Consider the following 121,896-nt stretch of genomic DNA (forward strand, 5'->3'; position numbering starts at 1 on the left):
ACTCGGACATGCGGGACGTTTGTTTGGAGCGAGCAGCTTGTTGTTCGGGAAGCAGCAGGACGACCAGCTGCTTCTGTCTCACACATTTACAGCTCACTCGTATCACTCGGACAGGTTTACACGGTCTTATAAAGCTTATCAAGGAGAGCATTCAAATCCCCGACCCTGGCACGGTGGTGCAGTGGTTACTCCGGCTTCCTCCCACAATACCAAAAACATGCACATTAGGTTAACTGGCTGCTCTACATTGTCCCTAGGTGTGAGTGTGAGAGTGTGTGGTTGTTTGTCTTTGTGTGTCAGCCCTGCGATTGACTGGCGACCAGTCCAGGGTGAACCCCGCCTCTCGCCCGTAGTCAGCTGGGATAGGCTCCAGCTCCCCGTGACCCTGACGGATAAGCGGTATAGAAAATGGATGGATGGATGACTTGTTTTAACTGGGTTTAGAGCCTCTTGTACATGTCAGCCTTTAGAGAGAAAAAGCAAAGTATTTCTGCTGCTACCATCAGAATGAAAACACTGGATGTTATCTGTTTTGATTCAACAACAGGACACATTTGGCCAAAAAACTGTCCAAGACAAACCCAATAAGTCATGCAGGACGGACACGCAAAAGCAAAAAAATAAACTTGTCACAAATGCCACTGCAGATATGATGCGTAAACCAAACAAACAAAAACAAAAACACACACACACGGTTTCCCATCTTTGATTGAACATCTAATATTTAAAAAGCCTTGAGAAAGTCAGAATCTCTTTTCCACAGGGCAGAAAACATCAATGTTTGATGAAGAAGACAGAAATAATTCCTCTGTTTCTCATAGAAACGTTAGTGATTACATATTTATTGTTCATGTCTACACACACACAAACACGCACACACACACGCACACACACACACACAGAGAGAAGAGATCAGGTTTAACATGTTACATAACGTGTAGTGAAACTGCAGCCGACACACACGCTCACTTTCCTCTGAGTCTCCAAGAAAAGACACAACATGAATGAAGATGTTCTCTCTCACACACACACACACACACAGTGCAGGTTTTCATGCCCTATGGGGACATTACATAGACCTACTTAGACATTAATTTCCTGCAGACTTACTCAAACTAAAACCATAACTTGCCTAACTCTAACCCTGAGCTTTGACCTTTACCCTGACCTTGACCTAAACCTCAAACTCACCATCACCTTAAACCAAGTCTAAAACTCTAAAAGGTATTCATGTCCCCATGGGGACTTGCACTTGTCCCCATAAGGCAGGTGAGTTCCCATGGGACACATGTGTGTGTGTGTGTGTGCACTCTCAGTCTCAGACTGCTGTGCAGAGCAGCAGGTTTATGGTTCATACAGTCATGCTGCCCCCCTGTGGCAGCAGTCGGTACTGTTTAGTCAGTTTTATCTGCTGAAACGTTAGACTTAAAATATTAATATAAGCATGGATATTATTGTAAGGCTTCCTTCCCCTTCATATGTCAGTGGATCGTCTGGTATTGTATGGTAGAGACTAAACTCTGATTATTTAATTAACAATCAATTAAAATTCTGTTTCTGTTCTGACACTACTCTAGTACTGTTACTGCAGCTACTGCTGCTTGAAGTAGGAGGTTAAACAGAGGCACATGCAGCAGTGCACATTTTCAATTCTTAACCAGCCAATAGGGATCAGGGATGAAGAAACAGCCAATCAGAGCTGAGACTGACTGTGATCCTGCTGCTGTAAGCTGTGAGGAAATGTGTTAATGTTTTTCAAGTGTGGATGTGTGTGTGTCTGTGTGTGTGTGTGTGTGCGTGTGCGTGTGTGTGTGTGTGTCTGTGTGTGTGTGCGTGTGTGTGTGAGTGCATGTCTGTGTGTGTGTGTCTGTGTGTGTGTGTGTGTGTGTGTGTGAGTGCATGTCTGTGTGTGTGTGAGCGTGTGAGTGTGTGTGTGCATGTCTGTGTGTGTGTGTGTGTCAGTGTGTGTGTGTGTGCGTGTGCGTGTGTGTGTGTGTGTGTGTGCGTGTGTGTGTGTGTGTGCGTGTGTGTGTGAGTGCATGTCTGTGTGTGTGTGAGCGTGTGCGTGTGTGTGTGAGTGCATGTCTGTGTGTGTGTGCGTGTGTGTGTGTGTGTGTACATGTGTGTGTGCGTGTGTGTGTGCGTGTGTGTCAGTGTGTGTGTGAGCGTGTGTGTGTGTGCGTGTGTGTGAGTGCATGTCTGTGTGTGTGTGTGTGAGCGTGTGCGTGTGTGTGTGAGTGTATGTGTGTGTGTGTGTGTGAGTGTGTGTGTGTGTACATGTGTGTGTGCGTGTGTGTGTGCGTGTGTGTGTACGTGTGTGTCAGTGTGTGTGTGTGTGTGAGCGTGTGCGTGTGTGTGTGAGTGTATGTGTGTGTGTGTGTGTGAGTGTGTGTGTGTGTGTGTGTGTGCGTGTGTGTGTGAGTGCGTGTGTGTGTGAGTGCGTGTGTGTGTGAGTGCATGTCTGTGTGTGTGTGTGTCAGTGTGTGTGTGTGTGTGTGTGCGTGTGCGTGTGTGTGTGTGTGTGTGTGAGTGTGTGTGTGAGTGCATGTCTGTGTGTGTGTGTGTGAGCGTGTGTGTGTGTGTGTGTGTGTGAGTGTGTTGGCAGAAGGTCATGGAGTCACTGTCATACCACACATAGTGAACGTGTCTGCTGCAGCATATGCAACAGGAGGTAAAACACGACAGCCTGATATTCCTGCTCTTCTTCTTCATGAGCACAACACGCTTTACAGTTTCAAGTTCAGAGGCGTCATTAGTGTGTTGTTTGTCCTCGTCGTCTGGATGATGCTGGACAGAACTGACAACATGGCGGCTGTAAGGCTGTCAGTCAAACTGCAGCTGGAGATGACAGAGCAACGTGTTATTTTCATTATGTCATCATTTTCATTTGTCATAACTGTGAGAGTTTGATGGTGACTTTTATTGACCCAAAAAGCTGTTTTTCACTTCACTTTGTTAGCCTGACATTGTGTTCATGTTCGCTGCTTTCTGATTGGGTCACAGAGGTGTTCTGTCCTCACCAATCAGAAATAAGTGATGTAACTATCCTGCTATTGTCATTATTAGTCGACCCAGAGGCCGTCGTAATGGTTGCTCAGAGCAATTAACTTTTGTAATAACAACCAAATTGAATTATTTCTGCCTGTCCCAAGATGATGGCGTCCATTATCTTAATCCGTGTCCACGTCTGATTGGCTCGGGTATTTTCGCATACCAAAAAAGCCACGAATGAGCATGACCTGACTGAATCGGTGAGCGGCGACTCAGGGATGTGCAGCCACATAAAGACTGAACAAACAAGATGATGGACTTTCCAGCACAGGTTGTAAATGTGATCAGCTTCTATATTCAGAGTCCAAACAGTCAGCAGGGCAAAGTTTCAGCAGCGCCTGTCGAGCTGCCAGCTTCCTAGAAGAACACAGACAGTTTGGAGGACAGAAATAGGCTCTGGGCAGGTCTGCTGTGTGGAAACGAGACGGGTCGATGGCGACTGACCCTCAGCCTGTGTGCCGTGTTTGCTCTGAGTCTGTTGGAGATCTTTGGTATCAGGCTGTCGTTGGCTGCTTTACAACATGTCAACTTCCGAGGCCCCGCAGCCTGCTGGGTTTGCCTTTTGACTGATGCTCCATTAAACTGATCCCCTGTTCTTCATGAGCCCATGAGGTGCTGACAGGAGGCGTGTCTCAGGATTTCTAGACTAAAATATCAGAGTGAACCTAATTCAATAAAGGTTCCACCTCAGATGGGTCCATTCGAACATCTTCTTCCACATTACACAAGTTTTCAGACATCTTTTCCCTTATTCAGCACCAAACTCTCCTGCTACTTTGCACATGTGCACCAAAGTAACAATTGGCATCATAACCTGTCATAAATAATGAAATGTTACCGTCAGCCCACTGCGGTTTGGAGAAGTAACAGAGGAATTTTGAAGTGAAATATGGGAGATAAACTTAGAAGTCTAGAGTTGCACAGCAAACAACTTCCTGCTGTTTCTCCAGCGGTTGAAGTCTGTGTGCTGAATCCTCTTTATCGACCAAATCAAAGTGCTGCTTGACAGAAGCAACAAGTGATAGAAAACTCTGCTCGTTTCTCTGTGACGAAGCTGCTGAAAGGACAGACGGACCGACAGAAGCTCTTCTTCTCTCAACATGAAGGCTGTGGTGTTTCAGGAGGAAGACAAGAAGACAAGACTTTGTTCATGTGTGTTTATTCATGATGGAAACCTTCAGTTTGTTCACACGGCCCATCAGTAAAGTCTGTTAAATGGCTCTTGTTCAGTGATTTCATGTACAGATTCACTTCATCCACACAGTCAGTTTGTTTGAGCAGAATCTCAGCTGTGCACAAGGACATAATCAATGAGCTCCTTATTGATTATCATCAGGATAATCACACTGTCAGAACAACAACAACAACATGATTTGGTCTGTCAATCACATGAATGTAAATGTAAATAAAGATTTATTCAAAAGGTGGTGAGAACAGTATGGAAGCCCGTTTCTCTCATTAAAAGATAAACATTAAGAAATAATTCAAATATTCCCACTTTAAGTCATAATTATGGGATGAAACACACATTTAGAGCTCCGAGACGTTTGCTTCTTCATCAGTTCAGCTGAACTAAAGTCAGCGTGAGCAGTGAGAGCCTCCATGGCCAAACAGACACAGGAAGGAGAAGCAGCTAAACAAGGTCAGACATTTACAGAACAACAAGTGAGAAGACGTCAAAGTACCGACTGACAGCTGATCTCAGTGCAGTGAAGAGACGCCACAACAATCAGCTCTCAGCAACAAACATGAAGACAAAAGAAGCTGAAGAGTTAAAACACAGAACTGAACCCACTGAACCTCAAATGACTTCTGTCTGTTCCAGTTTAATCAACTCAGCAGTGGCTCCAACATCCAAAATCCAAAGTCCAGCATGGAGAGGCTGAGTGAATGTGGTCTGGACTCTGTGGAGGAGAGTCATGGTTTCAGAGATGCTGTAGAAGGACAGAATACCTGCACTGTGATCCAGGTACACTCCTACTCTGGAGGACTGAGGACCTGAGACACGAGTTTTGATATTGTTGTAACAAAACACATAACTGTTTGTGTCACAACATAACGACCAGGATTTGTCATTGAATCCAAATACACATTCAGTCAACCTCCCTGCTCTGCTGATGTTCTTGTATGCGACTGCTACACAAACTCTCCTCCCTGTCCACTCCACCTCCCAGTAACAACGTCCAGTCAGACTCTCTCTGCTCAGGACCTGAGGCCAGCCAGTGAATCTGTCTGGGTGATCAGGATAAGACTGACGTTGTTTCATTCCTGTGACTTTTCTGTTCCCCTCAGATAATAACAGCAGTGTGTGTGCTGTGTTTGGATCCAGTGTGATCTCATGTGAATACTTTAAGAAGTCAGCTCTGGTCTTGTGCTCTGGTCCTGACAGTAAAACATCCACTTCAGCCTCTGAGATGTTTGTCCATGTGTCCCTCAGGACGTCCTGTAGTTTGTCTCTGAGCTCTGACACAACAGCCGTCACATCCTCAAAGTGTCTCAGAGGACGGATGTTGATGCTGGATGAGTGTGTGGACTCACTGAGTGCTGACAGTGAGGGGTAGTTGTGTAGAAACTGGGTGTGATCCTCTGTGTGTGAGAGCTTCTTCAGCTCAGCGTCTTTCCTCTTCAGCTCAGTGATCTCCTGCTCCAGCTTCTCCTGAAGCTCCAAGACTCGACTCACTTCAGTTTGCTGCTGGGATCTGAGCTGCTGCTTCACATCAGAGCTTCTTTTCTCCATGAGACGGATCAGCTGAGTGAAGATCTTCTCACTGTCCTCCACTGCTTTATCAGCAGAGCGACTGATGGCCTCCACCTCCTGTTGAAGCACCTTCAGGTCTTTCTGTCTGTCCTGGATTCTCTGCTGGATGTTTTGTAGACTCACCTCGACTTCTCTCTGCCTCTCAGTCCTTTCTGCTGCAGCTGACACTGTGTCGTGGCCTTTATGTTCATCCACAGAGCAGAGATAACAGATACACTGCTGATCAGTACGGCAGAACATCTTCATCACCTCATCATGACGAGAGCAGATGTTCTCCTGGAGCTTCTCAGTGGGCTCCACCAGCTTGTGTTTCTTAAACTGAGCCACATCATAGTGAGGCTGGAGGTGTTTGTCACAGTAAGAGACCAGACAGACCAGACAGGACTTGAGGGCTTTCAGTTTTCTCCCAGTGCAGACATCACAGGCCACATCTTCAGGTCCAGCATAGCAGTGATCAGCAGGAGCAGCTTGGAGTCCAGTCTTCTTCAGCTGCTCCACTAAATCTGCTAACATGGTGCTCTTCACCAGGACAGGCCTCGGTATGAAGGTCTGCCTACACTGAGGGCAGCTGTGGATTGTCTTCTCATCGTCTTCATCCCAGAAGCTGTTAATACAGTTCATACAGTAGCTGTGTCCACAGGGAATCGTCACCGGATCCTTCAGTAGATCCAGACAGATGGAACAAGAGAAGGTTTCCCGGTCCAGCTGAGCTCCTTTCTGCGCCATTTCGCCTCTCAGTGACAACGACTGTCTGACTTTCACTTTCCTCAAAAGTGAAAGCAGTTTGATCTGTGAGCTACACAGCAGATGAGAAGGGGAGGGAACAAGGAAACATGAGGACAGAGTGGAGCTGCAGTGTTTGACATCAGAGAGAAGAGGGAGGGCTTATGGAGCTTTGACTCAATCCAGGAAGAGGAGCAGCTCTGTGGATCTGAACTTTGTCTCCTCCTTCACACTGAAGCCTCAGTTAAAAGCTGCTGAACATTTGGAAACGTTTCACTTTTTAGATGTAAAATACGTCTCAGCTCCTCAGGCTTTGCTGACTTTTCTCCAGACTTTTCCTCAGATTCTGTTTATTTTCATCCTGCAGCAGTAACATCAACCTGAACACATCACAGAATAAAACTCTGACAGGGAACATTTCATTCAGTGATATGAAAGTGTATGATGCGTTCACTGACTTCTTCCGGAACTCCTTTGCTTTCTTGGTTCCAATCAACTAATTGGTAGTTCATTACAAAACATCACATTATGAACTCTTCACATGTTTTGGGAGTAAAAAACAACATAACATCCTCAACAACAAGTCCCACCCGCTGCAGGCCACACTGGAATCCTACTGCAGCACCTTCAGTCGTAGACTGAGACCACCGAGGTGCTCCACAGAACGCCACAGGAAGTCCTTCCTCTCTGTGGTTATCAAACTGTTCAACTTATCCCTTTTACCCACAAAGGACAATAATAATTTATCCTGCACTAAAATTAACACTTTAAGATTGTATCTGCACCTTATCTGCCGTTATCTATATCATGTATATACTCTGTTATTTTTATATTACTCTGTTAATTTATATTTTGTGTGATTACTTGACACTTTCGTTTGCCTCTTTGTACTGTAACCCTGGCACAACAATTTCCTGCGGGATCAATAAAATTCTTATCTTATCTTATCTGCTAACATGGAGGGGGAGGAGCTTATGAGCTGTACTGCCGCCAGCCACCAGGGGGCATCCAGAAGTTTTGGGGAGTTCTCCTGTGGCCACTTTTATATACAGTCAGTGGTGTGAACACACCACATACTTAAAACCTGCTTGCAGTTAATGTTTATATTTGCAAGTGGACTCCATTTAATGTGTGCCAGAGAGGAGGAGGAGGAGGAGGGGGAGGGGTAACTGTGTAGTGAGGGGCACGTCAGGGCTGAGAGCCAATTGGCTCCTGGAGTGACAGTTAATCAAATATCAGAGGGCAGGAAGTCCATCTGTGTGTGTGTGTGTGTGTGTGTGTGTGCGTGTGTGTGTGTGTGAATGTGTGTGTGTGTGTGTGTGTGTGTGCGTGTGTGTGTGTGTGAATGTGTGTGTGTGTGTGTGTGTGTGTGTGTGAATGTGTGTGTGTGTGTGTGTGTGTGTGTGTGTATGTGTGCGTGTGTGTGTGTGAATGTGTGTGTGTGTGTGTGTGTGTGTGTGTGTGTGTGTGTGTGTTTTGTCTTTTAATTTGAATGTGTTGGACGCATGACAGCAGTTCTGAATACATCAAATATAATTCACTGAGCTAAACACTAAACCTTAGTGAAGTAAAAGTATATAATGTGTATATACAGAAAATGACGTTTCTCTCAACATCAGCTCTGTGGTGATGCAGTTTACAGATTTATCACAAACATTCACACGGGGTTTTCATCTGGACAGGAACTGAAGCTGGCGGACTGATGTGGTGGACTAAAACGTTCTCCTAAACAGAATAGAATAATAAATACAATAAAGTACCTCAGTACTCTCACTGTCTGCACCATGTGGTCCCTCCTCCAGACTCAACAACAACAACAAGAGTAAGCCTTCGAGCTTCATTACCCAGAGGGAGAGGAGGGAGGGAGGGAGAAGGAGGGTGAGGTAGCTGGGGGGGAGGGGTGAAGAGAGGGGGAGGGAGGAGGGAGGAGGGAGGAGGGAGGAGGGAGGAGGGACTGATTCTCAGAAATAGTAACTGACTGGCACAAGTGCATCGTCCACCAACAGGCAAACAGAGACAAAGTCCAGACCTGCAGGTCAGCGACACTCAACTGAAATCAGCTGCAGCCCACAGTCTGCCAGTGTCAGCCAGGTAACAGAGTGACCCCCACTCAGCTCACCTGACCTCCACCCTCATGTGGTTAAAAATGAAGTAACACCCACACTGAAAAAAATGATTTTTTTGTCCCTGTAATTATTACTTCAATTATGTATATAATTCTACAAACAAATAACATTTGAGTGCTTTTACTTTAAAATGTCGGTTTTCATGTGGTTTGTTACTTGGTATTTGTTTGTAAGAATGTATCCTCAATTTTGCATATAAATTTTACTCTTTATCCCAATATTCACTAAACTACTCCATTAACTTTATTAGTTGAAACAGGCACGTGCAGATAAGGGGGGCTACAGGGGCTCAGGCACCTGCCCTTTTCCTGATGGACATTCAAAGTGCCCTTTTGACAGGGCTTTTTTTTTTTTTTTTTTTAATTATTATTTTTTTAATAAATAAATGAGTTCCAACAGCTAAGTTCTCCACAATGTCTCCTAAATCATATGCGAAGTTATACATTTGGGGGGAAAAACGTTTTACACCTAAATACCTTGCGGCCACGATTCATGACGTCACATGGTCAGTGAACCCATCGAAAGCGTGTGCATGCGGCCATCAAGTGAGACGATGCAAGAAGGAGAGGCGCGTGGTAAGGTCGCAGTGAATCACAGTGTTCATTCCTCTTCTGACCATTCATGTTGTATGATTCGTGAAAGGACAAGTTAATACATTGTTTAGGGCTGTTTTTGCGTTGGGTTGTGTAATGTAGAGCAACCTCATCGATTTATGAGGTTGCTAAACTGAGCCCCTGCCCCACCAGAGGTCTCTGCACGTCCCTGGTAACACCCATATACACTCTCACACACACATGTAGCAACTCCTAACAGATTAGGTGTGTGTGTGTCACCCTCCTCCCCCTCCCTGGAGTATTTCCCATGATCCTTTGTGGAGACTCACTGAAGGAGAAGAAACAGCCTGAGCTGAATGATGACAGTGCGACTCTCTCACTGGTTGGTGTGTGGGTTTTTTTAGAGATTTTTTTTTTCATTACTTTGCAGAAATTGTTATTGCATCTGCAGATATTAAACATCTGTCCTGTTTTATTCCCCGTTAAAAGTTCACTGTCACTGAAGCAGTAGACAAAAAGGTGGTCTGCGGTTGTCATGGAGACAGCTCACCTGTAATCCCACTGCATCTATGACATCTAGTCGACCCTGAGTCGAGCAGCAAAACATACTTCATTTGTCCCTCAGAGGGAAACTCCATGCAAGCTGGTTTGAAACCAGAAAATACATGAAATCAGAATCAACAGCTTACATATAAAACAGACATGTGGTGAGACTACATTTGGCAGCCAATCAGAAATCAGCTTTTTCCAGGGTGGAAGGAGTGAGGCATGAACACGTCTCTCACATTCACATCAATGGGGAAGCATGTCAGATTTAACACACGTTTTCCTGCAGCACTTCCATACGTTCTCCTCATTATTGGAAATGATTTGACATGTGACATCAGGCACTTCCAGAGGAACGTTTTAATCAAAGAACACACTTATGTTTGGCTCTGGTGTGGCTGTCACTGTGGTTTAGTGTGTGTGTGTGTGTGTGTGTGTGTTCAAACATGGCCGACCACGTAACTGCGGATAACAACAGAAATTGAAAGAAAAGACATTTAACAACTCGGGTCAGTTCATGTTGTACCAGCTGTAATCAGCTGACTGCTGTGTGTGTGTGTGTGTGTGTGCTCATAGTGCATTATTACATAACCGTGTGTGCTGTCATAAAATAACAAATGACACTGTAATAAAATGTGAAAATGTAATAAAGTTCCAATAAAGGCGTTTATCTGCATCGTTACATAAGAGACGCTCGCCGTGTGCAGCTCAGCTCAGCAGAACACAACACAACAGCTGAGCTGAAATATCGACTTTCCCTCAAGTTCACCAAACTCCTCATGTGTTTACAAACGTGCTGCGTTCAGGTGTAAGCACACGAGGAAGAACTGCTCACCTGTTTAGTGATTATTAAGTGTTATTCAGTGCAGTCTCATATTTTGATGTCATTCTGTGCGACTGGTGGGGTCTGACTTTGTGACTTTGTGTTTGTAGTGTAGCTTGTAGTGTTTGAATTTCCTTTCCAGATGTGAGTCATAGTGAAACTAATCAAACTGTGGCTCAAGCTGATTGTAAACATACCTTATCTTTACTACAGGGTGTAAGAAGTAAGGAATGATAAGAATAATAAGAAATGACACTTGGACATGTGGACATGAGGACATGATCCCACTCAAACCTTATAGCTACTTACCAAACAGTTAAGACCAAGAATTTAGATTTTCATGCATTTTGCAATTAAAATCGAATGTTTTTCAAAAGCTGTGAACCTGTTTCCCTGGTAACACCTGAGGGCTCAACTGATGGCTTGGAACAATCAGTCCCATCCCATAAGGTTCCTATGAAATGGAAATGTTGTTGACTGCTCCAGTAAATAGGACGAACCCTGAGAGATTTTTCCAGTACGCTTTGGCTCAGCTGTGAGCCAGGTGACGTCATGCTGACAGGATCCAAAGTCAGCACCAAACAGGAAGTCTTTTCGGTGTGGGGGCTGAACACAGCATCCAGTCACTGTGAGAGAGCTTGTGGACTGTTGTATTAAGTGTCACCTCACTGCTTTGTGCTCACACACCGGGAAGCTGCTGTGGAAGCTGGTGAAATCGAGCGCAGCATCCGAGTGCAGCTCCACTCTTCTGCAAACACGACAAGCTGATAATCGAAGTTGCTTTGCACAAAGACAACAGAAAGATGCGAGTCAGTCATTACCAACATCACCTGGTCGTGTTGTTGCTCTGCGGCGCAACAATCAAACGTGTCCCTGGAGGGACAGGGAGTGCCGGGAACCAAAGGCTCCTCTGGGAAACGGGATGTTTGTGTCGGCCGCAGCTGAAATAACCTGATGACTGAAGAGTCAGCAGCTCAGAAGGTTATGCAAATGAATGTTTTTCATTTAACAAAGTGAAGCTAATTTTAGATTCCTTATAATGAATAATTGAAAAATGCTGTGGGTTGTGTCTAATGAGGCGTTTGTTGTCAGGAGAGGATGTGAAGAATCACTTCTGCACTTCTGTAGTTTTCTCAACAGCAGAAGAAGCAGATCAGGCTCACATCTCTTCTGTCAATACATGCGTCCATCATTTTATGATTTGTTTTCAGTAATAGGAAGTCATTCAAAGAACATAAATCTTATCGTGCTAACACCTGACCACAGCGGCCACAGAGAAGAGGGTGTAAATAACCTCTTTTCGAGTCACTGTGAGATCGCCGGGCTTTGAGTCACAAGGATCCATTTTATGTTTATTTTCAGTTGTTTTGTTATGTTTATAATCAATTCTCCAGCTTCTTCAGCTGTTGAGCACAAACTTGTTGTGCTGTTTTTCTGTGAAGCGCCAGAAACATTTTGTGGCCTCAGAAACTTGGAGGTAATGACTGAATGTTCGTTTTTGGGTGAACTGAAATGATGTTCCTGCATGTCCACAGATATCTGAATACAAAGGGATGGAGGAGACTGGCAGCCCTGCAGAGGATAAGACGACCACAGTGGTTAGTTAAACTGAGATCCGGTCACTTGATAAACCGCTGGCATTAAGAAAGAGAGCCAATCTGTGCAGGGCGGGAGAGGAACAGGCTGCCTCCGAACACAAAGCTCTGCAGTCAGCAAACACACACACACACACACACACACACACGTATATGTGCATGAAGTAACTTCAGTCCTGAAGCCATCAGCTTGCTGTGCCCCAGTATCAGTCCCACGTTACCACGGGGAAGGAGGCAGGAGTGAAGGAGGAAGGAGGGCTCACTCCTCCTCACTCCTCGAGTTCTGCACCTCAGCCCAGCTCATGTTCACACACACACACACACACACAGAGCACATGGTGTAACGACTTGTAAGATTATGTAACTCTGAAAGCATGAAACAGTGATTATCTCAGCTTCCTCTGCGTGGAGCAGGTCACCATGCAGTGTTATTAATCTGATCCACTGTCTGACATTATTTTCAGTCTAAATAACATTTTTCACACCATGTAAAGCACTGAGATCTGGTAAGATCTGAACATGAGCATATCTGAAACGTCCTAATGATCTGCCACAGCACAGAAAAACTGTGTGCACACAACAACAAGGAGCGACGGAGCTCAGAGTCGTAGCAGGTCGTGGCTGTGTGAAGTGTGATGGAACACCTTGAAGTTTTTCTACATGTGGAGGACCAACTGATGCTGGGTGATCAGGCACCACACATGTTCAAGACCCCTTCAACCAGCCGCTTCTTCTGAACACGTCGTCGTTTGTGGCATCAAAACCAGCTATTTAAGTCAAAGCTGATCTCCTCCTAACCATAACCGAGCGTTTTTAGTGCTTAAGCACCACAACGTCACAACATGCAAATGAAAACTGAAGGGTAAAGAACGTTTCAACATTATCCCTGGTGTGTACAGCACCAACATTTATTGTGTGATCGTGTTGGATCGCGTCTGGCCGTCCCTTTATGCTTTGTCATGTTGAAACAGGAATGGAACAAACACAAAGTGCTGCCAGTAAGTCAGACTAGTCGGCTGCTTAGTCCTGGTTTCACTCCCACCACATAAGAGCGATTAATCTCAGCTTTTTGGTTCACATCAGCTGAAGGACATGATTCAACAACACAACAATAACTTTTCTTTTCAGTTTTCTCTTAGTAATCGAGGCAGTGATTATGTTTAAAACACAGCAGCACAGGCCTGCAGGCTCACTTTGATACTTCCTGCCATGTGCAACACATTCCCCTCAGAGAGACAGAGGCCATGTAAAAACGGCTTCTCCCTCTCTCACTCTGAATGGAGGAAACAAACTCGATGAACCCGGACAGCTGGCAGCCGACCAACTGCTATCAGAGTTGATCCTCTGGCTGAAAGGCCTGTTTTCCTTTCTGCTCACTCTCCATGTGGCTCAGCCGGCCTCAGCAGCACCACATGTACGCCTGCTCAGGTAAAGTATGGACAGTGAAAATAATGACTGTAAGCAAAATGTTCAAAAAATTAGTAACAGCCAAATTTAAAGACAAGCGTCCCTAATTAGTAACAGGGCCAGCTAGCTTCTCCTAAAGGACCAGGCTGTATATTTTCAGACCCAAAGTCTGTCTCTCAGTACTTTCTAGCCTGGATGATGTTAGCACACCAAAAGCTGTCTAAGCAGTACTCAAAATATGGGATATTTTGTAACATTTTATATCAAAATACTTTTAATTATATCTTCGTGTGATTATATTTATATGGATTACAACCTATAATACCACAAGAAAAACATCTGGTTAGCTTTAGTGCTAATTGACAAATGTTAGCATACTAACATGCTAATCTAATGTGGTAAACATTGCACCAGCTAAAGATCAACATATTGTCACTGTGAGGGTGTTAGCGGGCTGATGTGAACCCTTTACTGTACAAAAACAAAATGAAAACAGAAGAAAATATTTTCTGGGTTTCCCTCCTGTTGTTTTGTCTCAATTCTCCTGAGTTTCCTGTTGCACACGTGGCTTTAGTTGTTGCTAAAGTAACTGCTAACTGCTGCTAACTTTACTGAGCTCAGCAGCCTGCCAGTGAACACTCCAAAAAGAAACCAGGAAAACCGGACTGAAAAACCTCCTTGGTACAAAACAAAAATCCATCTTGGTACAGGATTTCCTGTCATCAAACTGGTCATCGATCTCCTCACCTAGTTTTTATAACAAACATGTAAATATACGGCCGCAAACTGCGTGACCTCCATTTCACGACGGCATCATCGATATCAGCCTCACAGGATAGGCCTGAGAAGCCTTCAAACTGGAGTTCCCGGTGTGTATTTCAACACCAACCGGAGCTGCTGTTGGTCCACGGTTGATGTCTTTATTTATAGCCTGTCTCTAAATACAGAGGACCCTGTGCAGCTGTGAGCGTGACTTCATGGCGGTTCTGAGCAGCTCCAGAGCCGACCTGCGGCTGAGGGTCAGGCTTACAGCGAGCTCCTGGCTGTGTTTTCTGTGTGTTGTTCTGGTTACAGGTTTATTAATCCGCACTTCAGCTGAACTGATGTGCCTGTTTGTGTCTCACACTGAAGGATTACAGTATCGGCCTCACACGTAAACAAAGTGAGAGGATGAGCTCACACACAAAGCAGCATTCCTGCTGCGGCGGGCGCTTCGGCAGCAGCTGCCTTTGCAGACAAACAGGAATTGTGTTTGCAGTACTGTTTACAGCCACCGCTGACTCACGTACAGGAAGACATGAGAGACAGAGGAAGTGTGTGACCCAGTTTTCTGCCAGCTCACTTCCTCGTGTTGTGGGACGACTTTTGTGTGTAAAGAAACAAAGCCGGACCAGAGGGGGGCCGTTTCAAACATGACTCAACTGCCTCACAGAGACCTCCACATATTCCTGTTCACATGGACAGTGTGAAGTCTTTTCATGTATTTCTCTTTTTTACAGTTTTTGGAACTCTCAGCGTGGAGTCACTGAGTTACTATTCCCTTTATCGAGTGTGAAAACAGACAGGAACACCTTAGTACATGTGCAGCCCAGGACAACAGCTTACAAGCTTATATTTTTCTATTCTTAAGGCCATCGGGACGTCCTGAGTCAGGTGTGGTGGTGTAGTTTCTGGGCTGGCTGCGCTGGGTTGTCTGTCCTGGAAGCTGAAGAAGAGTCTCTGCCAGTTTTGTATGTGTATGATTCAGAAAGTATATTTTAATGGTAGATTGTGCTATGAACTGCTTGTTTTGACATTTTATTGAAGTAACGTAGTTGTGCCTTATGTTTCAGGAAGTGATGACAGTTTATCTTAGTTTCACATTCTGGTTTCACCTCTAACTGCCACACTCACTGGATTCCAGTATGACTGGACTCCTGGAGCTGCCATTGAGAGACACACACAGGAAACCTCAGCCGGGCTCGCTGATTGGCTGACATACCACGTGGGGGCAGTGATAGTAGCTCCTTATATGGCCATGAGGGCTCTCTTTGACTGGAGCATCAGGTTTAGCCCGGGTGCCGTTTCTCAGAAACAGAAACGTACACTGTGTTCTCCCTCACACACACGCCCTCCCTCCACTCCTATTGTCACTGTACACACACTCCATACGTTCACACAACGTACCCACCGCCATCTACTTTAACTGCATACGTGTTCCTTGGTGTTTTATTACAACACGTGTATTAGTATACTGAGATGTGACACGAATATGAGTCTGATTTGGACAGAAACCTGATTTAAAGCATGTTTTAAGGCAGTTTAGCCAAATAGACACCGTTGTTACAAGCGTGTTATACCAAAATGTTTGACCGAGTAGATACTGAGCTGCACAGCTGCAGTGCAGATGTTTTATCATCCTCCATCACATACTTAACTTCGATAGGCACGGGATCACCAAACGTGGTGCGTCCTGGGTATTTCAAGCCACACATTTTAATAGCAGATTCTTCTGCCATCAAAACTTGTGACCGTATCTTTATATCACGGAGACAGCATGTTTTGTATCAGCCTCAGCCAGAATGTGATCAAGTATTTCTGACATGGCGAACACTGGCTTTAATTCAGTGTGGTTACACAACATATTTTTAAGGTTTTCAACATATTCCGGTTTCGACATGTGCTTGTTCGCCATTAGATAAGTCTGAACAGTTGGACAGATAAATGTGAGGTCGTGTATGATAGATTCAACGTGATTTCATCATCTTCGCTTCATACAGATTTAGCGCTTTGTTTGTTTTGCCTGTGCAGACAGTTATGAGTTATGTAATGTCCATTTGAGGGGAGCGGCCCAACGCAGCAGCGTCGCCAGGTCGAGATAGGAAAACATATCAAGGTTTAAAAAGCGTACAGCTGGGTTACTTATCGCCTACTGTGTTGTAAAATTATTAACGATTTTCTAAAACGTTAGCCTGCTGATTAGGCGCTCTGGTCCTGTTGAATGTGGAATTTATTTTGGTTTACAAAACCCCCCTCCCCCCTGCAGGGATTATGGTACAGTCCAGGACGCGTCACCCATTGTTTACAAATCAACTCAGGTTGTTGGTTACTGCCGAGCGGCGTGGTGAGAGCTAGCAGCAAGCGGGCGGCTCTCATTCATACCGACAACAAAAACAGGCTGAAAAACACACTCAGAAAGCCGCACAATATCCGCCACGATGCCGTGTCGAAAGGAGAACTACATCTTCCTGGAGCAGTCCGTCACGGTGGACTCCAAAGAAGTGGACGCGCTGGTGACGAGAATCGGCGAGGCGCTGCAGCTCCACAACAATAACGGCGGCCACCAGAAGACTGTGTCCGTGTCCATGTCGTGCCTGCACGGGCTCACCGGCAGCAGCGCCGGCGGGGTCAAACCGGCGGCCATCATCAGCGGCAGCGCGGCAGCCCCGGCGCAGAGACGCAACGGCTGCTGCATGCGGCTCCGGAACCGGGGACACCGGGGAAGCAGCAGGGCAAGCCCGTATAACATCCCCGGGTCTAACGGCGACCAGGACTGGGACCAAATCAAACCATGGAACAAAAAGAGGATCGGCGTGGAAGAGGACGATCCGCACCGGTTGCTTCAGGAGTTAATTTTATCGGGGAACCTGATTAAAGAGGCCGTGAGGCGGCTGCAGTTCTCCGCCGCAGACTGTGGAGATTTCCCCAAAGCGTCGGACAGTGTGCCCTGCTCGTAACGTAACGGACAGACCGGGTACGGGGTTTCCGCAGCACCGTTCCCACCCTGGACACAAAATTGAGCCTGTCCGCACAGTCTTTTTAGAATTGAAAATCACAGGACTGGTAGCTATGTTTTATAATTTCACAGTTTTTCATCGATTTGTCTAACGTTTTTTACGCTACGTTGGCTGGTTAGCAGTTAGCATAGCTAGCTGGCTAGCCACCCGGCTAATGAGCCGTGTTGTTTATGTTTGAATGTGTCCTTGTGGGTCAGACGTACGGGGTGCAGTGGACTCACTCACTCTGTCCACCTTTTCACGAGTGAGAATTGAAACGTTGGCCCTTCTGAAGGCTACAGTTAACATCCTGCGGTGCGAAGCGAAGCTACACCCCACACACGGAGTATGTTGGAGTGCGATCGTGAAGGTGGAGTCCTGTGATTTCTGAACAATGGGTTTCTTCTCGAGTTGATGGATGGTTGAGTCACAGCGAAAAGTAGCAGGAAGTCCCAGCTTATTCATCTCTTATTTACCACTGCATCTCGGAATTTGTTCATGTGTTTTTGTGGGGGAGGGAGGTCTGCTTTGGCAGGCCTGTGTAATGGGGGTTGGGTGGTCGAGTTGTCCATTTTGTTTACAGTCTAATGCCGGGCGCACAGAGCAGAGAAAGGAAGTGCCCCCTCGTTTATTCTCATTTCACGTCAGGTTGTTCTGTGTGTTGTCCTCTAGCTGCCCTGAGAGCAGCTTGTTTCACTGCTTTACTTGACCTCAACCAAACAGATCTGTGAAATGAGCCCCCACTAATTCTGGTTTGTAGAAAAACTTACATTTTAGGCTTGTGGGGCAGCTAATGTGATCCCGGGGTGTTGGAGGACAACATGCAGCAGCTCCACGTTTCTCATCTAAATGTGCTTTTTCAAAGGGGAGCGTGGACGTGAGACACGAGGAGGAGACGAGGGGCCATGGGAAAAAGACAAAACACGCCCTTTTCCCACAAGGCTGTGGGGGATGTGTCACAGTGTGTGTGGGATGTTTAGGGAAATGTTGGCCGTCACTTGACTACACTTTCTGTGGTGCTTTCACCTTTTGGAATTCCAGTCAGGAGTTCTGTTTGTTGCCTGTTTGTTTCTTCTCAGTGTAAAGAAAAATCACCACGACTGCTTCGTAACGAAGTATCTGATAATGTTCCTGAGTATTCAGGGCCGTTTTGTTGTCTTAATAAAGTCATTTTTGTTTTTCCAGACCTCTGTGGAGTTTTATTTGTGCTTGGGGGGAAGCTGTAGGCTTTCCAGAAACTTCTCTTGCTTGTTTTGTGAGGAGCTTTACTTGTGAAAACGTGTGTCCCTCCTGCTTCCTGTGGGGCGCTGAGCGTGGACAACGTGGCGTTGAAGGACACACACTCATTATCAGCCTATAAATACTCCCCTCCCCCCCTGGTGGATCACAGCATGAGCGCACGACTCCAGCAGTGAAAAACATGTTTTGCTCCGGTGGACTCGGCTGAGCGGCGGGCCAGTCAAGGTCCTCCACGTTGTTCATGTCAGCTCCCTCTGCTGTCGCTGCTCGGTTACTGAGAGCTCGCGCTGTCATCCGTCACGGCAGCAGCTGCAGCAGGTGGAGCTGACATCATGTTGGAGGTCTCTGGGTGGATGTTTGGCCTCGACACCAACAGGTCCTCACTCACACTGAGATTTCAGGTCGAGACTGACACACACACACACACACACACACACTCTGCTGCTGTCAGGGCTGAGTCTCACTGCAGCATCTGAATTTCTTCCAATAATCACAGCTCATTAAATGTAAAATGTCAGTCTTGTGTTGCTCTGCAGATGAAAGCAGCCACACTGGAGGATTTATTTTTCATTTAGTGTCATTTTATTCATTGAACACATTTCATTCACTGGTTCAAGTCTGTTGGACTTGAACCAAAATCCGAGGTGCCGCCTTGAGAGTTTATCCTGTCTGACCTGATGATGAAGTCGTCTCACCGGAGAAGCTGGAAGCAGTGAGTGTTTCCTGCTTGATTCTTTATCGATTGGTGCCTGGATGCTGTCAAAATCAGTGTTTTACATTCTTTGATATCAATGTGTTCAAGACTGCAACTAATTGTTGCTATTAGTTTTCCTTATCAATCTGTTATTAGTTTGTCCCTTTGTTTTCTGTTACCCGACTCATCGTTTCAGCACTATTAGTACCAAAGCATATTTTTAATATGTATGTGCTCCATAAAAGTCAATAAAACATGACAGCCTGACGCCTGCTGATCAGATGTCAGCCTGTCTTTTTATTTCCTCTCCCTTCTCTCGCATCATGTACTCAGAAGTAGAAATATTTGTGTCCATCTTTCATCTGTTAACCTCAAATGTTTTCCTAAAGCAGGTTAAAAAAAACATCAAGGAAAGGAAAGGAAAGGAAAAAAAACATCAAGGAAAGGAAAGGAAAGGGACATATCTTGTCATTGGAGGGAACTCACTCCAACGAAATTTGTTCTCTGCATTTAACCCACCCAAGTGACGTGCACACACACACACAGCAAACCCGGGGCAGTGGGCGACCGCGTGCAGCGCCCGGGGAGCAGTGGGGGTTAGGTACCTTGCTCAAGGGTACCTCAGCCATGGACACCGGGACGGGGAATCGAACCAGCGATCCACCGGTTACGGGTCCGACACCCTAACCGCTGATCCACGACTGCCCCAGCAAATCAGCAAATAAGACAAAAAGAAGTCAGTCTCACAGACCTTCATTTAGACATTGAGAAGCGGATTAAATGTGAAGGCCTGAGCTGTTCTCAGCGGCTCAGCGTCGTGGATCTGAGAGTGAATGAGCTTCGTCTGCATGTCGGCCTCCCACGCGGCTGCACTGCATCACTGATGCAGCCAGAACACAAACGGAGGGTAAAAATAGAAAAGCTTCAGTTGTGCTTATAAAGGAAGTGAAACAGTCTGTATCTGCTCCCAGATCAGATTAGATCAGCTTTGCTTCTGGTCTCAGGAGGTTCACACACCATGTTAATAACGTGGTGTGTGAACCCGTGTGCCCCTCACGACTGATGAGGACTGTGAAAGCGTCCACGGTCCCGCTGAGCTGAACTTTGGGTTCATCAGAGGTGACGGGTTCGAATCCCGGTTTGGGTCCTTCTGTCTGGAGTTTGCATGTTCTCCCTGTGCCTGCGTGGGTTTTCTCCGGCTTCCTCCCACAATACACGCATAACATGCACGTTAGGTTAATTGGCTGCTCTACATTTTCCCGAGGTGTGAGTGTGTGGTTGTCTGTCTTTGTGTGTCAGTCCTGTGATTGACTGGCGATCAGTCCAAGGTGTAACCCGCCTGTTGTCTGCTGGGATAGGCTCCAGCCCCCCTGCGACCCTGATGGATAAGCAGTATAGAAAATGGATGGATGGATAACAACACGTTGGTCCATTTGCAGCACTCTGAATGTGTTACTCACTTTGATCCACCAGGTGTCGCTGCTGTGTTTTCTAGCATCTAAGCTGGAACAAACTGGAGCAAAGCCATGCGAGGGGCCTGCTGACTTAACACTGGAACCACCACTCAGCTTGTGCTGGTCGTCATCAGTTCTGTGGTTTCAACAACTGAAACGTGTTTTCCCCACCACAGAAAATCAGAAACTTGTCTGTGGCTTCTTGATTCCTGCAGCAGCCTTAACCTGACCAGACAGAAGAAGAATCAGAGAAGAATCACTTTATTGACAGTATATTTATTTTTACACACACACACTGAATTCGTCTTCTGCATTTGACCCATCCTTAGCTGAACACACACATGCAACACCCGGCAAATTACATGCAGTGAAACACACACAGGAGCAGTGGGCAGCATCAAGCGCCCGGGGAGCATATTGGGGGGTTAAGTGCCTTGCTCAAGGGCACATCAGCCAGCTAATGAAGGGGGGGGCATTTTCGCATGAACATGAACACCTTTTAGACCTTTTAATCCTCCATGCATAGTTTGAGGTCCTCGGGCAGTGGTCTTCTGTCTGATTCAGGGCTCTGGAACGATCAGGTCGGCTGGGTCAGCCATCACTTAGAAATCCTCTTGTTAGAAAGCCTTTCCTCAACTCACTTGAGCCTTAGTGGTCTTGGTGCTTAGTTTATTGCCTGTTTGATACCAAACTGAAATCCAAGGAATTTTTCTTTTTGAGTGTACTGATGCTAGCTGGTTGACCAGATCTGCTTCAGACGTGCAGACTGGATGGAGTTCAGTGTGTTTGTGTCAGGGTTTTAAATCCAGGGTGTGTGAGTTTGGGGCGGATGTTGAAGATGGTGTGTTACTGCACATGTGTGTTTCTTGCCATCAGTTTCAAAGTGTGCAGGGTGTGAGTCGGCTGTGCGAACATGTGGTTGGTTCACCTGCCATTTTCTTCACCTTCACCTGGTTTTCTCCTGTTCCTGTCAGTTATGGAGGTCAGCGATTTGGTTTCTTTCCTGGCTTTTCTTTCCTCAGGTTGCACGTGTTTCCTTCCCAGTCAGATTTGTCTGGTTTCTTTTGTTTGCCTCAAATTAAATCAAGCTCTGTATGGTTTTCATCTCAGATTGTTAATAAAGTCAGCCGTACTCAGTCGTCTGTCTCCACGTCTGAGTCCGCTTGCTCAAAGTGCCAGGACAACAGAATGCAGTTCCGCAGCTCAGTACAAACAGCAGCAAAGGTGTTTGAAAATGAAAGACTGACACTAAACAATGTCCACAGGAGAGTGTGAAGAGTAAACCGGCTCACAGAACGAGCTGCAGGACTTGTGTGTTGCTGGACACTGAACATCACACTGATCTTCCCTCCCTGAGCCGACTGGTTTGCATCACGCGCACACCTGCAGTGTAATGACTGTCAGACTCCACTGGGGGGCAGGAAGACACCGTCAGTCCACTGTGAGTCCTGTCCCCACCTGACCAGCTTCAGCAAAGTTTCTCAGCTGACCCACAGGTGGTGTCCTCCACCTCCTGACTGCCCCGCTTTTGGAGTTTTTATCCTCTGAAGGGAAGTCACTTGAAGCCATCACAGAAGGTGCAGGTGAGAGTTGGCCCAACCTGAGAGTGGAAAACAGGAAAATAAAAACTGCAAGTAATTTAGTCACAATTTTAGTTCATATACTCAAAATATTGTCCTACCTGTCACATTATGTCAATATTAAAGATAACATTTAAGACGAATCAGTTTGAAAACGCTTGGCTGCCAACAGCAAACTGAGTTGAGAATTTAAGCTGAGACGAGGTTACTGTGCAGCTGCTGTCGATCAGTAATCACATTAAATGCTGGATTATAAAATGTCACCAGCAGGAGAAAAGGGGGTTTATTGAGGCTAAATTAAGACTGAAGATGTGTTGGTGTGTGAGTCTGACCAAATAATTTGAATATTTATGTGACTACAACATGACTCAGACACGTCAGCGTCGCAGGGTTTCTCCTGTCACACACTCGTCCTTACATGTTCACATCTGAGAGGACAAATTTAGCAGCATGTCCAAAGTCACTCAGTGTCAGTCAGGGCTCGTGGACGCCGTGTCCTCTGACTGAACACCTTAAAGGAACAGTTCACCCAAATGTAAAACTCGGTCATCGTCTCCTCAGTCTGATGTGGAGCTTCACGGTAAAACAGCTGGGGATTCATTTTAAAATGTACAAACCTCAAATCCAAGCGTACGGAAGCTCAGAGGTCCCCAGCTGATTTGAAAAGATGTTGTTTACACTCTTCAGGTTTAGCTTGTTTTCCTGCAGCATCCAGAAACCTGTCAGAGAGCTGAAGTGGCTGCCGTGTTGATTACATGAGCGTGTTGTGTTGAAGACGTCCAGTCAAGCTGCAAGCAAGCAACAGCACAGCATGTAAAACAGAAAAGCTACAGCGAGAGCTGCAGAGAGAGACAAAGAAAGAAAGAGCGTCCTCTCTCATCATCTGCCTACAGTCTCCATCTTTCATCGTCATCTTGTTTTCGGTCTCATTACGTCTCATTCATCGTCCGAGCGCCGGCTGTGTTTGCTGTATGAAGTCAACGAGTCTCGCTGGTCCTCATCAGTGGAGCTGCTGCTTCCAGGCTCTCAGGCTGTTTATCTGATCACACAGACGTGACAGCAGCAGATCGTTTACTGCAAAGTGCGCAGTTTCATTTCACCTCATATTCTCATCAAAAGCAACTGCAACTCGTCCAAACCGGTGTGTCCCGACTCACAAGCTCAGCTAAGTCCTGAGGGGGGACAAAGGGGGACAAAACATCAGTGGACAAAATCAAAACATGTCAGCACTGTGGGACAGCCCAGAGGACAAACTGTCCTGTTGTGTCCTGAGAAGCAGAGACAGACGGCCACACGGGGATCTGTGGACGTAATGGACATAAGTCAAACACAACAGTAATGGAACAATGGGACAGTGGTTCATCAAATCAAAGTAATACACAGGAACAACATGAAAACACACACCTCAGCTTCTGCACTCAGATATTAACTCAAGGTACTTGTACTTTACTGAGAATTTCTACTCCACTACATTCATCTGAGATGATAAACTGAAGGACAAAGGGTTCCTTCATGAGAAGAGAAAGTTCTCCTCCTTCAGCTAAATCAACTCTTTAAAGCTGGAAACTGCATCATCACAGGCTGTTCGTGTGATCTCAGGAACCTGTTAGGAGATCTGATGTTCCCACAGGACAGCCGGGCTCCAAACACAACATGCTGCTGCTGCTGCTGATGATGATGATGATGATGATGATGGTGCTGATGATGGTGCTGATGCTCTGCTGGACATTAAAGCAGCCGACAGGCCAGAAAGGAGCTCAGATGAGCTCAAACATCCAGCAGGACGATCACACAGCAGATACTACAGGAACACACTGTACTGCACTCGCAGTACTTTCACTTTAAGAGCTTTGAAGTACATTTTGCTCATGCACAAGTTTATTTGTATTTTATTTGCATACTTCTACTCAACTAATTGAATCTGCAGCCTGTGGTGCAGGTGGAACGTCGACCAGCTGACGGAGCAGAAGAGCTCAGAATGCAGTTAAAGTGCCAAACTAATGAACATAACGTCCTCATCAGGCAGAGGAAGTGCAGCTCGTTTGGCTCTGACGCATGAACACAGCATTTAGAGTTTTGTTGAAATCAGCTCGCTGGCATCTGATTGACAGTTTGAGTTTTATTGTGTGTTTTTGTTTGTCAGACTACAGCGAGCACATCAGGCTCAGACACAGCTGGTTTAAACTGCAGAACCTGCTCGTTAGCCTGCTCGTTAGCCTGCTCGTTAGCCTGCTCGTTAACCACAGCCAGCTGGCCTCGGGTGACCCTCAGTCCTGATTAACTTCTCACTCACTTTTCTCCTTTTGATTCCCTTTTCGCTCTTTATTGTCACATTTCTGCCCCTCAAAGAGGAAAATGAGACGTCGCCTGAGCGACTTCATCACACAGGACACACGTGTCCGTCGAGGGTTTCAGCTTTAAACTTGTCCTTGTGGAGTAAACGCTGATCGCACTGCGTCGTGTCCGCAGAACAATAACACGGTTAACATTTCTGCAGGATTTAAATGAAGGCTCGATTTAGGACACAAAGGATGAACAGCTGCCACCTCACAACCAAAACCTCAGAGCAGAACTTCTAATGAATCTGGTGACTCCATGACAGGCTGAAACTTCAAAAGTCTAACGGAGAAACTGAAATATCACAGACAGAAACAAGAAACCGTGAACTGGATCAGCTTTTCACATTGTGATGCTGTTTAGATGTGCTGGCTGACCCACTTTGGACTGAAACGGGACCCAAGGAGACGAGCAACGTTTGAAGGGAAGGACGTGATCCCGTCCTCGTTTACTCGCCTCTCGCCTCCTGTCGCAGCTGGGAATAACCTGCAGCTTTGTCCTTGGAATGATCTCCGTCCGCCTCCAACGTCTCCTCGCTCGGCAGAACTGGGCCAACGAGGAGTCCCAGACTGGGAATTCTGGGAAGTGATGGAGGCGATGTGCAGGTGGAGGAGCACGTCGTGTCTTCCCTGGGCTCGTTATTCCTGAGCAGCTGACATGTGAGTAAAACCGACTTTCATCTGAACATCCTTAAATAAACCTGCTGCTGATTCTGATTCTCATTTCGTTATTGGTTCATCTGTGGTGACCATAAAGTGTCTGTGAAAACTTGTTTTTTGTCTGACCAACAAGCCAAAACCCAAAGACTTTTGGCAGTTTTTATAATTATTGTTTATACAAATATCAGAAAATTCTTTCTCTTCCTTTCAGCACTTTGCAGCATTTTGTTTCCATGTCACGAAATCCGACTCATCTTTTAAATATAAGCTGCCCATCAAAACGTTTGGTCCTGTCTGAGAAATGCTGTGAACATTCCCACTCCTCAGAGGGCGAATCCTGCTGAAGGCCGAGAAAAGTAAATCAGGAAATCCACATGTTCAGCAGAACATTTAATGGTCAGATTGTCATGAAATTTCCTCGTCACGTTGTTTTTCCCCAGTGGATGAAGCCTCACTGAGGGTCAAAATAAGTGTGGACATCCAAGGCTGCAGTTTGTCTTTCCAAAACCACGAACGAACGAGTACATCGAAGCTGCACGTGTTTCCCCACTCACCCACGGCTGCTTTCACAATAAAAGGCTCTCGTGCTTCCTGACGAAAAGCATCGGAGGCCTTAAAGCTCAAATCAGATGAAGCAGTTCAGAGCAGAAGAGCCGGCTGAGCTGTTCGCACCGTTTCTCCAAGTGCTGGTTCTGGCTAAAAACACAGAACTCATCCTGGTTTTCAGGTAAAATCCCCCCGGGACTCAGAGACATCCTCTCTGTGTTTCCCCACTGGAGCTAAAAGCATCCAGCAATCCTGTTTTAAAAGCAGAGCAGACAGAGGGGACAGGAGACAGGACACGCCAGCAGGCAGAAGACGTCCAATCGGCGGGGACAACTGAAGCGGACACAGTGACCGCAGGACAGCGCGGGACATTTCACTGTACAACGAGTACTCCAGGTGTGTTTTGCCAATAACATTTGTGTACTTCTGTTTAAGTAGCATTTTAAATGCAGGACTTTGATGTTTACTGGAGTAAATGATGGACAACAAAGTGTGGGGCTGTGATCGAGCGTCCCTGTAGGCACATCATCTGCTTCATCAGTTCATGTCGAGTGGAAGTGAAACTGATCTGTGGATCTAAATCTGCTGCAGACTCCGCAGTGTGGAGCTTCTGGCTCGAGGTCGCGTCAGTCGAAGGATCTGGCTTTTGTTACGGCAGAGTTTCGTCAGAGCACAGGATGAGGAGGAGGATGAAACCCCGGAGGCAATTAAAACAGCTCAGAGGTAAACTGTTATGACAGGCAGAGACTGTGAACGGCTCATAGAGGCTGTAAAAGCTTCTCTCGTTCCCTTCATGTTGGAAACTGGACCATGTCAATGTTCACAGTGCAGTGCTGCTTAACCACCTGGACAGCTTTGGAGAAAACAAAAGCAAATTTTTATCTGTGTGAGCGTGTGATCGTTCGAGCGACGTGTCCCTTCTTCAGATCTGTATTTAACCTTCAAGCCTTCGTTAACACATCCTTATTCTCCTGTGGGTTTGTGTGTTAATATCACACCCTGCAGCCTCAGTGCAAAGACGGGCTGAGTTTCACACTTCAGGTAACCACGAGGAGACACGAGGAGTTTGGGTTCTGCTGTGTCAAAACGTCAGTCCTCTGACTGTCTCTGTCTCTGAAGTAAAACTGGAGGAGATGGCGTGCTGAGTCGGCCTGTAAGTTAGTGGAGACATGAGGTTCTCTGGGGGACCACAGCAGGCCGGAGGGGATACCAGCCAAACTCAGGCAGCGTTAAGTAGGACAGGAGATTTGCCTCTCAAGCTCAGGTGCTGCTACTCTCTGCTGGCCTGCAGTAACCTTCTCTCCAGCAGCTCCTTCACCTGATCTTCCCCACCCACCTGCACACCTGGTCCTGCTTCCCCATCAGCCCTGTGGGATGCAGATTTTGTCTGTTGTGCCTCCGCGAGCCTCTGAATGTTTTCTCCTGCTGACGTATTTTGGCTTTTGTCTAAGAGCAAACATGAACTTTTCCTTCTCCTGCTCGCCTCTGAGTCGCACTGCCAGGTCCAGGTCTTGTTCGACCATCATTCACCTGTCTTGCTTCTTTATTTTTGCGGGCTGCACCTTCACCACAGCTACGTCAGCTCACCTCCTGCCTGACTGCCTTCGCGACTGACCTGAATTCAGCGTTTGATGCCTCTGGCTGCACAGAAAACTGGAGCATTAACTAACTAACATTAAGGAGGAAACAAACAGCGAGACGTCACAGTGAGGGCAGTGAAGAGACTTCAGCTCGTTATGAAGTAGAACATCATCATCTGTTGTAAAACACATTGTGATTCATTTTACTGCTGTTTGCTCTTACACCTCAGATCAGAGGATCAGGATCTGACCTGATCAGAAGATCACGTAGGTTATTCTAATTCATCCTGAAGGGAACTTTGGTGAGAATCCATCTGATGGCTGCTTCACTGAAACCTGAAATGAGACTGTGGAGCAGGATGAAAGGCGTCCCGCCAATCCCTCCGGACGGCCAATCAGAACAGGAAGTTTAATATTCCCAAACGTTTGTGTTTGTTCCAAAGTGCAGAGCGAAAAGAAGAGGATGAGTGCGACAGCAGTGAGCTGAAGGCCTCAAATAAAAGTGTAAACGATGCAGGAGAAGAGAAGGTGCTGCCTCAGGGCGTCAAGGCTCTCAGAAAAGGCTGAGTTTGTTATGAACACAAACACCTCAGAGGGGACGGGCTGCTGCTCACCTCAGCAGACGACACCTGAGGCCGACAGGAGACGCGTCAGCTCAAAGTGTGAAGCGAATCGACCTTAACGAGGCTTAAAACGGGCGAGACGGGCGCGCGTGTGTGTGTGTGTTACTGAACTTTTCTCATATTTTGCAGGGGAAGATCATCATTTTTAATATCATTACTTTTTCTTTTTCATCTCTTACAAGATGTTGAGGTTTTCTTTGGGCGCCACCAGGATGGACAGGATCAGGAATGAGGACATTAGAGGGACAGCTCATGTGAGATGTTTCAGAGATAATGTCAGAGAGGCCAGGTTCAGATGGTCTGGACATGCTGCCAGGCAGGAGGTCCAGAGGAAGAGGACACAGAGGACAGGGCGAGACGGAAGCAGATGATTCGCTGTGGCGACGCCTGAAGGGAACAGCTGAAGGGAAAAGAAGAAGATTTCTTTTGTGTCACTTCTTTCTGTTGTCTCATCACAGTTTTATGAATCACCAGGAAACCCCTCATGATGAAATGTGATGATTGGATGGATGATTTTGTTTTGTGATCCTCTTAAAGACAAAATACAAGATTTGAGCCAGCATTTACACACACGTGCACACACACACACACACACACACGCACGCACACACACACACACGCACACGCACACACACATACACACACAGTTGGATGAAGCTTTGAGTAAAGGTTGGGGTTATTCGTGCGGTGGTTGTTATTTGGTTCAGGTGAGTCAGGGTTAGTGATGAAAACAAGTCGACTGCTGGCGTCTTGATTTTATGCTCCCGAGCTTGTAAAGCTGTGGAACACAACAACAGGAAGCAGCAGCAGCTCACAGGTCGGAGTCTTTCGGGCCCTCGGGCCCTCAGCGTGACATTTAGAAAGACCACTCGGACCAACGGGAGGACGTCCTTTACTGCATGACCGAGTCGCAGAGCGAGGACACGAGCCAAGCAGGAGAGGAACAAAGGAACGGCCTGCAGGCCTTCATGCTAATGCGTGTGTCCTCTGTGAACAGGCTGCGCACACACATAACGTTCGTGTCGTGGCAAACAAAGTGCATTGTGGGAAACTCCTCTGAGCACTTCAGCCACACCGCATGTTCACATCGACTGCCTTTATTTCTCAGCATCTCGTGCAACTACAAATCATTCACCTTGTAGATCAATAAAGTTTCACCTTAATGACATCATATCCTAATTTTGAATTATTAAACTAAATTGGCAAAGTAACTGAAGTTATCAAATAAAGTGAAAGAAGTGTATCTGAAGTGAAAATGAAAATAGTTAAGTACAAGTATCTCAAAATTCTACTGAAGTGCAGTACTTTAATAAATGTGCTGAGTAACTTTACATCAACTGACTGATCAGTTAACCAACTAATCCTTAGCTGTTTCAGATGGTAACTGTCTGCAGGTAACTGCAGGTCTGTGTCCTCTCAGGTAAGAAACCTACAGGTGCTGTAACCGCACAGAGTCTGGCACTTCCTGTTTGTGCTGAGGAACACGGGGTCTGACAGCAGTCAAGGTGTCAGCACCTGCCTCACGAGTCCTCTGGCTACTGACTCTTTAACCATGAGGTCCGGTCCGGTCCAGGTCTCTTGTTTCTACCACCACAGTTCTTCTCCTCCGCTGCTCCGAGTGCTCGCCCTCTCTCGCCCCTGCAGCCTCAACATCTCCAGGACGCTGCGGGTGTAGGCGTCCCTCAGGTTCACGCCTCCTCCCACGCTCACCCCGCCCACAGAGCCGCGAGCCAGCCTCTTCAGCATCTCGCCGTGCCGCATCGCCGCCTCCTTCATCTTCAGGGTGAAGTAACAGGCGGAGAAGCGCTCGTTGATGATGGCGATGGGGAGCGCCAGGATCAAGATCCCGGACAGGATGCAGAGGAAGGCCAGCACCTTCCCCACAGCTGTGTCGGGCCGAATGTCGCCGTAGCCGACCGTGGTCATGGAGGTGGTCGCCCACCACCAAGCGGCCGGCACACTGGTGAAGGTGGTGGCAGGAAGGTCGTGCTCCAGGGTGAAGACAACCGTGGCGAAGATGGAGATTCCGACGCCGAGGAAGAGGAGCAGGAGGCCGACCTCCTCGTAGCACTGAGCGATGGTCATACCCAGAGACTTGAGACCTGGACAGAAACGAGGACAGAGGAATAATTCAGCTCCTTAGCAACACATCACATGTACTTCCACATGTTTCCCACACGAGACCATCAGCAGGCTGAAGGTCCTCTGCAGCGGATGAAGGTCAAGGTGTCGTACTCAGTGTTATTATGACCTTCACAAATTACAGCTCTTCAGTAAAAATGTCTGAATCGGAACCTCCTTCTGGCTTCCAGGCAGCCAAAGCCTTCGCATCTTTCCCTGCGGTTTGTTTTCTCTCTGTGTTTGACATTCAAGACTTTTACTCACGCACTATTCGTATGGGCACATTTCACCACAATATGTTCACAATCGCACACGGGCTCACAAGACAACACACTCACAAATCAAACGTGCAGACTCAAACTAAAACCTTCTCATCCACATCACACAGGTGACACTTCATTTTAACCAGGACGTTCAGGCTTCTCATGGGATGAACCCTTATGGCTTCTGTGACCTTCTGATCCTCTGGGGGGCGCCGCTGGTGCACTCGTCGTTCGCTCTTTTATGACAGAGGAAGGGGAAGCGCAGGGTGTTTGAATGATGGAAGTTTAAAAAGTGTGAAGTACTCTGACACTGGGTGGCTCTCAGAGTAACACATGAGGTCCACATGGATGCACGTTTGAAAGCAGTCGCTGAGAGCAGATTTAAAGTTTTCACACGATTCAGTATTTACCTCTGTGTCAGCAGCCTAAACACTGACCGCAATAACTAAGTCCACAATTAAAATGAAAATTCAAATTCAAACAAACTGCTATTTCTCTGTGAATTCTCTGTGAAAAACGTCTACGCTGACTCTTTACGTGCAGTCACAGCAGATGCACAAAGCAGCAGTTTGTCTTTGATTTGTTATTCCCCTCCATGTCAGTGAACGTCTCTTCACTTCGCTGAGTCTGACGACTGCAGAGAACATGACGAGTGAAAGGCAAACAGCAGATTTAGAAATACGCCCACGTGTGGCAGCTCGCTCACACCCCACCATAACCTGTCCTCCTCGGGGACAGAAACAAATGAGCTTTGGTGTCGACTTGAAGGATCTGATATGAACTCATAAAGAGGTTTCCTTTAGTGCTGACGACAAAGCAGACACTGATTCAGAACAAATCAACTCATATTGCAGCTCACTCGTAGTTAAAGTGTGGCGCCGTGTCCCCGTTTGAAGTTTGTCCCTCTGGGTTCCTGTACATCACACTCTGCTCTCCCTCTTATTAAATGTTGACTGTGCTGAGCCTCAGTCGGGTCCTGCTGGGAGCAGAGGGATATTAAACAGCAGATGTGAACATGTGCAGGCCATGTTGTGTCGCTGTGATGATCTGACACTCTGACATTCATGAGAAGAGAGAAGCTGAAGCCTCCAACATCTCGAGACCTTCGTCAGCGTCTCACTGGAGCTGCAGTGGAGATACAAACTGCTGCACGACTCAGCCCGACTCAACCGGACTCAACCCGACTCAACCCGACTCAGCCCGACTCAACCGGACTCAACCCGACTCAACCCGACTCAACCCGACTCAGCCCGACTCAACCGGACTCAACCCGACTCAGCCCGACTCAACCCGACTCAACCGGACTCAACCCGACTCAGCCCGACTCAGCCCGACTCAGCCCGACTCAACCGGACTCAACCCGACTCAGCCCGACTCAGCCCGACTCAGCCCGACTCAACCCGACTCAACCCGACTCAGCCCGACTCAACCCGACTCAACCGGACTCAACCGGACTCAGCCCGACTCAGCCCGACTCAACCCGACTCAACCCGACTCAACCCGACTCAACCCGACTCAGCCTGACTCAACCCGACTCAGCCCGACTCAGCCCGACTCAGCCCGACTCAACCCGACTCAGCCCGACTCAACCCGACTCAACCCGACTCAACCCGACTCAACCCGACTCAGCCCGACTCAACCCGACTCAACCCGACTCAGCCTGACTCAACCCGACTCAGCCCGACTCCTCTCAGGACTCACGTTATTCATTATGAAATTAGATTTGAGTGTTAACAGAACAAACACTGAGCGTTTTGTGGGATTATTCTAAGAGGGGCTCCCAGCTGGGACAGGTTTGAGGACCGATGACAGAAGCCAGCGAGACTCCCAACATGTTGTCATGCTGGAGCTGAATTAAGAAACGTCATTAATGCTCCCAGGACGGAACAAGAGTCACATATGCAGCTGGTAATAACTCCCCTGTCTTGTGTTCACTTCCCTTTTTCTCTTTTTCTCTCTCCATGTCCTCTTTCATTATTCATGAGCCGAGTCCAGGGATCATCTCATACATCCCGGGCTGCCCCTGCACATACGAGCCCACACACACACACACACACACACACACACACACACACACTCTGTCTGATTTGCCAAAATATCAGTCAGTGTTTTTTTGTTTTTTTTTTCTCTTCTTCGTCGTCCTCAGAAAACCTCCTGGCTGTAATCTCACAGCAGCAGCTTCTCACTGCAGAAACGTTCACTTTCTTTTTCTCTCCCTGGCTGTTCACGATGTGCACTTGAAATCCCCTGACGGGCTGTGAACGTGTGAAGGGAAACAGAATGAAGAAGTCGTGTTCATGAGCTGAGCACTTAACCTGCTCGCATCAGGCTGCATGCACACTTCACCGTGTTTCTCTGAATCTTTGGCATCTATTTTTAAAATGACCCCGTCTCTTATTCTTGTTCATGTTCATTCTTCTTTTCCTTCAAAATGTTGCCCACATTTTATCTGTCTGTTGTTTCTTTCAGTCTTCTGTGCTGATGATTTTTTAATTAAAGAAAGTAAAGAGGGAAATGAGCCACAGTTTCCTTCAAATAGAAAACGAGTTCCCGGTCCGTCCAGTAAGATGAACCACAACACGCTCTCTCCACTTATTATTCAATTTACATTCAAACTGGGCTCATTTGATTGCACTTTGTAGTATTTTAGACGATCTGGTGAAGGGAGCAGAGTTTAACGTGACTGGAGCACAAATCATCTGCTCCAACACAGATTCAACAGACAGATTCAAGTCTTGATCGGCAGAAGGGAGCAGGAAATGAGTGACTTTAATAAATTAGGAGGTCGACACACTGGGCCGCAGACGTGTTGAGCAGAAACACAGTTTACTTTACTTGTACTTCTAAAACTGCGTACAATACTTTGACCGGGAAGGATGAGACGAGAGCGGTGTCCAGCAAGTGGACAGTGAAGCTCAAATCAGATGGACAAACATCGTGTGTCTTTGCCCTGTCTCGTACAGAACATGTCGTCACCAACGCCACGTGTTTACCTGTCGAGTGCCGTCCCAGCTTCAGCATGCGGAGCGTCCTCAGGAGCCGGAGGACCTGCACCACCCGGCCCATGTTCTCCAGCTCCGTGCTGCCTCCGTGGAGGCTTTCCACCGCCAGCGTCATGTAGAACGGCAGGATGGCCAGCAGGTCGATCACGTTGGGAATACTTCGACTGAAGCGGCACTTATCTCTCACACAGAGAAACCGAAGCGCCAGCTCACCTGTGAACCACACCACGCACACGTATTCCAGGGTATCGAACAGCTGCGGCGCTCCGATACCGACATCACTCACGCCCAAGTCCTGCTCCAAGTCCAGCGAGATCAGCACCATATTGATGACCGACAGCACCACGAAGAAGACTGACAGTGAGCCGAAGGCACGAGCAGCACGTGAGGACTCGGGTTTCTCCAGCAAGCCCCAGACGCGACGGCGAAGAGCCGGGCAGACGGCCCCATCAAAGACCTCATCCTCGTCCTCGGCCTCAAACTCCCTCCGTACGTCGAGGGTCTCCTTCTGCTCCTTGCGGCGGTAGTAACGCTCACGGCAGCAGGGCTTGATGCAAAGCTCGTCGATGCCCCAGTACTCAATCTCCTGCAGGAAGGAGATCTCACACAGCTCCTCCATCACGTGCAGGTGACCGGTCCGGTAGTAGTTCATCACGTACCTGTAGGCAGACATGTACAGACACAGGTAGGCTTCTGTCAGCGGATATTAAAGGTTTCCAGGAGGATTATAGTTATTGACAAAATAACCCACAAAATGGAGTCAGAGGACCCCAACGCTGAGTGTATTTCACGTCATGATTTGTTTGACTGTGTGGTTTATCTCAAGTATTCTACAAGGTCAGTCAAGGGAGTTCATCTGCATCTTCCTCTTTTTTGGGAAACGAGTAAAAAGAATCAGAAATGGAACAGACAAAGTAAAATACCATTTATTGTATTCTTTCTCAGTCAGCAGCTGGACCACAGACCACTTGATCCAACTGTTGGCAAAGACGTGTTCCAACGTTGCACACAAACATAAACTAATGTCAGTTTCTCCTGTTCATTCCGGCTGCGTCACCAAACATGCTAACGTTCGTCACGTGCGTCGCGTCTCTTTATGTGGCGGTTTAACTTTGGTTCAGCATCACATCCAAAGCGCTGCAAAGGTGCATCCTTTCCAAGACCGACCCGTGTTGGTCGAATATGAGACATGCATGGAAACATTTTAACAAATAAATTAATGTAGATATTAACAATTTAAATAAACAGAAAAGAAGGGAAGAAAGAGGGATGGCACGGTGGCGCAGTGGGTTTTCTCCGGGTTCTCCGACTTCTCCCATAATCACAAAAACATGCACTTTTGATTAGTTGGCTGCTCTTCATCGCCCCGAGGTGTGAGTGTGTGTGTGTGTGTGGTTGTCTGTCTCTGTGTGCAGCCCTGCGATTGGCTAACGACCAGTCCACGGTGAACCCGCCTCTCGTCCGTATTCAGCTGGGACGGGCTCCAGCCCCTCCAGTATAGAGAATGGATGGACGGACGGAAAGAGAGAAAGGAGAGAAAGCCTTGAGTTTATTTTATGCGTAAGTGCAGTCGCCACGGAGGCCATCAGGACTTAACAAGAGCTGACAGCTCACCTGTGAACATGGCCTCCACCTGGACATCAGCTGTTGTCTGACTCAGACGAATGTTTGACTCGAGGCAGGAACACACTGGGAGCATCAGGTGAACGTGGCTCAGATGTGTCTTGTTATTCTTAGATGTTTAGTTCACAAATGGTGTTTTACATTTCATTTAGATTACAAACATTCTACTCTGCAGGCTGATCAAGAGGCTAAACTCGCCACCAGCATGGCTAAAACCTACTTCATTAAGGTTGGAGAAAAGGTTGTGCTTAAAGGAAACCAAAACTGGAGCCCCCGCGGGGGGGCTGGAGCCCATCCCACCTGACTACGGGCGAGAGGCGGGGTTCACTCTGGACTGGTCGCCAGTCATTTGCGGGGCTGACACACAAAGACAGACAACCACACACTCACACTTATGGCCAATGTAGAGCAGCCAATCAACCTAATGTGCATGTTTTTGGGATTGTGGGAGGAAGCCGGAGTACCTGGAGAAAACCCACGAAGGCACAGGGAGAACATGCAAACTCCACACACCACAGAAGGGCCCAGACCAAGTGATTGTGTCGAGAAGTGGTTTGTTTTCAGCTTAAAAACAAAACTGCTGGATGGTTGGACAATCCAGAAACCTGAGAGGGTTCGGTCATTCCAGTCCTGTGACTTTCTGCAAACGTAAGTCTGAGATTCACCCACACGACTGACCAGCTGTGGGAGGTTAAGAGGGAGTCTGAACTTCCTGAGTGCTACACCTTGAATGTCTTCCAATATCACGTCAGCCATGCAGCTTTTCACTCGACCCGTTCAAAACAGCTGCAACCACCTTTGATTTCCAACGTGATGAAACAACACGTCGACCGATGTGGTTCTGGTCGATCTGGATCGACCTTGGTTCACACTACTTCTACTGCTTCTCGTGTCTTTCAACTTGACAGAACAAAATCAAGTCAGGTGTATCACCAGAAAATCTTCCCTCGGCATCATCACATCTCACATATGTAACAAAATGAAAAATGTAAAAACCCTTCCCAGGTTATGTGGATCATTCACACATAACTAAAAAGTCCTTGTAAGCTTTCTGAATGTTTTCATGCACCTTTTTCCTTACTTGCATTTCATTTCCGTCTCACACTTACGTTAAACGTTTTGTGCTTTTATTTTGAAACTTTGATGCCCAAACTGAGATTCTCAAGTCTGGATTGGTAGAAATGTTTCCCTTTGGCATGTAACTGTAGCATGTAACCTGTGTAACCACAGCAGGATGAATCACATCCCTCAGCGAAGAAGAAAAGGCGCCACCTACTGGAAGGTTTGTGAGTTTCGGTCGAAGAAGAACTCGTTCTCCACGAAGTCTGCATCGTCGCAGAGCTCCAGTGCTGAGTCTCGGCTGCAGCAGGCGAGTTTTCCCAACCGGGTCTCCGGGTAGGACGCCAGCAGCTCCTGTGACAGCACATAGCGACTTCCCCCAACGTTGATGGTGAAGAAGTGGAGTGGGTCTCTGATGCAAGATGCCGTCACCTCACTGAAGAAAACACTGGAGTCCAGAGACACCAGGGAGGCGCTGTCGCTGTAGAGCTCCTCTGCCACACCGCTCGAGTGGAGGCTCATGGTGGAGGAGGGTGGGGAAGCTGCTGGAGAAGGGACGAAGGGGAGGAATTACAACAGAAAGGTTGTATGTGAAGTTCAGCGTGGGCAGATACTCAAAATTGCAAACTGTGACTCGTGAAAATTATGTTTGTACTATTAACGATCACATCTGAGGTATCTGCAGTTCTTTCAGGGCTAGCCAGGATTGAATTTTAGATATCAAAAATATCTGCAAAATTACCTGGAATTCAGTACTGGTGCTTTTCTTTCAGTACTAAACTACTACAGTAGGGGGCAGCAATGCAGCACAGCAGCATCTAGTTTGCCTTATCAAAGAAGAAACACCAGCATGACCTGCCTGTCAGGTTTCTTATTGTAATATTCACCCGTAAAGAGTGATTCACAGACTGGTGGTTCCATACTCGGGTTTCAGACATATTAAAACTCTCACATGCTGTTTGAGCAAACTAAATTGCGTGTTGGTAAAGAGTTTCGGATGCAGGCAGCAGTGTTGGTGTTGGCTAATGCTGATAAAAATGCTAAGCTAATGTCTCCCAGGACAGTGAAAAAAAACTCAGTTATATCCAACTGATCCAACCAGCTGATTCGTAACACGGAGATGGTAAGGTAGTCAATGCCTCACTTAAAGTTCAGTAGTTCATGGAGGGTTCGGCTCCATGACCGAGTGCAGCGCTGGCTGCGGACATGCTAACATTAGCTATCGAATATGGTTACTCCTCAGCTTCTAGAGATGTTTAGCGTTTGTCCAGGTGTTTCCTCAGGCTGGATGCGTTGGCCTGATCAGCTTTGTGTTTCAGATTTTACAGTGAGTGTCGTCTGCGCTGAGTTTACCAAAGTGTAGCCACACTTTCAGGGCTGCTCAGATGGGAAATCTCAGGTACTGACCATCAGTACCCTTTAAATTACTTAGTTTAGTACCTAACTCGTTACGTCATTCTCTGAAACACATTTTCTATACTTGTTTTTATGTTTTTGTAACGTTTGTTTATGATGTTTTTCTATGTCTTCTTGTACCGTAGTCATAGCAGTAGTCTTGCAGTAGTCTTGCAGTAGTCTTGCAGTACCTCTGCTGCTGCTGTTAGAAATCCAGGAACGGTTTGACTGAGCTTTTTCCAGAACATCCTCAAGAATTCAACAAAGAGAATAAAGGGGGAAATTAAGGACAAAAACACAAGACACAAAGGACGGGGAAGCTCAGAGACACACGGAGACAGAGAGATGAAGCCTCTGGTTGTGTCCTACTTCTTGCTGATTTCTGGCTGCTGCAGTATTTAAATATTTTAGCTGGCTTACCTAATTAATAGATCTGATGCTACTATTCCTGTGATCATTCATTCCCCTTTGCCAGGTGCTTCTGTCCGACACTCTCGTCTCACTAATTCTTACACTCTGAATATTGCATGAGGCCATTTGAGCGGCGACTGAGGTGGGATGACAGACTGAGAGTTTCTGGTCAGTGAGGTCCACGGCTTCGGGGGCCCTGGAGCGTGCTGGGAGTGTAGATTTCTTCTCTCGGGGGCCCGTGTGAGCTCTTGTCAGGGGCCCACGATGTGTGGAGGCCTGCCGTTTAGTCGTCAACATGAAGCATACAGCAGCTGTTCTCCTGGGTCTGATCCCGATGTGTGAAATAACAACATGGTGTGAAGCTCATCTCTTACAGCAGCCTGCCTGCTAACAACCAGCAGTGACAAAAGCAATACAGCCACAACATTAAAACCACGTGCTTTGTAGGTCCCCCTTGTGCCGCCAAAACAGCTCTGACGTGTCAGATGAAGGGACTCAGGACCTCAGGGCATCAGAGTGTCGGATCCCCTGGGTCCTGTGCTGTGAGGGTGGGCCCTCCAGGTGGGAGAAGATCCACGCCATAACCTAAACTCACCGTGTTCCCGCAGAACGTTGCTTTGTGAACAGATGATTAATGTGCTTCGCTTCTCCTGTCGGTGCAGTTCATGTTTGTGAGTCTTCAAACATCATCCATATTTTTGCATTTCAAGTCTGTTTTCTCCTACTCGACGCACGTGACCACTGTGATGCTGTATTCAGCTTTGTGTGCTGCCAAAACTCAAGTGACCCACACTGACCACTGTGCCTGAATGCATCCTGTGTCCACACCAGGAGTGTTTGTGATGTAGACACCACACCTTTCAGATAAAATGCTCGCTCGCTGATTTATGTGCATGTTTTTGATGTAATCAAACTGCTCGTGCAGACTTTGAGGTATTCAGCTTCAATAAAGTTTGAAACGTCTCACGTTCACATCATTACGGCTGAGGTTTTTCCAAACACGTTTAAGGTTTTAAAACCTCGTCATCAATTGCGACCACACTATGAAAATACTCCACTATACTAACAGGAAAATATATACAAAGTATGAAAAGTGAAAGTACTCATTATGTGGTAAAATGTTGCCTGGTGGATTTCGGCTTTTTAACGAGTTTAGTTTATTTTTGATTTATTCATTTCATCCTTCAGTTTACCACAAGCCTTAAACATGAACACATCTGGAGGTTTTCGCTGTCATCTGTAAAGTAACTGAAGCTGTCAGACAGACGGAGAAAAAGTGCAGGATTTACCTCGTAAAGTACAAGTACTTTGAATTTGTATTGGATATTTGAGTTAAAGTACTTTACAGGTCTGCTCTCAAGGATTTTTTAATGTAAAATTTATTAGCTTTGATTTTTTTAGGATTTATTTAAAGATGAGTTTTTAGTATATTTTATTCAGGAGTCATGACAAACAGGAACAGCAGAGGAGCTGACAGTAAAACAAGATGAATCCTACCTGATCTAACCGAAGAGGATCCAGAACATCTTGGACTGAATATTCATCCACATTTTCATGAATCCTCACAAAGTAAAATCCAGTGCAAATTAATTTTCTCCAGAAACGATCACATGATGACAGAAACAGAGAAGACAAAGATGAGTGTTGAGATGTGGGAGGAGAGCAGCTCGGTGTTGTCTGCAGCACGGCTTTAAAACAGAGTGCAGGAGGAGGAGGAGGGGGAGGAGGGGGAGGAGGAGCACCTGGAGGAGGAGGAGGAGCACCAGGAGGAGGAGGAGGACGAGCAGCAGGAGGAGGAGGAGGGGGAGGAGGGGGAGGAGGAGCACCAGGAGGAGGAGGAGGACGAGCAGCAGGAGGAGGAGGAGCACCAGGAGGAGGAGGAGGACGAGCAGCAGCAGCAGCAGGAGGAGGAGGAGGAGGACGAGCAGCAGCAGGAGGAGGAGGAGCACCAGGAGGAGGAGGACGAGCAGCAGCAGCAGGAGGAGGACGAGCAGCAGGAGGAGGAGGAGGAGCACCTGAAGGAGGAGGAGGAGGACGAGCAGCAGCAGCAGGAGGAGGAGGAGGAGCAACAGGAGGAGGGGCAGCAGCAGGAGGAGTAGAAGGAGGAGGAGGCACTCAGATCCTTCACTAAAACACAATGTAAAATGACTGTAGTTTAGTTTGTCCTCATTCGCTTGGGCTCGTTGGGTCAAACTGTCTTAAACACACAGTATGCAGTTTTTGTTGTTAGGTGTTGCTTATTAAAATCAAAGAGCAGCTAGAAGACGTGCATGTCCTGTCCAGAGACAGTATGTGTGTATGTGTCCATGCTGTATGGACACAGTAAATTTATCTGAGGAGCAGAGTGTCTCACGTTGCTTGATACCAGGCTCAACTGTCCACTCATTACGTTCCAGCAATTTTCAGCCAAAATTATTGCGTCCACTTCCGTGAGGACTCAGGGGTCCACCAGGATGTGAGTCTCGTCATCAGAGCACGTTCATGTGGACCTGTGTTAGCTCTGTGCTACAGGACGCAAGTGTGTGTAGCGCGTTGCATTGAGGTAACAGCAGGATTTTCCAGTTGAGTTAGTCGAGCTGGAGCTCATTTGGACTGCAGCTTTTAATTCTGCTGGTTATTTCCTCCATGAATCCAATGAAAGTTTGTAAAACTCGTGAAAATAGTGAGAAGTGTGGTCACAATCAGCCAGAGCAGATTTTTATATCTTTTGATTTTCACACCCACCCGATGCTACAGCTGCTTCCTGTTTGTGAAGTTCTGTCTCCATCTAGTGGCTGAAACAAAGAACAACACTCTGACTTCCCGCCCTCCTCTCCTCCTCCTCAGCCTCCTCTCTTCGTGAGAGAGGTCTGATGCTCCTCAGTTTGTGTGAATGCAGATGTCTCTGTCAGCTCTGTGCTCTGGTTTCTGGTCTCCTCAGCAGCTGAATGAGCTCGTTGATGCTGGTTGGTGCAGAACCTGTTTGATGAGCCACGCAGCTTCCTGAGGGTTCACAAGGGGAACAATCGTCCCACTGCAAGAAAGCTTGTTGTCTGTTTTAGTTCACATTTGTGGACACGACTTGGACTTACTGGTCTTCATCGTGTGGTCCAAGTTTCGTTGGATCACGTTTTGAGGCTTTCAGAATGGAAGATTAGAAACACAGGATTCAAAACTTCATCATCTTCTTGTTTTTGCTTCAGGGCAAGTTCAGCTCCCTGGAAAGGTGTGGATCCACCTGGCAGAGAGCAGCGACCAGCAGTGAGCTGGCTTTGCTTCCTTTGCGTCTCACCGTGTCGATCACGTAGCGTGCTTTCTCTAGTTTGTCTTTTGCTGTGGCTGACTGCACTTCACTGTCATTTATAATGTGACACTCAATAAGTCTATCCAGAAGCTGGTTCAGAACAGTTTCATTCACCTTTATTATAAACTCCCTTCGAGCCGAGAGCAGCCTGTCCTCTGCTGGGCCGCTGTCCTCTGCTGGGCCGCTGTTCTGTGCTGGGCTGCTGTCCTCTGCTGGGCTGCTGTCCTCTGCTGGGCCGCTGTCCTGTGCTGGGCTGCTGTCCTCTGCTGGGCTGATTTCCTCTGCTGGGCTGCTGTCTTGTGTGGGGACATTTCTCTGTGGAGGCTTCCTTCTCTGACCTGTAGGATGATCAAGATAAAGACTTCTGTTTATTCTGATCCCCGCTGGGGTCCACACATCAGTGCTGCTGGAGGCTGACGCTGTTACCTGCCAGATACACATCACGTTTCCAAACGTCTTTCCTCTCCTGGTCTTGGACCATCAAAGTTACTTTCTCTGACATCGTAGTCAGGAAAACTTCAAATGTTGGGTGGAAATTTGGTCCATACTTGGAGTGAAATGTCGCACGCTGAAAACCAGGAGCAATGCGTCATTTTCAAACCTCTTGTGAAAATCAAATACTTTCCAACTGCTAATCTATGGTCAATATGCAGCCAGCGTGATCTCATGATGACATGAAGTGACTCGACCGACCTCAGGCTGAATGGTGAAGCCCTCCGGTTCACAGCAGACGCTGTAACTCTGTCTGATGCAGAGATGACAGTCGGAGGAGATCCTCAAGTACTCAGCATCTCCTTGTTGGGCTTTAACCTTCATTCAGAGGACAGTTTGTTCAAAAGGGTTTGCTCTTCCTATAGGGCTCTGTGATCCATCTTAGATTATATCGATCACTGAGGCTGAAGTATCTGAAAGACACCCTGAAACTAAAACTAAAGAGCAGACAGGCAGCTTTACCTCATGTACAGGGATGTTGTCCTGCAGCACAAACACGTCGAGCACTCGATGCCTGTTCGCCGGGGGTCGGAGGAACAGCAGGACTTGGCCGTTTATTGGCAGAGTGATGTTCAGGAGCCTTTGAGCGAGATCCCAGACCAGGCCAAAGGCAGACAGGTGAGGCACCTCCACAGCCACATGAGTGTCGGTTACCTCCAGCGACTTCAAGATGCTCATTCCACCGTCAGCGACGTGGACGACCGACAGCAGGCCGTCGCCGAGCAGCGCTGTGAACGCACTGAGCTGTGAACAGGTTCATCTCTACCTGGTTCATGTCCAACTGCTCCAGTTCAGAGTTCAAATAAACCAAACTGAATCAATCGTGATGTTCCTGTCCCACCTGATCTCTGAGGATGTTACGAGCAAACTTCATTTTAATTTCATTAACACCAACTTAATTTCAACTATGTAAAACTGCATTAATACAAATTTCACTAATTTACTTGTCAAATCCAAGAAAGCCACTTCTTTACCTTCCTTTGTTTCGCAGTGTGGCAGGCGGAGCTGACGGACAGCCGCGTCCTCAGAACACGTGATATCGAACAGCAGCCCTGCGGCCATCTTGCCAGCTGACCGGAGGAGGCTGTCATCCCATTGGACACACCTGTACAGCAGCTCCGCCTCCTGAGCCATCACAAACACCAATCCAGTCAAAGCACACCGGAAGACCCCTGGACCAGGACACCTGAACCTGTGAGACACAGCAGGACTGAATCAATAATACATTTATATTTATACTTATCTATTGTCCTGTTAGCCACTGATCTGTCGACTGGGCTGTCCGGGTCACTACAGATCAGTAAAAATAAAGCCAAATGAATGGACGTAATTCAAAAGGAAAATGTAAATTTCACATGGAAGCTTTCACAGGTAACTTCACCTGTGAAAACGTGCAGTTTGCATGCAGCATTTTAATGTGATTTCCACATGTGAAACAGCAAATTTCGGGTCCAGAAGAGCATCTGTGGTTAAGCGTGAGACAGCAGGGGCTCAATTTGTTTTAAAAGGAAATTGCAAAAAAATAAGAATTTGCAAAAATCCTCAACATTTGCGACTGCTGGTTGTGCTGTTAATATTTGGCCTTCAGCTCTTCACAGACTGTACCTGTACGAAGATCCATGTTTATTTGTTATCTGTCCAGGTGAGAAGGGCAATGGAGCCTGCAGTTAAGAAATGCACAAAGTTCGTTATTCTATCAGCGTGAACAGAAAGAGACGACTCGAGCTGACGTCACCTTGTGATGCTCGACAGCCTTTATTTTGTTCAGCTTATCTCTTGTTGTTGCTGGTTTCATTCTCACCTTGTTATCGTCCTCTGGCAGGGTTTCTTTCACATCCTGTTTGACATCTGAGTGGTCTGAAGGAGAGAAGAAGTGACAACAAGAGCAGCGCGTCCTTTCACAGCTCTAACTTTAATGTGATTTAAACATTTTTGTGAGGACATGTTCAGTTTAACGTGCCACAGCCTGATAGCGGGGGGACATGGGGTCCATACTCACCAGATGATTTCTCAGCTGTGATCATCTTCTCATCGATTCTGTCAGGACGATCAAAGACTCACGGTTAAAATAATTGTCCTCACGAAAGCCAACTGACAAAATGTTTTGCATCAAATCAACGACACCACAGGAAATGATGTCACTGTGCTGTAAAACTCTGTATGTCTGTTAAAAAATCAGTATTACTTTTTCCCTTTCGACGGTTAATCAATCGGCTGATTTAGTTTTCACTGGTGTCATTTTGACAAGTTAAAATGCTGATTTAATTTAACTTTGACAGATTAAAAATATATTTGTATACATAAAAATTACATTTCGCTTGTCAAAACTGATGCCACCATTTCTGATACACGTACGTCACCGTTTCCAAATCCTCTTTTGGTAAGTAAAATTCAAATCTGACAAGTTATAAAAGGAGTTTGTAGATATCTTAAATATAACTGTTATTTGTATGAATATTTTCACCAGTTCTAATCGTATTTCAGGTCTTTCAGGTCAAATTTCATTCTTACCAGTCACAAGGACAAATCAGTTTTTAACTTGACTGAAATGACTTTTTGATCTCCAGATGACACCTCGTCACATTATGGATCAGGACGATTGATCATTAATTGTTTAATCACAGCAATGTATGCTTTGTGTACCACAGGAGGACGTACTTCAGCTCTACAGTCCAGAAAAAAGAAAGAAACGCTCAGTGGGCAGAGCGTGGTCCACTCACACAAAAGGAAAAATGTTGAACTTTACCACTAGAGAGAATTTAAACATTGGTGTCAGGCATCAACAGTTCAACCTGTCAGAAATTAACTTTAACGTGTTGAAGTGCAGATCGAGTCGGAGCCTCGACTGACCTCACAGTCTCCAGTCTACAGCCAGGATTGTCCACGTGATAAGAGAGCAGCTCCACTCCTGAATCCTGCAGGTCGTTTCCACTCAGCTGCAGCTCTCTCAGACAGGTGGGGTTGGACTTCAGCGCTGAGGCCAGAGAGGCACAGCTGATCTCTGTCAACCTGCAGCGACTCAGTCTGAACGAAGAAGAAAGGATCCAGTTATAATCTAATCAGATCTGTTACTGCGTCCTATTCGCTGAGCCTGATGCTGTGGATCAGCCCTCTCCTGACGTGTACGGGAAGAAGGGCCTGCATGGGGGGCGTAATGAGAATACTTACTGATTAATAACCAGCTAACCCAGACAAGACACCAGTAGTACTCAGGTTACTCACTCCAGGGTCTCCAGTCTACAGTGTGGACTCTCCAGAAGATCACACAGCAGCTCCACCCCTGAATCCTCCAGCCTGTTTCCACTCAGATCCAGATCCCTCAGATGGAAGGGGTTACACCTCAGGGCGGAGCTCAGACGGGCACAGCTGTGCCGAGACAAACCGCACCAACTCAGCCTGACCAAAGAGTAACTGGTGTAAACATATTTGTATAAATGGCAACCAAAGACATATTTGCATTTCCACAAGTGAACTTTGTTGTGTAACAGAGTTGGAGAAGTGACCTCAGGGTGTCCAGTCTACAGCATGGACTCTCCAGAAGATCACACAGCAGCTTCACTCCTGAATCACGCAGTTCGTTTCCCCACAGCTCAAGCTCTCTCAGATGGGAGGGCTTGGACTTCAGAGCTGAGGATAAAGAACCACAGCTCATCCATGACAAACTGCAGTCACCCAGCCTGAATAAAGGAGAAAGGATCTTCAGAGCACAATGGAATCTGTACGGAGCTGAAGAACATTTAGAGCTTTCAGTGATTTTACTGACGTCATGTTGCCAACTACTTCAGTGATTTGGCTTCTTAAACTCGGCCAGTGATTCATCCATACAAGCTCAGGTTGTAACATCAGCTGGACTGCAGCTCTCACAACTTTCACATCAAATTAAACTCAGTAAATCTCAGAAGTAAAACATGGTGTCTGACCTCAGAGTCTGCAGTCTACAGTTTGGACTCTGCAGAAAAGCACACAGCAGCTCCACTCCTGAATCCTGCAGGCTGTTGTTACCCAGCTGCAGCTCTCTCAGACTGGATGGGTTGGACTTCAGGGCTGAGGCCAGAGGAGCACAGCTGATGTCTGAGAACTTACAGCCCCACAGTCTGAGTAAAGAATAAATGAAGAAGTCCAGTAATGATCCAGTCAGATCTGTTCAAGTGTTAATTAATGAATGTGTTAGGTAAGACCATTCAAATGTGAAGGCTTTACATTAATGTTCCTGCACTTGGGAACAAGCTGTTCCTGTGGCACGATGTTTTGGCCTTTGTGGACCACAGCCTAAGATCTGCAACTGTAACAGAGAGTCAGTGAACTGACCTGAGAGTCTCCAGTCTACAGTGTGGACTCTGCAGAAAAGCACACAGCAGCTCCACTCCTGGATCCTGCAGCCTGTTGTTACTCAGCTGCAGCTCTCTCAGATGGGAGGGGTTGGACTTCAGGGCTGAGGCCAGAGAAGCACAGCTGATCTCTGTCAAACAGCAGTCACTCAATCTGAAGGAAGAATAGATGATAAAAATCAATTTAGAATCTTATCAGACGCGTTCAGGTTTTAAATGTGTGGTGACCTTTTCATCCTCTTCTTGTGGATCATCATAGTGTCAGCCTTCTGCAAGCAACTTTCATACACCTGTTCATGACCATACTGACTGTGAAATGGCTGCTTTCTAGCACAACTACATAAACTGTGGTCAGTGAACTGACCTCAGAGTCTCCAGCCTACAGTTTGGACTCTCCAGTCCAGCAGACAGCAGCTTCACTCCTGAATCGTACAGGTTGTTGTTACTCAGGTCCAGTTCTCTCAGGTGAGAGGGGTTGGACTTCAGGGCTGAGGCCACAACTTCACAATGAGTCTCCAAGATTCCACAACTAGAAAGTCTGTCATGACACATAAATAACAAACTGTGAGACTGTGGAAGACGACACATTATATTCACATGTTCGAGATCAGGCAATGTGCAACAGAATCCTTAATTCATAATTTGTTTTCCCAGGTTTGCACATTGCCTCCATCACCCAAAGGAATATAAATAGAAGAAAAAACTGTGAAATGTCACAGTTATTAGAAAGAAATAGAACATGTTCATCCAGCATCCACAACAACAACACAACATTTGATGAACATCCATGACAAAGTAGAAGTGACACATACAGCAAGTGAACCCTAAAGAATATTAAGAGTTTTATGATGTTTGATTGAGCTAAATTACTAATCTAGACATGTTTATGAAGCTGATCACATCTGGACTTACAGAGCATTTCTGCAGTTCCTCACAGCTGGAATCAGCCGCTGTCGTCCCTCCGTTGATGTGTTGTACTTCTTCAGGTCCAACTCATCCAGAACCTCCTCTGACATCTGCAGCACGTAGGCCAGAGCTGAGCAGTGGACCTCTGATAGTTTTTTCTCTGAGCTGTTCTCTGTTTTCAGGAACTCTTGGATCTCCTGATGTACTGAGTGGTCGTTCATCTCCATCAGACAGTGGAAGATGTTGATGCTCCTGTCAGGAGAAGTATTGGTCTTCTTCTTTTTTAGGTTGGTGATGGCTCTCTGGATGGTTTCTGGATTGTCATCTGTCCAATTCAGCAGGCCTCCTAAGAGTCCCTGGTTGGACTTCAGAGAGATGCCATGAAGGAAGCGAATGAACAGGTCCAGATGGCCATTTTTGCTTTTGAGGGATTTCTCCAGGGCTCCCTTCAGGAAGATATCCAGGGATGGGTAATCTTTGTCATCATTCAGAGAACATTCTCTGTTGTCATAGTCCCAGGCTTTCCCCAGGAAAGCCTTCAGTTCCTTTGTGTTCCTGTTGGTGTAACAGTAGAACATGTAGACTGCAGCCAGAAGCTCCTGAATGCTCAGATGAACAAAGCAGTAGACTGTTCTCTCGAAGATCACACACTCTCTTCTGAAGATCTCCGTACAAACTCCTGAGTACACCAAGGCCTCTTTGGCATCCAGACCACACTTCTCCAGGTCTTCTTGGTAGAACATGATGTTTCCTGTCTCCAGATGTTCAAACGCCAGCCTCCCCAGCTTCAGAAGAACCTCCCTGTCAGCCTCCATCAGCTCCTGTGGGCTCGTCTCATGTCCCTCATCATACTTCTGCTTCTTCCTCTTTGTCTGGACCAGCAGGAAGTGCGAGTACATGTCAGTCAGAGTCTTGGGCAGCTCTCCTCTCTGGTCTGTAGTCAACATGTGCTCCAGAACTGTAGCCATGATCCAGCAGAAGACTGGGATTTGACACATGATGTGGAGGCTCCTGGATGTCTTGATGTGTGAGATGATTCTGCTGGACAGATCTTCATCACTGAACCTCCTCCTGAAGTACTCCTCCTTCTGCTCGTCAGTGAAACCTCGTACTTCTGTCACCCTGTCAACACGTGAAGGAGGGATCTGATTGGCTGCTGTGGGTCTGGACGTTATCCAGACGAGGGCCGAGGGAAGCAGATTCCCCTCGATGAGGTTTGCCAGCAGCACGTTGACTGATGACTTCTGTCCGACATCAGACACAACCTCAATGTTCTTGAAATCCAGTGAAAGTCTGCTTTCATCCAGGCCATCAAAGATGAACAGAAGTTTACAGACAGCCAGCTGCTCTGCTGTGAGCTTCTGTAATGCTGGATGGAAAACATGGAGCAGCGTGAGAAGACTGTGCTGCTCATCTCTGATCAAGTTCAGCTCCCTGAACGACAGCAGAACCACCAGACCGACATCCTGGTTTTCCAGGCCCTCAGCCCAGTCCAGAGCGAACTTCTGCACTAAGAAGGTTTTTCCAACACCAGCGACGCCGTTGGTCAGAACAACTCTGATGGGAGACTCAGGTGAGGCTTTAAAGATGTCCTGGCATCTGATCAAAGTCTCATGGAGGGTCTTCATCTTGGAAGTCGTCTCAAGCTGCCTGACCTCATGTTGGGTATTAACGTCTTCTCTCTGACCCTCTGTGATGTAGAGCTCAGTGTAGATCGTGTTGAGGAGGGTCCCACTTCCTGTTTCATCACTTCCTTCAGTCACACGCTCACATCTCGTCTTCAGACTGATCTTAAGTTCATCTAGAACCTCCTGCAGACCACGATCTGCTGAAAGAGAGAGACCAACATAAAATCAAGTAACAAAAAAAACAATACAGGCTTTAAAATTTGAGCAAATAAGCTCATCAGCAGGCAGATGTTACTTTGTGCAGTCTGACCGGCTGTCTGCAGTCCAGCTCCTGTTCCGGATCGGGCTCCACACTGGGGACAGGAGGAGACGCCTGATGAAGCAGACTGGTCCCAGTATGAGGTGAAGCACTGCCTGCAGAAGCAGTGTCCACAGCTGGCTGAGACCAGATCCTTCGGGACTTCCTGGCACAAAGCGCAGGAGGAAGGCTGCTCCTCTTCAGAATCGTAGCTGCTCCTCCTCTCTCTGTGGAGACAAACACCTCACATTGGTGGAGACCAAACCTCCACACTCTTACTGTGTGTGGCTTTAGAAGTTTCTGCTGCTGAACTTTGTTGGAGATTTCTGGTAAAACGTTTAAACCATTTTCACAAGACAATTAGGTTTTACTGTTATACAACAGATTTGCTGAGCACAGAGTTAAGTTTCAGCTTCCTCTACTGCAGTGATAAGTCAGCAGGCTGCCAGTATAAAAATCTCCCCTTCCAGCACTTTGCGCCTCTGAATGTTGATAACTGGATCTTCAGCTTACTGTAGAGACTGGCTCCTGTGGCTCTTTGAGTTTGAGGGTCCAGATTCATTACTGGGTTTGTCTTTGGACTGGTCATTCGTCGACAACAGATCGCTGGATGATGGAGATCCTGCTCTCTTTCTGTGTAAACAACAAATATTTTACATCAGTATATCATGAATACTTGTAAAGCACAGAGTTAACATTAACATGACACATGACCTCATATTCGGTAGATCCACTCTGGCTGAGGTATGACGAGGTTAACAGATTGGTCTAATGACAATCAGATGATCAAAAATGACTTCTATCAGACTGGCAGCTCATCCTCCACACCAGAAGTATTTCCTGCAGGGTTCGGTTTGTGAACAACACAGACTGGGACGGATGTACGAGCAAAAGGGTCAAACTTCATGGCAGAATGTGATGACAAAGCAGTACGTCCCAACTGTCAGCTGCAGGCAGCATCACATACTTTGTAAAAACAGCAGTACGAAGTAAATGATGTGATCTGGAATGTATCCAGTGTCTTACTTTATGCCGGAGGCTTCATGTTCATCAGGTAGACCTGGAGGTTCCCCTTTGAAAAAGTCAGTCATCATGACGAGCAGATCACAACTGAGCACACACACACACACACTAAGGTTGGTAGGTTCTCATTAATTTCACGTCATGTAGCTGTGATGGCTCAGAAATGAGGGAAAAAAGGGAAGTCATTTGAAGACAAGTCTTCGGGTCAGGCATACTGTGATTTCACATCAATGGAGATTTTTCAACATACAGGACAAAGAGTCCAAAAAACACAACCAGAAGAGATCAGCAGATTCATCAACAGTGAGAGTAACCGTAATTTGCATATCAACACTCACCCTGTTTTCCTGTTCCCATCCTGCTGCTAAACGGAGGTTAAAATGGTGTCTGACTTTCACTTTCTGTTTGCAGCTCCCCCCCAGCACCTGACTTATTTAACCATTTGATTACACACAGCTCCAAGAAGGTTGACATTTGTACTTTGTCACGCACTTTGCATGCTAACAAAGTGGGACTGCAACCTGATTGTTTTCATCACCGATTAATCTGTCAGTTAGTTTAGTTCTACTCATATCTGACTGTGTTTTTATTTATCCTGTGTTATTTTTATTTCATAATTCTCCTGTAATAATTATCTCCTTTTTGCAGCTACTTCATGTATACATACGGTTTTCTTTTATAAATTACTGAGAAAATACTGAAAGAATTCTAGTGTTTACCTACTGTACCAGCAGATATATCCAATAAAATCACTTGAACTTGAACCTCAAGTGTTGGCTTAAGATACACAGACGATAAGTAGACAGACAGATAGAGAGATAGATGGATAGATACTTTATTGATCCCAAGGGAAATTCAGTATCTAGTTGCATCAGTACAAGGACAAATAAAATAAAATAAATAAAATAACAGTCTATATCGCGCGCAAATAAATGCTGAGAGACAAAGTGATAAAAAAAGTGAGTTTGACAGTTTGAGTCCTCTCTTCTGCCACTGACGTTAGGGACTGTGGCAAAGTACTGGCACTAGCATTAGTTTTAACGTTAGCATTAGCATTAGTATTAGTATTAGTATTAGCATAAGTATTACTATTAGTATTCTTCCACGTCAAAGCGTGCAAACCCAATTTTCATAAAACTGCAGCAACACCAGGGGGCGGTAATACACAGTTAATTGGTTCGTGCCACCATTAACAACATGAAGAAGAAAACGTCATCGGTGTTTGGGCCAATCAGTGAAGTGGCCGCCGCAGTAATCTCCGCCCCAGAGAGAAACCGCCATCATGAAATTGAAAACAACAAACTGACAGATGAGACGCATTTCTCTGGTTCATAACAAGGTAAACTTTTAACAGCTTCTCCGCTAACGTCAGGGATCGATAGTTCGATCACATGCTGACATTCATGTGGAGTTTGCTGTATCGCCTCATCGGGCTGTAAAGGGTTCATATCATTAGTTTCCATTAATTACCGCACAGCTGTGAGTGAACGTCACTGTTAGCAGGTAGTGGCTAGCTTTCTGCTAGCAAGCATTTACGCCTGGCTTGGTTTTTAAACTCACCTGCAAAATAGTTAAGAGCGGCTGACTAACAAGCAAACGAAGGGGAGGTGGGAAGTGAATGTGGAAGTTGTAGCCTGTACCTGAGCATGATACTGGGCTAACTTGACGCGCAATAGCTAATGTTTGGCGCAACGTAAAGTTACAGCGCGCCAATCCGCACGGACGTTTATTGTGAAAGAATAAAGACACAAGGCAGCATCAGTCTGGACAGCATGAAGGAAGGGCAAATTTAAATAGTAAGTCGAGTGTGTGCTGAGAAACATAGACAGCGTTGCAACTCGTGTTTTATTTCCTGACTCTAGTCTGGACTGAATGTAGCAGGAGATTCTGTCTGTTACGTGTGAATTCACGTGAAAGTGAACCTCAGCTACTGATGTTAGCTAATTCTGTCCGAGCTGCCGGGCGCCAGTCAACATTCTGTTGTTTTTATGGACAAAAGCTGCTCTCTGGTTCGCACTGCCTAATTTCAAGTCTTAAAATATTATTAGAAGTCAAATTAAAATTCAACATACGTCTAACGCACCAAACTACACAAACTGAAGGAGAATTGTTAATGATGTTAATGATGATGGTCTTGTTGAAAGATGTGGAAAATGCTGTTAAGTGGGCTTTGAGTTAAGACATCACTAATTGTGGACATGGATTTCAGGTTTTTTAATCACATTGGCTGATTAATGTAAGGAATTTGTGCTTCAGTTAAGCAGTCCCACACGTTTAGATCATACAGAGTCTTAATGTGAAAAACCCGTACAAAATAATAATGACATTCCTTCTGCAGCGTCACGCATTTAGATATTTCATGAGTTATTCAGCAAATTAATAGAGACCCTTAAATGTGAAGTCTGACCTACAGAAACTATGTTAATGAGATCTGTGTTATGGTTCTTCATGCAGCTGGATGCAATGTTCTGTGAACATCCAAGCTGTGACGTTTAACTTGTTCTGTGCACTCATGAGTGTGTCTGTAAAACACAGTCTTTACCAAACTGGTGTGTGAGAATTGCAGTGATATAAATGTGTTCCTCTTCCTCCTGTTAGGAAAAAGCTGACGCTTGGGAGAGACTGAGGCTGTGCAGGTATGAGTGACGTGGCGGAGGAAGCGATGGACAGCTCTGCGGTGTCAGACGAAGAAGTGGCAAACCAGAAGGAGACGTCACAGGAAGACCAGTCCAGTCCGGACAAAAGCCGCTCCAAAATATCTGGTAAAGGGAAGGAGATGGTTTACTCCCTCTGCTCTGTATTCCAGTCAGCAACTAAAATAACAGCTGAGGTGCTCGCTGCACTGTTTACTCATGTGATCATATGATACTGGATATGAGCTGCAGGTTTTTCACTCGTTCTGTTCTCCCTCTGCTGTCGCAGCAGCTGGTGACATCGTTGAGGGAAAGCGGACAAAGAAGACAGTCGAGAGGCTCGATTTCCAGGCACCAAAGCAAAAGGAGAAGCTAAAGATTGGAGATGGTAAATATTTGACGATGGCACACATTAGACGGTGGTTTCTTTTCGAGCATTAGATTGTTAAGTATGAATGCGTGTCATTTAAAGGCAGCATTCAGACGTATGCTGATCTGTTTGTGACTGGCAGCTTGTTTATCTTCTTATATTTTCAGGCAGCGGAGAGAAGTTGGGTGATATTCCACGCATTGGCTACCAGGTCACCAAGATGAAGCCCGCTGACCTGAAACCCCTGCACGCCATCCTGTTCGACAGACCAGGAAAGGTACAAACATCTGGATGATCGAGTCTCTGTTTGCTTATTTAAGACATCATTTATTACTGATGTCACAGTGAAGAGCAGGCAGCATCAGGGAGGAGACATTTTTTCTTCATATAAAAGCACAGTGGAATCAGTCTGTGCTGGTCCACGTCTCCTGGATATGTCCCCGTCCAACCACACTCTCTCTCTCTCTCTCACACACACACACACACACACACACACACACACACACACACACAAATACGTTTGTGCTGTGGTTCACATCTTTCAGATGTGTTGAGCTGCTCTCTCTGTTGCAAACAGACAATATAGTGCCATTATGTGAGGTTCTTGTTTGTTCCTTTTGTCAGATGGCCACGATAAAGAAGAACTTGCGTCTGTTTAACGGCTTTCCCTTCGACGCTGACAGCGAACAGTACACCAAAAAACGAGAAAAACTTCTCAAGTGAGTTGACACTTTGGCTCTTCGGTGACTGAGTGGAATCAGAAAGAAGGTGAAATCTTTCTGATTTAAGACGATTTTGTCAGATGAATTCAGTGGCTTTAACGAAAACAGCTTTTCATTAAAGTCACTGGACTTTTATGCTCCAGATTCTTGTTGCTCTCATTTTGTCTCGTTTTAAACAAGTTGTGGTGCTGGAAGCTCCTGATGTGAAGCTGTTTGTGGTGTGTACAGACCAGCTGTGGCTCTGAGCTGAGCGACGTGTTCACATTGTAAATTCTCTGTGCTTTTGTGTTCGGTTTCTCAGCTTGTTCTCAGAGGCACAAAGGTCCACTGAAGTCATTTCTTTGTATTTGAACGCAGGAATTCAAATTTTACCAACACCAAGCTGAAAGTGGTGTGCAGCGTTTTGGATCTGGAGAAGAAAGGAACCCACTCAGATCTGGTTGACAGGATCCTGACTTTCCTCATCGCGCCCAAGAACAGCGGGAAGGTGAGTGGCGAGCTCACTGCACTTCACTTCAAGTATTGTGCTTCTGAGGTACTTCTACTTCAGTTGAGTATTTCAATTTCCTGCCTCTTTATACTTTCATTTCATTACATTTTGGAGGCAAATGTTGTACTTTTCATTCCACTACATTTATTTGATAACTTTAGTTGCTAGCAGATTGGGGGCCTGTTCAGTGCTAAAAGGCTGTTACTTGTGAAGTGTAGCCAATCGGGTTGTGTTCTGGGCGTTCTGGGCAAGACATGTCGTGAGGTGCTGGGTCTGTTTGGCTGACGGGCCAAACGATTTCAACGCGTGTGATTTATAGTGTAAGCTGAAAGAGTCGTTTGTCCTTTGGCAGCGTCTGCCCGTCAAGAAAAAGAAGAAATCAAAGAAGAAACTATCAGGTGACGACTCAACCGCCAAGACCAAGAAGAGCAAACCCAAACCCAGGAGCTCGTCGTCCAGTCCCAAGAAGTCCAAATCAGGAAGCAAATCCAAAGCCATCGTCATGGACTCGAGCAGCGACGAGGATGACGACGAAGAAGATGAGAAGGCGGCGGCTTCAGCCGAGGCCGAGGGATCAGACGCAGAGGACAAACCGTCAGAGAAAGACGAGGAGCAGTCGGACAAGTCAGAGGAGTCTGCCGATGAAGAAGAGGAGGATGGCGACGGTGATGAGGTGAGGCTGTAGAGGCTGAGCACAAAACTGGACAACAGTTTCCAGATAAACCACCTGGAGCTCAAACAAAATCGATCGATAAAGTCATTAGTCGGTCCACTGAAAAACAGAAGTGGGAGTAATTTTTCAGGAAAAAATGTCAAACATTTGCCAGTTTCTTTCTTTGCTTTGTGGTTGTAAGCTGAATGTCCAATTAACTGAGAAAAACAGCAGGCAAACTGCCGGTTGTATCCCTGAGGTAAGATCAAGTCCTCTTCTCCATCTTCCTTTGTAAAGAAATCTTCGAAACGTTTTTAAAATCCTGTCTTTATTTGGACTCGGTTCAGTTTTTAATCCACAAACATTTTGTGTCAGTCTCCCAAATCAAAGTCAGACAGAGCAAAGTCCAAGAAATCAGCAGCAGTGAAGAGACAGAGGACACCAGCGAAGAAGACGGGTCCTCCTAAAAAGAGGCCGAAGAAGGAAGCGTCGGACAAGTCAGAAGCTGACGCCGACAGCGAAGACGATGAGAAGGTAAAAACTTAATGCCACAGACAACATTTTGAACGGTCTGACGAGCGGTGAAGGCGTTCGTCTTCCATTCTGATTAATCCCTTCAGTCTCTGTGTGTTTGGATTTGGATTCCTTCTCGTCGTGCTTCATCTCCTTCTCCTCCTCTGCTCCACCTTCTTACTCAACTCGTGATTGTTTGTCGTCTTAAAGCCCAGAAAAAAGAAATCGGCTCCTGCCAAACCTGCCGCCAAAACCAAGAAGGCCGACAGCAGCAGCAACAGCAAAACCAACACAAACACGGGTGAGTTGACGCTGATCAGTGCTGATCAGTGCTGATCAGTGCTGATCGGTGCTGATCCGTGCTGATCCGTGCTGATCCGTGCTGATTGGTGCTGATTGGTGCTGATCTGTGCTGATCGGTGCTGATTGGACATTTCACTGCTTTACTGTGTGTGTGGAATAACATTAAGCATTAAAAACATGTGCTTCTGCTCTGTGAGGAACAACACGTGTGGTGAACCCGAGACTCCGGATTAACTAGCGTGTGTGTGTGTGTGTGTGTGTGTGTGTGTGAAGATAAATGTGTTCAACCTGTGATGATGTTTAGCACTTTGAATCCCCTCATTCTTCTTCTTCTTCTGCCACCCGCAGCAGAGGACAGTTCGGACGACGACGAGCCGCTCATCAAGATGGTGAAGAGGGCACCGACTGACGAGCAGCTGAAGGAGACGGTGAAGAGTCTGCTGAAAGAGGCCAACCTGGAGGAGATGACCATGAAGCAGATCTGCCAGAGGGTGAGCAGCGACCTGCTGGGCATTAAACAGGGTAGACGCTAAACCGCTCAATTTAAATGGAGCAGAGTTTTTTACCTGAGTGCATCAGGTGAGTGTGGGGCCCAATAATCTGTGATTTTCTACAAGCATTAAATCATATATTCTAAACCAGATCCTTTACGAAGAATAATTTGGGTAGAGTAAAACATACTTTAAGTATAAATAAATAAAAATAGATTGTTTATTTGGTGTTTCCTTCTGCGCTGTGTGGTTTTTAGGTGTTTGACACGTACCCAGACCACGACCTGAGCGGCAAGAAGGACTACATCAAACAGACGGTCAAATCTGTGAGTGCGCACACACACACACACACACACACAGAGAGAGAGAGAGAAAATGACTGGAACGATGAATTGGTTATCAGAGTAGCTGGCAACTAATTTTTGCTTGATGGGCTGCTCCCTGCAGCTCCAGTTGCTGCCTCCTCTAATTGTAGCTGGTGTCTTCAGTCTATGAAAACAAAAACTGAGGAAGTAACCTACAGAGTTAACAAGAAACAGGAAATGACTGCAGAAAGGTGCAGAACAACAACAACAAAGATTAGGCAGACAGTAAAGGCTGAAAACTCCCTTTTGACGGATTTAATGGATGACATGTTTTCCCTGATGGAAACTAAACCGTCCTGTTTTTCACTGCAACCAACACAACTTCCTCATGTTAGGAAAAAACAAAAAACAACCATTTGATCCTGATTTTGATGTTGATTATCAGGGCAACAACTGACATTTCAAAGCATTCGGGTAAATTTCTATATTCCCATAATTATGGTCATCAGGGGGTGGAGCTGCAGTATCGAGTTCCCGCCCACACACCTGCCAGAGCCAATCAGGAGCAGCACTCAGCTGTCAATCAGAATCAGAATCAGAAAAATTAACACTAAGCTAAAATTACTGGTTGCAGTTCATTGGCCAACATTAACGCTGAACTCATTTTGCTGTTAAAGAACATAAACAGAACCGTAAAACTTTCACATCCAAAGTCAGTTTTCACTTGCTCCAATACGAATTCAGTCAAGTGTCAAACATCTGTGGGTTCGCGCTTCTTAACCGTAAGGATTTGCTGCTTTTCTTCTTCGGTTGTGTCCGGAAATGAAGATTCTTGGCTTCTGGGAAGCTGATAAGCATTTTATAGACTGAAGGATCAATCATGAAAAGAATCACAGCAAACTGCACAGCACATCACTGATTGGCCTCGAGTTTTGTATTCGTTTGTATAAAAGCAGCCAACGTGAACGTCTTTACCTGCTGCGGTTTTGTCGAGTGCCTGATCGAACTGAGCACGTGCAGCTCTGAGCGGAGATGAGAAAGAAGCGAGATGGTTCACTCCTCAGCTGCTTCCATCATCAGCTACAGAAAATTATTTTTTTAACCACTCGTCCAATCAGGCAAGTGAGTTGCCACATTTAGTTGTTGAGCCCTGGAAGCTCTTTTGTTTTGTTTAGTTTAGTTTAGTCAGCGTCATCAGTGTGCATCATTATAGACCCAACTGTTAGCTGCCCCCCTTTTGTCTGATAAAAACACATGGATGTTTTGTTTTAGTAGAAGAGAAGATTTTATATTCCCCATCATGAGGCTGGTCATTTCATCTTGGGGCTTTGATGGCTTCTGCCGTGTCACACAACTCACGTCATGACTTCCTGTGTTTCCTCACAGCTCATCACATGAAGAAGAAGAACAAAACTTCAGCAGAAATGACTGAAAAGCTCCTTTTCCATTAGTTTCATATCAGTTTGGTTTCATACCAAACAGTTTTATACATAATTATGTTTTTTTATTAATGTGTGACTTGTTTATAGATTGTCTGATTCATCGGCTTTTATTCATGTTCAACCTGAACAGGTCTGAAGAATTGTCTTTCTTAGCACCAAATCTCATCCCAGGACTTCAGTTCTTATTCCCTGATTAAAACTCATACGTGTTTTCTAATTCAGTGAAGCTATTTTTGATTAACACTTTAACTCATTATTTCTCTGGATTTTTGTTTGGTCCGATTAATTTACATTAAAATTGTACCTTTTTGAACAAAACTGTCTGAATGTGGTTTGAAGTTTGTGTGCAGAAACGTGTTAGAAAAATAAAAATATATTTATACTGAGTGATAATAACTGTATCTTATCTTTTGGAGCAGCCGTGTCTAAAAGCTGAGGCTGCCTACATTTCCTGTCTGTGTGAAAGAGTTTGTGGACGCTGGAAGTGTGAAGAAAACAAAAGTTTACTTGAGAACCTATATTTTTGCTTCTATATAAAAAACATACAACTACTCTACTCGTGTTCTGTAATTTTAAGATTAAGTTTTTCTGTACAATAAAGCATTGGTTTATAGAATGATGATGTCTTACAGATGAAAACAGCAACAAGTCATGATGTTGAACGTGTTGAAGCGGTTGATCTTCGTCCTCCTGCAAAGTTGAGATAAGATAAAAACGTTCATCTCACGCTGCACAGCACAGAAGTGATGACGAGCTGCACTTTCAGCTGACATTTTTAATCCCTGGGTTTTGCCTGTCAGGTTGTGGTCATCCCAGGAGTCTGCAGACGACATTCAGGGCTGACAAAATGCTGCAAGGTGTGAACCTGTTTTATTCGTCACATAATAACCACTTTATTTTGCACGTTTCGGCCGTTTGATCTGGACAACAAGGCATGACTGGCCAGTAGCCGCAGGTGGCGGCTAACGTACGCTCTGCTAGCCCTGTGCTTAACTTCCAGCTTTAGCCAGTTCCCCTTAAGGTGTGTCCCTGTCTTACAAAAATTACCCATCATTATAATTATAATATATATATATTATTCAAAAAATAGCCGACATTTCGTGTGCACCAACGTTTCAACCTGCCGGCTGCCCTGGAGGCGCCAACACCGCTGCTAGCCAAAACTTCACCGCTTTCGCTGTTGCATGTGGAAAGTGGGAAATGTTAGTGTGGCTGTTGAGCTGCACAATCAGGCATCGTTTATTGCTCTTAAAAACTATATTTAAACTGAAAACTTTTCCTACAATTATTTTTGGTTCAAGAGCACTGTTAGAACGTTTTTGTATTTTATTAGATAAACATGATAATCGACCCTACCAAAACACGTACATCCTTTTCCTGTGCGCTGGGAGGCGGTCTTCCTTTTTCCTGTTGGCCATGAACAGACCACACCCTGAGCTCAGTGAAAGCGAAAGTATTTGAGTTGTTTACAACGATACTTCGCCCCGTTTTTCTTTCTTCCCGCGACTTTTCCCGTCAACGATCGGTTTAACGTCAAGCTGAGGTAAGTTGTCCTTCTTGTGGAGAAACTGAGGTCAGAGTTGTGTTTTCTTCACACTAAATGTACCATAAGAACAAAGAAAGTTGCTTCTGGTTTTGGAGGCGAACTGAACAGTTCAGACACGGAAGGACACGCGACAAAGACGACAAAGAACTGATAAAATTTATTAATTTGAGATGAAATATCTTTGTTTCTGCGGTGTAGAAGTGAGTTGAGTTTGCACTTTTTTCCTTTTCTTGTGGTTAAACCAGTGCTTCTCAAATAGTGGGGGCGTGTGTGACCCTGGGGAACATGCTTTTTTTGCCGTACTAGAATAAAGTGTAATTGCACATCCACTACAGTAGTTGGCAGTGGCGCTCTCATTGTCAGAGTGTGCGCAGGGAGTATTAGCTCTATGGTGTAGCGGTTTCTTTGCACCGAGCAGGCGATATGAAGTGCAGTAAGCGAACCCTTAAGAGACAACATGAAGAAATTTTTAACAGGGATGAGAAGAAAGGCGGAGAGAGACGAAGATAATGAGACAAAAGTAACTCGAGGAAATATGACGAAGCATATGTAGCGCTTGGCTTCACTGTGACAGCAGTGGGAGACGACAGACCGGTGTGTTTACTGTGTCTAAACATGCTGGCAGCGGACAGCATGAAGCCAAATAAATGAAGGCGTCACTTGAAGACATTACATCCCAATCATGCTGATGAGCCGCTGGAGATTTTTCAGCCAAAACGTGCCGAATATTGCCAACAATCATCCCGCTTTGTGAATGCTACTTCAGTAAATCAGCGAGAATTGTTAGCATCCTATTATTACATATTATTAAATATTATTACATATTATTATTACTATTATTTATAGTCGCGGCGGAGAGTGGGGGGGGGGGGCGCGAATTATTTTCTTCTTGCTGGGGGGGGGGCGCAACAGAAAATAATTGAGAAGCACTGGGTTAAACCGAGAGAATTTTGTATTGACTTCAGCTCGATGTTTCAGGTGCACAAAGGTGAGCGTCTTAATTTAAACATTGGTTTTCGTCATGCATTTTCACATTACTGTGAGGAGGCGTCACTGAGGTGTGCAGCGCCGCCTGGTGGTGGGAGCACAGAAAACAACCTGCAGTGGGTCGCATAACAGTTTGTTGTCTTAATAATTTGAAAGCACAGACTGTCAGTTGCAGAGTTTTGCTTTCTGTTCTTTATCAGAAAGCATCTTTTGTTTGAACATCTTCTGTTTTGTTAAAATCTCGTGACAGCCAGTCAGTACCAAGACCAGAAGCAGTCACACTCAGTCAGAGTGAAACACACTCAGTCAGTTTGCACCCACAGGCATACGTAAGTCAGACTGGATTACTTTGACACTGAAACTGAAAGCCCTGGTGATCTGCAGGCTGGGAGAGCATGACTGTTGGAGCGACTGTTGGTCTCGCTTGTCTTCCTGTGCAGTCGCCTGATGTTGCACCTCTGGGTGAAGCTGCACTTTGTCAGCTGATGCAGGACTGCACTAACTGCATGGCTGTTGTTCCTCGCTGCACTGTGTCTGCTGGCCAAGTCACACCAAAATAAAGAAGAAGTGTTATAATACTGCATGACCGCTTCTCCAAAGTTCTTTATGGTTTCCACAGGTTATGTTTCTCAGTATCACAAGTTCTACAGAGTTCACAAGAGTAAGTAGTTTCTGCATCTGATTTTAATTTTATTTAGCTTTCTCAGCCCTCAGGCCTGTTTTAGACAAGAGATCTGTGCACTGCAGTGCTTTTGGTTGGTGTTGTTCACATTATATTGGAAATGTATCATATATACTGTACTTCATCAAGGTGTTCCTGTTTAGGTGCATATTTGTTTTCTTAATTAATATGTCATAATAGACCAGTTTTGACACAACATAATGCATCTGTGCAGGACCGGAGAGGACCCAAACCCAGGAAGCCAGACAAAGAGGAAAAAAAGCAAGTATGTGTGTCACTTTCAGGTGAAAAAACACTGTTGGCTGAAATATAAAATTATAAATTTTGCTGTTTGTTGAAATAGGAGCAGCACTGCAGCAAGTCGCTTTCTGACTTAAGTCTTTCCAAACAAACGTGCACTTCCACGTCCAGTGGACACAGACGTACTGTGAATCTGCTTCCAGCTGACAAATGTGAGTCCAGCATTCACTCAGCTCATCGGCTCAAAACTTTATTATGTTTAAGAGTTTATTCATATCTTATCATTTTGTTGTTAAGTTATGAATGAGTGACTGACATGACTGAGAATTGCAAGATATTTTGAATCACATTTTGTCTAATTGTAGTTTATACCAAAGCTGTCAGGCTGCAGGGTTACTGATCTCTCTCAGACGCCTTGAATCCTCACAGTCATGACGCCCTGTCACTGATCCACATTGCAGACTCACTGAAGACCTGAAGATGAGTGAATGTGGATCTGACAGAGGATCAGCATCTTCCACAGTCAGCGTCATGTCTGCACGAAGCGACCACTCCAAAGACTATCCTCCAGACATAAGTCCTGCTGGTGACGGAAGACGGACACCTCAAAGCAAAGCCTCGTTTAGGTGGGCGGCTGTCTGCCTTGACTGGCTGGGTCGAGTGCGATGAAACAGCAAAACGTAAAACAACTTCAAATGGTCCAAAATGAGTAAACCTCCTATAGTTTTCATAACAAAAGTGATATTTATGTGAATCATTTCGCGCACTTCGTCTCCAAGTGTGACCGAACGTTAGCACAGAGAGAAGCCACCTGTTAAAGACTTTACAGCTAGCTGCAGTTTGTCTGAAGCACTCTGAGGCCTTGAATCCTCACAGTCATGACGCCCTGTCACTGATCCACATTGCAGACTCACTGAAGACCTGAAGATGAGTGAATGTGGAACTGACAGAGGATCAGCATCTTCCACAGTCAGCTTCATGTCTGCACGAAGCGACCACTCCAAAGACTATCCCCCAGACATAAGTCCTGCTGCTGCACAAACAAGGTGGGAAATTTTGTTTGGAATCGTAATGTGGGGAGGAAATCGTAGGCTGCTATAACACAGAAGTGAAGCTGAATTAGTCTTTTAGCAGACACTTGATGATAGTAGCAACTACATTCATCAGCACTAAGGCCTGAAATTGAGAAAATCTGCGGGTTAACACAGTCAATAGTCTGCCATACGTCTGGAAAGAGTTATCGAGCAGTGACCATCGGGGGATACAACATCATCTGTGCAACAGTTCGACATCCATAACTCATCAGCACAAACTAAAGGCAAAGCTGTGTCAGTGTGTGGCTGTGTTCAGTGCTGCCAGTCCTTCTGTTGGAGTCTGCAGTGTAACCGATCTCCCCAGGTTCAAGAAGATGAGTAAATGTCAGGGACTTATTAGAAACTCTTTGTATGTGAGGAAAAACAGTGAAAAATGATCTTTCATAAACAGTTAGAGTTACAGTTAAAGAACACTGTTCGGATCAGTTTGTCAGTTTGCTGAGATCTTCCCACTACAGATCCTGTCAGTTGTACTAATATAATACATAAGGTTGGCGCTTTACAGATTAGTTCAGGCTCAGGTGGTTGATTAGCACATATTTGCAGGTCAGGCAGTGTGGCCAGGCTCTCGTAGTGGGTCAGACCTGCACATCACTACTGGCTATAGTCTACAGGACATTTCAAAAGGGTGATCAGATTTCAGATTGTGGTCTGTGACATTAAACAGATCGTGTGCCCACCCCCACTTGTTTTGTTTCCCAAGCTGTAAGCACAGGTCAGTAAATGGCCACTCGTAGATTAATTTTGTTGTCCGACAGGTAGAAGGTTTACCTCAAAACAGATTTTTGGATAACATGTGCTCATATACAACCTTCTTTCAGTGACCAGACTACATCCCACATTCAGCAGAAACAGGACACCCTGACGGTAGGCACTTATACTTAATAATTAACCAGTCTGAAGAACTGATTGTTTTTCTTCATTATCATTATATTAAACAGTTGACAGTAGGAAGTTATGAGCAGATTTGTTGATAAGGAATCATTTCCCATTTGAAAGACAACAGCACAATGGTAGTATAAGTACAACATCTGTTAGAATATGACATTGTTCACTACAGACAGTAACAAATATCATCACTGCTCCAAAAATCACTGCATATATAATATAGAACTACACTGGAGAGAATAGGATACTGATTTAATGAAACATTTCATGGTCTTTGTCAGGTGTTTGAATCTAAGACCATCGCTTTTCTAAAGCAAGCTCTAAAACCCCACCGGAAGGTCCTTTCTGCAGAGCTGTGTGAGGAAGATGAGCAGGAAGACACACTGTTTGATCTACCAGTTGAGTCCAATGTTGAAGTAAATGAAGCAAGTGAAGCAGCTCTGAAGATTGCCCTCCATATTTTGAGGACCATGAAAAAGGATAAACACGCTCATATGCTCGAGCAAAGTAAGACTGCATGTTAACTTCCTCCTTTGTGTTTCTCAGGACAGAAAACTCCAGCAGTTCACTGCGGTGTTCATTTTGTTCACCAAAAAGTTTCTACATCTAAATTTGATTTCATTTCTGGCTGTCATTTTCATTTAGTTTTTTTGGACTGTCCCAGTCAGCTGCACTAATCTGAACTTTTTTAAAAAATTATTTAGCATTTAACAAATTGTTCTTGTTATTGATATTACACGTTTGTGCTAATAGGACATTATGGAGAACTTCCCATGTACCAAAAGAAACGCAAATCTTCTGTGAAGAGGAAAAATGAAGGCATATTGGAAGAGATAACTTCACAGCAGTGGCCTGTACCTCTTAAAAAGATTTACACAAAGCTCTATCTGACAGAAGGGGACAGTGGAGAGGTCAACAACCAGCATGAAGTGAGACAAATTGAGGCAGAGTTCAACAGACGCAAATCTGCTGAGATTCTGATTAAGTGTGAGGACATCTTTAAGCCCTTGCCGAACCAACAAGGCAGAACAATCAGAACGGTTCTCACCAAAGGGATAGCAGGCATCGGCAAAACGGTGCTGGCACAGAAGTTCATGCTGGACTGGTCAGAAGAGAAGGCCAATCAAGACATTCAGCTCTTGTTTTCACTTCCTTTTAGGGAGCTGAATTTGATTAAAAATGAAACAAAGAGTTTCATGGAGATCCTGTATGACTTCACTCCAGACCTAAAAGAATCTGGACTCACGGACCTGAAGATGTTCAAGGTCCTGTTTGTACTTGATGGTCTCGACGAGTGCAGGCTCCCTCTGAATTTCAAGAGAAATGAGAGATGTTGTGATGCTACGCAGTTAGCCTCAGTGGATGTGCTGCTGACAAACCTCATTGCAGGTAACTTGCTACCAAATGCTATTCTGTGGATAAGTACCCGACCTGCTGCAGCCAGCTGCATCCCTCCACAGTACATAGACCGCATCACTGAGATACGAGGCTTCAACAACCTACAGAAGGAGCAGTACTTCCACAAGAAAATTGATGATGAAAACTTAGCCAAAAGAGTAATCGCAAATTTAAAATCGACAAGAAGTCTCTACATCATGTGCCACGTCCCCGTGTTTTGCTGGATTTCCTCTATTGTCCTGGGAGAGATGTGTGCCAAAGCAGCAGGAGGAAAAATGCCAAAGACTTTGACTCAGATGTACATCCACTTTGTGGCACATCAGACCGCTCAGAGGCATGCCAGATACTATGAAGAGCAACAATTGGACTTCCAAGACAGTCATGCTGTGATTATGTCACTTGGGAAGTTGGCCTTTGAGCAGCTGGAGAAAGGCAACCTGATCTTCTATGAGGAGGATCTCAGAGACTGTGGTATTGATGTCAAAGAAGCATCTGTCTACTCAGGAGTGTGCACGCAAGTCTTTAGGGAAGAGTCCTGCATGCAGCACAAAGTCTTCTGCTTTGTACATCTCTCTGTCCAGGAGTTTCTCGCAGCCTTGTATGTCCATGTGAAGTACAGGGTCAGCGGTGTGAACCTGTTGATCAAAGGACCTGAACAGATGGCCCAAGCCAGGCCTCTGTCAGAACTGCACAAAGCTGCAGTGGACAGAGCATTACACAATGACAACGGCCACTTTGACCTCTTCCTGCGTTTCCTCCTTGGACTCTCTGTGAAGCACAGTCAGGATCTGCTCAGAGGCCTGAAGATTCAGGTAGAAGCCTCCAGCCTCCAAAGTAGTGAGGAAACCATCAAATACATCAAGGAGAAAATAAATCAGACTGACCATCCAGAGAGGTACATCAATCTCTTCCACTGCCTGAATGAGTTGAAGGACTGCTCTCTGATGGACGAGATCCAGAACCACTTGGACTCAGATGGACAGTTGGTGATGGACAGGTGCTCTCCAGCTCAGTGGGCAGCCCTGGTCTTTTTGTTGCTGACCTCTCCAGAAAGGCCAGAGGAGATCCACCTCAAGAAATACTCCAGGACAGAAGAGGGCCTTTCTCGGCTGATGCCGGCTATCAAAGCATCCAGCTCAGCCATGCAAGTGTTGCTCATCATTACTCATGCAGTTATCACATGATGTGTTTAACCTGCCCTCCATAGATTTTTAATGACAAATTGTCTTTGTGTTTAACAGGCTGAATGACTGTAATCTCACTGCAGGCTGCTCGCAGACACTCATCTCCATTCTCAGCTCAAGTTCTAATGAGCTGAATCATTTAAACTTAAGTGACAACAGCTTGCAAGATGCAGGAATCAAACAGCTCTGCGCTGGACTCCAAAGTCCTCACTGCAGACTGAAGACGCTGAGGTGAGTCGACGCTGGATTTTACCATAATGTGACTTAATGAAGCATCTGAAAAACGCAGTACCTGGGCCTTCAGTGGGGACATACCTGACATCAATACTATCCAGAAACGCAACATGACGAGGCGTGGCATTAGAGAGAGAGGAATTTCGCGTGTTGAGGATAATTTCCATTATTAATACAACAAGAAACACAGTTAAGACAACTCCAAACCTCTACACTACAACCACAACTGTGCCGTGTACATCATCCGGAGCAGTTCAGACCTGATAGTCGTACTTGGCTGTAACTTTTGATCTGACTGACCAATCAGAGGACGGAAGAATGCTGACGCTTCCCAGGCCAGCTAGCTGGCGCGGATTCTGAAATCTGATTGGTTAAAGAAATAGTCAGTAGCTAATATAGTCTAAATTGTGTGCGCCAGCATGAACGAGAATGAACTGTTGGAAATAAATTAATACAATTTCATGGAACAAATATTAGAATTTAGGTTGTAAATGTAGGTCGATGCTACTGATCGTGTTTAGGCCAGCAGAGAAGGTCTTGCTGGCCCTGATGGCCCGCCACTGGAAAAACTCTTTCTTTGGCAATCTTTGACACTAAGGTGATCAGGACTCAATGTGTCCACGTTATTTGTGTCTTCAGGCTGAATCGCTGTGGTCTCACGCAGCTGAGCTGTGAAGATCTGGCTTCAGTCCTGAGTTGTCCCACATCAACTCTTAAAGAGCTGGACTTGAGTGACAACGACATTGAAGACTCAGGAGTGCAGCTGCTCTCCACAGGACTGAAAGATGTGCGCTGTAAACTGGAAACTCTCAGGTACCACTTAAAGAAAACCTCTGATGCATGTTAAATATCTGAGGAGAATGAGCCACCAGTTAAGGGTGAATCCTGCAACTCTGTCGCAGGTTGTCGTTCTGTAACATCACAGAAGAAGGTTGTCGTTTCTTGGCCTCGGCAGTGAAGGCCAACCTGTCCCAACTGAGCGAGTTGGATCTGAGCTACAATCACCTTGGACAGGGAGCGAAGCTCATCGCTAAAGCACTGGAGGAAGGACAATGTGAATTCACTAAGCTTAGGTAAAGAAGTCTAATGTTTTTACTTTTTCACTGCTGAGGTGTCCACTGGGAGATTCAGGCTGACGACGTGTGTTTCTGTCTGCCCTACAGGGTCAACCACAATGCTGAACACTGGTTCAAACCAGGACTGAGACAACGTGAGTTCAGAATTTTTAGAAGTAAAAGTGCATTGGAAATTAAGCACAGATGATTGTGCTGATCTGTGGAAACTGAGAATGGACATTTTTACTGTGGTTACGGAGACATTTTTGTAGTTCAGAGACATATTTTCAAGCTGTCCGTTAGTCTTCAGTTCAGTTTATTTATATAGCACCAATTCACAACAAAAGTTATCTCATGACACTTTTCAGTCAGATCAGGTTGAGACCAAACTCTTTAATTAAACTGTAATACGGAGAGCCCAACATTCCCTCTTGAGCAAGCACCTGGCCACAGTGGAGAGGAAACACTGACTTTTAGAAGGCAGTCTGAGCAGACCCCGGATCAATGTGGGCGGCCAGAGAGAGAGACAGTCAGACAGACAGAGACAGACAGACAGACAGAGAGAGGTTTGGGGGTGGGGGGTGAGAGAAGGAGCTCATGAGCAGAGATGCGTTGCAGCAGCAATAACCCTCAGAAAACACAATAGCTGAAAAATCAATGCGCTAATTCTGACAAAATTTCAAACAAATGTTTAATAGGTTAAAATAATGAAGTGGTGATATTTTGTATCCATGAAATCAAAAGGAAACTTCACCTTGAAACTGCTGATTGTCGAGATCTTCTGTGCTGCTGGGTTGAAAATGCGTGTGAAGCCTCCAAGTTTTAGTCTGTAGCTTCTCTGCAGCAGCTTTGTAGTCCACCACAAGCTCGTTGGGTTGGATGATGCTGAGCTTCAGGTGGTTGTCGTTGCACATGTGATCAAGCTCTCTGTCAGTAACTGGTAACTTAGGATGACTTATCAGTGCTGTAGCTATGGTTACCTGCAGTCTAATTTACTTTGAGCTCGGGTTTAAATGCCTCTCATGTGGATATATTTCCTGACATACGCACACATGCTAGCCAATCAGGAGCAGGTATGATCTGTGGCAAAAACTCCCATTATACATGTCTAACACTCTGACTTCTTCCTGCCACCAGATGCATGCGAGCTTACAGTGGATCTTAACACTGCTCACAAACTCCTCATCATCTCTGATGACCACCAAAACATTAGTCATGGCAGTGAGGAGCAGCCATATCCCGATCACCCTGACAGGTTTGACTACTGGGCCCAAGTCATGTTCGAGCAGGGCCTAAAGGGCCGCTGTTACTGGGAGGTGGAGTGGGAAGGAAAATGGGCCGGGATCGGAGTGACCTACAAGACAATCGGTCGCAAAGGGCCAGAAAATGAATGTGTGATGGGATACAATGAACGGTCTTGGAGTCTGCATTGCTCCGGTCGAGGCTACCGTGCATATCACAACTTCGAGAGCGTCATTCCTCATGTGCCCCTGGATGATTCTCGTGGACTGGCTGTGTATCTGGACTGGGACGCTGGCATCCTGTCCTTCTACAGAGTTTCTTCTGGACGGTCGCTGACACACCTGCACACCTTTTTCACCAAATTCACTGAGCCTCTCCACCCAATTTTCAGGTTGTGGGGGAGGGGCTGCTCAGTGAGGCTGTGTCAGGTGAAATAATCTGCCAGAGAAGAGGCTTCACTTAGTCACAGCATGCTAGTGAAGAGTCAGCATGGTCTTATTAACGTTTAATACTCTGATCAGACATTTACTAACATAACCCATCGTGTTCTGAAGACAAAAGTAACTTACCATTAATAATACAATATAAATATATAAAACAGCAAACTTAACAAACCAACCAGTCCAGCACGACGTGATAGAAAATGTGTTGTAAAAGAGGTGTGTGTGTGTGGCCATCCAAAGTGCCGGACACTGGGCTCTGCCCCAGGCAGAATGTACATAGATATGTATTTACTGAGATGGGCCTGTTCCTCAGGGTTTGGGCCCCTGACCTCCAGTGAAGGGAAATCTTAATGCTTCAGCACACCAAGACATTTTGGACAATGCTATGCTTCCAACTTTGTGGCAACAGTTTGTTGAAGGCCCTTTTCTATTCCAGCATGACTGTGCCCCAGTGCACAAAGCAAAGCTCCATAAAGTTTGGTGTGGAAGAACTTGACTGGCCCACACAGAGCCCGGAGTCCCATTTGGTGTAATGTTCTGGTGTCTCAATACCTTTGTCTATATAGTGTATGTCACAGAGAGCACCAGAAGCTTGTAATGTAATGTTTCATTTTGTTTCTTCACCTGTTGACAGCATAGACCTGTTTAGTTAGTGAGTGACACCTGACAGCTATGGGTTTGTGTCTGCAGGATAACCTTTGACTTTTGTCGCTCTTCTTCATTGACTGATGTCTGGCTACTTATAATGTAGATTCTCTTAAGTTACACATTTATTATTTGTCTATTGTTCTTTTTTTAATTTTTATTTTGTGTACAGTACATTAACAGAATACATCATTTATTGGTTGCCTAAGAGATAGAAACTACCAGTTATAAAGCTCAGCTTCTCAACATAGCGAGTTCACTTCTTCTCTCTACAAAGTCTTCAGTCTTGGTTTCTTGTGCATTATGTTCAATAATCTATTACACTGCACCATCTTTATCTTCCTCCTCTTTGTGTTGGCGTCTTGGGGAGGCTGAGCGAATGGCGAATAAGCGCTAAATGAGTGGATTTCTGTTGGAGGGATGCTTTTCCTCTTCAGGGACAAATAAAGGAATTCTGATTCTGATTCTGATTAATCGTCTTGTTTGTGCAGGTGATGGGGGGCTGGGATCCCAAGCCCTGCCTACTTACCAGGCCAAAGCTGTCTATGGGTTCATGTATGGCTCGCAGTCTTTTATGTACACGTGCTCGTCAGCGTGATTGACAGTCGACAGAATGATGGTTGCCAATCTGAGCAGTCTGCACTCTTAAATATAAATGGGAATCAGACTTGAGCCCATAAGAATGCAGGGTGACACAGCCTAAGCCAGCCCCAACTGTAAGCTTTATCAAAGAGGAAGGTTTCAAAGTCAAAAAGTCAAAGTCAAAGTGTACTTTATTGTCAAAGATCTATGTAACAGTGGTTAGCACAGAAAATTGAAATTTCGTTTGACCAGTCTCCAATGTGCAGTAAAAACTAAAAACTAAAACTAAACATGTAGGTAAGACAGTGACAATAATTACACACACACGCACACACACCCATACACATACACCCAAAACAGGCACACACAGTGTGCAGTAAAACGACAACATCCTGATAAAACTATGTACAATAAAAATACACACACACACACACACACACACAGTCACAGCAGCAGAAGTACAGTCAATGGACATACCGGTATGTGCAGTAGGATGCAGTATGTAAGGTGCAAAGAGTAAAGTGCGAGTGACATGTCATGAAATGTTCATGGAGTGTTCATCAGTGTGTTGATGAGTCTGATGGCTTGTGGAAAGAAGCTGTTTCTCAGTCTGCTTGTGCGGCACCACATGTTGCGGTAGCGCCTCCCTGATGGTAGTAGGGAGAACAGTTTATGTGCTGGGTGAGTGGGGTCTTTGATGATGGTTATTGCTCTTCTGGAACAGTGTGAGGTGTAGAGGTCCTGAATGGCTGGTAGTGGTGATCTGATGATCTTTCTGCAGTCCTCACCACCCTCTGTAGTGCCTTCTTGTCTGCAGCCAGACAGAGAGGCTGCTGGTCAGGATGCTCTCGATGGTTTCCCTGTAGAAGATGGTGAGTGCAGATGTGGGGAGGTCAGCTCTTCTCATCCTCCACAGGAAATGGAGTCATGCCTGTGCTTTTTTGACCAGGGAGGTGGTGTTTGTGGTCCATGTGAGGTCTTCTGTGATGTGCACTCCAAGGAACTTTGTGCTTTTCACAGACTCCACAGCACTGCCATTGATGAAGAGTGGGATGTGTGATGGTTGTTTTTTCCTGAAGTCCACAGTTATTTCCTTTGTTTTGTTGACGTTGAGTGACAGGTTGTTCCTCTCACACCAGTTGATGAGTTGGTGTACCTCCTCCCTGTATGCTGAGTCGTCGTCGTCACTGATGAGGCCCACTGCTGTTGTGTCGTCAGCAAATTTGATGATGTGATTTGTTGCAGATCTGGCACAGCAATCATGGGTCATCAGTGTGAACAGCAGAGGGGAAAGCACACATCCTTGTGGCACCCCGGTGTTTATGATGGTGGTCGCTGAGGAGTTGTCTGCGGTCTGTTTGTGAGGAAGTGGGCCTTTACTAGTCTTTCAAAGCACTTCATCATGATGGGAGTGAGTGCTATGGGTCTGTAGTCGTTTAGTGATGATGCTGGTGACTTCTTTGGTTTCAAGTCTGCTCTTACACGTAGAGAGGGTGTCCGCCTCCCGGACCGAAACCGGAAGATGGTTCCACAGTAGAGGAGCTTGATAACTGAAGGCTCTGGTTCCCGACCACCACAAGTAGTCCTGCATGTAAAGCTCTGGTGGGATAATAGGGAACTATCAACTCTTTAAGATAGGATGGTGCCTGACCGTTCAGGGCTTTATATGTGAGGAGGACAATTTTAAAATCTATCCTGGATCTGGATTTTACAGCCAATGTAGAGAAGCCAGAACGGGACAAGACACCGACCCGACGTTCATTTTAGTGACCTCCGACTGGCACAGCCGAGTGTCATTACTGCTGACATGAATTACATTCTGATTGTATTTACGCTTATCCTTAGCCAGCAGTTTTAGATAAGATTCAACGTCACCCGCTCTGGCTCTCGTGGTCGCTGGTGACGCTAACTTCACCTTTCTGACTGTAGAGCTGCCAGTTACAAGAGTTTCTCAGGTTTCTCAGGTGTGTCGCTGAGTGGGAGTGGGGAGAACCTGTTGGAAACATGAACAGGTAGGGGGTGATTAATGATCTTAATGATCTTAGCAGTGGTAGTTATTTCTATTTTTTTTTATTTAGTTGAGTGCTGTGTTGATATTCCATTAGCTTCTTCACTTTAGTTCTAGCTGACTCTGCTCCTGCTGACTTCAGTACAGATTTGCCCTCTTGGTTGAACAAGTACAACATCTTAGTGACTAACATCTTAGTCCTGCCTGCAGCAGTTTGTGACTGAAGGGAGGAACATTTCATAATCCTCATGTGTTTCACAGGCCTCATGCTGAGTATCCAGCCAGTGAGAGTAACCCAAGTGACAGCACGAGGAGACGATCCCGCGTGGTCAACACTCACTTCAGTTTGTCATTTGCTAAACGATAGTCCGTTCATCCCACACGTTTTCAGTAGCCTGGTTGGCTAAAAGGTTTCTGTCTGGGACAACAAGAGGCCGTGAGAGTCCCGCAGTTTGCTGAGACGTTGCAGCAGGTGTAGAGAAACTCTTTTATCAGAACATAACATAACATCAGAAAACTGCAGCCCACTACAAAGAGCTCAGCACAGCACTTTATTCAGGTCAGTACAAACGAACACTGCTGGTTTGATCCCCGCTTACCACAAATGGCTCATTATCACGTTTCTGAATCCCGCTGGAAGCTAACCGTTAGCCTGATGCAGGGATGCAAAATGGCACCGGAGGCGAAATGAAACATCGAGAGAGAAGACGATACCAACCGGTTCAAACTGGTCGCACAAAATGGCTGACAGAAGAATGAACACAATGAGTTGACCTGTGATGACCTCTTACAGATACACAGTGATGAGTTTCAGTTAATGGTCATTTTAAAATTAGATGTATACTCTGAAACTGCACTCTCCATATTAATACTCATGTAATGCTACTATATAAAAATATCAGGATTTTTCATATGTTGAGACACATTTTGAGGGTTTTTCAGTTCCACTAACAGCTCTGGTCTCATGTGCTGCTCAGGGTGTTTCAGTCCTGGACGTCAGGAAGACGTCTGAACGGACAGATGACTGAAAACTGTCCTGCAGCTGAGACGTCACGGGTTTGAACCCCACCAGTCCGCCAGGCAGACGTGCCGTTAGCGTCCAACTGAACTTGAACTGTTTAATTGTACAAAAAGCAGCTCGTGTGACGTTCTGAGCAGAAACAAAACTACACATCACTTTTTCATTTATATACAGAGACATTTCTATATTTACAGTCAACTTTTATTTATTTGTAAGAGATGAGGAGGAGCTGCAGCCAAATTATTTCTTTATTTTTTGGCTCCTCTAACTTTGCAAAACTAAACATTGTGTTTAGCTTCCTAATACTGCAAATAGCCCAAAGCTCCAGGAAGCAGCTCTTCAGATATGGGGGAAGTTAACCAGACGTAGATTTGTCAAACACCCAGTTAGTCTTCATTCCCGAACTTTTCCCTAAATCTCTTTATCTTGAAGTTGCTTGTTGATGTTTGTGTTTGAGTGTTGAATCGGCTCACTGTTGCCCCTTGTGGCCGTTAGGGTGAAAGCATCCTCTACAACTGTCCTCACTAACCTGCATATGAACTCAGAACCTTAGGGGACAAGATTTTGGTATCGGAAAGGTTCTGGATTCTGTCTGTAAAAGTGACCAGTCACATCTGAGCAGGCTTTGGCTGCATGCAGGTAATCGACTGTCTGGAGAGCAAAAGAGGCAGAAAGTCCTGTATGTGATGTCTTGTTGTTCTGGCAAAGGTGCGTCTGGGTAACGCCCTCACCTCCAATAGTTTTGTGAGGGATTGAGGATGTAGATGGTCCCCAGCAGGCCTGAGAAACACCTGCTTCAGATTCTGGACACATTTACTAATGTTAGCAGTGGACACCAAAGGGAAAATTCTCTTTTGAACTTTGGACTTTCAACCTCTGAGACAGAGAATTCAAATCGACTCTAAACTCTAAACATCTCAGATGCAACATAAAAGATCTGGAACACAGAATGTCAGGAGTGTGTTAACATTTCTGTCTTTGCTCCTTTATTTAAATCCACGTTCTGGTCTTTCAGGTGCACAGTGCGAGTCCTGCAGCTTCCTGTCATTTTCTGTGCGTCGCTTCCTCACATGTTCTTCTCCCTTCTGTAATTTTTGCGGCTTTTCCTTCACGTGTGGTGAAGTCTGAAACCTTCCAGGTCTCTTTTGTTCAGAAATAAAAAACCAACCAGCAGGCGACGAGTCCTCAGGACACGACGACCTGTGACGCCTGCAGAGGAACCTCTTCTACTGTCCTTCATCATGATCTTCTTCTTCTCTACTTTGTTTCTCTCTATACCTCCTCCTTGTCTCTGTCCTCCGTCGTCCTCCTGTCTGAGGAGTATTGTCATTGGCTGTCACTCTCTCCCAGAAGCCAATAGGTGGTCATCTTCCCTTTGCCCTTGATGTCGATCTCTCCTCTCAGCTCCAGCTGGAAGCAGTTGAACTCCAGCAGGACGTCACGGGTCGCCGCCGACACGTGGATCTTCAGCGCTGCACACACAAACACAGGTATGTGCAGGTAATAATGTTTGTATTTGTATTTTCAGACTGCACAAGCAGAATTGAAACATTTAATCTGAAGTAATTTAACTCTTTGACACTTCTGCTTGTATTCTACCATGTCTTACATGGTAAGACATTTGGAACATGAGACATGAGAGCTCCCCTGGTGGCTGGCTGCAGTACAGCTCATGTTAGCAGATGGGACATGAGCCAAACTAAAAACTCAAAGTAAACGTCGGTCAATTGTTCCCAAAGATGGTTTCTGTTATTTTAGGTCATTCTTATCACACCAATTCAAGTGTTCATTTTTCCGATCAATTTGGTTTTAATTATCATTGTCATTTGATGCTATAAAAAGGGGCTGAAATGTCATGATAGACAGCTGAGCACTATTCCTGATTGGTTCATATGGGTGTATGGGCAGGACTCGATACCACGTCTCCACCTCCCGTTCACTGCCGCACACTCTGGCTCCAAATGACGTCACCAGGACATATCAGGGATGTTTTGTCTTCACGTTTATACCGTGGGAGGAAGTGGAGACGTGTCAGCCATCTTTATTTGACCACATGTTCGTGTGCGGTTCTGACCTTCTCCGCTGGACTCCATACGTGACGACGTGTTGACGGTGTCACCAAACAGACAGTAACGTGGCATCTTCAGACCCACCACTCCGGCACACACCGGACCTACAACACACAGCAGGACGGAGGACGTAAACAAGGCTGTTAGCAACATTTAACCATTTTAACCATTTAAAAACTCCTGTGATAACATGATTCTTAATCAAATGTTATGTTGGACTGACTGGATGTTACAGACTTTATAAAAGCCAAAGAAAGGAGAGAATATTTTGACGTGGTGTTTCTCACCGCTGTGTATTCCAATCCTCAGCTTCAGCTGTTCTTCTGGTCGGTGGCGAATCTTGAAGGTTCGGACGGCGTCCAGCAGGGCGAGGGCCATACGGGCGATCTCTCTGCCGTGCAGCTTCCCGTTCCTCACCGGCAGCCCTGACACCACCATGTAGGCATCGCCGATGGTCTCCACCTGGGGGCGCCACAGGACCACAAACAGCAGGTTAGTGTCTGCACACCTCTCATGTCCTTGATTCTGTCTTATCTCAGCTCCTCTCTGCTGCTCGTATTTTTCTACATTTTGTGTATCTTTAACAATCTATTTTAATGTTTTTGATCGAAAGTGTTTAGATGAACCAACCCCAACATTTAAGTGTTGGAGCAGCTACGGGTTCCTGTTCTTAAGAGGTTGATATTTTGGAGCGTAGCGTATTTACACCTGATAAAAAGTGCTTCTCCTAAAATGAGGAATTATTTGAGTCGGTGTTGAAGAAACGTGCAGATTCTGCAGTTCTGCTTTTTTCTCAAAGCCTTTAGAACTGCTGAGTGATTCTGGCGGACACAAATCAACTCAGAGTTTGTGTTTGTGTGGATTTGTCACCTTGTAAACATCGAAGTTGTCGATGATGGCATCGAAACAGGTGTAGAGGTCATTCAGCAGAGTCACCACCTGCACAGTCAGAGCGACAGGACGAGCAGTTCACATACAGCAGCACATATGACGTGTGATGGGGCCGATCTGGGCTCCTCGCTGAGTGTACGTCACCACAGACAAACAGAGTGAACGCTGACTGACCTCCATCGGGGTGCTCTCTGCTGAGATGGCTGTGAAGCCCACGATGTCGCTGAAGTAGATGGTGACGGAGTCGAAGGCTTCGGCCTGAACCGTCTCACCTCGTTTCAGCTGCTCGGCCACTGAGCTGAGGAGGGGAGGAGGAGGAGGCGTCAGTAGCAGTGTCAGTGGTGTGTGCAGCACTGACTGTGGTAGTGTCTGGTACAGCAGTGGTGTGTGCAGCACTGACTGTCGTAGTGTCTGGTACAGCAGTGGTGTGTGCAGTACTGACTGTGGTAGTGTCTGGTACAGCAGTGGTGTGTGCAGCACTGACTGTGGTAGTGTCTGGTACAGCAGTGGTGTGTGCAGCACTGACTGTGGTAGTATCTGGTACAGCAGTGGTGTGTGCAGCACTGACTGTGGTAGTGTCTGGTACAGCAGTGGTGTGTGCAGTACTGACTGTGGTAGTATCTGGTACAGGAGGGCTTCGGCCTTGCGTTTCTCCTCATGATAAGCTTGGGTTCGCTCCTCCACCAGCTCCTCCAGGTTGTTGGCGTACTGCTCCATGCGGGACAGCAGGTTGTCCAGGATGTTGGTCCTCGACTCCCTGGACACACATAAATGGTACAGCGTCAGGTGCGTGCGATGCAGGTGAGCCCGAGGCCTGAACCCGAGCTTGGTGTCGTTTTGTGTCGTCGCTCAGACACTCACTTGTTCTGTTTGCGCAGCAGCAGGCGGATGTGGTTGAACTCTGGCCTCTCTGTGGGCTCCTCGGCCCAGCAGCGCTGCATCAGCTGACCCAGCTCGGGGCTGTGGCTCTGGGGGTCGACGGTCGGTCTGAGGCAGGGCCACTCGCCCAGGACCACCCGGTCCACGATCTCTGCAGAAGGAGACCAGGGTCAGGACAAGAGCCCACAGGGTTCAGTCAGGCCACATTTCGTGGTGCTCTTCAGTGGAAATGATCAGCAGCATACAAACCAACTAAAAACGCCGGGTGGACGGGGGAGAAAAGCAGTGAGGAGGAAAGATCTCACTTTTCAAACAGTCCGAAGGCGGGCAGAAATAATGAGAGATGTGCAGATTTGCTGCAGATGTTTATGCACATGTTAATTCATTCCTTAAAGCCTTAAAGCCCACTTAGGAATAAAACTTACATTCTAAGCGGACTTCAGTCTTTCTTCCTTAAAGACAGTCAGCCTCTGCTTTACAACCAGTTAAGAACCTCCAAAAGACACCTGAACTTGTCATTCATTATCAGTCACATCTGTAATGTTTTATGACTGTTGATGCAGGGCCCCTGAGAGCCTTATGTGTGTTTGAGTGCATTATAACACACTATGACTGCCTCCATAACCCACCATCGACTGGATAGAAGGAGATTTTTAACCCAAAATTCCTTGAAACACACTTCCTGTCTAACTCCACTCTTCTCTCTGTGGTTTGGAAGCAGAAACGTTTCTGAGGCTTCTCAGTGAGTTCGGCTGGGAATCTGAGCCCGATTTAAATAAACGAGGCCGTCTGACACCTCAGTGTTGGCAACTCACATCCTGGAAAGATTTGTGGAAATAAATCTGGAAAAGAAGCGAGTCGTCCAGCTGGCTGATGGTCACTGCTGGCAACAGGTGGGAGAAGAAGAAATTTTCCTCCTCCGTCTGGGCGTAAGAGCTGCTTCACTTGTGCTCCGACTCTAAGTCCCCTCATTCAGTCGTCATCATGACTCCGACTGAAAGGCTCCATCCATCCATCCATCCATCCTGCTCCGGCGACCTCCGCCTCGTTCGCTCCTCTCACCACTTCCTGCTGCCCCGATGGAACGCAGCAGCAGCAGGTTCCAGCACACTCAGGAAAAGCGTTTCAAATGAATGTCACTAATGAAAATGATCCACGAGGTAAAACTGTTCCAGTTAACGAACAGCTGCGTGTTCTTAACATCATTTCTTCTTCTGTTTCTCTTCATCATTTATTTTACTTGACTGAAACGCTGACTTTAGATTATTTACTTCATATTTAATCGATTCTTCCATATGGAGGTTTTGAAAATCTTCCCGGTTTGGAGTGGGAGCTGTGCTGGTATGGTCCCGCTGTTCGAGCTGAGACAGACTCAGTCCTAATGACAGGATGTGACTGCAAACCAAACCAAACCAGGTTAGTCCTGATGAAGACGTTCGATCTGACCTGATGTGATCTGACCTTCACTGAGAGCCTGACAGCTTCAGCACATCCACTGTTTCGTTATTTTCTTCTTCTGTTCTTAGAGATTCTTTGTAAAATCTGTAGCTGAAGCCAAATCTCTAAACCAAACGTTTATTCTGTACTTCTGACTCTTTAAGCTTTTTATTTAATTTATCAAATCTCTGGTTTATTCCTGGAAAAATATTTCCAGTGGAACAAACGTGTTGTCAGCATGCGGACACCAAAGCTGGGTTCTGTCTGTCTGTTTTATGAAACAGGCTGCTAACTTAACTGCTGAGTCATGATCTGGTGATTGTTGCAGTTGAATTGTACTCAGATAACCAATCATCACAACTGTTTCGTTCGTTCTGAAAACATCTGGCGTCCAGACAGGAAGTTTCTGTTTCTGAAGTTACTGCAGTTCATTTACCAGGACCACTAACTGGATCTGAATCCTTCCCCCCGCTTGTCAAAACACAGAAACACAGTAAAAACAATCACTGGAATGAAAAGTGAAAATGATTCCTGGAAACAGGAAGGAAAAGGAAAGAGCACTGACATAAAGATGGCCGACGTGTCTCCACTTTGACCCACAGTTGACTCCAATAAATTCAAACATGTTGTTGTACCGACGCGCTGTGTGTTTTGTACCTTTGGGGCTGAGCGGGTCTCCCTCCAGGTAAAAGGCTCCTCTGCGCAGCGCCACCTCCTGGAGGATGATGCCGAAGCTGTAGACGTCTCCTTTCTGAGTTCCCTGAGGAAGAGGAGACTCCATCCTCAGCAGCTCTGGAGCCATCCACAGCCTCTCTGCAGGGGGGCGGAGGACACAGGAAATGACAGGTCTGTAAGAGGAAGAGTCTTTGGCTGCTGGGGAACGTATTCCCCGTAAATCTCCGTACTGATCTGTGTGCTTTTATAATCCTTTCAGTCAGAGCTGGAAGATGACTGGATTAGGTTTTTGAGTGTTCTTTACTCTGAGGGCTCCTGATCTAAATCAGGCAGGGTTTTATTTAGGCTCAGCTCTGGTTCGTGGGCAGAATCAATGCTGAGCCGCCGTCTGCTTCAGATGCTGCAGTAAAATGGATCAGCGGCTGAAACAGGAACTCACGGGCGTAGTAGGCGTGAGCGTCTTTTCCCGAGTCGTCGTCAGATCGGAAGCTGGACAAACCGTAGTCTGTGATCTTCAGGACGAAGCGGTTGTCCACGACACAGTTGGACGACTTGAGTTTACCGTGAGAGAAGATGACGCTGTTGTGGAGGAAGACCATGCCCTGCAGGAAGAGAGGGAATGAGACGGGACGCAGGCGAGCGTGACGACGCATACGGAAGATAAAACATGACTTTACCTTGACGATGTCGTTAATGAGGGAATATTTGAACATCCAGTCCAGAGTGATGCTGTCGTTCTCCAAGATGTCCTGAACACACCAAAGACAGACTGTTACCAACCAAGCCAGCAGACAGGCAGACAGGCAGACAGGTGAGGACAGGCAGACAGGAAGCTGTACCTGCAGACTACCTCTGGGACAGTACTCTGTGATGACACAGACGTTGGGAGGGTCGATGCACGATCCAATGAACCTGGTCAGATGTTCGTTCTGAACATCTCGCATCTAAACAAACAAACAAACAAACCGCACTCACATCACAGCAGGAAGGTCGGAGAACACTTCACCCCCTCGGCACAGGGGCGAGGAGGTGATGACTGAGCTCTCATGTTCCTTTAAGGCTGGATCTGCCGTGTGTCCTGATGGGGCCCCTCAGGGCGTTAATCCAAAAACGGGCTGTGATTTTCACTCTTAGATTTTGTGTGTCTGGTTTTCACAGCAACAGAAAGCAAGAAAATATTACAAAATATAATATATAGATAACATATTGATTAAAGATTATCTTTCAGCCCTTGTCTCACCTCTGAGATCTGCTCTGAGTCTAAAGACCATCAGATACTCACGTGTTTGAGTTCAAACAGGACCTTCCTGTTCAGCTCGATGCGTTTCCTGTTGCTGTATTTGATGGCCACGATGTTTCCCTGGAAGAAGTCAGAGAGTTAAGACCACTGGGCTTCAAACCACGGATCCAAAACATAATCCTGATCCCAGTCCAGAGAGGACCGGCTCACACATGCTGCGCAGCAGAACTGGTCTAACAGACAGCCGTCAGTCCTTCTGTGCACTGATCAGAAGACAAAAAGTGAGTGTGTGTGTGTGCGTGTGTGTGTGTTCTGCAGTGCAGAACTTTAGCTGTAGAGCTTAACATAAAGAGGCTCTGAGGAGCAGAGAACAGGCAGTTATTTACATGAAAATATCCGTCATTGCAGCCTTCACGTTCAGTCCAGTTTCCTATCAGCACAAAGCACAGGACTGACGCACTGACCTTGTAGTATCCCGTCTTTGCAAAAACCTGCAGGACTCCATCTCCAGTCATGAGGGAGCCGTAGTTAGAGCCTCTCTGGAGACAGACACAGGATCAGTGGGTGAGTGAGTGTGTGTGAGTGTGTGTGTGTGTGTGCGCGTGTGTGTGTGTGTGTGTGTGTGTGGACGTGCTGACCAATGACAGTGTCATCCTGCTGCCGCTGCGCAGCACTTTGTCCATGTTGCTCATTTGGATGTCGTCCCATGAAATCCTCCAGAGCTGAGCCACCAGCTCCCTCTCCAGCTTCATCCTCCTGCAGGGAGACGCAGGTTAGCAGGCGTCATCAGACCGTCCCCGCCTGCAGACAGCCACATCTGTCCCTCGTGTCTCACTCAGAGCAACACAACACATTGCACGACTGCTTTCACAGGATGAACAGGAATCCACAAATACATCTGAACGCACATCTGAACACACGTGCTCAGCATAAACATTAGCTTTTTGCCTCGATCAAACCTCTGTGGGAAGCATCACACATCCTTCATCCTGAGCTGTCTATAAACATAACTGAGACAGAACATGATGTGCGTTTCAGAGGCTGCAGCAGATGTGATGTGTTCAGCCACTCGCTCTGCTCGCTCACGCTCACGGCCACGCTCACGCACACACACACACACCACGGCTTTGCTGCTTAGGAAACTCTGTGCACAGAGACGTGTGGGTGGAGAAACCCTCCGTCAGTGCTTCACGAAAGCCGCAGCTGCAGCTCCCACCTGTAGATGAAGACGGTGACAGTGAGGGTCATCGTGAAGATGAAGAAAAGCACGATGGAAACCATCTGGTGGATGGTGATCGTCTCTGTCAGAGAGAGAGAGGAGCTGTTTAATAACCCCTGCCTCCGCATCCCATTCAGATTCATAAACTATAACATCACAGTCACAATCAAGCAATGAACGAAACGAAGAAAACAAGTGAAGCAAATGTAAGCAGCACAGGACAGGTGTGCACGGCTGAGGTAAACCTGAGCGCGTTTGGCCCACTGACTTGCGAGGCAGATCGGGTTGTCGTTCTTGAAGCCACAGACGGGGACATCAGGAGGACAAACTCCACCCAGCCAGTGCAGGGTGGTTCCAGGCACAGCAGTCAGCTGCTCCTCCAAACTGTTGTACACCAAAACCATCTGCAATGAAACCACGACAAACTGCGAGGTGACGCAGACGCAGACGCAGACGCAGACGCAGACGTGACACTGACCGTTTGGGTCTCTGCAGGTGACGCTTTGCTTTCAGCGCTCATGCTGACCTCCAGCTTCCTGTCCGTGGCGTTAATGCCTTGACTTTAGGATTTTATAAAAATACAACAACAATATTGACTGAGGTTCTAAAATGCAGTGTATTTATAAAAATAACTCTGCAGACGGCTTTCCAGAGGACGTATCATCACAGGGAGAGGACAGGGGACGGACCTTCAGACGCACACTGAAGGACAGGAGCTATTAGAGAGTGTGAGGGAGGTGTGATGGTGGGAGTGAGAAAGAGAGAAATCGTGTGTGAACAAATAAATATGGGCGAAGGCCGAGGACATCCCACCCGTCTGACTGAATCCTGTGAGGTTTCACCAGTTCAACAACACGTCAGCCTTCACAAACTGGAAGTTCTGTCTGAAAACCACTCGACGGCGACGGTAACTTCACTTCCTCATCTTTAATGTTTGACAGCCTTTTAAGGTTAATGCTGACAGCAAGAAGGTCTGTGAACCACACTCATATGGGAACAGGACATCCTGTGTGTGTGTGTGTGTGTGTTGACCTGGAAGGCGCTGGTGTTGGTGTCGATCATGTCCCACAGGGCGAAGTCTGTCTCTCTGTCCCCGTTCTCGTCCAGCTGGACGACTCCTGTCACCCCTGAGGACCGAGAACAAACACTCAGTACGTCACTCACACCTGAAGGTCCAGCGTGTGGGACGTAGTGACATCTAGTGGTGAGGCTGCAGACTGCGACCAACTGAACCCCCCGTCCTTCGTCCTTCTCAGTGAGCGGCGTGAGAAACAGAGAGAAGCAACGCAGAGAAATAAAGGAAATCGGATGAACATTAAAGGTTCATATCAGTTCACACCACAGGGACGAATTATTCTGTATTTTGTCTTTTCAGAAGGCAGCAGAAGGCAGCAGGGGACAGACGGGACATCAGTTATCGTTTTTATGTTTCTGTTCCTCACAGCTCATAAAGCTGACTTCATTACATATTTTTACTTCAGTAAAATTTCAGTGTAGTATTTTAACTTGCAGCACAGTATTTTCACAGTGTGGTATCAGTACTCGGTGGTACTGAAGTGAAGGAGCTGCTGAGGTTTGGTTGCATCTCTGATGAAAAAATGAAAATAACCACCAGAGGTTAATTACAGCCAATTAGGAGCTTTGTGTGTGTGTGCGTGTGTGTGTGTGTGGACACAGTCACATTGTGAGGACCTGCCTTACTTGGACAAAATGCAAGTCCTCACCATGTAAATCTTTAAATATTAGGGTGAAGAGTTGCTTTAAGGTGATGTGCAATAGAAAGTGATGGAAACATGACTGTGTGTCATCAGAGGTTAATTACAGCTCATTAGCAGTTAGGAGGTTTGTGTGTGTGTGTGTGTGTGTGTGTGTGTGTGTGTTGGGCCACTGAGACTCAGGTGACTCATATCCATAGAAACAAGGTAATTAGGGCTCAGCAGAGAACAGGCTGCGATTGGTCAGAGAGGTCAGATCAACCATCAACACGTCACATGCTGCACTGCATCAGTATGCCCACACACACACACACACACACACACACACCTGGTTAATATCTAAATGCAGAGCTCAGTGTGTGAGCGGGAACAGCAGGGCAGCTGGTTTGGTTTGGATGACATGTCACCTGGTGATGTCAGGAGGGGGCGGAGTCAGAGTATCACATAATGAGACAGCGAGCGGCGGTCAGGTGCCTTTATGTCAGGGGATGACATTTAGAGACGTGCTTATTGGACACTCCTGCCGCTGAAATGTCAGAGCACTGAGAGATGATTAACCTGGACCGCACACACACACACACACACACACACACACACACACACACACTATGTGCTGCTGTAAACTTTGAGTTTTATGTGCTCCTGGTAAGTGATGTATTGCTTTCCAGGAATGAGGGTGTGTTTATATTCCTCTGTGTGTGTGTGTGTGTGTGTGTGTGTGTGTGAGAAAGAGAGCAAAAGGCGAGTGAGGGTTAGCATTTACAACAAAAAACAAATGATTGATCTGAACGGTTGCCTTGTGGACCCTCCCTCCTCGCTCAGAGGAGGCGAAACCCTCCGCTGAACTGCTGGAGCCTCGCGTTAGCATCACATGAACTCTGTGTTGTGTTTTCACACAGAAGCAAAACTGCAAGTTTTGTCCTCTGAGCAACACTGACTGAATTCACCTTCTCTGAAAACGCCAGGCAGAGCAGCAGTGAATGGGAGCTGAATGCGCTCTGCAGGGAGGCGGGGAAGGATCGTACACGTGGACCTCCACAATCAGAGCAGCTGCGAGAACACAAGAAGCCATGATGGAAATTGGCTCTGGGCTGCGCTGGAGGAACAAACCACAGGGGCACCATAACGGCCTCTCGAATCGCCGTTCACCACGTCTGGAACTGCTTCCTTCAGAGTGTGCGACTGCGTCAGGTGGCGGCACAGTTCGAAGGCTGATACAGACACATGTGTAAACAAACCGCAGGCCGCATTGTGCTAAGCGAGAGAACATCGTCCGCCGAACCACATTAGAGTCTGAGAGTTCTCTAATGTGCACGCGCTGACATCACACAGGTGGTCACAGGTGAAACCACTGATGATAAAAGATGAAAGTGAAGCCAGTGGTGAAGTGCTTTAAACCCACATTCTCTGCCATGGCCAGCAGGGGGCGACTCCCCTGGGTTCAAACAGAAGCGAATGTGAGCTTATGAGAAAATGAGCTGACCTCTCAGTCGCTTTATGACTTCAGTTAACAGTTTGCTGATGTGTTCACGGTCTCAGTCATTAGCTTCAAGTCTTTTTCAACACAGCGCGATGTTCATATCGCAAATTATGTTCCCGATTAGAATCAAACATACCGTAAAGCAGCTTATTCTCAGACAGATCCAATCAGGGTGTCCTCCCCAGCTCCAGCCACTCACCATCAGACCACTTCCTCCTTTGCTTCTGCGCGTCAGCGGTCATAATTCACACGTGCAGCTGAGGCTTCCGTCAGTTTGACCAGTGATGGCTACAACAACAGGTCTGCTGTAATAATCCCAATCCATCAGGCGCAGCGCGAAGCCGCCGTCCATCAGCTAATGGAGCGGAAGCAGCAGAGGGACAGGAAGCTGTAATCTGATCTCGCTCTCGCTTCTATTCATGGCCTTCACAGTCAGCCTGCCGCCCGCCTCACATGTCCTCTTTGTCAGGGACATTATCTCTCTTCAAATCTTATTACTGCCTCCTCGTTCTCACCTTCTCCTTCTCTTCCATTCACACACACTCGCTCTCGTCCTCCTCACGCAGGATCTCGGCCCATCGGCTTCTATTAACTATTAATATGAATGAATGAGGCTTAGTTTCAGTGTGGAGGCAACAGAGAGCAGGAAATATCCACAGACAGACTTTAGAACAGTAAATATAACGTCTCATTTATTCCAACAGTTGGGTCATTTACGCAGCGAAGATAATCACCAGGAAATATTAGTGCAACAGTGTGAGGACAATAACGGACCCGTCTGTAAACTTTAAGCCATTTTCTCACTGCAGTCAGCAGAAAACATGAACAGCAGGAGAACGGCGATGCATGTGGGACGTTACCGTGACAACAGCCATTGTGTTAGCCGTTAGCTATTAGCCAAACTACCTGAAACGATTAGAAAATCACTGTGAAGTGATGGCTAGTAACAGAGATATGTTGCAGGTGCTGATCACGTGTGATGCTTGGGGTGGATGAGAAAGCGAACAGGACGCTGCCGTCCCTCAGTCTCTCCGGGACGCTGAGCTCAGAGAGCACCAACACTCTTTTAGCTGCAGCCATCTTTGCTATCAGAATGCACTGATTTGATTGGCTGAGAGGATTTTGAAAAACCAGAATGTGATCATGTTCAATAATTTGACGCTGGTCATCAGCAGCACAGCCGATCAGATGAGCGGTTCACAACACGTTTGCTGGACAGACAAACGGACAGACAGAAGCAATCGAGGGAGGCTACTCACTCTGCCCTCATGTGTAGACTCTTTAAAGTATTCATGAGCAGGCTCAGCTTCTTTTTTCACGGTTTCTGAAACAGTTCAGTGTGAACCAAATGTGCTGGTCGTCTCTTTGCTCGGTGCTTTGTTTCTTTCACACCCTCTGCAGGACCTGTTGATTCCCGCCGGGTCTGTTTCATACAATTAACTTCACTTTGCGTCTGTTAATAGGAGCCTGTTTTGGTGCTAAAGCTGAAACCTGTTGCCTAGAAACCAGAATCACCTCATCCTGCCTCTAAATCAAAGATTAGAAAAGGATGACAAATCTCATTATGACATCTGTGCTCTTCCATCACACAGAACAGGTCCATCGCAGCCAACCTGTCAGAAGACAGGGCTGATCTACGGCAGCCTGCAGGAGACATCTCCCCTCCAGGTGTCCACCTCAGCCAAAGCAGGAAGACACACTGTCATCGAAATTTAAATGTCCTGTTGACTGCAGGTGAGACAAAATTATCCAAAGATGGCACCTCTTTGTTTGCTGACTCAGCAATAATAGATTCGATTAGGAAAGTGTTACTGAGAGAAGGGCCAATAAACAAATAATCACAGCCTTCTTTACTCAGCTGTTCTGGAGACGCTGAGGGACTGCAGGGACGCTAACAGACTCAGTGTAAAGGCCACGCAGTGATGGATGTCCACAGCAGAGAAAAGAGAGACGGGCAGACGGGTGGAGATAGGAGACAGACAGAGGAGCAGAGGGCCGCTGGGTGGAGGAGAAACAAGGACGAGAGCTCCGGCTGATGAGGACAGGAGGCTCTGGTTTCACACGATTAGATTTCCAGGCTATTTGTGGGGGGTCTCTCCTCCCCCCCGCCGTCCGTCTGACAGTGAAGAGAGAAGAGAAATCAAGGGAGGACGGGTGAGGAGCAGGAGGCGAGGACGTCGGTATGATTGAGTGACAGAAAGACGACCAGAAACAACAGAATAGACAGAAAATGAAGGAAGGCCGAGAACAACCTGAACCCTAAGCAGCTCTGTCCTTTCACTCATCAACTTATGTTTTATCTTTCATATTACCAGTAAGCACATAATGAACACATGCAAGAGGGACAAGCCCAGCCTTCAACTCTTAAAGGGACAGTTCACCCCTGTAGTGCTGTTTATCCATCTTATCGGCGGTAGAGATGTCTTCTCTGGATCTGCGCTGACATTATTCTGAACTCGTGGGTCTGTAACATAAAGTGATCTTCACCTCCTCAGGGGACCACGAATCGACAGCGAAAGCCACGTAACTCCAGTCGTTCATTTTTAAGATGGCAGACGACGGACAACAGGGACGAAATGTGAAGGGGATTTGTTTATGAACACTGCAGGACGCGTCTGTCCACAGTCTGTGGTTTCTTTAACCTGAGGTCAAGCAGAGTGAAGACAGCAGCACAGACACTAACGAGGGACGGATGGATGGAAAAACAACGAAGTCTGAAGATGGATGGACAGACATGAAGGGCAGGACAAATAAGCCGCATGGACACGTGTGACCTGCAGTCACCTCCAGCTTTCCATCCGGACGACGAGGGGACAGAAACACCCTGATGCAAACGGGTTTTTGAGACCCTGTTGGTCGGTCTGGGTGTGTGTGGCCTCTTTACTGACGTGATGCAGATCTACTTGTCCTTTAAGTTAGGCTTAACTTTCTGCAGCCAAACTCAGACACGACTCGATAATCTAATATGATAATAATAATAATAGTAATCTTTGGCTCTGAGTAAGTGACTGGCAGGAAATCAGCCAGAAATCCCAAACGAATCACAAGTGAACTTTGAACCACAACAATCTTATTAAATCCTGCTGCTGACATTAAGTCAGCGCTGTGTTTTCCTGACTTGGGGAGACTCATTCAGACTTTCAGCAGAAAGCTGCTGCTCGTAGTTCCTCCCCTCACTGGCTGTCTCTTCAGGTCAGGACTGATTCTTCTTATGTCTGCTCAAACTTTCTGTTCTTGTCTTTACTTTCCTGTCGTATTTTTACTGTGTTATACTTGGATTTGCACTGGTACTATGCCTCTTGTGGAGCACTTTCTAACCTCGTTTAAAATCAGACTGTCTGCTGAAACTGATCCGATGTCCCGGGGCACACGTCCAAACTCCCTGCAGTTCTCAGCTCTGATTGGCTCAGATACGTTCACCTCTGACAGCAGTGAGAGTCCAAATAAAACTGAACACGCTCCGAGCTTCCTGTTTTCAAACACAGCCACGTGCCTCCCACCTGCATCTTATTAATAGACACTTGAACGCAGCATCAGGATGAAGTGGAAACGATTCCAGTCACATCTCATCCAGCAGCAAACGGAAACGTGCTTCCAGGGAAGCCAGAGAGCCGAACTGAACGGGACGAGGAGGCCGAGAGCCGCCATTTTCTTTCCTCTCTCGGCTTCCTCTCCAGGAGGGGAAACATCTGCTCATCCCCACAGAAACCAGAAGACCACTGATCAGTCTGTCTTCATTTATTATTGAAAGGCATGGAATGTATCGAGTGAAACCAAAGCTGGATGTTTAAACAAAGCCAAGGTGCATCATAAAACAATAAAGCTGCACCGAGACTGACTCAAAGTCCCCGCCCGGGACCGAGGCCTCAGAGAACCTGAACGAGGGTCGGTCTGGCTCTGGTTGTGTCTCATTTCGCTGACAACATGAGAGCGACTCAGCAGTGAGGAAGCTGTGGGGGTCAAAGGTCTGAGCGAGGTGACGACGGATGAAGCTGTGAGATGATGGAGGAGCAGGTAAGACGATCTTCCTGCTCCACCTTTCTGACATTTATAACGTGTAATGAAAGTCAAATAAAATGAAGTAACTCATTTTTAAAATCGTGAAACAGAGCGAAGCAGTGAGGTCGTGTGGGGGTTCACTTCCTTTTTGCTTTCATCATCTGGTTTGTGTTTCATGAATGGGACAGTGTTGGATGAAGCTTTAATTCAGCTCGTCTTTCTTCTCTGCGACGTCAGTATTTCCTGTGACAGCAGAGGTCGGAGGGCAGAGCCGTAAAGATAAACCCTCCCGTCTGAGGTCGAAATGATGCATGAATCTCTGCAGAGCTCGTTAACTTAACAAAACTCAGACCTCAGCACGCCGACGCACTTCGTACCACACGCTTCAGCCACGATGAAACATTTCAAACTGCGCGAAAAGATGGTGCAACACCCTGAGATCCTTCCTGGACCCCAAGCACTGTCTACTACCGTGACAGTAGACTGTCTGGTCGGTGTTTCTGCTCAGGCCTGAACCACTCGGGGGTCCCAACCCTCAGACCTTCTCTGCTCCCAGAGGCTGCACATAAATGAGTTCTTGTTTCCTGCCGAGCTGATATCAGAGCAGAACATGCTGTACATTCTCAAAAGGTTGATTAGGAAGTTGGCATTAGCTGAGGGGCCAGCGTTACAGATAGGAGCTTTACGATAAGCTTTCTAAAGATGGAAATCCAACGCAATGAGACCAGGAGGAGTCAACAACAAAGCTAACAAAGTCGAGCTCCACCAGCTGAACTTGCACCTGAACTGGCCTGAAAAGATCTGACAGTCAAGATGGCTCAATGCAGACTTTTCATAAGGTGTTGGAAGTAAATGACTGAAAGATTATTACTCATATTATTGTTTTCGGTTTCATCCAAATCCGTCTTTCTATCAATAGAGGGTACTGATAGAAAGACGGATAGAGTTTTGTCCTCCAAACAAATTCAAAAAATATCAATCTATGAGTCCAACCACAATTAACAATCACTGACTGACTGCTGATAACACAACATAACAACTTGGCATTTCCATGAAGGAGTCTGTTAGAATCAGCGCTCGTCTCCACTGATTAACTCGGCGAAATCAAGAAGCTGAGTTTCTGCTGATTAGCGCCACATTCTCGTTAGCCAACGCCAACCTTATCAAAGCTTCTCAAACAGCTGGAGGAGCCAGATGTTGGAAGGCTCACAGACAACACGCCGGGAGACATCTGACATTTTTCTCTCTAGAGAAGCAAAAGATGTGTTGTGATAAGACGCGAGATGACAGAGGACACCTGCATGTCATTCAGACACGTTTAGCTGAGACCAGGCTGACACAGACGGCCAACAGCAGGGATTTTATTTTGACTGATTAATCAAACATATGAGTTACCTGAATACATTTTAGGAACAGAATAACGTATTTAAATATGAAAGACAGTTGGAGCTGTCACATATGAAAACCTCAGCAGCTCTTCACATTAGTGTGACCTCAGTGTCAGCAGCCATTTCAGTCGTTTCTTCACTGCTCATTCACTCTTCATGTTAAACCTTCAGCGTTCATTTAACTCTCAAGTGTGAATGAAACCGAGTCAAACCACTGACTGACATTAGGACAACAATAGGCTCTGTTGTCCCGCTAAAAAAGAAAAGCATTAAGCAAAAGAGACTTGCACCCTGGTATAATACTGAGGTTCGCAAATTAAAGCAAAATGCACAAAAACTTGAGAGGAAATGGCGTTCCTCCAAACTTATTGAATCTCGCTCAATCTGGCAAGACAGTCTTAGATTATATAGGAAGGCCCTACGGACTGCCAGAGCAGCCTATTACTCAAAATTAATTGAGGATAACAAGCATAATCCCAGGTTTCTCTTCAGCACTGTAGCCAGGCTGACAGAGAGCCATAGTGCTATCGAGCCTTGTATCCCTGTGACCCTCAGCAGCAATGACTTTATAACCTTTAATGACAAGATTTTAAACATTAGAGACAAAATTCAACACCTGCTGACCTCAGCTGGTACTGACCTACCATCAAACACTAGCGTCTTAGAACCAACAGTAGAAACAGATAATCATCTTGACTGCTTTTCTCCTACTGATCCCCATCAGTTACATTCACTTATATGTTCATCCAAGCCAACAACATGCCTCTTAGACCCCATCCCTACCAACCTTCTCAAAGAAGCTTTACCCTTACTTAGCACCTGTCTATTAGACATGATCAATTGGGCAAATATTATTCACCCTTTACATGCTCCCTATCGTGATATTATTAGGAAACACCCCATACGTTTTCATCATTATGCAGATGACACACAATTGTACTTGTCAATGAAACCAGATGAAACAAATCAACTAGTCAAACTTCAGGCATGTCTTAAAGACATAAAAACCTGGATGACTTACAACTTCCTACTTCTAAATTCAGACAAAAGTGAAGTCATTGTTCTGGGCCCTGAACACCTTAGAAACAAATCATCCAGTGATATTGCAATGCTAGATGGCTTAGCCGTGGCCTCAAGCTCCACTGTGAGGAATTTAGGAGTTATCTTTGACCAGGACATGTCCTTTAACTCACACATAGCGAATATTTCAAAGACTGCTGTGGTCCTGCTTGAAACCTACTGCGATTACTACCATTTAGTCATAATCTATTTTAATTCTGTTACTGCTCTGCTGCAGCTGCTACTATTATTACTGTTACTAATACTGTTATCATAATCACCGTAGTACCTCCTGTATACTTCATTATCTACAGTTCCAGTGTTTCTAGTATTATTATTGCTGCTATGCATCTCTGCTTGTGTGCTCCTTCTCTCACGCCCCACCCCACTTCTCTCTCTCTCTCCTTGTCTGTCTGTCTCTCTCTCTCTTTCTCTCTCTCTCTCTCTCTCTCTCCTTGTCTGTCTGTCTCTCTCTCTCTCTCTCTCTCTCTCTCTCTCTCTCTCTCCTTGTCTGTCTCCCTCCCTCTCTCTTTCTCTCTCTCTCTCCTGCTCTCTCTTTCTCTCTCTCTCTCCTTGTCTGTCTCTCTCTCTCTCCTGCTCTCTCTCTCTCTCTCTCTCTCTCTCTCTCTCTCTCTCCTTGTCTGTCTCTCTCTCTCTCTCTCTCTCCTGCTCTCTCTCTCTCTCTCTCTCTCTCTCTCTCTCTCTCCTTGTCTGTCTCTCTCTCTCTCTCTCTCTCTCCTGGTCTGTCTCTCTCTCTCTCCTGCTCTCTCTCTCTCTCTCTCTCTCTCTCCCTCTCTCTCCTTGTCTCTCTCTCTCTCTCTCTCTCTCTCTCTCTCCTTGTCTGTCTGTCTCTCTCTCTCTGTCTCTCTCTCTCTCTCTCTCTCTCTCCTTGTCTGTCTGTCTCTCTCTCTCTCTCTCTCCCTCTCTCTCTCTCTCCCTGTCCTTGTCATTTGGTGTCACAAGGAACACAAACTCCCGTTTCCTAGGTGACCCCCACTTAACCCCACAACTTAAAGCTCGGTGGCCATCATCCAGACGCACGAGGGACAAGGACAAACTGTCTTTTCTCAGAGCACTCAGCCTTTACTGTGCAGCTGCTCCGAGCGCCTGAAAATACCTAAAGTTTACAGAAAGGCACAACAATCAAATATTAGTTTGGGTGAGACTCGTCACTTGGAGGAGAAGCTTGTTTTTATTTCATCAGACAGAAACATCAGAGCAGAGACAGAAAAGCAGCACAGCGTAGCATGCAGTTAGCTACCGAGCTAATGTTTTCATTAGCGCTCCCCAGCACTTTACTCTGCCAGGAAGGCAAACACAACGTGGACTCGGGCCTGACCTGGTGAAAGCTACTGCAGAGGAAGAAAAAGAATCAATGCAAACCATACGAAGGTATAAAGTCACACTAAAATGCTGAAATTGCACCAACCGTGGAAGGTTCGGTTCCACATCCTCTCGGTGACGTCTCTGCCTGCGGGCCGACCGCCGGACAGCGACAAGGTCTCGTTCAGAGCGTGAGTGTAGAGCATCAGGCCGTCGTAAAAACCTCCAGCTATGATGTTCATCTGGAAGACAGAGAGCAGAACGAAATCCCTCTCACCGTTTCTTCATGTCAGGCTTTAACAGGTTTCATCCTTAGGCTCTTTCATCATCTGCTTTTCCAACAGACGTGGAGAAAACAAGGTGTTTAACCTGTCGTTTAACGGGTGGATCATCAGTCACGTGACTGCAGCTTGGGATCCGTTTGTTCCTGATGCTCCTGGTTTCCTTTGGGGTGTCCTGTTTCTGTGTGTGTGTGTGTGTGTGTGTGTTTTAACCACATTAGCATCCCCTGTCTGCTGCTGGTGAACTGCCAGACAACCTGCCTACTCATACACATATGGTGACTGATAAGGGACAAACTGTCCCGTAACACGTTTGATCAGATTAGTTAGAAAGGAGCGTCCTGGCTGACCTTTTCGGCCGCTGGCAGGTGGATTTTCTCCTCTCTGGACGGAGCCAGACCGGTTTCCCGCTAACCTGTGTGGTATCAGTCCTCTCATGTAGAGGATGGATTATCGCACAAACATCACATCTGTCACATCTGTCACATCTGACGCTGGTTCAGAAATGCGCTGCAGACTGGAAAAGCTGCCACACTGAGTTAAGCCTGCAGTGTTTTGTTAATGTGAGATCAGATGACATGCAGCATCACGTGTCTGCTGCTCTGCACACCTGGACACGTTTCCGTGTGTTGTTTCAGGCTCAGTAATGTGTAGGACGCACACACACGTACACACACGTCTCTTCCTATCCTGATGTGTTTCATTAAACGCTCCTCCTCCTCCTCCTCCCCTCTGCTTCACCGACGAGGGCGTGCTGTTATCTTCACAGTCTGATTTTGCTCTGCTCGCACCGACAGCAAACTGTCGCTTTCAGGCCGACTGTTGCATTAGTTGAGTTTAATTTCAGGTTTCATTTCGGTTTAACTGAACAAAAGCAGAAGATGAACTGATCTGTGAACATGCAGCTTATTTTCACTCAACAGATGAACCATTTCCTCCATTTGCACCTGTTTGTTAGAGAAGAAGTGCAGTCAGCAGCTGTTAGTGGAAACCTCGTTCAAAGACGTCTTCGTCCAGGGACACCATCAGGACGCGGTTTTCATTTCCACCCGTCTCTCCACACGATCTGCACACGCTCAGTCCCAGCAACACAACATGTGCGAAAGCTCAAAGTGAACAGAAGAGAAAAGCTGCTTCACCTCCTGAAGAGCTGCTTTCGCTTCCCATCGTGTCATCTTTATGTGAGGTGATAACATCAGCAGCAGTCAGCCGTGTCGAGCTGCCTGTGTGTGTGTGTGTGTGTGTGTGTGCGTGTGTCTGAAGTGACAGGATAAGATCAGCAGACTGAATTAGCTCTGTAAACTGAACCGGCTCGCTCGTCCAGCTGAGCCGACAGCTCTGATTACGCTAATGACACATTTGCATCATAATGTCTCTTTTCATCCACACCTCGTTGGTGTTTTTCTGTCTTGAAATTGTCAGGTTCATCATGTTCAATAACCTCATTTCCTCTGTTTTTAATGAGATCATATTTCATTTATTGTGCCCAGTAGCAGTGAGGCCTGAGGACGTCGAACGCTTCACGCTGTCCAGAGGATGAACGCCGATGCAAACGCGTCACGTTTCCTCTCATCGTGTGATCAGCTGCTTGTTACTTTACACATCAAAGTCTTCTCTTTTGCTTTCTTTTTATTTCCAGATTACTGAAGCAGCAAACAGTGAAAACATTGTAAAAATGTAACAATATTTATTCTAAATATTATTCGTAATTTGTCTCATGATTACACGTAAACCGGAAACACAAGTGCAGTTTAAACTAGTTGTCATTAGCGCTCACACACACACACACGGATGGTCACGCACGCACACGCACGCGCGCTCGCGCTCGCACACACACACACACACACACACACACACTCCTCACCAGTGAGTCCTTGATGGTGTAGTTGAACATCTTCTTGGCGTCCGTCCTCAGGTTGCTCACAAACTCTTTGTACTCGGGGTTCTGAGGCTCTTGGTACGTCAGGATCTTCACGCTCTGAAAACAGGAAGGGCAGGATTTTAAAATAACTGATAACCTTTAAGAACAGAGTTTACGAGGAGCTTTGACAGACAAAACAAAAGCGGGACGCTCAGGAAGACAACATGGCGACAGAAAGCCACACAGAAGGTCAGATAAGGTAAAACTAGAAGACAAAAGATGCAAAATGCAGAACAAAATAAAAAACAGAACAGAATAACAAGACGACGTCATATAAAAGCAAGCAATTAGATTAAAGAGTCACTGATCCTGTCACAGTTTGAAGGTTCACCTCAGTTAGTTTCCTGTTTTATTTTGTAGGTTTTCTTCTCTTGTGTCCCATTTAGCTTTTCATTTCCTGTCTTTGTCCCTTTTCCCTCCTGCTTTGATTGCTTGCTCCGCCCTGATCGCTCTCACCTGTGTCTCGTCCCCTTGGTCTACATACACCTGTGCTCTCCTCGCGTGCGTGTTTGTCTGTTTGCTGCCTTCCTCACCATCTCTGTGGTGTTTGGAGTGTGTTGTGTGTTGTGTGTCGTGTGTCGTGTGTTGCATACAGGCTTGTATGGGCTCAGCATTTCTGTCAGGCTGAGAGAAGCTTTAAAAGCGATCAGTAAAACCTTAAAATCAGCGCTGAGCTGAACAGGAAGTCAGAGTCTGTAAGGGCGTTCAGGGCTCTCACAGATTCTGTGCTAATGGTAGCAGGACAGCATGAGGACTTTGTCTCGGTGTCCCACGTCTGCATCCTGTCACGTCAAACACAGCAGTGAACCAGCAGAACCTCCCTCATTTCCAAACTCTTCTTTAATCTGCTCTCAGACCAGCATTTGTGTAATTCAGTTCAGCGTCTGTGAAATGTTGCTTTGAAGCCCAAATCAGTCATGAAACTTTGGACGACAGAAACTCAGCTGTGATTTAAAATGTTTGCTGAGGGAATGAAATGAGCAGATTTCTCCTCAGAAAGAAAAGGAGAATCTGTGGAATGAAGGGACGAAGACGTCCGTCCGTCCGTCCGTCCTGTCGAGGGAGAAACGGGCTGAACGCGGCTGCACTCGGTCAGCCTGTTGTCTCTCCAAACACTCTGATGTTATTCGAGTGCAGCTCCTCCTTTGTCGTCCGCACCACAGCCCGGCTCATCCTTCATCTTATTTAATCTTTATTTACCGAGACAGGCGGTGCTTCGCCCTGCTGCACCTCCTCCACCTCCACATCACCGCTGCTGTTAATGCCCCACAAATATGAAGTAAAAAGTACAAAACCTCCCTCAGAAGTGCAGGGAGTGAAGTATGAAGTCAGTGTCCGAGTCTTTCTGTCCATATTAGCCTCATGTCTTCTGAGAAACCATCAAACCTTCCCCGTCTCAAAGCCTCACCTGCTGATCGCAGGTGCTCAGTCCTAAACGTTGTTCCTGTGGTTTATCATGGACAGGAAATGACTGTGAGAAATGTCCATCTGAAGCCTGCACCACAAGAGGACAGCTAGCAACAAAAGACAGCTGGACTCCTTAATGTTTAGATGCAGTACACGTGGTTCAAGTGTCTAACAGGTGCGATTCACGATTAAAAAGAGCACCTGCTGACACGAGTCACCGCAGGCCGCTCACGTTGCTCACGTTGCTCACGTTGCTCACTTTGCTCACTTTGGTTTTGTGGTAAAGTTCCATTAAATTCACTTATTTCTTGGCATTCTTTGGCTGAAGGTCCTGTGTGTGCTGCATTTGCGGTTAGGGTGTCGGACCCGTAACCGGTGGATCGCTGGTTCGATTCCCCGTCCCGGTGTCCATGGCTGAGGTACCCTTGAGCAAGGTACCTAACCCCCACTGCTCCCCGGGCGCTGCACGCGGTCGCCCACTGCCCCGGGTTTGCTGTGTGTGTGTGCACGTCACTTGGGTGGGTTAAATGCAGAGAACAAATTTCGTTGGAGTGAGTTCCCTCCAATGACAAAATATGTCACTTAACTTATTTGGCTGCTTTAACCTTAATGCTTAATAAGAGTCCAGTGAATGCAGCGTGTTGCTTTAAAAACATTTTTAAAGACAACTTCTGCAGGACACTTCAGCCAGTCTGCAGCTTCAGAGGACCGTTGCCTGAAGAACCTGCTGAGAAAAATTAGTTCTTCGGTATCTGAGAATACGTGTGTGAAGTTTCCTGTTTCCTCTGCAGTTCGTCACGTCATGTGGAGCTGCAGGGAGAAAAGTGAAAACACTCCACAGCCAAGAGGCAAAGAAGGACAGAAATCCGTCAGTCAAACAGAATGGAAGCTGACGATAACAGCTCCAGGTGTGTGTGTGTGTGTGTGTGTGTGTGTGTGTGCAGGAGGGTCTGTAGAGGATTAAGCCAATTTACTACAAAAGAGATGAAGGTGGAGGTGGGAGAGGAGACACTTCAGAGCAGCCTGGGAAATCAGGTTCTGCAACCGCCTGACGTCAGACGCTCAGCAGAGACGGAGACGGCAGGTCGGAGTTTAACCCCTCACCCTCCAGACTGCCTGTTGACCTTTGACCCTCCTGGCGGGAAACACGTTGGGCAGGTGTGTGAAGGTGTACAAAGTTTTTATCCTGGCAGATCCTGAATAAGACGATGGTGGACCAGATCCTCCTCAAGGTTTAGATCAAATGCAACCAGTGCACTCACCTGCTGCACCAAAGCTCCTCCTCCTCCTCTTACGTTTGGCAAGGCGATGTCAGCTGTTTCACTGGATTCAGATGAAACCTCCTTCAGTATCAATGGTACAGAGCAGCTTTTAAAACCTTCCAAAAGAACACCTCAGCCCTAATCTGAAGGGTAACTGAGATGCTTTCATGGGACTTGGAAGCCCAGGGATCTGGCAGTTGTTTGGTAAGGAAGGATTGCATTTTATTTTTGGACATACTTAGAGACTGATTGTTGCCCATGTAAAAGATTTCACTGTGTTTTTGCTTTTATATTATGTGTTGGCTCTGTTCTGTTTTTTGTTAAAAATCAATAAAATATTGTAAAAAGAAAAAAAAAAGATCTTTTGAGTTTCTACTTTTGTGTTCTGAGTGTCCTTTCATTTGGTAAATCACAACAGCATCAATCTGTGTCCTGTACCTGGAAGGCCTCCTTGGCGATGACGTCATCGTGGTCACCACGCGCCCACGGCTGCCCCTGTTTGGAGTTCAGACTGTCTCCAAACACGTCGATGTAGAAGAAGACGTACTGCTCGTGAGGAAGATCAGCCCGCCAAAAGTGGACCATCAACTTCCTGAAGATGTCGGGTGAGCAGCAGACAAACACCACTGTGAAGAGACAGGAAGTGGTTGAGGTGAACTTAGACAGACACTGTGAAGTGAGTTTGTCTCCTCTGTTTGAGGCTGCGAACATCAACATCAGAACCGAATTCGAGTCACTTTTATACTCACTTTGCTGTTTCAGGGAGCCAGAACTGACAACAGGACAAAAACAAACCAGATTTTTACCAACTTGTGGGGAAACAGTAAAATTATGAACCAAACATCCAAGTCAGTCCAGCTGCAGCAGCATAAACGGAAACGTGAAGCAAGATTAACTTTTGTGAGCTGGTTGGGTCTCAGAAGAGACCAGCAGCTCTGAGTTTTTACTTTGTCCATGTTTTTACATGAAGGGGAGGGGTGTAGCCCCAAGATGCACCACAGTGTGAGGCAAGCAGGAACCCGGCAGTAAACGTCATCAGTGTCAGGATTTACACAGATGCAAAGCCACAGGTCCAGGCGAGCAACAGGCCTCAGATCAGCAGTGCGAGCCTCAGCATTCAGCCCTTTGACCACGCAGTCTTGGTGTCATTTCACATCTAATGTCGTGGAGCGCAGAGCAAAGGCAAACCCTGTGAGACGCTTCCTTTGCTGAACCCTTTTAAAACATCATCCAGACATCAGGAAGCTGCCAAACTCAGGGCAGCAGGACGAGGACCATCAGAACGTCACCTGTACAATCAGAGTTAGAAATGAAGTTTAAGTTCACAGCAGATGTCTCTGCTGTCCCTGCTGTGAACCCTCAGTGTGGACAGACGCTGCTGATCTGAAGTGCAGTGAGGACAGAAAACAATAATCAATAACATGACGGCGAGCAGCCGAGGCCCCCACACTGACTCAGACAGCTGGAGGCGAGAAGAGGCGACATCAGCAGGGTTGATCACTGACAGGTGTGTGTGTGTGTGTGTGTGTGTTCGGTCCTGAAAGGCCTCTCAGTCGCTCACGTCTGTAGTTACACTGAGCAAAATCCATTATGCCTCTGAGCGAGAGGGTCGGCTCATGTTCTGGATCAATGAAGCTGACACACCATGAGCTTAACTTAACTTACCAAACCAATCACCACGTTTCTTCATATCAAAGACATATTACATTTACACTTTTCTTTTTTGGTATTTGTCTAAAATATGTGATGGGTGATGGGCGGCACGGTGGTGCAGTGGTTAGCACTGTCGCCTCATAGCCAGAGGGTTCCAGGTTCGAATCCCGGTCTGGGCCCTTCTATGTGGAGTTTACATGTTCTCCCTGTGCCTGCGTGGGTTTTCTCCGGGTTCTCCGGCTTCCTCCCACAATACCAAAAACATGCACGTTAGGTTAATTGGCTGCTCTACATTGCCCCCTAGGTGTGAGTGTGAGAGTGTGTGGTTGTCTGTCTTTGTGTGTTGGCCCTGCGACTGACTGGCGACCAGTCCAGGGTGAACCCCGCCTCTCGCCCGTAGTCAGCTGGGATAGGCTCCAGCTCCCCCGCGACCCTGACGGATAAGCGGTATAGAAAATGGATGGATGGATACGTAATAGGATTCAGTAACGGTCTCGGCTTTGGGTTCACGAATGATGTCATCACGCTGGAAAAGTCCTGACGCTGGTGATGAAATGTCCCGTCGTCGTCTGTGGAACTACAGGTGTGAAAGAGCTCCTTACTTCAGGAATGAACATTTGTTTAAAGATGTTCGATTCAGTCACAGACAGTCCAGGTCTCTGGTCTTCCTCCCACGTGAGCCTCTGGTGTGTCCGAGTCTCAGGAAGTCTCCAGAGGCGTGATGACATTCCTCTGGCCTGCCATTCCAGTCCCACCGCCTCTATTGTTTCAGCCTCTAATAGCCTCTGAGCAGGAAGTGAAACCACAGAAACCACACAGGGCTAAAAGCTTTCTTCCGATTGACACTGAGCTCAAAAGTACCTCACAGTGAGCCACTGCACTTCAAACGCTCATCGTGTGTGTGTGTGTTTCAGTGAGTAAAAATACTGCACTTTGTCAAATATTATTCATCCAGAGAGAGTTTATCAGCACCGCCCAGACAGACACACACACACCGACACACACACACACACACACGCCGTCGGAGCTGTGACGAACAGCACAGTGCTCACGTGACAGAAGGTTGAGTCCCTAAAGTCAGCGCTGTAGCACACACACTCAGTCGGGAACACAGCCTGTGATTGGTCGACAGACTCAACCCAAGGCATCATGGGACAGCCAGTGGCTGAACAGCTTGCCATGACGTGGAAGACGTGGTCTTCACAGGAAGTGCTCCTGGACCTGATGAAGTGATGATCTGATCATGTGATGGACGAGTCATCAGATCTTTGCTGCTGTGTCAGGTTGACTCAGCACCAGAGGTCAGTGTGCAGACGTGAACCTGAAACCAGGAAGAGCCCAGAGGCTGCAGGAGGAGCCTGGAACAGAGCGGACCACCCCTGAACCCTGACCCCTGCACACTTCCTGACTCCCACACATGTGTTCCAATGAAAGGAGAGCAGCTCTGAAGATGAAGGGATTTTGTTTTTGCTGAGCCGCACAGGATGCACCAGCAGAAACACCTGGAACCTGAAGGTCACGCTCTTCGACACCTTCCACAAAGCGCAGAAGAAGATTAAAAACTTTGCATTTTAATTTCCTCTCCAGCTGTGGTTTCTCTCATTAATCCTGAGATCTGACGTCTCCAGCTGGTCATTTAAGAATCAAATCATCCTTCAGACTTCATACCTCAGAGGTGAAGGAGAAGAAAAGCCAAAGGTCATGCAGGAAATAGAATGTGAGGAATAGTGACTATCTTGTTAATCTCCTTTTTGTCCTCCGTTGCTCTTCACTCTGCTGTCTGCGATCTTAAAGCTTCAGCTCAAAAAGACTCAAGCTGTTTGAGAAGAATCAGAGAAAAATCACTTTATTGACAGTATATATATATACTATATATATTCTTACACACACACACTGAATTCGTCTTCTGCATTTGACCCATCCTTAGTTGAACACACACATGCAACACCCGGCAAATTACACAAAGTGAAACACACACAGGAGCAGTGGGCAGCATCAAGCATATTGGGGGGTTAAGCACCTTGCTCAAGGGCACATCAGCCACACCCAAATTTTTTCTGCCATCCGGTGGGGCAATCGAACCGGTGACCCTCCGATCACAAGCCGCTCCTCCAACCTCTAGGCCACGGCTGCCCCCAAAAAATTAACCACCCCAGATGGGACAATGAGAACAACTTAAACAGTGACCAAACACTCCCACAATCCTGATGCTGCGAGTGTGTGACAGGACGGCCACATGTTGTCTTTATGTACGCTGAGGACAGATATGACAGTAACACACTCTCATGTTACACGATTCCATAAGAAAGGTGGAAATTACAGCAGGTTGGTGATGTCAGCTGTTTCCTAATGGGGGATCAATTAGCTCAAAGTCCCTCCAGATTTTCACTAACTCGACAAAACTCCAGAAAATATAAACATTTTAAGGCAGAAGTGCTGCATATTTTATGTGATAAAATACTGAGAAACGTCCATCAGAATTTACTGGATCTCCGTCCAAAACCCAACGCTGTTCAGATTACAGTGGAATAAAACAGAAGGAAGGAAGAGAAGAAACCAGAATAAGTTTGGAGTTTCAGCTTGAAAAATGACATGGATCATTAATCGATTATCCAAAAAGATGATGATTCATTTGATTTGGTCGGTCGACTAATTTGCATTGTCTCTACGGACCAAACACACGGATCAGCTTCAGGACGTTCGAGGCCTCCAGACTGCACCCTGCAGCTGCAGACACCAAAGTAAAGGTCAGGGGAAATATCACTGCAGCTGACCTTCTACACTCTTCTGCTGTTGTGCTGTTCGACAGAAATGACTTCTTAAAAGCTCTAACGAGATTCTGACTTGTTTCCTGGCTCACCGTACGTCCCTGCATTCAGCCGTTTGCATTGATTTGAAGGAAAGAAATTAAAATCCCTGCACAATTAAAGCAGCTCAGTGAAATGTCAGATTATTGATTCAAAACATCTGTCAGCACACACACACACACACGCAGTACAATTTAATGAGAAATGTTTCACTTCAAGGAGAGAAGACGAGAACAGAAAGTCAGAAAACAGAAAACCACACACACACACACACACACACACACAGGACAAGATTTCCATGTGGACACTCAAACTGACTCATTCACGTGTGAAACTCGTCTTCAGGCACACATCTAAAAGGCCTGGACCTGGAGTCACTGTGCTCGCAGTAGAACGGACACGCTCAGTAATGGGCTGTTTACAAAACAGGAAGTGGCAGTGATGTTACCCTGCTGACACAGCTGACTCAGAGCCATAAGTGATGGAATAAACTGCAACATAAAACATAAATACACTGTGTGACATTAAAATAAAATAAAACAGGGATAGTCAATTCATCACATTCAAACAGAGCACACGTACAGGTAATTAAGGAAACAAAAGTAATACAAAATAATTAATTTTTTGAGTGTACTGACTAGAATTCCACTTAAGGTATGTAAATATTTATTTATATTTATTTAAATATTTTATAATAAGGGCCAACATACTAAATATATGCACCATAAAACTCTGGGAGCAGGACGGACAGTACAGTACAAGAGAACGGAAAGCAGCACACTCACAGTTCACCTGTCTGCCATTCATACTACCTAGGACAGGTGTTAAACGAGTGCAGCACACAACCTAACATCTGGTGGTTCTTTCTGCTGTGAATCAACAGTGGGAAACGCAAATCCTGCACCTGAAAAGAGGCGAGGTCATCCAGTGATGTCAGCAGCAGATTTGTTGGTCAGTGCAGATTAAATGATGTCATTTGTACTTCTTCATCTCATACTGCAGCCTGACTGAACCTTTTTGGCAACTTTTTGTCTACTTGTTCCCAGCAACACAAAACTGCATCATTTTGCAAGCTGAAACTCTTCAACTGCAGTGAAAAACTTGTGCTTTGTGGGGCTGAGTGCAGTCAGAGGCTGAACTGAATTCAAACAGCAACACACACACACACACACACACTCTGGTCTGTTGTGGCTCGGTAGCTTACAGCTAATGTACAGTTACGTGTTCTGGCTGTTTGGGGTGAATAAACATAAATAAAAACAAATGAACCCAAACTTTGCTTTGTTTTCTGTCTGAACACACCACAAGAGGCAGACACACTCCGACTCTCTGAGCAGCTGAGGAGACTTTTGGAAACAGTTTGCTCTCCTCTCTTTGCAGCAGATTGTAAGACGTCTTCATGTTCTCAGACCAGAGGAAACATCTCGATAACGACTGTTACCGTGGGCCGTCACGCATGGCTGACGCAGCTAATTGGGTCTGACTGCTGCCGTCAGTGCACAGTCCTGCGCTCCTTCATTGGATACTTGTGTGAGAGAAATCAGAGGGCCGTCAGCTTCTTCATTAAGGCCTGAGCCTTTCAATTAGACCTTCTTCTTTTTTCATTGGTGCCTCCTCTTCCTCTTCTTCCTCATCAGAGAAGAGAGGGGTGAAGAGGCGACCCACTGAGCTGTAACACCACCATCATCGGACTGGAGGAGAACAGCGTGACTACACACACTCTGGCTTTTATCAGGCAAAAACACTGACTGCTTCTTATAATGAAAGTGAACGCGCAGCTGAAATGTTAGGTCAATTAATTTATCATCTGATTAAAGGGAAATTAACCGACAGTCAGTATTGATTGTCACAATGAAAACCATTTCACATTACTTCATTAATGGAAAATGGAAATACTCAAGTGAACTACACGTACCTCAAAACTGTACTGAAGTGGTACAGTATTTAAGTAAACGCAGCAGAGCTCGGTTTTCATGATTATGTTGTCTTTGCCTGAACAGCAGAATATGAAGGATGTGAAGTAACATGTCTGCTGAGGCTACAGACCTGGAAGTCTCCATCAGATCACGTGTCCTTAACCCACACACTGTTCACACCTCTGTTCCTGCAGACATGAACCTCTGCTGTTCCTAATTAGCATCACCTTACGTTAGCACTGGGTGAACATGCAGCCAGTCCCCATCAAAAGGCACGAGACTGCAGGGCTGTGAGCTGTTGCTGTTGTTGTGGTCGCTGGAGGTTCAACATGCCGGACGGTGCACGTGTCTTGATGTTGTTTCTTAACAACATTCTTTCTTCTTTGTCTTTATTTGGTCACGTAATGAAACATTAATGCAACGGAGTGCAGTCTGGAATCAGGTTGAATTACATGAGAAGAATCACCAGCAACAAAACTTGATGCACAAACGACTCTGTTACGTTCTGTATGTTAAACGTGTTACTGTGGGGTCTTTCATGCTTTAAGTTGTAGAAAGTCATAAATCCATGTTGTTTTGTGTAAAGACTTTGTTTGATACAGTTTGACGGTCCAGCCGCACTGACAGGTGGAAGGTCAGAAGGAGCCAAAGAGCCTCTGGTTCAATGAGAACACAAGAGATCAACCACGACTGGGAAACTGGAAGCTTAGTATGAACCCGTGCAGATTTAAATATGAACAGCTTCCTGTTTCAGTGCACAGTAAAGCCTCCGACAGGAGGGAGCAGGTGTGCTGCGTCCGCAAGGCAGTTCTTACAAGACAGAACTGGAAGGTGGACTTTGGGCTGCGTAATGAGGAAATGTTGTTAATTAAGAAGTACGATATTCACTGACAACGCTTTTCATTGTTTTCCAGAACATGGCGGTTAAATGGTTAAATAGAACTAGGAAAGGAAAAGGAAAGTGACATATCTTGTCATTGGAGGGAACTCACTCCAATGAAATTTGTTCTCTGCATTTAACCCACCCAAGTGACGTGCACACACACACAGCAAACCCGGGGCAGTGGGCGACCGCGTGCAGCGCCCGGGGAGCAGTGGGGGTTAGGTACCTTGCTCAAGGGTACCTCAGCCATGGACACCGGGACGGGGAATCGAACCAGCGATCCACCGGTTACGGGTCCGACACCCTAACCGCTGATCCACGACTGCCCCGACACACAGAACTGATGGTTCTAGAACGCTAACCAAAGTGCTTTTGTTGCCTCAAGGTAACCACACATCAGAGTCTGGACTCAGACTGTGGAGTCCTGGATCATCCAGCCTGACCCCCTCCAGGCAGCGATTTTGTTCCCCTTATGAACGTATTAGCTGTTGTGTATAAACGTAATTTCTCTTAGAGGGACAGATCGACCAATCACAGTTTAAACCTGTTCAGAGGTGGTTCAATACTGATCTCAGGTCAGCTGTCGGTCTGCAATCTGAACGTTGTGCGACACATGCAGTATGTAGAAATGCTGATGTGAAACAAACAAAACGAATTTGTGGTCTGCAGAAACGTCCAGCTTTGTAACCTCCTCTCAGGATGGGGGATGAGCTGCATTTAAAGAGAACCAGAGGAGGTCTGGAGGATCCGTTATGCAGGCGGACCTCAAGTCCGTCACATGTTGTACGATCAGGCCGGGGCGCAGGTTTCCTGTCGGGGGACATAATTGGCTGAGGCTGAAGCTGTGGGGGCAGAAAATGAAGTCGCTCTGACAAAACAGCGTGCTGTCATCTGCCTCCAGAGTCCCAGGGGGCCCTCCTGCTAAAGGAGATCACGACCCACCAGCACCGTCTCTGGCCTCATTTTTACTTCAGCCATCAGCCCGGTCACACACGGATCCAATGGGACTTTTTCACAATTTTTTTGGACAATTTTCAAAGCAAATACTGCTGTTCCTGCTCACAGTGCAAACTGAAAAAGAACCTGTTGGATGGATAAATAAATCACATCAGCACACAGTCAGGGAGATGTTTGTCATGAAGAAGGAAATCGCACACACACGCACATATGCATTGTGGACTCACACACTCAGACATCACAGTTTTGTTTCCCTCAGTACATGAACCAGAGAGCAGCTCACTGCATTAATAAACATGGCGTCTGCCTCTGAGCAGGCGTTTATTTGCTATGGCCGCCGCTGTGGGAGAAGGAGAAACCCAAATCAAACCAGCTGGGTGAACTCTGGTGATAAGACGTACTGTGAGGAACCGGTGACAGCAGATTCTAACCAGTCAGGGACTTTCAGGTTGATAAAGAAATTCTTGTACTGCAACTACTCCACTTAAAGTGTTTTAGTGATAAGACAGTCATTAATGCTGAAAGATACCAAATGCTAAAACTAAATGGCTAATATCTAATAAACCAGGAACCCTGTTGGACAGAACCAGCTGTTGCTGTGCGATAAGTTTGCATCCTGGACTGCAGGTATGAAGATCAGAGCGACTCGAGGGCTGCTGGTGCGTATGTGCATCACCCTGCAGACACTGGGACTGTTTCTTGCTGAACCACAGTCAGCTTCCTGAAGGCCAGTTAAGTCAGCAGGTGAACTGAGCTCAGGTGTGAACCCACTGAACTCCTGTGTTGATGCCTTCAGTTCTCAGTCCAGTTTGATATCGCTGCTCTCGCTGCAGCCCTCGTCTTTCTGTTTGTATGAACCCACCCGTCTTCTCCCGCCTCCTTCGCTCTGAGATTCCAGCATATTAATCTTTAACTACTGCCAGATGGACAGGAACAGCGGCGAGGAAGAGGAAAAGATGGCTGAAGCACGGCCTTGTGGGTAGATTTGTTCAGGATGATTGACTGCCTGCTTCGCCGCCAAGACGACAGGAGATGAGGAGGTGACATCAGCTGCTCCTGTGCCGGCAGCCCGGAGCCTCAGAGTCAGCACACCCAAACTCAATTCACAGCAAAAGCTTTGGAAATGACGCCTCGGGGACCACACGCAGGACTTTAGGAACTCTGAGGTCAAAAGGCAAAGACCACTCAGTGCACCCACCCAGAAACCAGTTGATCTCTGTACATTTGATTTCGAACCACAGCTGATTGAGTATCAAAATGTGTCGCTGTGACGATCGATTCTCTCATCAGATATTTACTTTTCCGACTAAAAACCTTTTATTCAGTACTGATTAACCTGTAAAGGATGGGGATGTCCACACTGAAGACATTCTGCTCAGAGCTCAGAGGAGAGCTGCTGACCTTCGTCTTCTTCTTGAGGTTTTCTGTGCACGTTCAACTGGCAGGAGACCCCGCAGTAGACCCTGAGGGTTTATACAGAACATCTCTGCTGGTTGAAGACCTCGCGACACTAGAACTGCCGACAGTCACAGAAGATTTGCTCCGTGTTGTCTTCTAACAGCAGACTTTGGCATTTTCTGCACTTTTAGTCCCGAGGTCATTTGAACCTTTTGAGTAAAGGAGACCTGCTGACACAATGAGGACTAACCATCACAAACCCCTTGACGGGTTTCATCTCATGTCTGAGCGGGTCTGAAGGAAACACCGCAGCAGGTGGTTCTGACAGGTGAAGCCAAGCAGATAATGACAGGTAATCACACCTCCAGTCACTGCTGTCTGTGTCCTCTGCGAAGCTGAGGCTGGAAATCAGATGTGAAACCAGACGGGAGCTCACATTTTTACCCTTCAAAGAATAAGAAGAAAATACAACTTGGACCTTTGAACACAAAAATAAAAGATTTTCTGCTGTTCATCAGTGAAAGGCGAGAATAATTTTGGGCTCAGTGCCGGTTATGCTGCGATTGACAGTCGTGTGCCACTCGGCTTTAGTTTTAGTGCTCTCTGCCTTTAATGGTTCCGTTTCCTCCACGTCGGAGTGTTTGAGCTCCACACAGTGTAATGTGTTCATATGAAATCTCTTTGTGGCTCTTTGACAGCATGTGATGAAATCAAGTCCCTTTTTTCTCTTCAGACACAAGACACACACTGTGATGGTTTGATAAATTTGCAATTACGTCTGCTGATTAGTCCTGAGGCGACACTCGTCCTCTTTGTTCCCGCTGAGATTTAACGTCCTCGTCAGCGCGTCACACAAAAGAGTCTTTATCGGGATGATTAGTGAGCAGCCTTATTCTTCACCTGCTGCACAGCTTACACCTGACGCTGCTAACTGCGGGAGCTTCGCTGGCTTACTGACCGGCGACGACATGTGAGTAATTTATGGTTTATGCCAGAACAGAAACAACCTCACTATCTCAAAGAGAGCGAATCCAACGCAGCCTGACTCGGTCACGTCTTTGAAGATGTTTCGCCTCTCATCCAGAGGCCTCATCAGTGCGGTCCAGCGTGGCCTGGATCGATGAGAATATCCACAGACAAACAACCACTTTGCTTTGTGTCTTTACAGCACACAAGTCGACTGCCGAAATCTGCCTGAAAGGGTCAGCTGAGCGTTTCTACGTCCAGTCACTGCCAACACGTTACAAGAAGCTCTGCTCAGGTTCTTACATACAAATAGCATAAATGCTTGTTCAACACTTTGCAGGCTGATGGAAGAAACTTGAAGAAGAAACTTGTCTTGTTATAACAACATATCGCTGTAGTTCCAGTCCATGCTTGAACAGTACGAGACTAAAGATCAGTGGTGGAAAGTAACTGAATACGTTTACCCAAGTTGTTTTGAAGAAAAATCACGTTTTAGCGGACGTAACGTTAACAGCTGAGTTGCCCCAAAGGCATAAATTGAGGAGATTGTTTCCATTTTCTGCTACTCTGTATGAAATGTAAATGCTGCACTTTTTACTTTGCAGCACATTTAAAGCTTGAAGAAGAAAGAAGGAGCTGAGAACAGGTTTGTTCACGTCAGGAACAGGATGTGAAACACTGAACACTGAATGTGTATCTGACAGCCAAACACACACACACAACATCAAGCCTGTTATTGTGCTGGTTAGATAAGAGTAACCTGCTGGTTTTAAACTGTCACTTCATGTCCATGTTTATTTATGAGTAAAAAGACTCCATTGTGAAACAGAGGTTTAATTGAACACTTCATGCATGACATTCTGAAGACTCATGCGGTGCTTATAAATTATTCATGCAGTAGCTGTCTGCCCTCAGGCCTCGCTCTCAGGCCGCTTCCTACCAGACAAGTTGATAGCCCACTAATCTGCTTTGCCAAATATTTTTCGATAAAACGTAATGGCAGACTGGATAACTTTTACCAGAAATGTTTTTTCTCACCAAGGACTCAAGGCGGCTGGACGCGCAGGACTCAGGACAGTGGACACCAAAGCATCATTACTGTCCAATAAAGGCTCTAAAGTACTGTGAAAAAGTTCTTTTCTCACTGTGTCCTGTAAATGCGTACATGTTGAAGAGGACTGAATGTCTGTCACAACGAGAACCGACGTGAGACGTTAGATCCACAACAGGACACACGTCCAGACTCTCTGCGCAAATCCTGCATCCAACGTCCCACCTTGTGTCAGTTAACTACTGAAAAGACCAACACTACCTTAAAACACAAGACAGGAAGCACATGACATGATTTTTAACCAGACACCAAGTATCCAAAACAGAACCATAAAAACACTTTTCATACTTAATAACTAACTTTATAGCAGTGCTACAATATACAGACAAAAGTATCCAGACACGCCTCCTCATGGACCTGTTCCTCAGGCTTTGGGCTCGGCCCCTGACCTCCAGTGAAGGGAAATCTTAATGCTTCAGCACACCAAGACATTTTGGACAATGCTATGCTTCCAACTTTGTGGCAACAGTTTGTTGAAGGCCCTTTTCTATTCCAGCATGACTGTGCCCCAGTGCACAAAGCAAAGCTCCATAAAGACATGGTTGGATGAGTTTGGTGTGGAAGAACTTGACTGGCCCACACAGAGCCCTGACCTCAACCCCATCCAACACCTTTGGGATGAACTGGAACGGAGACTGTGAGCCAGGCCTTTTGGTCCAACATCAGCTCTTTGTACCTGTGATTCCTGCGTCTGTGGAGGAGGAGTCAGAGGACCTTTGTGTCCATTGAATGTCACTTCTCCATATAAACACGTCCTCATGATTTCTCATCATTATTAGAATTATTCTTACTCTGATTTTTCTTATTATTATTGCTATCACTTCGTTGAGAGACGAGGTCACCTCATCACACTGAGACCGGCAGAGCAAAATCCTCAACACTTTCACGAATATTTTCTAGAACAGACATGCTGTGTGGAACAGCTTGAGCTAAAACAACAGCGTCTCATATTTTTATTTCTGGAAAATCCCATAATAAATTTAGACTCTAAATCTTCTGGCTGACTGATGATTGCTGGTTCATGAGGACATAAAAACACTTTGACCTGCAGTTTGTGATCAGTGGGTGACTCAAAATCCACTCGCTTCCCTTTTAAAGGAGGTTTGGTTGGCGACTGAAATCGTTCTGTTCACACACGCTGAAATGCACTCATCTGCATTAGCTGAGCTGCGTCAGATCTTCCTGACAGGCCAGAACCACCTGGATCTGAACCAGCGTGGTCCTCTGGGACTGGGAGGACAGAGATGGATAGATTTCTGCTGCACTCACACCAACACAGTTTACAGCAGATAAACCCGCACAGGCTGCCAAGCTGCTGGCTTCAGCTCCATGTGAGCTCGATTCCGTGTGATAGAAAGGCAGACGTGTGTTAAAGGAAGTGGAGACGCGTCAGCCATCTTTACATACGTCAGTGATCGAAATGTGCAGCACAGATAATCCTCATAACCGCCTCAGGTCCACTTTCTGAGGAGGGCCCACAGAGACTGAACCTGCACAGGACCCAGACTGTTGGAGACCTAAACGTGGTCACGCCCCACGCCCAGTACAGCATGCCAACATTTACTTTGAAATAATGCACAATATGCACAGGAAATGAAAACCACACACTGAGTGATATGATGCCGACGCTTTAACATCTGAATTTATAAGAATATTAGCTAAGTTGGAACAAGCTGTTAGGGTTTATGGTCATCTCTGTTTTTCCACGGGTTCCCCTTTAGTTTGTCCCCCGGCCTGTGTGTGTGTGTGTGTGTGTGTGTGTGTGTGTTCTGGAGTTGGTTTGCTGAGTTGGAGTTGGTCTCCTTCCTGCACTACCTGAGGAGCTCGCTGACTTCCTCCATGACTCAGGTCATTGGTTTTGTGTTCCTGTGCCGAAAACTCTCAGTGCATCTTCAGATTCACCTTCTGAATCCTGAACTCCGCCATCTTCTCCAGACTCCAGGCACGCTGACTCCAGGCAGCATGTGTGTGTGCAGCTGTAAATTATGACACAGCCTTCCAATGTGCTGCATAAGATTAATTTATAAGGCAATAAATCAGAAAATACTTGAAGGTTTGCTGTCTCTGCCTTTGCCAGAGAAGTTCAAACGACGTCTCTTTGGCGAGCTGCGACAGGATTCGTCATTGACCTGAGTGACACGTCTGATCTCCTGCCTGCTCGCTGCTGACAGTCCAGAAATGAAAGTCGATAATTCAGCCGAACTAAACGCACATTGGGCTCTTAATTAGCATCCGTTAGCTGTGAAAAGCTAAATAAACTGCAGCTAATGAGGGCAGAGCTGAGTAGTTTAGCAGTCCTGTGAAAGATTAACTACTTTCAGTCTGGTCTCTGGAGGAACACGAGCACACTGGAATTTCTAATTAGTTTCTCTTGTTCAGGTTCAGAGTGAACAGTCTCAGTCTGCTTTTTCCACACGTGATCTTCTGTTTTTCCACGAGAGCAATCAAGCTGAGAAGTCACGATGCTTCCCTCGCCCTCCTGTCCTAATTGGTCAGGTTGTTATTGACCTTATAAGGCGATGGGAGCTGCCAGGCCCGAGTGCTCAATCACCACGAGGGCTGCTCAATCGCAGAAATCCTCTCTGAGAAGTGATTTCTCCACTCTGCTCCACAAAGTTTGATTTATTGACTGTAAGTGTTGTGCACCGACATCCAGTTCAGTGTCTCCAGCGACAGTGCAGGTTGCCAGATTGGGTCTAAGGCTTCTCTGCACATCCACAACGGTAGCAGACCTGGCAACTTCACTGTGACAACAAGAGCTCAAGAAGCCTGCAGTGCACCCAGAGCCAGGCTGGCTGTTTCCCTCTGCCCCCAGTCTTTATACAACACTTGGTTTGTCCAGAATAGTGAACATGTGCTGATCTTACATTCCCTCCAGCACAGAGAGCACAGATCACTTTTCTGCATGTAAAGCTGAGGAGGTGTCGCTGAGGGCTGCGAGGTGATGCAGTTTAAACTGTGTGTGAATGTTTTCTCAGTGTGTCTGGAACATATGGCTTTGCATTAATGAGGCGCAGACCAGTCTGAATATGGATCAGGCACTCTGTCGAGCTGGAAAGACTCCCAGAACTTTCCATCAGGCCTCTGCAGTTCATCGGGTGAGTCAGCTTCGGCTCGTCAGGTCAGCGTCCGCCGCTCACCCAAAGCTCCGCGCATTTTACTCTTCGATATGTCACGTTTCCTCACTGAAACGTCCGACAACAACTCGACCTCGTTACGCGTTTTGTTGAGCTGTGTACTTTTTCAATTTTCCAACAAAGTTCAGACCCAGAGAAATCCGTAGGTTTACTCAAGCTAACAGTGCGTTTCACTTCCTGTCGCTGGAACCTCCAGCTTTACTTTCAAACTTTATCTTCCTTAGCAGTGCTGGATGTTGAGCCAACACTCCCATGATTCCACACTGCTTACGTCTTTTGTTTGCACTGCTGTGACTGACAGACCTCTGGCTTATGGGTGCCTTTCAAAATAAAGTATCTAATTTATCCCAGCGACTGTCACACTCAAAAACTGACATGAAAAGTCATCCTGAGTGGAATGTGAACAGACAGTCCAACACTCTGATCGCCAGTTACTGCAGCGTCCATGGACGTCTGGACGAACGCCTGGGGCGAAGTGGTGAACTGTCGTGGATTTAAGGAGACATCTATCTCAACGGGTTCACTGTGTACATATGACAGTTTAGCATCATTTTCTAACGCACACATCGACAGATCATTTCAGCTTTCTACCACAACCGTCGAAACACTACACCACAGTACTGCACTGTAGGTGCTTTCAGAGTTCAGTCTGGCTGTTTTCTGTTGTTTCATAGCTGATTCCACAGAGAAACGTGACGAGTGGAGAATCGACCCCACGCAGAGCAGTTCTACAACATCCTGTGGATTGATAAAGGACAACATTATTTTTAAGGATGACCCGACTTCCTCTTTCATGTTTCACACTGGAAGCTACAGGAATGTTTGAAGAGATAAATCAGTGCAGCGACAGCCGACGCTAAAGCCGCTCCCCGCAGTCCGACCAGGGCCAATCACACCGACAAAATCAATCCATTTCAAGATCAGTTCACCATGTCAGTCATATTTCTGGTTCAAGCATCTTCTTCTTCTGCTTTTTCTCTCTCAGTTAAGACAGTAAATGAAGTGTCTCTGGGGTTTGGCCTGTTGGTTGGACAAAAGAGGAAACTCTTGGAAACTGTGATGAGCAGTTTTCAGGATTTTGTGACATGACCAGTCAACTGATTAATCGTGAAAATAATCACCCTGATCATGCTTTGTTTTTCCAAAGTCTCCACGTGAAATGTTTGCTCGTACGGTAAGTTCAGTGGCGTTTTATAGATGGAAACATCACAGTCGTGCATCAGTGCACCTGCGAGTCGTGAAGCACATTTACTCTCCCCTGTTTGAAGAGAAGTTTTGATGCAGAGCAGACCTGTTGATGAATGAGCGAACAGGAGATTCGTCCGTTTGTTCCAGGCTCCCTGACACAAAGAGCCTTAACCCTCCTGCATGCTGTCGCCAGCACAAACGTCTTCTACTCTTTCTAAGCTGCTTTGAGAGTCACTGCATGTTGCATTAAGCAGACAAAAGGCAGACACACAAGGTAAAATTAGCCAGAGTATGTTTGGCAGGAAATACCTACAGATCTGATAGGCCGACTGTAGTTTCCATATAAGGCGTCAGGATCCTGACCCCTGTTAATAAATGCCCTGTCAGGAGGCTTTATGCCTCTGTGGGAACCGGAGAGGGAAGCTCACTGGGCGCAGATTGAGAGCCGGAGTGTTTGTTTGTGCTGTCGACTGGCGCACGGACTGAAGCACCTCCACAGATAGAGGAAGCATCGTCCTGCGTGGTGGATTTATGACGCGGCACAGCACACTAATCTGAAGCTGAAGCTGAAAAGCAGCAAGCTGCTGGCCCTTCTCACATGCCTTAACTGTGTTTAGGTTCCTTTATTTTCCTTTGGTTAAATATCAACTCATCACACGCCACAAAGCACCAGACACGTCTGAATCCCACAAACTGATCCGAAAACTACAGCTTGCTTTTTGTCTGCGTTTTCAGTTCAGATCATGTCAGCATTAAGGCTGCAGGTGATGAAGTCCTTCATCAGCCTCTCCTAGATCTGTTTTATTGTTTAATTGCTTGATCTATAACGAGTCTGAAAATTTTGTCCAAAAAACCCAAAGATATTCACCTTAGATGGACTAAAGCAGAAAATCCTCAGTCCTGAGAAGCTGGACTTGGGCCTGTGCAGTCAGTCTCCTCTTTTCTAGTCATAACTTATCTGAAATACAATCAGTTTATTTTCCAGACCAATCAGCTGAGTGCATCACAACATTGTTATTTTGAAGCAGCTTCTGGAAAAACCAAGTCAAGAATAAAATATAAGTAAGAGATAAAGCCTGACTCTGCTGCACGTCGACGGATGTGGACGACCGCCGCTGATAATGGACACCTCATTGTGCATTACTGCTCTTATACCAGGGTCACTTACAATTAAATTAATTAAAATTCAGACCATTTATATTTTCTCGCTTTTTGCAATCAGAATTTAAAGCTTTTCCAAAGCTGTAACTGCATTTCCCTGGTAACACCTGAGAGTTTACCTGGAACAATTCTTTCCTTTTCCTTAAGGTTCCTACGCGATGGAGATCAATCTCAAAAGTTTCATAAATCAAATAAATAACACTGGTATTAACGTCTGTATGTGTGGAATGGCATTTAGAATTTCATGTTAAAGTCTCTGCCCCTGAGCCCAGGAGTCCAGGAGCCCAGGAGCCTGGTAGCCCAGGAGCTCGGGAGCCCGGGAGCCCGGGAGCTCAGGAGCTCAGGAGCTCGGGAGCTCAGGAGCCCAGGAGCTCAAGAGCCCGGGAGCTCGGGAGCCCGGGAGCCCAGGAGCTCGGGAGCCCGGGAGCCCAGGAGCTCAGGAGCCCGGGAGCCCAGGAGCTTCTGAGCACCTTCTCCCTTCTGGAAATGTGCTGCATCATTCAGTGAGGCAGATTTTCCACTGCGTCCTCGGGGCAGAGTCATTTGCTGCTGTCTGGTCTGTGGACGCAGCCATTCAGCTCATGTTTCTGGCTGCTGCCGCAGTGATGATGGCCCGAGGCACAGATCAGGAGCTAATGTCAGGCTTAACAAGCTGTGCTGCCCAGCAGAGCGACATGCAGCAGGCGGGACGAGCAGACACTCTGTTCACTTGACTGTGTGCTGCTGAATCAATGAGAAAAGCTTTGAAACACACTGCGGTGCAGGCTGGGTGTGATGATGACAGCTCATTTGGTTTGAGCTTGTCTGTGTGTGTGTGTCGAGGAGAAGGATTATGATGTGCAAAGACGAGATAAGAATCTGCAGATTTATTACAACATAAAGATGCAACAAGATAAGATGTTGGCTGATATGCTGTGTGATTCAGGCTGTGTGTGCCAGGTGAGAACCTCCTGAACGTCAGCTTTTCAGGAACTGAGCGACCTCTGATTTATTTTTACCTTGACACTCGTGTGCTTGTCCACTACTCTGCAGTCCACAGTCTCATGTTTTCTCATGCTAAACTCCTTCAAGAACACAAAGTCTCATGTCTGGTTGAGTTTTGGGTGAAAGTTTAAATGATGATTCATCACTTCATGTTAAAACTGATTTGATAAGAAAGAACTGTTGTGTGGGAAAAATGTCACACTTTGGTTTTGATCATCCACTAAAGATGGATGACGTGAGAGCTCCGTAAAAGTGAAGCCAAAACATGTCTCGCCCCCTGGTGGCTGGCTGCAGTACAGCTCATAAGCTCCTCCCCCTCCATGTTAGCAGATGGGACATGAGCCAAACTAAAAACTCAAAGTAAAGTCAAATACATTTTTCCCAAAGATGGTTTCTGTCATTTTAGGAATGAAATTCCTGATGAAAATTAACCTGCTATCTAGCAAAGTAGCCTGTCAGTGTGTGTGTGTTTGGTTTACACAAATAATTTGTTTGCATTTTTTTTTCTTTTGCTTCAGTGAGTTTTAGTCTCTCAAATTCTTATTTTTGTTTAAATTTTTTTAAGGTCTTGTGTGATCATATCGACACAAATCACACTGCACTTAAACGTCAGTTCCACACTCATGAATAAATTCAATAAGAGGCAAAGACATCACTGCTGCAGCCAGGGAACAGAAACAGACATATTTCTTTATTTTTTGACACTCCAAAAAGCCAAACTGGTCTGCGGCAGCTCTTATATGACATATGAATTTAAAAATCCCACATAAGAGCTGCTGCAGACCCGTTTGGTTTGTTTTGAAGACAGTTGTCATCTTAGTTTAAGAAGACATTTTCTTTTGGCAATAATTTACCCAGAGGAAGGTTTTAAAATCAGTTATGAGCTTTCAAAATGCATGAGAGACTTTAGGGCTTTGCCAAATGTGAAGTGAACATTCCGAGTTTCAGTGGGTTATTTCTTCAAACCAGGAAAATAATTTCTGTATAGAAGATAATACAACATATTTATGGAGCTGTACGTACTCTGTCCTTCATATCAGAGTGTTTGTCTGTGATAAGCATCACAGGTTGTGTGCAGGTGGTTCAGGTGAGCGTTTATCAGCCCTGCTGCCCTTTGACCGCTCACCTCCTGCTGACTTCTCACTCTGTCGCTCTGCAGTTTGCTCTGCGTTCTTATTTGTCTGTTTAATTCCTGCAGCCTGGACTCAGATTGAATTTTTCTGTGATGTTTTCACAGAAGGAAGGCACTTTTTCCTTCTAGAAGTGAATTACTGGAAACGCTGAAGATCTGAGAGGAGAAGGACGAATTGATCCCATTCACAGGCAGTAAAGTCAATGACGAGCTTAAAAAAGGACTCGTCAATAAACAAGGATAACCCAGAACAGACAGAACCAACTACGGTGAAGTCTTCTCACCTGGATCATATTGATTACAATGGGTAAAGCTCCAAAGGTTAAGTGAAGGGAAACTGACAATATAAATATAACAGGAGTTTACATGTTGAAGCACTAAAATCAAACATCTAATGAACTGAATGTTTGTCACAGCACTGATCAGTCGTCGCTGAGTCACTGGCTCACTGAAGCATAAGGAAAACGCTGTTAATAATGGAAAAATAACCAGAAACACTCAGCGTTTGAAATGTCCCCTTATTTTATTTAGAAGTCAAACACTGAGCACTTCAGCTACGTCATTTTGTTCAAGCAAATTTTGGACCCGGTCCAAACACATGGACACCCAGCTGAACCCTGCAAGCACACATCGTTTTCAGAAAGTGAGACCAGAGGACAGTCAGCTATGGTACAAGCTGACCCGAGGATAATCAGACTTTACCCAGAATGTGGTCCCCACAAACAGAGCCAAACAGAGAGAGAACAGCAACACAAGCCGACTGGGTGGCTCAGTGACCTCAGCATCCCTGTTTCAGTGTCGGTCGGGGATCTTTGCTGCAGTCTCCTCCCTCCCTCACCTCACGCTTCCCATCAGCCTTTGCTGTCACTACATTAAGCTTACATTAACCATGGCTGCATTGCACTTAGGGGAGGTACTGCTGTATGACAACTAACTGAAAGAGCTCGCTGGGAGACTTAATGGAACTGGCCCATCGTTAAGGCTAACTCCAGCTATGACAAAGTCAAACCGTCTGCTGTGGAAAAGATCTGTTAGATTACAGGAGTATCACAGATCACACTTTGTCAAATACTGATGACATTTAACCTTAAGGATCTGTGTACGTGGGTGCAAATTTTCCACTCCTAATGTTGGAGTGAATTTCCTTGCTATACCACAACCTGCACACAATTCAGGATGCCAGGAAAGAAAGTCGAAGACAAAGAAGGAGCTGGTGAGGGCTTCAGACCCAATAACAATGTGAAGCCCAACTTCACTCAGTCAGCTCAGAAAGCTGCTTCCAGCCATGGTGAAGTAGCAAGCAACAGCCAGGAGGCTAACGTTACGGCTAACGCTGAAGCCAAGAGGTGGCCGCCATCAGTGAAGGAGCGACCACCATCTGTGAGAACGAAGATGTTAGAGGTAACATTCAGGGTCCCAGCCATTTCTCTGGGCTGACCTGTAGCACCCAAATCAAAAACTTTAAGACCTGCTGCTAACTAACACACAAACAAACTGCACCTGAAGTGTGCATTTGAAATTAACCTGCATTTAGATGAGTCTGGCAACTCACCGCGACCGTCGTTCTGAATTTCAGAGAGGATGTGCGAGTAGTTGACCGGCGGCTTGTTCTCTTCGAACACCCTGTCGACGAGGCTAATGTTGATACTCTTCAGCTCCGTGTACAAACCCTCCATGGCAAAGTAACACGGCCGGTCATCCACCTTGTTGTCACTGAACATGAGCATCACGTGCTCTCGCCACCCAAAGCGCTCGCAGATCCTCAGGGCAAATTTCCCAAGCTTCTTGTGGGTGGGGCCGGTGTTGGTGATGGACGGGTAAACCTCGCCGTAAAAAGCCACGGCCGGGGCCCCCGCAGTAACCATGGGAATGCCCCAGTGGGTGGTGAAGAGGCCAACAGGGGAGGACGTGTAGGAGCAGCCGGGCCCGATGAATGCCCATGGGTCATAGTCCACTTTAAGGTCCACGGCCATGAGTGGGGCGACGGACTCGGAGCAGATGCCGTCCTTGTCTTCGCTGTTCTTGAAAGCGTAGGTAAGGTGGTGGTCAGGGAGCAAGGTGGGGTCAGCGTTCACGATTTTGACAGCCCGCTCTAAAGCAGGACCGATGCGAGGCCAAGCCCAAGGGTAATCTGTGTTGCTCTGTGGTAAAATGATGGCCAGCGTGATGTTTTCTTTATGGTGTTGAGACGATCCACCGGCGACCGGCTGTGGGCCCAGCAGAACCAGCAGAACCAGCAGGAGAGCGGGGCCCTCCTTCCAACAGGCCATCCTCTGCTCAGCAGGTAGTCCACTTCCACCACAGCTGAATAATTTATCCAAGTTACCTGTGAATACACACAACGGAGACATTAACAAAACATGCAAAATAAATGAATGCCGTCCCGTTATTAGAGCTCAAAGAATGGTGCATACTTCCTCTCCTCAAACCTAAATTCTAATCACAAAGTCGGAACACCGAGACATGCTTTCGCTGGTCACGGCTGAATTCATCGTAATAATTTTGTCCAAGTCAGACCTGAGTGACCTTTGTGAGTCTGGGGACACGCTGAGTCGTGGGAGAAAAACTCCCAGAACCTTGGAAGCAAGAGGACCGTCTTCCTGCCAGCCCTGCCCGCCTCATACAAACACAGTTGGTGAATTACACTGAAAGATTTAAGATTTAGGGCAGCACGGTGGTGCAGTGGTTAGCGCTGTCGCCTCATAGCAAGAGGGTTCCAGAAGGTCTGGGCCCTTCTGTGTGGAGTTTGCATGTTCTCCTGCGTGGGTTTTCTCCCTCCCACAATCCCAAAAACATGCACATTAGGTTAACTGGCTGCTCTACATTGCCCTGAGGTGTGAGTGTTGTCTGTTTTTGTGTGTCAGCCCTGTGACTGACTGGTGACCAGTCCAGGGTCTGGACTGGTCCTGCGTCTCGCCTGTAGTCAGCTGAGATAGGCTCCAGCTCCCCTGCGACCCTGACGGATAAGCGGTATAGAAAATGGATGGATGGATTTAAGATTTAATGACACCGACAGATTCAGCTGTGTTAACTGACTGATGACGAGGTTTTTCCAAAGCCTGATTTGAAAATGATGCGACAAAAAAATACATCAGAATGACCAAGTTAACCGCCGGTTTAGGTATTCCACTTCAGTACCCTGCGAGGCTTTAGAGCTGAGCTGGAGGCAGGCAGGCAGTGGGAGGAATTCAAAAAGTGTTTTGTCATGTATTATCAAAAGGTCATTCAGGTTTCCCCTGGCAAAGAGGTGTGAAGCTGGACATCTGGAGGGAAGTAAATAAGCAGAGACGGCATTTCAACTGCAGGGTTGCATTGGCTCATTTTGCATTTAAAGCTCTCTTCATGAACTGTAAAATAAATGAGTCTTGAATTTGAATTTCAAACTGAATTTCATTTTGAAACTGTTCAGGTACAGTGAGAATTTGTATTCAGCATCAGTCCCAGTCATCAAACTGGAACCATTTCTGTTCAAGTACTGCTTCATCACATTTAGATCTGAATGCATGTTTTACTTTGCAGCTGTATGGTTAACATTTAATAACAAAGATTGTACAAACACACCACACCACTATGACAAGCTCATTAAACATGATTCATTGCAACATATGAGACTTCACCAGCCAAACCATCGCAACACTGCTGCGACATTAAATGACCAGTTATTCATTTAGCAAATTCTGACCAATACTGAATACTGAGGACATTGACAATTATTTTAAATTTTGAAAGAAATGAAGAAGAATATGTCTGTTATTACCTGTGATCATTACAGCATCTAACATCAACAGATATATCAGGACAACTTATGATGGTAAGTTGGCTTTAATCTGAACGATCGTTCTGTAGGATGCTGTACTTGCTGTAAAGCTTTAAGCAGAGATGGAAGAAGTGCTCACATTTCTGACATATTTCTCTCACGGCCATATTACTACATTTTAACAGGAAACTTTTCTCCATTATAAAAGCATGTGCTTTATCTTGGTAGCCTAATGTCTCACTATGGCCCCACACAATGATGAAAACAGCACCAGCTTTTCTCATTGTGAACGCATCACTGAATTAAAACGAGATTTTAATTTTATTTATAAATCATTTCGTTTCATGAGCACAGAACACGCCGACTTCACAGATTGAATATCTCTGCTGGCACCACTGAGCCTCCATACGGCAGCGCCGCTCCCGCGTTTCCGTCTCTGTAATGGATCCTCATGCGGCTTAAAAGCATCAATTCCCTCCGGACAGAAACACGTCAATTAGCCTCTCAGATGCAAATCAATACTTCCTTTAACATGATATCACTTCTAACACGGACTTTTTTCTCTGTACCTCGGAAGGAGTCTGGTTTCCTCTGCATGTTGACTCTAAGTTTGGTGATTTGAAATGGGTGGAGGCGGTGATGGTGAACCAGCTAACCCGCCATACCGGGCGCGTGCCGTCCGTCGGGCGTCGGGTGAGCGGCGCGCGGGGTTCCGTCACACGTCTGACGCGAAGTCCGCTTCTGAAGAAAATATCCACAAATATGACCGAATTTCACAAATCAAATCCCCGCCGATGTCTGCGCCACGCGTCACGGCAGTCCCTCGTGGAGGTGGGTTTTACAAGGTGCAGGAGAGGCCGCGTTTGGAAGTTTAAAGATCAGCTGCTGTCGGCGGAGGGAAGCGAAAAATATCTCATTGTTCAAAGCCAGCGTCTCCATCATCTCATTTTCTGTCTCAAACTTGAGTGTTCACCTGCCATACGTGGGCTCAGGGCGCGAGTCCCGGCCGCCCTTCACGTGCTTCAAGAAAGGTTTAAACGCGCAAAGTTGAAACGCAACAGTCCGCACGTTTCCGTCCACAGCGGCTGAGGTGCTGGAGCTCAGAGGGCGGATGGCCACACATTCCGGTTCAGAGTCAGGGAAACGCTGGAATCCGGCAGGTCAATCCGTTAAAAACGGTTCAGCGGAGCTCACAGCTGCCTTCTAATCCGGACTGAGATTTGTTCCGCTCCACATCATCCGCGCTTCAATGAAAACGTGTGATAAACTGTGAGTGTTGTTGTCAAGTCCGCTGACCGCCTGAGGTCTGTCAGGGCGGAGAGCTGGGAGGGAGGGAGGGAGGGAGGGAGGGAGGCGGGGGGGAGAAACAGGAAAGACATGAGAGGTGAGGAAAAGACAGAACCACGTAATAAAGAGAGGACGGAAGGCAGGAGGGGGAGAGGAGGAATTACTGAGGAATATGGATTAAACAAACTCAAGAAATTCATCCAAAGTTTAATTTCCTCATATTTATCACATTCAAGTGTTTTAAATGGGAATCCAACATGAC

General features: G+C 46.3%; 7 protein-coding genes and 1 long non-coding RNA gene across 21 annotated transcripts; 4 read left to right on the forward strand and 4 right to left on the reverse strand.

Moving 5' to 3' along the window:
• Window positions 1-4,021: 4,021 nt before the first annotated feature.
• Window positions 4,022-6,814, reverse strand: LOC124064785 (tripartite motif-containing protein 16-like). The gene is made up of 2 exons (XM_046399560.1): window positions 4,771-6,814; window positions 4,022-4,736 (listed from the first exon to the last, which is right to left on the reverse strand). Exon 1 carries the CDS (start codon window positions 6,533-6,535, stop codon window positions 4,853-4,855), a length of 1,683 nt encoding a protein of 560 aa, XP_046255516.1. The 5' UTR covers window positions 6,536-6,814; the 3' UTR covers window positions 4,022-4,736; window positions 4,771-4,852.
• A 9,839-nt stretch (window positions 6,815-16,653) lies between these two features.
• LOC124064804 (glycogen synthase kinase binding protein) lies at window positions 16,654-18,524 on the forward strand. The gene has a single exon (XM_046399600.1). It carries the CDS (start codon window positions 16,781-16,783, stop codon window positions 17,297-17,299), a length of 519 nt encoding a protein of 172 aa, XP_046255556.1. The 5' UTR covers window positions 16,654-16,780; the 3' UTR covers window positions 17,300-18,524.
• Window positions 18,525-29,131: 10,607 nt separating this feature from the next.
• On the reverse strand, window positions 29,132-36,901 carry kcnv1 (potassium voltage-gated channel modifier subfamily V member 1). The gene is made up of 3 exons (XM_046399565.1): window positions 36,336-36,901; window positions 33,428-34,095; window positions 29,132-30,152 (listed from the first exon to the last, which is right to left on the reverse strand). The coding sequence occupies exons 1-3, from the start codon at window positions 36,638-36,640 to the stop codon at window positions 29,635-29,637; spliced, it is 1,491 nt and encodes a 496-aa protein (XP_046255521.1). The 5' UTR covers window positions 36,641-36,901; the 3' UTR covers window positions 29,132-29,634.
• A 3,046-nt stretch (window positions 36,902-39,947) lies between these two features.
• Window positions 39,948-55,968, reverse strand: LOC124064778 (NACHT, LRR and PYD domains-containing protein 12-like). 6 transcript variants are annotated; one of them, XM_046399537.1, is made up of 19 exons: window positions 50,221-50,632; window positions 49,886-49,969; window positions 49,373-49,492; window positions 48,857-49,086; window positions 46,940-48,761; window positions 46,392-46,565; window positions 46,008-46,181; window positions 45,620-45,793; window positions 45,203-45,376; window positions 44,922-45,095; window positions 44,550-44,723; window positions 43,699-43,736; window positions 43,501-43,556; window positions 43,305-43,360; window positions 42,674-42,891; window positions 42,162-42,427; window positions 41,901-42,017; window positions 41,634-41,775; window positions 39,948-41,545 (listed from the first exon to the last, which is right to left on the reverse strand). In XM_046399537.1, the coding sequence occupies exons 2-19, from the start codon at window positions 49,951-49,953 to the stop codon at window positions 41,103-41,105; spliced, it is 4,620 nt and encodes a 1,539-aa protein (XP_046255493.1). In that variant the 5' UTR covers window positions 49,954-49,969; window positions 50,221-50,632; the 3' UTR covers window positions 39,948-41,102. The 6 variants fall into 6 exon arrangements, with proteins under 6 accessions (XP_046255493.1, XP_046255494.1, XP_046255495.1 ...); XM_046399538.1 differs by having other exon boundaries at window positions 48,872-49,086; window positions 50,221-50,383; XM_046399539.1 differs by having other exon boundaries at window positions 46,940-48,758; window positions 48,872-49,086; window positions 50,221-50,380.
• dek (DEK proto-oncogene) lies at window positions 51,088-58,196 on the forward strand. Of its 3 annotated transcripts, none has more exons than XM_046399567.1 (12): window positions 51,088-51,221; window positions 52,481-52,644; window positions 52,805-52,903; window positions 53,053-53,162; window positions 53,510-53,604; window positions 53,965-54,094; window positions 54,450-54,770; window positions 55,125-55,283; window positions 55,473-55,563; window positions 55,914-56,056; window positions 56,314-56,382; window positions 57,748-58,196. In XM_046399567.1, the coding sequence occupies exons 2-12, from the start codon at window positions 52,521-52,523 to the stop codon at window positions 57,757-57,759; spliced, it is 1,353 nt and encodes a 450-aa protein (XP_046255523.1). In that variant the 5' UTR covers window positions 51,088-51,221; window positions 52,481-52,520; the 3' UTR covers window positions 57,760-58,196. The 3 variants fall into 3 exon arrangements, with proteins under 3 accessions (XP_046255523.1, XP_046255524.1, XP_046255522.1); XM_046399568.1 differs by lacking the exon at window positions 51,088-51,221 and adding an exon at window positions 51,286-51,678 and having other exon boundaries at window positions 52,808-52,903; XM_046399566.1 differs by lacking the exon at window positions 51,088-51,221 and adding an exon at window positions 51,291-51,678.
• Window positions 58,197-58,487: 291 nt separating this feature from the next.
• On the forward strand, window positions 58,488-69,905 carry LOC124064779 (NACHT, LRR and PYD domains-containing protein 5-like). Of its 5 annotated transcripts, none has more exons than XM_046399546.1 (14): window positions 58,488-58,660; window positions 60,956-60,997; window positions 61,233-61,283; window positions 61,362-61,470; window positions 61,720-61,884; window positions 62,167-62,304; window positions 63,174-63,219; window positions 63,522-63,747; window positions 63,994-65,782; window positions 65,880-66,053; window positions 66,696-66,869; window positions 66,959-67,129; window positions 67,220-67,266; window positions 68,249-69,905. In XM_046399546.1, the coding sequence occupies exons 5-14, from the start codon at window positions 61,739-61,741 to the stop codon at window positions 68,788-68,790; spliced, it is 3,453 nt and encodes a 1,150-aa protein (XP_046255502.1). In that variant the 5' UTR covers window positions 58,488-58,660; window positions 60,956-60,997; window positions 61,233-61,283; window positions 61,362-61,470; window positions 61,720-61,738; the 3' UTR covers window positions 68,791-69,905. The 5 variants fall into 5 exon arrangements, with proteins under 5 accessions (XP_046255502.1, XP_046255501.1, XP_046255500.1 ...); XM_046399544.1 differs by lacking the exon at window positions 58,488-58,660 and adding an exon at window positions 59,217-59,346; XM_046399547.1 differs by lacking the exon at window positions 58,488-58,660 and adding an exon at window positions 59,217-59,346 and having other exon boundaries at window positions 61,720-61,844; window positions 62,292-62,304.
• A 2,663-nt stretch (window positions 69,906-72,568) lies between these two features.
• On the reverse strand, window positions 72,569-121,685 carry LOC124064284 (atrial natriuretic peptide receptor 1-like). 2 transcript variants are annotated; one of them, XM_046398592.1, is made up of 22 exons: window positions 121,321-121,685; window positions 118,143-118,916; window positions 97,736-97,923; window positions 94,572-94,685; window positions 92,533-92,668; window positions 82,495-82,589; window positions 81,731-81,866; window positions 81,460-81,544; window positions 80,882-80,999; window positions 80,708-80,782; window positions 80,286-80,363; window positions 79,843-79,947; window positions 79,681-79,752; window positions 79,443-79,605; window positions 78,986-79,141; window positions 76,874-77,042; window positions 76,623-76,769; window positions 76,187-76,310; window positions 75,992-76,060; window positions 75,409-75,583; window positions 75,127-75,225; window positions 72,569-74,524 (listed from the first exon to the last, which is right to left on the reverse strand). In XM_046398592.1, the coding sequence occupies exons 1-22, from the start codon at window positions 121,325-121,327 to the stop codon at window positions 74,379-74,381; spliced, it is 3,231 nt and encodes a 1,076-aa protein (XP_046254548.1). In that variant the 5' UTR covers window positions 121,328-121,685; the 3' UTR covers window positions 72,569-74,378. The 2 variants fall into 2 exon arrangements, with proteins under 2 accessions (XP_046254548.1, XP_046254547.1); XM_046398591.1 differs by having other exon boundaries at window positions 120,917-121,685.
• Window positions 74,392-94,574, forward strand: LOC124064285. 2 transcript variants are annotated; one of them, XR_006844244.1, is made up of 7 exons: window positions 74,392-74,542; window positions 74,961-75,263; window positions 75,431-75,613; window positions 86,250-86,391; window positions 86,502-88,671; window positions 93,631-93,893; window positions 94,201-94,574. It is a non-coding gene; the product is annotated as an uncharacterized LOC124064285 (long non-coding RNA). The 2 variants fall into 2 exon arrangements; XR_006844245.1 differs by having other exon boundaries at window positions 86,516-88,671; window positions 93,666-93,893.
• Window positions 121,686-121,896: the final 211 nt, after the last annotated feature.

Source organism: Scatophagus argus, chromosome 9, assembly GCF_020382885.2.
Source record: "Scatophagus argus isolate fScaArg1 chromosome 9, fScaArg1.pri, whole genome shotgun sequence".
Taxonomy (NCBI): domain Eukaryota; kingdom Metazoa; phylum Chordata; class Actinopteri; family Scatophagidae; genus Scatophagus; species Scatophagus argus.

Excerpts from the sequence above, each read along its gene's own strand:
- LOC124064284 (XM_046398591.1), bottom strand. The coding sequence starts at position 120,944 with ATGCAGAGGAAACCAGACTCCTTCCGAG. Across the intron at positions 80,364-80,707 it reads CAAAGACGGGATACTACAAG|GGAAACATCGTGGCCATCAA; the intron begins GTCAGTGCGTCA and ends GACTTCTTCCAG. Across the intron at positions 79,606-79,680 it reads TCATTAACGACATCGTCAAG|GGCATGGTCTTCCTCCACAA; the intron begins GTAAAGTCATGT and ends CTCTTCCTGCAG.
- LOC124064804 (XM_046399600.1), top strand. The coding sequence starts at position 16,781 with ATGCCGTGTCGAAAGGAGAACTACATCTTCCTGGAGCAGTCCGTCACG.
- LOC124064778 (XM_046399537.1), bottom strand. The coding sequence starts at position 49,953 with ATGATGACTGACTTTTTCAAAGGGGAACCTCCAGGTCTACCTGATGAA. Across the intron at positions 46,182-46,391 it reads TGTAGGCTGGAGACTCTGAG|ATTGAGTGACTGCTGTTTGA; the intron begins GTCAGTTCACTG and ends TTCTTCCTTCAG. Across the intron at positions 42,892-43,304 it reads AAACATGGATCTTCGTACAG|GTTCAGGTGTCCTGGTCCAG; the intron begins GTACAGTCTGTG and ends TGTGTCTCACAG.
- dek (XM_046399567.1), top strand. The coding sequence starts at position 52,521 with ATGAGTGACGTGGCGGAGGAAGCGATGGACAGCTCTGCGGTGTCAGAC. Across the intron at positions 53,605-53,964 it reads AAACGAGAAAAACTTCTCAA|GAATTCAAATTTTACCAACA; the intron begins GTGAGTTGACAC and ends ATTTGAACGCAG. Across the intron at positions 55,564-55,913 it reads CAAAACCAACACAAACACGG|CAGAGGACAGTTCGGACGAC; the intron begins GTGAGTTGACGC and ends TGCCACCCGCAG.
- kcnv1 (XM_046399565.1), bottom strand. The coding sequence starts at position 36,640 with ATGAGCCTCCACTCGAGCGGTGTGGCAGAGGAGCTCTACAGCGACAGC. Across the intron at positions 34,096-36,335 it reads CGAAACTCACAAACCTTCCA|GTACGTGATGAACTACTACC; the intron begins GTAGGTGGCGCC and ends GTCTGCCTACAG. Across the intron at positions 30,153-33,427 it reads GCTGGGACGGCACTCGACAG|GTCTCAAGTCTCTGGGTATG; the intron begins GTAAACACGTGG and ends GTTTCTGTCCAG.
- LOC124064785 (XM_046399560.1), bottom strand. The coding sequence starts at position 6,535 with ATGGCGCAGAAAGGAGCTCAGCTGGACCGGGAAACCTTCTCTTGTTCC.
- LOC124064779 (XM_046399546.1), top strand. The coding sequence starts at position 61,739 with ATGAGTGAATGTGGATCTGACAGAGGATCAGCATCTTCCACAGTCAGC. Across the intron at positions 62,305-63,173 it reads CCTGCTGCTGCACAAACAAG|TGACCAGACTACATCCCACA; the intron begins GTGGGAAATTTT and ends ACCTTCTTTCAG. Across the intron at positions 66,054-66,695 it reads TGCAGACTGAAGACGCTGAG|GCTGAATCGCTGTGGTCTCA; the intron begins GTGAGTCGACGC and ends TTGTGTCTTCAG.